Genomic DNA, 144179 nt, shown 5'->3' on the forward strand with positions numbered 1-144179 from the left:
ATAGTGAGTGCCTGTGACGAGCTCGGGACCCCGGCAGCAGCATACATAGTTTCTCCGATTTGATTGTTGCCCTTTAAATTTGACAAATAGAGTGTTCCCCTTGGTTTTACGACCGCAACAGTGTCTTCCGTACCAAATTTGGGCACCACCTTCGGTTTCCAACGCTTCGGTTGAAGCGTTTTGCCTGGCGTCGATGTGGAGACGTGGCCGTTCATAGCGTCCCCACCGTGCAACGCTTCCTGCTGGTTAGAGCTAGCGCGCGTCTCGGCCGCTCGCTGTTGTTCTTCTAGCTTCTTCCGAATAACACATTCGGTATCTTCATCAAATACTGGCTTCTTCGCAGGCTTTAGCTCCCCTACTTGCATGCTTTCCGGGTCATAGCCTCGCGCAAGACTCATGGCAGCCGTGCCTAGTGCCGCGTCTGCGGCTCGGCGTCGTTGCTAGGCCTTAGCAGCGGCGCCGGTGTGGTCGATAAAGTCCCGTAAAATCGCCAAAATGGGCCCACCTGGTTGAAAATGATATCTACGGGTCCCTGGTAACTTGCTGGACACAATCCAACTGGGTTTGGGCGGTGCAGATCGATGGTCTGGCAGTAGGACATCAGTTACGCAGAGCCGACGTGAAGCACGTCCGCTCCCCTTGACGGCTCGCAGCGCCCCCCCCCCCCCTCTTGGCGACTGATAAAGTGTCTTTGTTGTTGCCATGTTGTGAGGCAACAACAACAAGTGTCTTTGTTGGTGCTGCTCCGCGTCCTCGTCGATCCCACGTCGTTACACTGGTGGAGGTGCTGGGTATTCTCCATCCTTCATGCTTGGCACCCCTTCGCGGAGCCAACGATCGAGCCCGGAATCGCCATTGCGCATCGAAACAACGGTCCACCGGTTCAGTCGCCGCCTACTAGGCCTAGCGCCCGAGTCCGGTCCCCTGCAAGAACCCTCAAGAAATCGTTCGCCCCCTGCAACTACCATGGCCACCGCGGCTCCAACGCAAGTAACCCAGCAGAACCCTATGGTTCCGGAGAGCTTTCATGGTGATGCCTTAGAAGACGTGCAAGATTGGCTTGATCAGTTCGAGCGCGTCGCCAAGTACAACCATGTTACCAGCTCGGCGGACAAACTTTCGAGCGTCTATTTCTATCTGAAGGACAATGCTCGTACGTGGTAGGTCAACCGGGAGAGAAGCTTTGCCACCTGGGACGACTTCTGCACACATCTGCTGGATACTTTTACAAGCATCGACAGGAGGGAAAATGTGCAGCGTCTCCTCGAAATCCGAATTCAAAAACCCAATGAGAGCGTTGCTATGTTCTCGGAAGATATGGCCCGTCCTTTCCGTAGAGCAGACCCTGACATGCCAGAGGAGCGAAAGCTGCGGTATCTCTTGCGGGGAGTGAAAGAACAACTGTTTGCCGGCCTTGTGAGAAATCCACCGACTACAGTGGCGGAGTTCACAAAAGAGGCCACAGCCATCGAACGGGCCCTGCAGCACCGATACCGCCAGCATGACATGAGTAACTCGGCGGCGAACTCTTCCGTTCTGGCTGCAAGTAACGACAAGCCTCTGCGTGAAATTATCCGAGAGGTTGTGCGAGAAGAGCTTCGGCAGCTCGGATTTGTGACTACGGGCACGACACCGCCGCCAACGGTATCTTTTGTAGCTGATGTGGTCCGGGAAGAAGTCCGGCAAGCTTTTTCACCGCCAGAGCGTGGTAACGCGCCGCGGTGCCTTACTTATGCGGAGGCTGTTCGCCGTCCAGTCAACGCAACTTCGACGCCGTTGACACACGCAACTAGACCATCACCTATGCTACAAACAGAGTCGATATCGTCACCCCCGTCGACTCTACCGACCTCGCCGATGATGCCACCACAAACCATGTGGTATCTTCGACACACGCACGCCAATCCTTGGCTCCATGGAGAGTTGCCACCGAACTATCAGGGTCGGAAAACCAATTTGCGGCGCACCGTCGATCGCCGACCAGTGTGCTACCATTGTGGCGAAGCTGGACACGTCTATCGAGTTTGCCACAAATGGAACAACTATCGCGCCGCCCAATACCCAAGCTTTCCTGCCAACGACGCCTATTCTCCGTATGACACACCTACGACGCTCCTGTGAACATCCAGCCGCAAAATACGATGACTCCCCGATCACGTTCTCCTTCGCCATCTCCTGCGCGCTACAATTCACCGACTCGTCGCAGTTTTGCCGATGTCATTAGAGGCAGGAACCCTAGCCCGCGACGGGGAAACTGGACGCAGTGACCTCCGGGGGTGAGGTTGCCAGTACTCGCAGTTGTCCATATTCCCCATTATCGACGTATGACGATGTAAAGACTCCGATGAATGCAACGACGAATACGACGGACTGAACTACAAACGACGTAACTGACGTCGTCAGCGCCGACCTCATCGTTCGCATTGACGGCCACAAAGTAGCCGCTCTTGTTGACACTGCCTCCCATTTTTCAATCATAAGCGCACAGCTCGCCGACAAACTAAGGAAGGATGAAGACGCCATGGCACGGACCCAACATACAAACCGCGGGAGGTCAGTTGATGACACCTGTCGGGAAATGTACAGCCCGACTCTTAATCGCCAGTTCAACCTTCGTCGCCACCCTCGTCATTCTTTCTGATTGTTGCAAGGAACTTATATTGGGGATGGATTTCCTGCGTGAGTACGGTGCCGTGATTAACATCCGCGACAGAAGCGTCACGTTTGAAACGAACGCGGATAATGTCACGCATGAGGAGCATCCACAATGTCACTTACGTATAGCTGCAGACGACGTGATACTTTTGCCGCGGAGTTGCTCTCTCGCACCCGTGCACTGTGACAGCCTGCAGAATAGCACTGAATTGCGGCATATCCATTGCCAGAGCACTTATTAATGTAATCGACGGAAGCGCCGAACCCTTGCTGACGAATTTTAGTAAGGAGCGTCGACACATCGTGAGATGCACTGCTGTCGCTTATTTCGAAGAAGTAATACCGATAGAAGGCTGCCACTTAGCGCAGGAGACATCTACGATCCCCACAGCTGCGCCTATTGTAGACGTTAGTTCGACGTTAACGGCCATTGAGCGAGACCGTCTTCTTGAGCTCATCAACCAGTACAAGGGCTGTTTCTCATCTGCGTCAAGAGTTGGTCAAACGCCACTTACCAAACATCGCATCATTACTGATGTCGACGCCCGACCTATTCGACAAAACCCTTATCGCGTGGCCCCAAAGGAACGCGAGGCAATCCAAAGACAAGTGAAGACGATGCTGGAAGATGGCGTTATTCGACCGTCTAATAGTCCTTGGGCGTCACCTGTAGTTTTAGTGAAAAAGAAGGACGGTAGCCTGCGCTTCTGCGTAGACTATTGGAAGCTCAATCAGGTCACAAAGAAGGACGTTTATCCACTGCCACGTATTGATGATTCCTTGGACAGGTTGCGAAACGCCTGCTACTTTTCCTCAATGGACTTGAAAAGCGGTTATTGGCAGATCGAAGTGGATGAGAGAGACCGTGAGAAAACCGCCTTTGTGACGCCTGACGGATTTTACGAATTTCAGGTACTCCCCTTCGGTTTGTGTTCAGCGCCAGCAACATTTCAGCGTCTAATGGACACTGTGCTCTCTGGACTCAAATGGCAAACATGCCTGGTGTACCTGGATGATGTGATTGTCTATTCCGCAACGTTCGACGAACACTTACGAAGGCTGAAAACTGTTTTTGAAGCAATACGATCGGCCGGTCTCACGTTGAAGCCTGAAAAGTGCCATGTTGGTTTTCAAGAGCTCCAGTTCCTCGGTCACGTCGTCAGTAACCAAAGAGTCCGACCTGATCCGGATAAAATTGCTGCTGTCGCTAATTTCCCGACCCCATCAGACAAAAAGGCCGTGCGACGTTTTCTGGGACTATGTGCATATTACCGGCGATTTATTGCGAATTTCTCACGCATCGCGTAGCCGTTAACACAGCTCACCAGAGAAGATATACCTTTCACTTGGGGCGAAGACCAGCAGCAGGCATTTCACGAGCTCCGGCAACGTATGCAAGCGCCTCCCGTGCTTGCACACTTCGATGAAGACGCCCCGACGCACACAGACGCTAGTAATGTCGGTCTAGGGGCGGTGCTCGTACAATGGCAGGACGACAGCGAAAAGGTGATTGCTTACGCCAGCAGGACACTGTCCCGAGCGGAGGCTAACTACTCCACCACTCAAAAAGAATGCCTCGCGATGGTATGGGCAGTTCTGAAATTTCGTCCGTATTTGTACAGTCGGTCTTTCACCGTTATTAACGATCACCATTCGCTCTGCTGGCTCGTTAATTTGAAAGATCCTTCCGGCCGGGGACGCACGTTGGAGTCTTCGACTCCAAGAGTTTGACTTTACTGTCGCATACAAGTCAGGAAAACGGCACGCAGACGCCGACTGCCTTTCTCGGTCTCCTGTTGAGACGGCAGCACTAGACGATGACGACACGGTCTTTCTGGGACTCGTGGACACTGCCGATCTTTCACGCCAGCAACGGGATGACATTGAATTGCTGCCGATGATTGATTACCTGGAAGGACGAACCAACAGCGTGCCGAGGCTATTTACAAGAGGGCTGGCGTCATACTGCTTGCGCCGCAACCTACTCTACAAGAACTTCTCCCCTAGCGGCAGCAACTACTTACTCGTTGTTCCCTCATCGCTTCGAGGTGAAATCTTACACGCCTGCCACAACGAGCCGACCGCTGGGCAATTGGGCTACACTCGCACATTGGCACGGATTCGGCAGAATTACTACTGGCCGAGACTTGCTGCGGTCGTTAAGCATTATGTTCAGACATGTGTGGATTGCCAGCGCCACACACCGCCTTCCGTCAAGCCAGCCGGCCTTCTGCACCCTGTTCAAGTACCTGCCACACCACTTGAACAAGTAGGCATGGATTTTCTGGGCCCCTTCCCCACGTCTACTACCGGCAACAGGTGGATAATCGTCACCACGGATTATCTCACTAGATAAGCCGAGACAAGTGCTCTGCGACGGGGAACAGCAGATGAAGCGGCGCGATCTTTTCTTGAATTCATCGTTTTAAGACATGGCGCTCCGGCAGTAGTCATCACGGACAGAGGTACTGCGTTCATGGCCAAGTTTTTGGACATCGTTCTACGTTTAAGTGGTACCGCCCACCGGAAGACCACGGCCTATCACCCTCAAACAAACGGGCTGACGGAACGACTCAACAGGACACTGGCTGACATGATAAGCATGTACGTCGATGTAGAGCACAAGAACTGGGACGAGGTTTTACCCTATGTCACCTTAGCGTACAATACGGCTCGTCAAGAGGCCACTCACAGACACCCTTCAGCCTCGTGTACGGCCGTGAGGTTACGACAACATTAGACGCAATGCTCCCTCATGAATTTGATGACAAAACGGATGCTGAAGAGATCACACAGCGAGCAGAAGCAGCTACGCAGCTTGCGCGTTGGCGAATCTACGAACAACAGGAATGTGACGCCAGACGCTACAATCTTCGGCACAGACCCGTAACATACAACAACGGCGACAAAGTGCGGTCTGGACACCTATTCGTCGCCGTGGGCTATCTGAAAAGCTCCTGCGCAGATACTTCGGGCCCTACATAGTTCTTCGACGCATCAGTGACGTCACGTACGAAGTCGTTCCGGATGGCTCTCACTGTTCAAAGCACCGACGGCATTTACCCGAAGTCGTTCACCTGCTTCGTATGAAGCCGTACTATGAAGACTGACAAGACTGCACAGTTCTTTTTCTTTATCGCAGTTTGCCAAGCCTCTGTCATCGGAACGATGATTTTTTTTTTCTATGGGGGGAGCCAATGGAACAACTATATTGCCGCGGGTATGTGCCAGTGGGGACAAGGTTGAAGTCAGCGCGGGCTTTTAGGTTAAGCGTGGAGACGAAGAAGACGTTGTTGGTTTTTCTTGGCGACTGATAAAGTGTCTTTGTTGGTGCTGCTCCGCGTCCTCGTCGATCCCACGTCGTTACAATATATATAATAACCTTAGTAACCGAAGTGACGCCAAGCCGGATTCACTCGAAATCAGAATCAATAGCAGTCATACGCAGCAGAGTTTTTACTGGGACTCAGAATTTTAAAAAAAGAGGCTACAGTTTCGCCGCAAAGGTGAAGCAGTATTAGTGATAGCGAAGCATAAGACAAGTACAAGAAAAAGATTCTTCCCGTATAAATCCGTGTAAGAACCGCACCCCCAACTTGAAACCAAATATATATATATATATATATATATATATATATATATATATTACACTAAATGCAACCCAAGAGCAAGCGCGTTCAGCGCGATTCCGATCACGCTCCTCTGCGAATTTTCCCGCGCAGCGTACTTTTATATATATATATATATATATATATATATGGGGGGAGTCATATATATATGACTGCTGATATCTCTACCGAATCAAATGCCTTTTCATAATCTATGAAAGTCATATAGCAAAGTTGATATATATATATATATATATATAGATATAGATATATATAGATATATATATATATATATATATATATATATATATATATATATATATATATGAATCAACCTCACAATCAATCATAGAGGCATGGCGCAATCAACGAGAACAGGAGGCGTACGTGAATATCTTAGCGAATATCTACAAGGATTCCACAGCTACATTGGTTCTCCACAAGAAAAGTAGAAAGTTACCTATTAAGAAAGGGGTCAGGCAAGGAGACACAATCTCTCCAATGCTATTCACTGCATGCTTAGAAGAAGTATTCAAGCTCATAGACTGGGAAGGCTTAGGAGTGAGGATCGACGGCGAATATCTCAGCAACCTTCGGTTTGCAGATGACATTGTCCTATTCAGCAGCAATGGAGACGAATTACAACAAATGATTGAGGACCTTAATCGAGAAAGTGTAAGAATTGGGTTGAAGATGAATATGCAGAAGACAAAGAAAATGTTCAATAGCCTGGCAAGGCAACAAGAATTCAGGATCGCCAGTCAGCATCTACAGTCTGTAAAGGAATACGTTTATCTAGGTCAATTACTCACAGGGGACCCTGATCATGAGAAAGAAATTTACAGAAGAATAAAATTGGGTTGGAGTGCATACGGCAGGCATTGCCAAATCCTGACCGGGAGCTTACCACTGTCGTTGAAAAGAAAAGTATACAATCATTGCATTCTACCGGTGCTAACATATGGGGCAGAAACTTGGAGGTTAACAAAGAAGCTCGAGAACAAGTTAAGGACCGCACAAAGAGCGATGGAACGAAAAATCTTAGGAGTAACGTTAAAAGACAGGAAGAGAGCGGTGTGGATCAGAGAACAAACGGGGATAGACGATATTCTGGTTGGCATTAAGCGGAAGAAATGAAGCTGGGGCAGGCCATGTAATGCGTAGGATGGATAACCGGTGGACCATTAGGGCTACAGAATGGATACCAAGAGAAGGGAAGCGCAGTGGAGGACGGCAGAAAACCAGGTGGGATGATGAAGTTAGGGAATTCGCAGGCGCAAGTTGGAATACGCTAGCGCAAGACAGGGGTAATTGGAGATCCCAGGGAGAGGTCTTCGTCCTGCAGTGGACATAAGTATAGGCTGATGATATATATATATTATTATATTTAATTATTTATTTATTTATTTATTTATTTATTTATTTATTTATTTATTTATTTATTTTAAGTGCAACCCAAAAGCAAGCGCATTCAGCGCGATTTCGATCACACTCCACTGCGAATTTTCCCGCGCAGCGTACTTTTAGCGCGTCTCAACTATAAAAAAAATGTCACAGTTTCGCCCTAAGGGCGAAGCAATGAATGCGATAGCAACACAGCAATGTCATACGAAGTAAGGTGAGCGGCTTTGGTAGCAATATGAATTGTAGTAAGCATGAGCTGATTAAGTAAGCAGGTGTGCTGCGGCGTAAGTAGACCGACATGAAGAGAGACTCGATGACCACGAGAAGGCGCGTGTGAAACGGTGGTGTTGATGACAAGCGCTTCCCGTGGGCAGCGCGTGCGAAGGGACACACCTGTAGCGCTGCACTGCCGATCCGGGCAGCATTGCATGTGTAGCGTGCGTTGGAAAATGGGACCCGACTATTACTAACTGAATGAACAAGCGTGGTGTGAGCGCGCACAAACAAACGAGCGCGCACAAACAAACATGAATAGATCACACTGAATGACCGCAGACAACGACTGTCAAAACGCTGGCAGCAAGCGCAAACGCCTCAGCGGCGAAGGTACGTGCGGTCTATCGCTTCAACGGAAACTGAGCGGCGAATGCACGGCGCATAAAGGTCAGAGCCGTGGGGAGATAAGAGACGGTGCGGGCGGAGCGACGAGCGCGGTCGTTGGCAGAGTAAAAGTGCGCCCCCTCCCCCCCCCCCCCCCCGCTCCCTCCGGCGCTGGCTTCCCGCTTCCTTGCTTGCGCGTGGGAGATTGAGTGCGTTCGCTCTCCATGACAGCGCGCGTCCCCGCACGCTTCCGCTCGGTCATACGGCGCGCGGCGAAGATTTTATCTATAGGGAACCTCACGGCGACGGCGACGACGACGGCGACGACGACGGCAGAAATCCGGTTGAAGTGTCCATATAATTGCTATCGCAATAAAAAACGTCGGTTACAACTTACGAAGACAGGAGAGGCGCCCCGCCCTGATCACTGAAGCGCAGCCGCCGATTGCCACCGGGACCAAAGAAATAGTCCCGCTGACGCGACTTCGCCCAGCTCGAAGCACGGGCTGTCATGTCCTCTGTCGGCGGGGTCGCCGGCCGTCCGGCTCTTGACGTCAGTCTAGAGGGCACGCCCATTGGTGGATGCTCGTGTGCATCCGCCTTTGAGGCGCAAATGTCGCTGCCTTCTAAAGTTGTACACGGCTATATATGGTGAGAGGAGGCGATCGCGTAGGTTTAAGGCGGATTTCATACTAGTAGTTGGAAAAATTAGATAAAATGGCCCGGTCCCATGTAAGGCTCGTCAAAATTGCGGCAAAAAAGTGCGGCCCTCACACGAGTCTGTATGCTGGTTATATCGCCCATGCGAGTTGTAGTAACATTTACCTACTAATTAAAATACAAACATCGTGCAATGCACCAACCATGTAAGCCTGTAAATATCTCGCTGGATGACCACGAGCAGCCGCTATCACAACGCTGGCATTGTGAAGAACGCCGGCAGCGGGGACGAACGGTTCGTACAGCCATGCGATTCACTGCGACTCCAAAAATTAGATTCATCACCATCATCTGCATATTTTTATGTCCACTACAGGACGGCCTCTGTCAGCGATCTCCAATTACCCCTGTCTCTTAACTAAGGCTATGCGATCTACAACACTTGGGGCGCGGAAAAACAGCCTAAAAAGAAGACAGCGCGCATGAAGTTAGCAGCCATCCCTGCTCACCCTTGATCATTGCGCCCCCAATGGATGGATGGATGGAAAAACTTTATTTTGGTCCATTGGGTCGCGCTAGTTTCCTAGCCCGAAGCAGGCTGCTCCCACGTTGGGACCGAAAGGCCTAGCAATGATTACCAACCATTGGATACGGCACGCGTCCCACGTAAGCGTCAACCGCGCGCAGTCATTCGCAGCTGCGGCAGGGCTAGATGAGAAGACGCGTGCTCTCCTCCCCATGCGCGCATTTCATCCCGTGACCTCCAACTAACCCGAATATTGACCGCGTGGGGAATTAATGTCGATCAAGCCACCAGCCTTTTCGGCTCAATGTTAGGCGCTTTTTCTCGCACCCACGGTGTATGGGTCGCCCACTCATATGACTTTTGGACTTTTATACTGTATATCACGGCAACGACGACAGCGAAAATTTGCCTGTAGTGTCGATACAATTGCAGCCGCAATAAAAGGAGAAATAGAAAATGGGCGTCGAGCTCGCTTCTACCGCGGCTGCACACGTTGCAATGTCCACCGGCTACAAACACAGCATGAGCACCAATGATAAAACCAACAGTGGGCACCTCGCTGCGGTGCTTCGCCAGAGCCCGTCTGACGCTGAAAAGGAAGCGTATTTTCCACCGTATAATCACCAGCGCAAAGATAACAATATGCGCGCGGGGAGACAGCGCACGCGAAGGAACCAGCCATCTCGGATGGCCCAAGCTTGAACTCGGCGCAGATTAACTGCAAAATAAAGCGTGTGACCTGCGTATGTATGGCAGAGGCAGGAAACGTAGGAGTTGAGGACCAGTGTGTTCTAGCTGCTAGGCAAAGGAAGACTCCACGCCGCTATCAAGAAGGTTCCTCAGCTCACGTGTTTCCATCAGCGAGTGACATGTACCGCCAGAGGTTCTATGAAGTGCTTGACACAGTGCTGTCTTTGTTAAACAACAGGTATCCACCTGATATGTGGCAGCATAAGTCCCACATTGAGCAGCCTGCCATAGGGAAGTTCTACGGTGATAGCGTTCTACTGTCACGAACTTGAACCAGGACGCCTGATTTTGCACAGAGATATGCTGATTGGCATTTTAAGCCAGCAAAGGTCGGAATCATTGCACACATTCGAGGATGTTGTGCACATGTTTACGGGGGGCAAGGGCGAACACCTGTGAAATCTCTTGCCGGAAATGGCCAAGCTAAAAAAAATTGCGTTCGCCATAACGGTCTCGTCGACCACATTCGAGAGGTCCTTTTCTTGCCTTCGGCGACTGAAAATGTACTTGCGGTCAATGGCTGGACAAGCCCGTTTGAACCATCTTGCAATTTTCCACCCCCACAAGGAACTCTCCTGCTAAATCAATTTGAATAAGATTGCCGACGACTTCATTTCCAGATCAAGAGCCCGAACAAACAATTTTTCAATGATGGCGAAAACATCGCATCAGACAACGAACTGATGTCTTCAACAGGAGAGAGAAAGGCACTAACTTACAAGTCAAAGCAAACCACCTGGCTTACAAAAACAACGCAAAACTTCATATTCAAACGTAAATGCAAACGAAAATGGGGTACATAACAGCGGAAACAGAGTGAGGCCATTTGGGTAAGAAAATACGCGTGGTTGCACTGTTTGTAAAACTCCCCAGTCCATGCTGTGCATTTTCGTTATCAATTTTTATTCCTCATATGCTGCATTTGCCGCTCAATAGCACAATTCATGCTGTTCCTATATTTGCTATCAAGTCCTCTCGGGCTTTTGAGATGTCGCTGTCTTATTTATTTATTTGTTAATATGTTTCTTTATTCGGGCAACTGATGATTTTTACTCTATAATCCTTTATTCTGCCTCCGGAAAGTAGACGAAACCAGTGGCATGAGACATGCTTTGACCAGTAATAGAACTATTGCGTTATGGAATCACATTATACTTATGCTAATAAGTTGTCATAAGTTGTGTTCAGGAATTGCTACATACGCGTATTCCCTAATTTTTATATATGTTATGTCTTATCTTCTAAATAACTGACCTTTCGTGAGGAAAGGATTTCTTGATTATATCTTTTGCATAAAACATTTACAACGCGTTACATGGCTTTATTCATTAATGTGTATTTGTGCGACGTAATGCGCACAAAACAAATATAACTCCCTAACGTGTTTAACTGAATCCGCTTGTCGCATGTCTCATCCGAGAGATGCCACTCTCTTGGTGGTACGAGGGGACTCAGGCTGTAAAACTGAATTGTCTCCTACTCTGAGGTCTTGCAAACACTCATATAAGCTCGTCACTTCAGTGAACAATCTTTCGAGGTCATACGAAGTTTCCAGTGTAATTTTAATAAAGGTAATCCATATATATAGTGTGGTGGAATTGTAACGTCTTCAGCAACAAAAACTTTATCTTCAGGTTCACGAGCGTCAAGGAGCGGGGCGTCGCACAGCGTTTGAAGTTCCACTTCAGCACGAGAACAGTCGATGACGGCCTTATTAGCGGAAAGGAAGTCTCAGCCCAAAATGAGATCGTGCGAACAAGAACACAGCACCAAAAATTCTACGATGTAGAGGAGGCCGTTGATCCCTACACGAGCAGCACACGCAGCTGCAGGCGTGATGTGGTCTGCGCTGGCAGTACGAAGGGATACGTTTGACAGTGGCGTCGTAACTTTCCTGAGCAAACGGCAAAGTTTGGCACTAATAACTGAAAATGCGGCACCAGTGTCAACGAGGGCAAGTGCAGCGACGCCGTCCACATATACGTCAATAACATTCGTCGGAGAAGGGAGAGGCCTTGGTTTGTTCGTGGGTGACGCAGTTTTCGCCTTTGGAACTTCGGCGATTAGTTTTCCCGTTTCGGCGTAGAAGGACGACGACGCATCGGCGAAAGTAAGCGACGTCGGGGCGATGGCGAACGGTGGTCAACAAGAGGGCGGTGGTCCGAGTAAGACACCTGGCCAGGGTTCTGAGACGCGGACGACGACGGGTATGGTGAAACGTATTATTGGGTGTCGAAGCTACGGTGGTAGAATGTTGGGCGGCGACGGCAAAATCGTGCAATGTGGCCAGGTAGACCACACGCAAAACATATTGGCCGGTTGTCAGGAGTGCGCCATTGTCCACTGCTGTGTGGATACCGCGGCTGAACGAAGTGAGGAGCTGGACGCAGTGGCACGGCTGATGGGAATGGCGCGAAGGTCTGAGGTGGTGGCCGTGCGAGAGCCTCGGCATAGCTGAGAGGTGCAGTCACCTCGGGAAAAGCAACGGGAGTCGGCACCGGCGGAGTCTCGCGGGCAGAAAGGAGAGCTGCGCAAACTTGCTCTTGGGTGACCTGGCGGAGGTTGGCTGGCAAATGCGAGGGTGCTGACGTGGTTGAGGACAGCAACGAAAGCTGACGAGCGACCTTAGCACGGACAAACTCTTTTATCTGGCAAAGCAGGGAGTCCATGTCAGAAGTCGCGGCCACGCTCGCAAGGCTTTCATCGGACACAGGTGGGCGCCGTGTGAGAAGACGCTCCCTGCAGAGCTTATCGAAACTCTGGCAAAGCTCGACCTGAGAAACAGTGCCAGGGCTTTTTGAAAGCAGCATATGAAAGGCATCGTCGGAAATGCCCTTCATGATGTGACGTACCTTGTCCGCCTCCCCCATCGTCGGGTTGACACGCCGGCAGAGGTCGACGATGTCCTCTATGTAGCTGGTGAACGTTTCACCAGTTTGCTGGGATCGGCTGCGTAGGCGTTGTTCAGCGCGAAGCTTGCGCACGCCAAGGCGGCCGAAAACGTCTGCGATACTGGTTTTGAAGTGAGCCCACGTGCGGAGATCGGCTTCGTGGTTACTAAACCACAGCTTGGCGACGCCCGATAGATAGAACATCACGTTGTTGAGCTTTAGGGCGTCGTGCCATTTATTAGTGTTGCTGGTGCGGTCATATGATTCCAGCCAATCTTCAACGTCTTTCTCATCGGTGCCACTGAAGATGTCAGGATCCCGCTGACGCTGGGCACCAGCACATACCATGGCTGGAGTAACCGGTGGGGATGTCGGGCTGGGGTCGTCAGGCATGATGAACGGCAGAGTTCGGGTGCGTAATTCCAGGTTGAGGGAAACCGCAACACCTCCACCAGATTCTAATGCGAACACAGGACAAGAGAGCAGCAGGCAGCGTTCGCAGCGTGTCTCAACCAGAGCAGCTCAGGCAATCTCGAGCTCGCGCTTCCTGGATGACTGGCGATGTGACTGCAGCGCTGGACATTCCTCTTCACTGCAATGGACATATATATATATGCATACAGGGGTAGGGTTCGGAAAGCTGGTCAGGCCCCAGCCCCCCCCCCCCCCCCCCCCCCCCCCCGGGAAAATTAAAACTTTCCGCCTATGACGACACGTTCGCCACGAGGTGGCGAGGCAGCTAGTGAAGACGCTGTGCGATTCGCGAATCTGCCTTCTGCGAAGCTTACGCAAGCTGCAGGCATGGCGGCTGCACTGCTCAAGACTGAACCTTTCTCCGCCGAGGCTGGCGAAAACACACCATAGGGAAAAGACGTTACGCAACGTGTTGCTGACTCGGCTAGGACGGAGAAGGCGCTCATGATGTTTCTGGTTTCCGTAGGGCGTTTTTTACAATGTTGTGTAAAATTTACTGTAGACACGGATAACAGTGGTGCAACGGCTGCCATTCTTTCGAGCAACGAATTTTTGGAGACTTCAGTGCGCTTAGCTGGACTACTTTGTCTTGTAGCTTCGAACGTTGGTGCCTGCGTGCCGTGTGACTTTTCAAAGGGATAGGGCTCGCCGACGGCATCCTGCCTGAAGAAGCGTTCGTAGTTGACAGTGTTTTATATGACGCACATCCCTCGTGGCATTGTAGAGTGCTTGCAATTGCTAAGCACATTTCAACGAGATTACTGTGTGAGGTGAGACTCCCTGTAATGAAAATGTCAGCACTGCAATTCTGTCAGCGTTGCGCGCACATTACTTTTCCAGCTCACATGCGAAGAGGGCTGTCTTCAGCACGACCATTTTTGGGAGTTCAAATGCCTTTTGTATAGGACATGCAGTGTGCCACTTTCTAAATGATTGCTCCGATAGCTGGGTCACTGTGGTTCACATACCCCGCTTTAAAAGATGGTGCAGCAATTTTTTTCTTACTAGAAGTTTTGAATTGAGATGCCCAGATGTTCAAGACATTAATCGAATACATCCACTGCTTCTTCCACAATACTATGGCGGTGGCAATGATGCAAAGGCTTTAGTGTGTTAATTGACCAGTAGAACCTATTTTCTTAAATTGCAAAAGAAGCTCTAAGGAATGTCATGCGATTGTGTCAAGCATGGAAATGACGTTTCTGTCACAGATTGTATTTCTGTAGCACTCACTAAAGTATTTCCAGGCCGTGAGGCCATTGTGCAATCATCAGCCTTGTAATTTTGAAATATCCTGGTAAGATTCAAATGAAATGCTTTATTGTAATTTCTTTTTTTGTGTGAATAGTTATATTAGTCTATTGTCACTTAGAATCAATGACTGGAGTTTGCTCTGTCAGCGTAAGTATACCTTGTTTGTCTTTAGTCTTTTAGGATGAAGGCCTTTAGATCTTGATTACTAATTTAATGTTGCAACTTTGTTATGGTGATCGATTGCTTGGTTCCTTTGTTTTACCTCGCTACAGTCATTTCTGTTTAAATCGTCAAGATAGCAGAGGAGGTGGGGTGTCGATACAGGTAGCAGTACCAGGCTTTGACGTGATAAGTGAATTTAGCATTGTCACTAGAGACTTTGAAATCATCTCAAACGAGGTAAACGAGTGTTCGCCGTATTGTACAGACCGCCAACTGGTAATGTTGCCACGTTCTTAAGTTTTCTCGACTCTCTGCTTTCGCGTGCCAACGAGTGCAAGTGATTGATTACAATTGGGGGTGACCTGAACATAGATATTCTAGCGATCTCGGGCCGCACCATTGAACTTTTACTCTTGCTACAAGGAAATGGCTTGGAGAACATTATTTACACTCCAACACGCGTAACTAAATCAACGGCATCTCTGCTAGACCTTTTTATTACTAACGCTATTACTGAAAAAGTTGCACCTGGAGTTGTAACTTCGCACATTATTGATCATTTGCCAATCTTTTGCATGCTTAAGCGGAACAATGATTTACAAAAACATACATGGCCTGAGACAACTTATCGTAAAATATCGCCACAGACATTAGATATAATTAGGCGCAAAATTGCCCAGGTTGATTGGAGTCAAACATACGCAATCGAGGATACCAACAAGAGCTATCATACCTTTTTGAGCATTCCGTATCGGTAGTAGGACATATTGTCCTGAAGCAACAAATCATATTTCTAGATTACAACATTCAGCATTTTTCCACCCAACAAATGTGCACGAAGTAACCAGCATTTTTCAGGGACTCAGAAACAGTCGCAGTCAAGACGCTGATGAACTTCAAATTAAGCCAATTAAGTATGTGATTGATTTACTTGCACCGATATTAACGCACACATATAATTTGTCCCTCACGACGGGCGTTTTTCCTAGTAGAATGCAAGTAGCGAAGGTAACAGTGATCTACAAAAACGGCGATAAAAACAACTTAGGCAATTATCGACCTGTGTCTGTGTTGCCTATTTTCTCAAAAGGACTAGAAAAAAATTATAAACGCTCGGATAGAAACTTTCTCCAAAAAACACAACCTCCTTACTGACTGTCAACATGGTTTCAGAAAAGGACGAAGTACTGAAACTGCACTTCTCGTCCAAAAGGAAACTATTCTGGAACATTTCGAAAATAAGACCATGACATTAGGTATCTTCTTAGACTTCAGCAAGGCCTTTGATCGAGTCAAATATCAAATACTACTAGATAAATTAGAACGCTATGGCTCTAGAGGAACGGCTTTGCAACTAATCCAAAGCTATTTAAACTCTCGCCTACAATACGTCGAACTAAACAAACATAAATCCAGACTGATGCCCATTGAGTCAGGAGTTCCTCAGGGAAGTATACTGGGACCAATATTCTTCCTTTTTTACATAAATGATATCGTACGAATTTATAATAAATGTCAGTAGCTTATATATGCAGATGATTGCTCAGTCCTTATAGATGGCATAAATATGAAAGAAATAGTACCTAAGGCTGCGGCCTTCTATCAGCTACTTTACCTGTGGTGTAAAAGAAATCGGCTTAACCTAAATGAATCAAAAACGAAGTGCGTCCTGTTTCGTCCACTGGGAACTGCGGAAATAGCAACTGGATTCATAACCCTAGGTCCTTACGAAATCGCCATTGAAAAGTCGGTAAAATTACTCGGAATCGTTTTCACGGAGCACATGTCTTGGAATGAGCACATAAAAAACCTACTAACGAAGTTAAGCAAAGCTGCCTGTGTGCTAAGTCTTTGTCGCCACATACTTCCAGCAAATGTGAAAACGGCTTTGTATTGCGCCTTGTTGAATTCCCACTTGTATTACTGCGCATCAGTCTGGGGGAACACCACACTTACAAACCTACACAAACTTACGATAATGCAAAAAAAGGCAGTTCGGTGCATCCATAACGCCCCGTTTCCAGAACATACAGATCCACTATTTCGTAAGCATAGAATTATAAAAGCGGACAAAATCTACCTCCACAAATTGCTACTAATGTATCAAAATGCTCGACTTGGCAAAATTGAAAAGGTTTTAGACCTATCAAATTTAAAGGAAAACATAGCGTTGTACCCTTTTAGGTAGAAGCCACCTTTTGAAATTCCTTTCTCCCGTACACATTATGGCACAGAAAGGATTTGACACAGAATGCCACACACATTGAACGAATACTGTGCACGAGATATAGACATACTAACACTAACGAAAAAGGAAATAATTGATCTTTGTATCTAGTATCTTGAATAGATCTTTCTTGATTTACTTATGCTAAAACGTTTGAATAATGTTTATAGTGATATCTTATACGTGTCCTCATGTAGTTTCTGTTTGTATTTTGTGTGTATTTTGTTTTCAATACTTCATATTATGCTGCTCGTACATTCTGTAAGACGGTTGATCTTCATTTGAAGCTGCAAAAAGAAAATGAAAAACATCTCTGTATGCTCATTTCCTGCAGGCATATTTGCTGCTGTACGGATGGCAAGAGCTCAGTCAAGCTGCGACAAAGCAGCTTTTTTTCTCTTGACACCTATTTTCGTTGTATCGTGTACACGAAAGACGGAAATAAACAGATTGATTGATTGGTTGATTGATTGATTGATTGATTGAAAAAAAGAGATGATGCATTCCGGAAAGCTAAAGCCGCGTTGTGTTCCGCTCCGGTGCTGACTCACTTCGACCCTAAAAAAGAGCTATTTTTGGTAGGTGATGCGTCACCCTACGGTGTGGGAGCGGCCCTACTCCATCGAATTGAAGGACAGTATCAGCCCTTAGGATTCCGATCTCGGACGCTTACTGCCGCAGAGAAGAATTATTCGCAGATCGAACGGGAGGCATTGGCTCTTGTCTACGGTGCCACGAGATACCGAGATAATCTACTGGGCAGGCAATTCACATTTGTAACTGACCATGAGCCAGGGGCGTAGCCAGGGGGATGGGGGTTAGGGGGGGTTCAACCCCCCCCCCCCCCCACCGAAATTTTTTGCGCCCCCCCCCCCTTACCCACCCTTTGTTCTCGTCGCTTCGCGCTGACATAATTCAAGAAACCGGTGCTACTATTACAATTTCATTCCTGGGCACTTCCGTTTGAGTTGGTAATTTACAGCGAATCATGTCTGCATGTGGAAAAAAACTGTCACGGTGTTTGTCAAGGCTTTGACACTCTGTGAGGTTTTGGGCGAGAATGTGGCGGCCGCATTCTGAAGAAACAAATGCGCAACAAATGAAGCAACAAATGCGGCAGCCGCATTCAGATGAAGGCGAAAATGCTCTAGCCCCGTTTAGATTTAGGTGCACGTTAAAGACCCCAGGTGGTCGAAATTTCCGGTATGCATTTCCGCCGCTTCCCTTCAGGTGCCGTTTAGGCCGCGCTCACGCAGGATCTGCGCGCGAAACGTCTCTTGTTTGCGATTGCGCCCTACGGAAGGCTTGTAATTACTGTTGTGTTGTTGAATCTTAAACCAGTAATTACGGAAGGCTGGTAGTTGCTGTTGTATTGTGGAATCCCAAACCAGCAATGTACACACGAAGGGGTTGATGCCAGCAGTGAAATTCCACCGACTCGCAACAGAACGCACGAAATAGACAGCCGACAAGCATGGATTACTGCTGTGCGCAGTACAGCGTAAGTAAACTCTTGTTGCAGGCGCTGACAGTTACCGTCGGAGTACACGCATCCTGAGAAATTGATTGTGTGCACTATGCACTGAACAAGACCGGAGTTCATTCCTGCATCACTAGTATACACCATTTAGTCGAGATTCTGTGAGGCACAAGGCCGCTTCCTGTTTGCACCCGCGTAAGTGAAGCAGAAATGAGTTGCACGCACTACTTAAAATTCGTACACATGCCATATCTATGCTGTGCGGTGAAATATTCTGTACAATTCTGAATCTGTCTACGTAAAGGCAAATGACGGCTGCACGCTCGCACACAGCGGAAGGCACAGCGGCCCATGCACTTGCCGCAGAAAATGCAACCCTCTCTTATGAGGGAGCAGGGCAACGAAAGCTTCGAAAAAAAAAGCATTACGCGTTTTTGCGCGTATTTAAGTTCTAGCGCAAAGACGCAGCGAACAAGCTATTGCTATGGGAGTAGGTATAGCCTGGCCACACGTGCATTTTCACGTGTATAGCCATCCTTGACTTGTGAAACGCACTTCGCCCCGACGAGGACGATGCCATCTACGCTTAACGGAGATGAACAATTAATGATGTCTTCTCCGATCGGGCTCAATGATGCGTTGTCGAAGACTGGTCCATTCAGTGGCCCGATGAGAGACCGTTGCTCCAAACGCCCACTGTATTTGTCGTACTTACTGTATTTTACTGAGCTTACTTTACTTTTTACTTAATTTCTTCACAAGCACATGCACACGGAAGGGGGGGGGGGGGGGTGTCCTATGTCTTTGATTACATGTATAGAGTCTGCTTAAGCTACCGATATGTATTATCGATCACGTCACGTAGATTAAAGCAGACGCCACTGCAGCCTGGCGAGTATCTGCTTGGTAAGTATTCGTAATGTGTACCCCTAACTAGGGCAGATCACTCAGCGGTCATTTTTTTGTAACATGATACTCAGGATATCCCCTCGAGCCATGGATGCTTGTTCCAGTACCTGTCAGTCATGGCGGCACCACTTCCGAAAGCCAGTACAACCGGCAGCACACATCCATGCGCAATGTTGTGGAGAGATGTATCGGGGTGTTGAAGAGCAAGTTCCGCTGCTTGCAGCACTTTCAGATACTTCTATACAGCCCCGATCAAGCAGCGCGAATCATTTATGCATGCGTTGCTCTCCATAACATTGCCTTGGACGCGGGCGACTGGAAATTGGACGATTATCGGGGTGAAGTGCCACCAGCTGAGGAGCACGGAGACAGCGAGGTGCCGGCACTGCAGGACGTGTTCCTCAGAGGAGGGCAGCAGCCCAGCGCCGTTGTGAAGCTTTTCTCAAGTACACAGGAATGACGAGTTTTCATAACACATACACAATTTATTCATACAAATTGCGATGCCCCTAGGCTATCACAGGGCCGTGTTTGTACAGTGGAAAATACATTAAAGAATTTGTATACACATCAAGTACACCTCCATACGGATGGTCAATGTTTCCAAATCAAAACATCCGACAGATTATGATAATTTAAATATAAAAAAATAAGTTTACACAAAGAATCCTTTAAAAAGAATGCCACAGCCACGGACTCTGAAACAATTCTACCCTCTTCACTGTGCAAGAGTCTCCAAGGCTGCCACTTATTTACAGTAGTACGTACTCGTGAAGCAGTCTTAAGGCAATGCGTCATGCCCCTTTATCTGTGAAGAACTGCATTTGCTGCTGCGCCCAAGCTAGCATTGTTCGGTGCAATATGTTCATCACAAAATGCTTCTTTCCTCGTGAAACATTAGAAATACGATGCTACAACAGCTTGTATGAGTTGTGTGCATCCTGTGATATGCCACGTGCTGTACATGTAGATGCAGCAGTTGTTACTTTCTACTCAGGTCAATGCACCGAACACCTGTTTGTTTTGCCATAGTTTGTGGTTACAGTAATGAGGAATTGGCACAAAGTACATCTTTCCTAGGGTTGGAGACGGAGACTGACGTCCGTCGGATGCGGTTTATTCAACTAACTGCTACGATGGCGCTAGCGCGACAGACAGACAAAAAACTTTATTTGTAGCAAGTGAGTTTGGACTCCTTTAAGTCCCTGGACCACCGCACGGTCCCACACTACGTCGAGACGGTCATGTTCCTTTTGTTCATGACGTCGGCTGCCCGATCCACCGCAGCAAGCTGCGATGTCGGGTCCGTAGACGAGAGCAGGACCTCCCAGTCCTCCCAGCTTGAGATGGCGGGCTGTCCCTGTGGGGGAGGATCAGCAGGGCAACCAAAAAAGGATGTGGGAGAGTGTGGCGTGAGGGTCGAGCCCTTCCTCCTGCGTTCTAAACCTCTTCTTCTATAGTTTTCAATACACTCCCGCGGTTGCGTTGCGCTTTTGCGCTTTCAGAAGGTAGATACGCCGCACAGGGCGTCGGTCCTGCTGGTAAATCGACAGTACAGCCACGTCCACGTCTGTGTAGAGCGCGCGAGCAGACGGCCTTGCTCTGCGGGGCGACACCATGCGGCAGTTGCGGGATCCGACGCACTGTGCCCAAGAGCATGCCCGGCCTAATAAACATGCAAACCTGCATTGCACGAGTGGCAACATTAAAAAGGGCCGTTGTTTAACCGAATACGTACGCTTCCTCAGGGCGCTCTCGGTATCTCCATGCCGAAAGATAACGCGTTTCAGCTGATAACACGCGCCCGCCTCTCACAACAAACTATGCACGCTCTCTGGCCGTTCCGGTTAGGCGGTGATACGAAAAAATGATAATGCCAACAACGGCGTAAAAAGAAAGTCGAGGCGTTAATTTTTTAATGCCGTCTTCGGCCTGCCCTTGGCACTTATAGATAATGCGTTATATTGTATTTTGGCTCAACGTTATTTATTACAGGACGTGGCGTGTTCAGCCATTGCCGAAGAAGGGAAGCCTCAGACTACGGACAACGTTTCCACAAGAGGCCTTCTCGTTGAAACTTTGCCTCCTTCCTGAGGTTCCCCTTGTTAGGCCGCTGCAGACTACTTCGAATCCCCGTCTTTCTGTGGCTCCCTTGTCGTTCTATGGAGAAAACTGCATTATGCTCAATACCGTAGCCATTAGAGCAGCAATGATCGCTTCGTTGGATCAGTAGAGTTACACGACGACTTGTACTTTTTAAAAATAAACATGGAAATGCTGAGAAAAAGAACAACTTTTATTTATGCGAAAATATGCAACGAGAAATAGCGCCTAATTTCGAATAGAAAATGGGTCCTCCATGATTCTGTTTCGCAGTTTCAATCCTCTTGGGAAGCGAGTCGTACAAGCTGATTCACAAGGTCTGGCAGCTGTCGTAGACGGTCCCACTCCTCTTTAATAGCTAACCAAAGCTCGTCAGCACTGACTGCGGCTAGACCTGCTCTTTTTGGCTATAGATTTGACTTCATCATTCCCCCATACATTTTCTATTATATTTAAATCGGGGCTTCTCGCAGGCCATTTTAGCCTTGTCACACCTTAATTGTCCAGCGTCTGCTGCATTGCCTTTGATGAGTGGATTGGTGCGTTGTCCTGTTGTAGCAAGTAAAGTCCATCCAGGAAGGGGCCAACGAGAACATGCGGAATGAGCACTGTCTCCAAAACGTCCATGTACGTTTCAGAGGTCATCTTCCCTAAAAATCGATGCAATGGTCCCAAGGCTGTGTGGCTGACCGCGCCCCACACGGGAACAGTGGTGCGCCCGCTTGAACGAGTACCCAAGACATAGAGGTAGTCTTAGATTTAGTTGCACATTAAAGAACCCAAGGTGGTCCAAATTACCCGAGTCCCCACTACGGCGTGCCTCATAATCAGATCGTGGGTTTGGCACGTAAAACCCCATAATTTGATTTTTTTTATAGCGGTAGTCGTACCTGCGGGAGATGAGTCATCGACATATGCATAAAACTAACAGCTATTGCGTTGACATTTTGTAGTAAAATAGCATGGACTATGTTACAAAAAAAAGAAAGGGAAGTGCTTGATGTCAATATTAAAACTTCCTTGAGTAAGGTGAACTGCGAGACCATGCGGGAGCACCCGCCGGGGTAGCTCAGTCAGCTAAGGCGTTGCGCTGCTGAGCACAAGGTCGCGGGATCGAATCCCGGCCCCGGCGGCTGCATTTCGATGGAGGCGAAATGCAAAAACGCCCATGTGCTTGCGTTGTAGTGAACGTTAAAGAACCCCAGGTGGTCAAAATTACTCCGGAGCCCTCCACTACGGCGTGCCTCATAATCAGAACTGGTTTTGGCACGTAAAACCCCAGAAAGAAGAAGAAGACCATGCGGGAAGAAAAAAAGTTGTCGCAGTTTCACCTGAAAGGCGAAGCATCAATTGCGATAGCAAATTTGTAGAGAGCTATACGAAGTAATGATAGTAGCTTTAACAGCTGTATAAACTTGGACATGCAGCAGCACCGGCAACACGCAGAACTGTTGTCGACGAAGTCGGCGTTTTGCCCACGTTCGCACAAAATGCGTGCGGCGTTGGTGACTGTTGCCGGAGCCTCTGATATAAATAGGCACTTGGTGCCGCAGCTAAACGTCGCCTCCCTTCCCCCCCCCCCCCCCCCCACGGCCTTTCGCGCGTCGGAAGCAGGCGCGTTTGCTCTAGATATATGGTGATTGTAAAGGAGCAAAGAAAGGCCTACTTCTGCAGCCCTTAAGGGAGCACGGCGCAGAACGCGCGTTTGTTCTTCGCCGTGGGTTCATTCCTCGTGAAAGCGCGCGTCCCTCGCGCCCTTTCACTCGCACATACAGCATTCGGCGGCGCGCGGCGACGATTTCATCTCCATTGACGTCATACGGAACCTCACGGCGACGGCGACGACGACGGCGACGCCGACGGCAGAAATCTGCTTTGGAGTGTCCATATAATTGCTATCGCAATAAAAAAGCATTAGTTGCAAGACTGAAGTTAAATATTATCGTATTACATGTCGTAACTGCTTAGAAGCTTGAGATTACACAAAAGGCGCTTTCATTTTCAAGCAATGCTGTTCCTGAAAGAAGTAGGGAACTACCCAGCGCTCGCACCCAGTAACAGCGGTAGGAATACGTGACATACCGGCTGTTGCGCGGACGCCACAACCTCCTCTGCTGGTCCCAACGGATGCAGAACGAGGCCTCATTCGTGAACACAACCGCGCACCAGTTGTTCGGGCACCAAGACTTCACCGCAGACGCCAATTCCAGTCGCTCATTGTGGTGTCTTTCATCCAGCATCACGTTTTGCGCTGATACTCTGCTCCTTATACCGGCTTCGTGAAGCCGTCTCTTGATTGTCCTAAGGCTGATATTTCCGAGTCCAACTTCGTCCCTTATTCTTCTGGCGCTGAGGTAAGTATAGGTCACAGCTGCTGCCACGATTAACTGGTCCTATCTTCTGATGTCACCCGCTGTCGACTTGCACGGGGAGCATCACTAATTCGTCCTTCATAATAAGCAGCCTGAAGGACCCTCTTAACTGTGCGCATAGGGCGCCGGGTTGCTGCGCTTATCGCTCTTTGGGACATTGTGCGCCCCATAATAGCAATTGCGCGTCGCTCATCCGCTGTGAGACAGAGAGTCATTGCGAATAGATTCTGCGAAAAACGTTTGACTACTATGTCTAATATAGGCAGCACGAATTCGATGTTGCCATTTCATTGGCCGATAACATTATCTGGGTTTGGTGAAGACATAGTTTTTCATATCAAGTGCCGTGACAGAATCACACGCGTTATCACTCACGTGCGCAATTTCCTTGTGATCGCGCGTAGTAAGACGGCGCCCTCGGGTAATGCGCACAACCGGCAAAACACGTGCGCTTACCAACATAATTTCTGGTTTAAAGCAGCGTGCGCCGATCTGCATGTCTATTAGGCCGCGCATGCTCCTTGGCACACCTCGTCAGACCCCGCAGCTGCCACAAGGCGTCGCTCCGCAGAGCAAGGCCGGCTGCTCGCGCGCTCTACACAGACGTGGTCGCGGCTGTACTACGTATCAGGAACGACCTTTTTAGAGCACTTGAAAACATCCGGTCCACAGGGCAGTGAAGAGGAGTGGCACATACAAACTGGAGTTATCCGACGACGTTGGATGGGTTGGAAACATGTCGAACGTGGCGGACGTTATAGAAGTCGGTCTTATAGGGAAGAGATGATAGCACATTTGCAGGAAACGACGGTTGCTGTCGGGGGTAGTGAAGCTTCGAGTTGGCAGAGGCACAGTAGTGCGCGGAATGAGATACAACGACGTTCACAGATGCGGGCGTCGGGTTGAAGCATGGTGAATTAACAACGGGCTGAATTCAGGGGCTTGGCAGGACTTCAGCACAACGGGAGTACGGTCCGAAGTCTTTTAGAAGAAGGGCGGTTCTTGAAGTTAGGCGAGCTTAACGATGAAAGGACAGGTAGCTTTTCCAGGAACAAGGCAGCAACGTGGTTTTCGATTAAGGGCTTGAAGCTTCGAAAGGGAAGGCTGTGGACCTGCCACTACCTGCCAGTAGTTACAGTAGGCCCCGAAGACTGGCTACTCCTGATGCACGACATTGCGGTGGTCCAACTTGCCGAAGCCGTTCTTTTTCTTGCGAAGCAGGTTGTCGATGGGAAAGCGAACCCTTCTCAATGCCGGTGTGCCACTTTTGTCGGTCTTCTTGACGCGAACGGTCCAGCTTGTAGCCGAAGATGGTCAGGAAGCACTTGAATGAGTTGGCCATGTGGGCCAGGTTAGCGGCGGACGGACCACGCGCGGCAAGGACTACGACGAGGGCTCTGTGGGATCATTAGACGCGAAGACCCTCTTCGGCGGAAGGCTACCGGAGCCTGGGAGCGGCCAGCTTCGCTGCTGAAGTTTTGACGGAGAAAAACCGTTGGGGCGCGCTTTCGTTGCGCTCGTGGCATGTTTTCCTCGGCGCAACAGGTGCATTCTCTTGTCATCGTTTTACGTGTCTGCAACAACAACCAGACGAGCTGGCTGCTGCGGCGCCGGCGGTTACGGTTGCTGCTGGCGTCCCACCAGGCTGGAACTGAAGGCCAGACTTCACGTGATGGCGCGCAAATGACCAGAGGAGCAGTCAGAGGAGTTTCTTTCATTGTCTCCTTGGGCCTGCACATGAACAGCATGTTGCCATGAAATCGCAACATGAAGCATGGTGGCAACGTGAAAGTGCAGCATTTTCTTTAAATATCACATGAAATATTAAATGGAAACATCCCTTGACCCATCATAGTCATGACTAGAGACCGGATTTTAGGCAAATGCATTTTTTGTTCCTTGCACTCCTATCACCCCACTTTGATATATGAGCATGAATTAGAGGTTAAGGAGGGCCTTTATAGTGTTTTTATAGTGCCTATAAATGCCTATTTTGGCGTTTGTGAATAAATGCCTATAAACGCCTATAAATGCCTATTTTAAATATCGGCGCCTATATGAACACTATTTAACCTCAAGTTTCGCTTTCGAGTGCAGTTAGAGATCTTTATTCATGTTGCCGGGCAACATTGTTCGGAACTCTATGGGGTTCAACCTAGTCCTCTAGTTCAACCAATTCCCGGAAAACAACCGCTAGCAGCAGTGAAATGGGACGCGCCGGCCAGTATACGCCGCCGCGCTGACATAGCGCTAGCGGTTGGCGAATGCGAAACTGCGGAGGGCCGTCAGGGGAAAGAAGAGTGAAGAGCAAACGAAGAAAGAAAAATGTGATATGCACGCGGCTTTTGTTTTGTTTGTAATTTACATTCTAAGGTGTTCACCGCCATCGAGCGTTCCTTCTCAGCGTACAAGATGCCAAGTGACAAGAGGCACAATTTTGAATCCAAAAATCTGGAGATGGTGGTAGTTTGCTATTGTTTCCACAATCTTCACAGCGATTCTTAGACTGCGTTCCGCGTGCTCTACAAATAGTTTAAAATGGGCGCAAGTGTATTTGGCAGTGTTGGGACGTGTTGCCTGTACAATTCGGATAATGTCATTGCATATGAGAAAATTGCCAGAGTTGTACCTAAGATGGTCGAAGCCGAAGATGGTCGTGTAAGAACATGTTAATTTCTTAATACATCATAGTCTCACTTGCATTTATTATTTGTCTGTTTTTGGTGTACCTTAATTTAATTGCGCAAGGCAGATATAAAGTGGCGCTTTTTTTAACCAGTAGTCCCAGCTTTCAAGTATTCTTTTTCATGCCTGTTTCGCTACACGAGACGCTCGAGTACAGTGGCCATTGAACATGAATATGAGCAGTGTGCTTGTTGAATTAAACCAATTGATCGTCATTAGTCCAGCCGTTTTATGGGACAATTGCACGGCTATGTTCAACTGTAGGCGCATTTGTGCCATCATTAACAATATAATTTCTTGTTTTCCTGTCGCAGATACAGGTCGCGCACGTCTTCGTTTAAAATTATATGCATTTATGTAAAAATTTATTGTGCCTATATTTACGACGTTGGAGGCCTAAAACGTTGTTTTGCCTGCCTGTCTTTGGCGCCTAAAACGCGCTTCTTATTGCCTAAAGATCCGGCCTCTAGTCATGACAGACTTGATGGAAGCAGTACATATGATCGGCACTTTGCGCTCATGGTCACCATCAGGAAAAAGTTTGCACAATTTTCATAGAACACACCAAAATGATCGCAACCGCCGCATCCTGTTCATTAGGACGCTCGGTGTACATCGGTAGGAACGAGGCAATATGCTAGCCACCTCTTGTGAATTGTGATAGGTGCATCAAAACTTCCGTGCAAGCATGCATACGCAGACGAGGCAAGCAAGTAAAGCGTAATAAATGCGGATTCAAACACACACAAAAATCTAACGCTGAATGTTGTGACATTACACTCGTCACATCATGTCCAAATGAGTAGACGTAAATTAACGTATAAGCACAAAAAAATACAAAGGTCAACTTTATCACCTGCTATGATGACAAGTACATCATGAACCTTGTACAGTGTTGTCCACATCTAAGGTGAGCACCTTATTAGTATTCCAGACATCAGAGAAACTGATGTTCAGTACATAAATCGAAAAATCGTTATTGTGTTTACTGACACCATGATTACACATCGTATAACGAACATTGCACTCGTGAAGTAGAATAAACGCTATAGTTTTACCGGCTTGAATACTAATGAGGTGTTCACCTTAGATGTGGTCGACCCTGTACAACACGCTACATGTAGCAAAGCACGTGAGAACATAGCAACATCAGCATCATACAATTCGTTTTTACCACGGCACATAAAACTTGCAGTTACATTTACGTGACCTTGCAAGAAAGTACGACTTTGGAAGGTATGTCCGTTCCCTTCCCAGTGTTATGAGTCACTGACTAGAAGCATTCATTTCTCCACAGCAGCCGGGGTGGCTCAGTCAGCTAAGGCGTTGCGCTGCTGAGCACGAGATCGCGGGATCGAATCCCGGCCCCGGCGGCCGCATTTCTATGGAGGCGGAATGCAAAAACGCCCGTGTGCTTGCGTTGTAGTGCACGTTAAAGAACCCTAGGTGGTCAAAATTAATCCGGAGCCCTCCACAACGCCGTGCCTCATAATCAGAACTGGTTTTGGCATGCAAAACCCCAGAAAGAAGAAAGAAGAAGAATTGTAGTGCGATGCTAAACAACAGGTGAATCATAATTGTAGAAAGGTGAGTGCACTTGCCAGCTGTGATGACACATAAATTACATACAACATGAATAATGGCTCTGCAATCTCACAGCACCCATAATGTGTCACACATGAAGCTTATTCTGGCAATGACTCACTTGAAGCGAAGACTAGAGGAGACCAATCGCCGCCGTGGTGCAATGATGATGGTCATTTTCATTTGTGAAGCTATGCAACTTAAATAGTGACTAGTTTGGTGCTCTGAAAAAAAGACCACATTGGAGTTGTTGCTCCTTAGCCTCTCTGTGCCGAAATGAAAATATCACAGTGCAAACACTATGCGGTAACGCTTCATAATGAGTGCAGTAAGCTACAATTGACATAGTGAAGCAATATAAATATCACAGTGCAAAACCCATACACCGAATTCGACAACTACATGTAATGATTCCAGTGTGAATGAGTAGGCGCCTTCGAAATTTGGAAAATAAAAAAAAAACACGCTGGCCAAGGACCTCTCAAAAAGCTTAAGCTTTTCGAGAGGTCCTTGGCTGCCGTCAACGAGAGGTATGCTGTGCGGACAGCAAGAGACCTGAACAAGCCGTGTAAATGTAAGGACGTATCGATTCCTTCTTAATGTCTCGCTCTGCGCGTAGATTTATCATTGGAAAACGCAGTAGTAATTTTAACCAAGGACTGAACCCGGCAGAACGACTTGTTTTCAGTTGCGGTTAGTGCGCAACACTAGACAATTGATTTATCTTGATTCGCCTTTTTGAAGATCGGGTTATCATTGTTCCGGTTACCGGTTCAGATCGAGTTCCCCTGGCACCGATTTATTTCGGTTTGAGTGGAGTATTGTTCTGCTTACGGCGACATGACCCGATCCTCAGAAATTTTGATAAACGTAAGAATAACTGAACTGTTATTTTTCGGTTTCAGTCATGATTAGAACCGCGCATGCAAGCTATTTGTGACTTTAAAAAATGAGAAAGTCTGCCACTGTGCTCGTTAGATAAATGCTTCGGAGCTGCGCTTGGGCGTTTGTTTTGCAAGCATCTGCGCATGTTTCTTACATGCGCATCTGCGCCTGTAAGCATCTGCGCGAAGAGGCGAATCAAGATAAATCAATTGTCTAGTGTTGCGCACCAACCGCAACTGAAAACAAGTCTTCTGCCGGGTTGAGTCCCTGGTTAAAATTACTACTGCGTTTTTCAATGATAAATCTACGCGCAGAGCGAAACATTAAGAAGCAGTGGATACATCCTTGCATTTAGATGGCTTGTTCAGGTCTCTTGATGTCCGCACAGCATACCTCTCGTTGACGGCAGCCAAGGACCTCTCAAAAAGCTTAAGCTCATCGTCCGACTTCAGGTAGCCATGGGAGTAGCCATCTTCATGATGATGTAACCCTTGGAGGTACTTTTCGATCACCTTCTGTCGGTCAGGAGGCTCCATCATCGTTGCATTCCACGTTTTCACAAGCGAAACAAAACAACGGACGCCGCGAATATGATACGCGCGCCAACTTCTCGCTCACGGGGAATGAGCTGATCCGAACTGAGGCGCCTCACACCGACCGCGCCGCCAAACAGAGAGGGAAAAAAGAAAATGGTGATACGTCATCGAGGCGAAGCTACGTCATCGAGGCAAGGCCCCGGCCCTGCACGGATTTGTTGTGAAAACAGTCGCACCACTTGAAACGGGGCAGTGGCTAGCGCCACCACTAAACCTTTCGCAAAACTGCCACACCACCTAGCGCCATTTCAAGACATTAACCGCAATAATTTGTTTCAGTCGTTACGCATCCCAAATTGAATCTTTGAAAAGCAACACCAACACGTTTTGCTACTCAGTCATAATAGTCAAAAGCGTGACGGAGGCTTCCACTTCGCTCATTGCCTGTTTGCTTCCTCTCGTTCTCGCGAACATTGCGGACCGCCTAGTTCGTGACGTAAAGAACGGACCACCTCCGTTCTATTTTGGAACGCCTACAAGATCGCACCCCTAATCTTTCAATCTAGCTCGAGTTAATATTGTTCTTTAGCATCCCTTTCAAGTCCACTTAAAGAGAGATGCATTACCTTCCTTTTGCCTCCGCATGGTTGCCAATGTCCTAACGGCATCACTCTGCAGCCTTCAACAGCGTTTCGCTTCCGGTTTCTCTAATAGGCCACAATGCATCATTTTGTCTTTCTTCACCCCTCCGCCAGTGTAGGGTAGCAAACCAGATTTTTTCGCTTGCCCTTAACCTGCCAACTGCCTTTCCCAACTCCATGGTTTCGCCAGCAAAGTTAAGGACCGAAACGACGGAATAGGGAACGCAAACGCTGGTATAGGCTATGCGAAGCGTATTCGATGCACCAGCATGTAGAACGACATTGAGACCCGCTAGGCGCTCAGCGAAGCGCAGCAACGAAAAAAAAGTTCACCCGGTGTGTAGCAAAACATGCTATACATCTAGCCTCCTGTCTTTGTAATGCTATATGCACAGGCCAGACAGGCTGATGTGCTAATCAAAGCACAAGGTGGCACGCGAATAATGCGAACACGTCCGCCGTCCCTTATCACTTGTCGGCGCGCTGTCACATATTCGTAGACGCTGCGTCCCATTAGCTCGAGAATCATCGGCCCAAAGCCCAGTGCAAGCATTAGACAAGATCTTGCTAGCGCGCTAAAAAAACTGGACGATCGGACGCTTTCCGTGCAGGTGCTGCTAGAACACCACCCCCATCGCTCGTCGGCCCATAAAGCGGTGAAGGCACTTTTGTGCTTCTTGAGGACAACGGGCTTGTGTCAACGTCTGTGACTATTATTGCACTAACACACGCGTCAGCGAACTAACCGCTCATTTCTCTTCTTTCCTTCCCTCCTCTCTCTCCCTGTCATCTTTGTGTTCCCTCTTCCCATTCCCCCGGTGTAGGGTAGCCAACCGGACGTTATCCTGGTTAACCTCCCTGCCTTCTGCCTTTCTCTTATTTCCTCCTCTAGTGTATTTTAATAAAAATTATGACCGAAACTCCTTTAAGGGGAATTATCGTGGTGGGAAGCATTATGCAGAGTGTTTCACGTAGCTTGAACCAAACTTTAAGAACATGCCAATGCCACGCAGCTGTATCGAACGAAAGTAATGTTGTCTGCCATCGCTTGGAGATACTCGGGTTATTTTTCATTCCGCCTTGTTAGCTAATTAGTCCTAAATAATTATTCAACTTTTCATTTAATACAATTAGATGAAACGTGTTAATGAGAAAATTGGAGAGCAACATGAAATACTTTTTCTTCTTCTTTCTGGGGTTTTTACGTGTCAAAACCAGTTCTGATTATGAGGCACACCGTAGTGGAGGGCTCCGGATTAATTTTGACCATTTGGGGTTCTTTAACGTGCACTACAATTCAAGCACACGGGCGTTTTTACATTTTGCCTCCATCGAAATGCGGCCGCCGCGGCCGGGATTCGATGAAGAACTCCCGATTCACCGTTCTGTCGCTTATTTCTTATTTACAGCGAGTCTTAGTCTTATTTTACAGCGAAGCTGTTAGCCTCTAGTTGGTCGGGATTTTTCGGCGGCTCGTGCTCATCCGAAAAATGTACCGCCACCAAGCGACCACGGCCACTCAGACAGATCTCAAACAGCTGCTGGAAAAGGGCTTTGTCTTTGAACTTCCGCGTAACGGAATTATATTTTCTCGTATATTCGAATTACAATCCGAAGCTATAATGTCTGCAGCTTGTGTGGAAGTCATATTTTACGAGTTTTCTGATACAATTTCTGATGCAAATTCAATTAGTTCAATAAAGCATTTGCGCTTGGCGGATCGCCTTGAATAATGAGGGTGTATGCTGCACTTCCGCACACGTGCGTGCGCGCGTGACGAACGTGTGCACAGGATCAGTTGCGTCTGTTCTCTCGTCGAGTACGGTTCGCCCGGCCAGCGCTATCTTCCGGAGCCGGCGACCGGCCTAGCTGGTCGTCTGCAACGTGAGGATGGCGTTCCCTGTCCCCCCTCCAAAGGACCCTGTTTTTACTTCAGTACTCCCACCAACGCTGCAGCTGATGACCTTATTGGCGCCATTGAAGAGACCACAGGACTGAAAAGCTTGAAGTCCTTGCAGTATCAAGGTGGAACCAAGTTCAGCATAGCGGTTGCCTCAGCGGCTGCTGCACCCGTGCTCTTAGCACGCGGTAGCTTCGTCCTTTATGGAGAATCAGTACCAGTAGTCCAAGCAGGCCCTCAAGTTGTAGCGGCGACAGTCTTCAGAAGTCCCCTATTTGTGCGGGACGCTTCTTTAGCCGCGGCAATTTCCCCGTATGGCAAGGTTCTGAAAATTCATGAGCAGTCCTTTAAAGGAAGACAGCATGTTGGTAACAGCTTGCGGATGGTCGGCATTGAAATGCTCAAGCCTGTACCGAACTTCATGACAGCACATGGTCACCGAATAATGTACGACTACAGGGGCGTCACCAAGGTGTGCTCCCGGTGGGCCTAGGAAGGCCACGTCGGGAAGGAATGCAACAAGCCCGGATGTGCCAGGTGTGAAGTGTTCGGCCATGAAACAACTGATTTCTTCACCCCTCGCCGTCGCTGCGCAGAGGAACACGTGACAGCAGGTTGTCTGCGGCCCAGGTCATACGCTTTTGCGGCTGGAACGGCGCCGGCAGAGCGGACGCAGGCCAGCGCGGCTGTTGACGAACCACGTGCTGCGTTTTCGCCCCCGTTGAAGGCGACAGAGGAGACAGAACCTGGAAACTGCGACTGCCAACAAGCGACAACGCCCACCGAAGAAGGCCGTACTGGTCCCGACGCTTCAGCGCCAAGTTTCACAGCGGAGCAGAACGTTGCAACCCCGAAATCAGCGTCGCAGTTCAGCGTGAGCCAGGATTCTTCAGGTGATCCGGAGAATACAGACGTCCCAGCGACTAAGTACGAGAACAGGCCGTGGGCGCCTTCCTACTCGGAAGCAGCTGCTATGCGACGCGAAGGCCAAGACGCGAAACAAACCCGCGGGCCCGCTGGACGCGGACATGGGATGCAGACCCTGGATACTAGGAAAAGACAGCCCCCCGCCGAAGCGCCTGGCAGCGCAGGCGGGCCCGACGCCACTGAGCCCCATGTCCCTCGTTGCGCAATGCCAGGACCCCAGTCTACGCAACCCTGTGAGCCAGGTTTCCGACCTTCTGGGACTGAGCGACGACATGTTGGTTGATAAACTGGACTTGAAACGACCCCTTCTTTCAACGTCTTCGAGTGCCGATGACTCGGCGATTTCAATAAGCAGCCGGCGGCTAAGCTGTCGCGCGCCGCCGGCCCGTCTGGGTCCGATACCTCGGCCCCGTAGCGGACGTTCTCTGTCCCGTCGTTTGCAGACGGGGTTGTAAACATTGCTTTGGCTTTCATCCAGTTTTCTTTCATGTTTCGACATGGTTAATAAACTTCCCTTACATGTTCAAAGTTTTATAAAAGCCGACAAACAGAGAGAGGTGATTCACTTACCAGAGAAAAGTTTGTGGATTTGTTGTTCCTTCAGGAAGTCAATTTTTTCTCGCCTTATGATGTCACGGATTTTCGGAAGTGCTTTAACTTCCCGAGATTTTTTTTTTTTTGCATCTTGGCGTAACTGCGGGGTCAGTGTAGTCATTCTGCATCCCGCCCTCCTTTCTGCGGTGTTTAACACGTTTGACTGTGACGGTCGCGTCCTAGTCTTAAGGTGCGCAGTTAGGAGTTTGCGCGTGTGCGTGGTGTGCGTGTACGCCCCTATGCGGCAAAGATATACGAACACTTTCTTTCGTGCGCTGAGGCCTTATCTGCTGGATGATTGTGCTACCATTTTCTGCTGCGATTTCAACTGCGTTATAGATAGTGTGAAGGACGTACAGGGTCCAGGTCGAGGCAGGCCGGTGGACAATGCGCCTCAGCGGTCCTATATATTGTCGCGTATACTCTGCTATAGAAAACACGCTGAATAAGAATGCAGGCAAGCGTAAGCGTCGACGCGCGATGCCGAGACGAACCTCGTTCTCTTCTTTTCTCAGTCCCCTCGCTGTGCCACACCATGTGGCATTACCCCTCTTCAAAAAAATAAAAAAAAGGAAAACGCACATAGGCTTGACGTGAGAGCGCCGAGATGGCCTAGGACGAACACACAGGCTGTAGTCACAATCACTGTGGTGTGCGATGTAGTCACAACGCACTGAGGGACGAGAAACAAGAAAAATTAGCCTAAGCTGCTGAAAACGTCGGCTATTAGAGGCAATAGTACGGTTTCAACCGCACAACGTGCACAATCTCAGATTGCGGTTGTCGACGTCGGGGAGGCTGGCTTCCGTCAGGAAGGACTTCGTAATTCACGTCAGTAATTCGCTGCAACACTCTGTAAGGTCCGAAGTAGCGACTCAAAAGCTTCTCAGATAGTCCTTTTCGGCGCACGGGAGTCCAGACAAAGACTTGATCACCAGGTTGGAACTCGACTTGCCGATGGCGGAGATTGTAACGGTGCGCATCGATGCTCTGTTGTTTCTTTATGTGCACTCGGGCAAGCTGACGGGCTTCTTCCGCGCGTTGCACAAAAAGTTCGGCATCTTGGGCGAGATTGAGATGATCGATGTCGTCGCACGGCAGCATTGCGTCTAACATAGTCTGCACTTCACGGCCGTAAACGAGGTAAAACGGCGTGAAGCGTGTTCTTTCTTGCGTAGCAGTGTTATAGGCAAACGTTACGTAAGGGAGTATCTCGTCCCATGTTTTGTGCTGTACGTCGACGTACATAGACATCATGTCAGTCATCGTTTTGTTCAGTCGTTCGGTCAAGCCATTTGTCTGCGGATGATAGGCAGTTGTCCTTCGGTGGGTCATGTAGCTGAGTTTAAAAACGTCTTCAATGAGCTGTGCCGTAAAGGCTTTGCCTCGGTCTGTGATGACATGCGATGGGCCGCCATGGCGTAGGACGATGCTCTGTATGAAAAACTGGGCAACCTCGGAAGCTGTGCCTCGAGGCAGCGCCTTTGTCTCAGCATACCGCGTCAAATAATCTGTGGCGACGATTATCCACCTGTTGCCAGAAGATGACAGTGGAAACGGGCCCAGAAGATCCATGCCGACCTGGTCGAAAGGTTTGCTAGGTGGGTCAATCGGATTCAGCAATCCCGCAGGCTTCACAGCTGGCGACTTTCGGCGCTGGCATTCACGGCAGGCTTGGACGTACCGCTTAACACACTCGGCAAGTTTCGGCCAGTAGTAGGATTTGCGCACTCTATCAAGCGTTCGCGCAAAACCCAAATGGCCAGACGGAGGCTCGTCATGACAGGCGAACAAAACTTCGGCACGGAGGTCTGCTGGAACGACCAAAAGGTAGGTCTTGTTGCTGGCAGCGGAGTTCTTCTTATACAAGACGCCATCTCGTAAACAAAAAGACGACAATCCTCGAGCGATATGCCGTGGTATTGATGGGTTTCGTCCTTCCAGATGTTCGAATATAGGCCGTAGTGCGTCGTCTACGCGCTGCCGTGTGGACAAATCAGTAACACTTACGACCCCAAGGAAAGCGCCGTCATCCTCAATGTCTTGGTCGGTAGTGTCGATAGGGGCGCGCGAGAGTGCGTCAGCGTCTTCGTGTATGCGGCCCGACTTGTACACGATGGTCACGTCGTACTCCTGCAAACGTAGACTCCACCGTGCCAGTCGTCCAGAAGGGTCACTCAAATTTGCAAGCCAGCATAACGAGTGATGATCGGTTACCACTTTAAATGGGCGGCCGTAGAGATAAGGTCAAAATTTGGCCAGTGCCCATACGACGGCAAGACACTCTTTCTCTGTGGTGGTGTATAGTTGCTCTCTGCACGCGATAGCGTGCGACTTGCGTATGCGATCACTCTTTCAATGCTTTCCTGCCGTTGTACAAGCACCGCACCAAGACCAACGTTACTGACGTCTGTATGAACTTCCGTCTCCGCCTCCTCGTCAAAGTGAGCCAAAACTGGTGCTGACACCAGACGCTGTCGAAGTTCGGTGAAAGCAGTCTCTTGCTCTGCGGCCCAGACGAACGATACATTGTCCCTCGTGAGGCGAGTCAGCGGCTCCGCCATCTTTGAAATATCATCACTGCAACATAGATACGCCATCAAGTTTATCATTCCTTTAATAAACCAAATCTGTATATTTGACTCTTTCTTCTGCTTCAAAAAGAACAGTTTTCTTTGGCTCTTTCACGTGTTTTCGTACTCAGACTTTCTCCGCTAAGGGCGCTTGTCCTAGCGCAACCAAGTTGCCGGGCATGTTCTTTGACAAACGCTATCTAGCTCTTTCAGATGCTCGTGCTGTCGTGCGAGGGTTTCGCAACTGCAGCTTCAGTGGTAACGTAGTTTGACTAAGAAATCAAATAGCACTTTCTTCTTTCGCAGAATGCCCGGCCTTTTTATTATGAGACATCATTCCGCGTGTTGTCTTCTGCTATAGTTACTGCGGTCACAGGATCGCGAGAAATACAGCAGTGCTTTTATCGGATGCACGCAGACACTGCGAGCTGACTTTAAACTATATGACGCTTGGGTGCTTAAGAATGGGATACCGTTTTCTGCAACATAGAAGCAAGAAAGATCCGCAACGAGACTAGATAGATATTACGTGAGTGAGGATTTGATACCTGCCGTAGCAGTGGTCACAGTTGGCTCCTTTCCAGAAGACGCGGGTCTATAATGCTTTCTATGGGCCTGCCAGACCCCCGTTTTGAAGGCGAGCGTGAGCGGACGTTAGATCGGGCAGTACTGATGGCCCTAGAAGTCAAGGTCATCCTTCGAGCAAAGTACACTGTCAAACAGTAACGACCCCGCTCTGAAGTGGGACAACTTAAAACCAGTGCGGCAACATTGGGATAGAGAATCAGGCGGGAATATCAAAGTAAGACTTGCATGCGAGCTAAATGAAACGCTTAGAAGAATCAGGATAGTAAACGCTGGTGTCCCCTGCGGGCTAGGTATGATCGTCTGTGGCTGACATCAACTCAGAAAGGTAATTCGTACTAGCAGAACAACATAATTCGAGACGGACGAGAATTGACACGGTTGTTGAGTTCGCGGCACGCGCAGGACGAAGCAGGTGGATTCGTGACATCCGTGTTCCTACCGGATGGTTCCGTCTCTGAAAACGCCTCTGACATCGAGAGAGTATTCTTCGATTACTTCTCGAACCTCTTTTCAGAAAGCCACACACCTGACCCAGGTTTACTAGGAAGGACGCTAGAGACTTTCTGTCCGAAGGTTCTGCAGTTATCAATTTCTGTTAGCGAAGACCTCCTAATGCCCACTACACTTGCAGAAGTGCATTCTGTGCTAGGAGCGATGAAAGTAGGGTCGGCTCTCGGTCCCGGTACCAACCAAATTCTACAAAGAATTTTGGCAAGAGTTAGGCCCAGGTTTGGTAGCAACACTCAACAAAAAACTTTGAATACTAAAGTGCTACCGAAGTCCTTTGCACAGGGCAGGCTCATTCTACTTCCCAAAGACGGCAAAGATTACCGCCACCCTGTTTCTTGGCATCCGATCACGGTGTTGAACTCGGATTACAAGATATTCACCGCAGTATTAGTGAAGAGGCTAAAGCAATACTGGCCGGATGTAATTTGCTATGAGCAAACCGGTTCGGTTGTCGGCATGAACGTCTTCAGTGCGTTGTCGCTAACGCGCGATCTTTTAGCTTTACTGAACATACGAAGGCGCCAGGTTTGTGCATGTCATTCGACCAATAGAACGCATTTGACAGAGTCAGGCACGAGTTCCTTTTTGGGGTTCTGCGCATGTACGGTTTTAAACCAGAAGTTATCGATTTGTTCCGGGAAATATACCGGGACATGTCGAGCACCTTTGTCTTAAACGGAGTTGCAAAGGGAACGATAAGACTAAGTAGAGGCGTCCGACAGGGATGCGCATTAAGCCCGATGCTTTTCGCATTGTGCATAGACCCGTTAATTCGATCTATATGCCCTGGTCCGAAAGTGCGCGGCCTTCCGCTCCCGGGAAAATTGGCGATAACGGTTTCAGCGTATGCCGATGGCGTGACCGTGTTTCTGAGAGACCCAGGGCGCTATAACGTAAAATGATTTCAAACTGTTTTGATTCCAAACTCCTGACGTCAAATTTACGTAACCACCGACGCAAGCATCGGGCGGTGACCCGCAGCGTTGTCTGAACAACGCTGCGGGTCACCGCCCGCAGCGTTGTTCACCTTTGTTCGCTTTCAAAACCAATAACATTGTCTACACTCAGCGGTTTTTTTTTTAATCTAATTACCTGACAAGAGGCCAGGAGCACGCTCTAGTGGAGAGGGTTTCGATTGGGCCGAGCCAGCACAGTGAAAATAGATAACCGCATGAAGAGGGTGGTGCCGGCTTCTCCGATTGGTCCACTTCGCCTTACTTAGCTTGCGGTGGCTGGTCGCAAATCACGGCGGCATGCAACGGAAGGATAAGAATGCTGCTAAAGTGGATCCTCGGCACGGAAGAGTAGGCAGAGTGATGTCGTATGCATGCCGAAAGGGCTAGATAACGTTTTACTGCCGTGCAAAAAGGTTTATCATGCGCAAATAAATGCATGCTCACCGGCAGGTGCGAGTAGCGAGGGCCTGAGTGATCGGCGGGCAGCCATCTTCTATTCCTTTTGGAACGGGGCAGTCTCTGGCTAATTAGAAAACTTTCAGTTTTGTTCGACATATTAATGCATTTTTTCGCGTACACGTCACTTTGAGGTGGTGAGCTTTCGCGGTTTTGTGAGGTCGCGTGATAGACAGGCGAAGTGGGCGTAGCCAGAAAACATTGGACTAATAGCAGAGGGCTAATGGTGAAAAAGCGTCGAATCAGGAATTATTATTTTTCTTTTGTGTGGTTTAATCATGCATAATCAGTGTGTACACGTTATATCAGATGGGGAGTTATCAAGGTTTTCGTGACGTCACGTGACAGACTGCCGAAGTTGGGAGTGGCCCGAAAATGTTTTGACCAATCGTGGAGCATTGCTCCGAATTAAATAAACAGCAATGAAGGGACGCCTGCTCGGCAGCGGACGGGGAAATGCGCAAAGGAAGTAAATGGAGCCTCTTCAAACATCTCCTATACGATGGACAATCCAAAGGTAATCAGAGACTAGCCATAGACCGACTTATTAATAAGGAGCTAATGGAGGGCATCTCAGAAGCCTCCATATTTAGGAAAGTAGCCAACACCTTCCACTTGACCAAGGCTCAAGCTCTTCCCACCCGCGCTTAGCTAGATGGCGCCACCATACTTGCGGAGGCTCGGGATCGCGCGCCTCGTCTCAATCGCATCTCGTCGTCTGCGCCTGCCTAGGGCGCGTTTATAGGGCATTTTTCTGTTGCCTGGTAGCAAACGCTTGCTTGGCTCAGTGGTAAAGTATCTGACTCCCGCGCAGCGGGCCTGGGTTCGATCCCGGCGGAGACCAGGTACTTTTTTTCGAATTTCTGGGAATAGCGGTTACGGCCACCAGTGGTGGCGGCGGACACCCGTGCGAACCGAAAGGGCTATTGGAATGAGCCCATAATAGCTTACGCTGTAAAACTATTTCTCCGTTCCCATGTATATAAATAGGAGCCTCGGGAGTAAAGATAGAGAGAGAAAACTCTTTATCGAAAGGCAGAGGGTTTAGCCAGCGTATCTTCGCCTACATGATACTCTACATGGAATGGGACGAATGAAAAGAGCGAGAGAGAGATTGCGGTTGTGAAAATAGCGCCTCTTCCTCTTCACAACCACAGTCTCTCTCTATTCTCATTCGTCCCATTCCATGTAGAGTATCATGTAAGGGAAGATACGCTGGCTAATTCCTCTGTCTTTTCAATAAAGAGCTGTCTTTCTCTCTCTCTTTGCTCCTGAAGCTCCTATTTATATACATTGGAACGGAGAAATCGTTTTCTCGGCGACCAAAATACCGAATTTGATGGGGTTTGCTTCATTTAAAAGAAATAGAGTATAAGGCCCTGGAAGAAGGTGAGCAGAAGAAAAAAATATGAGGAGGCGCTGCGGTCGGCGAGGTGAGCAGACGTGTTCACTTCGGCTCCGTCATTTCTAACCAATTACGCAGTGCTAATTACGTAGAACCAAAGTTTTCCTTGCACCAATGTGTCCGTGAAGGCGAGTGGCATCGACCGATACCAGCTGACCCCTGAGGTGCGTTTTTCTTTGCCAAATTTCGCGACTTCTTCTACCGCCACCGTGCGATGGATTGCTAGGCCTAGGCGTGTTCCGCGGACGCTAGGCCCAACACCGTCGCACCGGCCGCCGCCTGCCGTACTCCTCGGCGGCAGCCGCTCATCAGCTCCGAGGTGGAGGCGTCGGCTCGGACAACAATGATCGAGGACAGCCAAATGTGCATTCAAGTTCAAGGAAAGGAGATATCAGCAGAGGGATACCACAACAACCCGGATGGACGCTCGCGGGGGAACGCATGTCGAGGCTGCGCCAGCGGACCCCCACCTGCGGCAAGCCCGACGGACCCGACGGGAGTGAAACAAGCCCGAAATCTAAATTCAACAAGAGCGTCAGACCCTCGGTCATCAAGGCAGCACGCTTGCCAGCCACGCCACTAGAAGAGAGCAAGGTAGTCGTCAGACCCAGAGGGGGACGGGACATCGTCAAGACCGGCACCACCACCATCGATCGCTGTGACCATACTCGCCGCGGACAACATCACGAGCGAGGAAAGCACCGCGGACACCATCTGCTCCAACACGCAATAGAGCATCATGGTCGTCAGTACGCCGAACGAAGACAACGCGGCAAGGTACGCTTAACCTTGCAAGGTAAGCTTGACCGTACGCAAGGTACGGTCAAGCTTCTGCTTTCCTCTACGTCACGTGATCGATAATAAATATGGGTAGTTTAAGCAGACTATATACATGTATATCAAAGACATGGAACCGCCCCCCCCCCCCTCGCGTGTGCGTTTGCTTGTGAAGAAATTAAGTAAAAAGTAAAGTAAGCTCAGTAAATACAGTAAGTACGACAGGTACAGTGGGCGTTTGGAGCAACGGTCTCTCATCGCGCCACTGAATGGACCAGTCTTCGAAAACGCACCATTTAGACGACCCGTGCGATCGGAGAAGACATCATTAATTGTTAATTTCCGTTAAGCGTAGATGGCGTCGTCCTCGTCGGGGCGAAGTGGGTTTCACAAGTCAAGGACGGCTATACGCGTGAAAATGCACGTGTGACCAGGCTATACCTACTCACATAGCAATAGTTTGTTCGCTGCCTCTTTGCGCTAGAAAGCTTAAATACGCGCAAAAACGCGTAAGGCTTTTTTTTTTCGAAGCTTTCGTCGCCCAGCTCCCTCATACGAGAGGGTTGCATTTCCTGCGGCAAGTGCATGGGCCGCTGTGTCTTCCGCTGTGTGCGAGCGTGCAGCCGTCATTTGCCTTTACGTCAACAGATTGAGAATTGTACAGAATATTTCACCGCACAGCATAGAGTTGGCATGTGTACGCATTTTAAGTAGTGCGTGCAACTCATTTCTGCTTCACTTCATCATCATCATCATCAGCCTATATTTTATGTCCACTGCAGGACGAAGGCCTCTCCCTGCGATCTCCAATTACCCCTGTCTTGCGCTAGCGTATTCCAACTTCTGGTTTTCGTATCCCATCTGGTTTTCTGGCGACCTCGACTGCTCTTCCCTTCTCTTGGTATCCATTGTGTAACCCTCATGAGAGTGGCTTGTTGGGCTAGTTGGTACATGGTTATACTTGGAATGCCAGCAAACTTGGAAGTAGAAAAAATCGAGAAGAAGACATAGACAAAGTGACAGGAAGGTGGCTGGACTAACAACTGAACTTCATACATGAAAACGACGTCCCCCAAGTCCGCACTGAACATGCGCAAGGCACAATATAACATAAATACGGTCATCATCTTATCTATACACGTCTACACTGACCAAGAAATAAAAACTCTTTCTTGGTAAGGAACACAGATGGCGCGCTTACACACTTCTCGGGCCCTAGTTTATAGATTTGATAGGCTTCAATCAGCTCTCTTTCCTGCTGAGTCTTAGCCTTCCCCAAGATTGATACTTCACTGAAGATGGGATTACAACCGCACTCCTTACAATGTAGTGGAAGATTACCTCCTGTGCCTGTAGGTATCAGATTCGCATGCTCACGCATCCGATCATTCACACAGCGACCGGTTTGTCCTATGTAATATCTACCACATTTCAAGGGAATACTGTACACTACACATGTGTCGCACGTGCGGTGCTTCGCGACATGCTTGGTACTGCACGTACTCTTTCGCGAACTGTGCTGCGAGACCTTCATGCACAGTTTTGAAAGCTTACAAGGCGCGGAGCAAACCAATCTGACGTCGTTCCTTGCCGCAACCTTTTTCAATCTGTGTGAAACGCCATGTATATACGGCATAACCACCAAATTCTTTTTTATTTTGTCTCGTACTTCGCGATCCCCTCTGTTTTTCATTTTCAAACGCTTGTGCACAGATTCAGCCACTGCAGTGATCAAAGTCCTTGGATAGCCTGCCACTAACAGTCTCCTCTCTTGCTGGGAGGCACTGTCTTGCATTAAATGCGTACAACTCTTTTCCACCGCATTCGACAAGCACAAAAAGGCTATGCCACGCTTGATCAGTTTCGAGTGAGCGGATTGATACGGTAGCAACGTCTTTTTAGTTCTAGGACTATAAGCCCAGCAAATGTGACCTTGAGAATGAAAGGTTAGAGTCAAATCTAATGATGAAATCTATAAACTAGGGCCCGAGAAGTGTGTAAGCGCGCCATCTGTGTTCCTTACCAAGAAAGAGTTTTTATTTCTTGGTCAGTGTAGACGTGTATAGATAAGATGATGACCGTATTTATGTTATATTGTGCCTTGCGCATGTTCAGTGCGGACTTGGGGGACGTCGTTTTCATGTATGAAGTTCAGTTGTTAGTCCAGCCACCTTCCTGTCACTTTGTCTATGTCTTCTTCTCGATTTTTTCTACTTCCAAGTTTGCTGGCATTCCAAGTATAACTGTGTAACCCTAATGGTCCACCGGTTATCCATCCTACGCATTACATGGCCTGCCCAGCTCCATTTCTTCCGCTTAATGTCAATTAGAATATCGGCTATCCCCGTTTGTTCTCTGATCCACACCGCTCTCTTCCTGTCTCTTAACGTTAGTCCTAAGATTTTTCGTTCCATCGCTCTTTGTGCGGTCCTTAACTTGTTCTCGAGCTTCTTTGTTAACCTCCATGTTTCTGCCCCATATGTTAGCACCGGTAGAATGCAATGATTGTACACTTTTCTTTTCAACGACAGTGGTAAGCTCCCAGTCAGGATTTGGTAATGCCTGCCGTATTTATTTGATTTTTTTGATAATACCTCACAGGCCCCGTAAGAGGCATAGGGTGAGGGGGGCATACAGTACAATTCAATACATTGTATATGAAGATTTTCACAGAGTACAAATTACAGGGCAGTAGAATATTAACAGATAACTACGTGCAAACTATTCGTGCAGGAGTAATATAATACGAATTACAGTCACAATACACAATATAACACAGTCACCATACAATTGCATCATTATACATTTTGTGGTCAAAAACAAAAATGTGCGACAGTGGTATGATAAGACAGACGCCATCAGTTTGAAAAGTACCCTTGCAATAGCTAAATTAAGGATATTATGAGCCGTTAAGAATACTAAGCGCAGTGTGTGGAAACTCCAACCCAATGCACTCCAACCCAATTTTATTCTTCTGTAAATTTCTTTCTCGTGATCAGGTCCCCTGTGAATAATTCACCTAGATAAACGTACTCCTTTACAGACTCCAGAGGCTGACTGGCGATCCTGAATCTTTGTTCCCTTGCCAGGCTATTGAACATTATCTTTGTCTTCTGCATATTCATCTTCAACCCAATTCTTACACTTTCTCGATTAAGGTCCTCAATCATTTGTTGTAATTCGTTTCCATTGTTGCTGAATAGGACAATGTCATCTGCAAACCGAAGGATGCTGAGATATTCGCCATTGATCCTCACTCCTAAGCCTTCCCAGTCTAAGAGCTTGAATACTTCTAAGCATGCAGTGGTGGCGTGGAGCAGAGGTAGAATACCCGGCTTCAAATCTCAAGGTCTTAAGTTCGAATCCTACTCCAGTCCACCACACTCTCAGGCATGGAGTGGTGCGTGACACCGGCAAGAAAACATATATATATATATATATATATATATATATATATATATATATATAGTGGGGCTATACTAGTTCAGGTGCAACCAAACTAGGAAGGCCCACTAAGCTTCATCAAAGTCACTCCCTCACCAGAACAGGAACTGGCCTCCCTGGTGCAGTATTCGGCCACTACCTCGCTCATGACTCCGACAATTAACTCTGCTTCAGTTACGCCGGCGCAAACAGAAAGCGGCCGTGTACCTCGCAGAATCTCGACTGATTGGTGTACTAGTGATGCAGGAATGAACTCCGGTCTTGTTCAGTGCATAGTGCACGTAGTCAATTTCTCAGGACGCGTGAACTCCGACGAGAACTCTGAGCGCCTGCAAAAAGAATTTACTTACGCTGTACATACTGCACACAGCAGTAATTCATGCTTGTCGGCTGTCTGTTTCGTGCATTCTGTTGCGAGTCGGTGGAATTTCACTGCTGTCATCGACCCCTTCGTGTGTACATTGCTGGTTTGGGATTCCACAACAAAACAGCAACTACTAGCCTTCCGTAGTTGCTGGTTTGGGATTAAACAACACAACAGTATTACCAGCCTTCCGTAGGGGCGCAATCACAGACTAAGCCTACGCAGACTAAGCGCAGACTAAGCCTACGTTCACACTTGGGAAGCGGCAAGCGGGCGGAAAGGCCAAAGCGGCCGGAAAATTTTTTCCGTGCCTGTTCAAGTTCACATTTGTTTTGCTACGTATGCACGCTTACGCTCGGGCATACGGCGCGCGGCGAAGATTTTATCTATACGGAACCTCACGGCGACGGCGACGACGACGGCAGAAATCCGGTGGAAGTGTCCATATAATTGCTATCGCAATAAAATGTAAGTTGTGCGGGGACGAACACCCGACCGGAGAACGAACGTGCAAGGCGAAATACAACATCCCCTACGTAGTGCGCAAGCGACGATGGGAGCGCCGACAGGCCGAACGCCAGCCGTTCAGATAGGCCGGTGGCTCGCAAGAAGCGCAAAAGCGGCTGCACGGCCTTCTTCTGTAACGTAAAGTCCCGTCTGTGGTGGAGAATTCTTTCTTCCGACAGAGGCCGGTCGTCCAATTGGTTGAACACGGTGTTGAGATTGTCTCTGTGCACTGTACTGCGGGCAGTCGCACAAAATATGTTCAATCGATTCTTCATTGCCGCAGTGGTCACAAGCTGCACTGTCCGCCATTCCTATGCGGAACGCACAGGCGTACTTAAAGGCAATGCCCAACCATAATCGGCACAAAAGGGTTGCGTCTCCTCAGCGAAGCCTTGATGGTACTCGAATGCTTAGGGTTTGGTGCAGACAGTATAAGCGAGCACGCCTGCAGTGCGACTCATTCCATAGTGACCTTGTGCGTTGGCGAGCAAGCATGCGGAGCTTCCGTGCAGCGTCAGTCCTGAAAAGTGGTATGGGTCGTTGGTGATCTTCTTTATGAGCTGTGCGAGCAGCTTTATTGGCCCGTTCATTGCCGATAATTCCGCAGTGACCTTGAAGCCACTGAAAAGTTATTCCATGCCCTATCTCACTTAGATTGTGTATTGCCTCGGAAATATCAAATACCAGCTGTTCGTGCAGTTCGCGGCGTAAAGGTGATAGTATAGACTGCAGAGCCGCTATTGAGTCGCAGAAAATCGTCCATTTGTGTGTCACTTGATCACTAATGAAATGGAGCGCGGTACAAAGCGCTGCGAGCTCTGCTGCCGTCGATGTCTTGACGCGAGACGTCTTGAATTTGATAGTTGTGACCTTCATTTATATCACAACTGCCGCGCTGGACCTATTCGGCAGGACGGATCCGTCGGTGTATATATGGGCAGAGTCTTGGTACTTCTCGTGCAACAAAAGTAAAACGAGCTGTGTAAGGGCTGGTGATAACAGCTCTGGTTTCTTCTGGATGCCAGGTATTGTCAGGTTGTTATTTGGCTGAGTAAGGCACCCCGGAGGAATTGAAGGTCTTGCGGCAGGAGTGAAGCAAATTGGTCATGATTCGCCATGCGCGGTTACTGTTCAGCAGAAACAGGAGCGTGGTCTGTCCGCTGGTACAGATGCCAGGTGCTGGCAGGGAGTCTGGGCAAGATGTTTGATATGTGTCCTCAGTGCTTCAACCTGCCCTGTGTATGAAGTGGCCAAGTCCCCTCAAGCTGCTACTTACAGCTTTTTGCCTGGTGATCCTCGCATCCTTGTTGTTGTTGCAGCATATCTTTGTCATCTGCATATTAATCTTCAATGCTACTGTTACATTTTCTCGGTTAAGGTCATCAATCATTTGTTGCAATTCATCCCCAATGTGGCTGAACAGGACAATGTCGTCTGCAAACCGAAGGTTGTGGAGATATTCGCAAATGATGCTCACTCCTAAGCCTTCCGGCCCAGTCTCATAGCTTGAATACTTCTCATAAGCATGCAGTGAACAGCACTGGAGAGATTGTATCTCCTTGCGTGACCCCATTCTTGATGAGTAATTTTTCACTTTTCTTGTGGAGAATTAAGGTAGCTGTGGAATCTTTTTACACATTTCCCAAGATTTTCACGTATGCCTCCTGTATACTCTTTGATTACGCAATGCCTCCGTGACTGCTGGTATCTCAACCGAATCAAATGCATTTTCATTATCTATGAAAGACATACAGAGCAGTTGATTGTATCTCACAGATTTTTCAATTACCTGATTGATGACATGGATGTGATCCAGTGTTTTCCAGCCTGTTTTCTTGGTCGATTGAAGTCAAGTGTTGACATGGTTCTATTGGGTATTATTTAATCCACCAAATAAATTCCAAATTCACCAATTATTCAATCAGTTACAAAATCTGTCAATCACATAAACCACCCTACGATATGGTGTTACGTTTTACTCTGTCGTCAGTCGCATCCGACGGGTGGCGCAAAAACTTGTAACGCGTTAGTGAATCGTGCCGTCCCGGCAAATGCCACATGTGCAGCAGTCTCTTTATTTTGTGTGTGTGTGTGTTTTTTTTTTTCGGTATTCAGGTGCTCCCATGCGGGCGCGGCTACAAATACACAGCTGTTTCCTTTCACATTTCTTATCAGATAATCATGGTGCGAACCGCGAATTGTAGATCAGTCCTGTAGATCAGTCCTGTAGCTCAGTCGTCGATCACAGTAGCGTCGGTGTTGTCAACAGTCCTCGCCTTCTGAAAAGTCTGCTGGAGGAAAAGAGCATGGCCGTCTGGATCTCCCTAGTCTTGGCAGCTACCGTCCTATGGGCGCTGTACACGTGCGTATCACGCAGTTTGCTTTAAATTGATAAGATGTCGTCAACGTAGAGCTCCTGCCATCCAGTTGGCGAATGTGCTGGTTGACTGACAGATAAAAAACACCACATATCCACGGGGTGAATGATGATGAGTGGGCGAAGCTCCGGAGGGAATCATCGGTAAACCGTGAATCTTCCGTGTAATTCGCCCAGTCTCGCCGCACTAAATCGAACGATTGACTTCCACCAATGACACGCGCCATATGTGACGTCATTCCTATTTTATAACAGCGCCCTTGATTATAATTGCACCATCTCCCGCTTAAGGGGACGCTAGCACAAACGCGTTAGAAACGTGCAGTACTCTCTAGTAAGGGGGAGAGGCCACAGCGTCTTACGCAGCCGTTTACACATGCCGGAACGTACACCGCGTTTGCCGACGCCATCAGCGTTTATGAATACGGAGGTAAGGCGGAGAGGCCACAGCGTCTTACACCAGCTTCTTACACGGGCCGTAACGCGCTAGCACAAACGCGTTAGAAACGCGCAGTCTTTCGTTAATGTTGGGTATTTATTGTCATCGTGGTGCGTGTGTCCATGTGCGCTTCGGGGCGTATTGGTTAGCGCCGCGCGTTCGGAAGCGAGGGGTCCGTGGTTCGATTCCGCGCTACGGACACAACTTTCGGAATTTTTTTTTCATAAAAGTAGACGTGGCTACCTACTACTACGACGACTACTACTACTACTACATACTACAGAGGAGGGACAGACCCACACCCTAAGTAGCTTCGCCCCTAAAATTGAAAACCCCAAACGTATGGTAGAGCCTTGTTGCGCCGCCGCCGGCCTTAAAGGCCAAATGCAACGGAATTCTGGGCCACGTAAGAAGCCCCGTTTCAGATAATTTAGACATACTGTCCTAAAAAGTGGTATGGGTCGTTGGTGATTTTCGTTATCAGCTGTGCGGGCAGCTTGATCGGCCCGTTCATTGCAGATAATTCCGCTGTGACTTGGAAGCGACTGAAAAGTTATTCCATGCCCTATCTCACTTAGATTGTGTATTTTCTCGGCAATCTCAAAGAGAAGGTCTGACAAGACAACACGACACAAGACAGCACAGACGGACAGACAGACAGACTGTCCACAGACAAACAGACAGAAGGGGAGATAGAAACCAGCTTCTGAAAGCTGCTAATATGCACCATGGCAGTTCTGTGGCTATAGTGCTCTGCTTCCGAAGTCACGGGTTCATTTTCCTGCCGCAGCTGCCATATCGCAGTGTCGACATATTCTGCAGCTGTGGTACTGTTGTGTTCACATGCTCTTGGCTTTGCGTGGAGTAAAAACCGATACAGCGCATATGTCAAAGCAGCTGCGGTTTGTTGTGCCAATCGGTGCTATGAATTAACGACCGTGCTCATCTGTTGCTGGGCGCTCATATCGTATGGTCACATTCTTCTCCACTTGTCACCAGTCGTGGCTTAGTGTAAGGATGGCTAAATGAATTCGCGCAATCACATCTCAAATCCCAAATTCATGGAATAGCAATGACATCCCTTACAAGTATCGTGCACGACATTCATGTGCATCTTGACAGAAAGCATATCGAATTCAACAGAACCTAATAGATACACATTGCCTAGCTATAAAGACTTTTGCAAAGAATGAACAAGGAACCGCGCATCGCGAACGGAAGATTTGATACAAGGACTCAGCTTAGAATTTCGCTTCATTCGAACAAATGAAACTTTAATTTTTATTTTTTCCGCTACTAGAGGCATCCTTTATCGTCTAAGTCAGCGCATGTAGAATCTCTAAAGAGCACACTGTGGCAAATGTTATTCCAGATATTCAATTGAATCTCAACTGGTCTACTAGCAGCAATAAAAAGTAAACAGAAACACATCATGACAGGAAGAAGACGACGACTACGAACGCACATGTGCGAGCACATCGGCTCCCGTCTCTAGAAACGTTCTGGATCGGATTTTTTGCCTCAACCCGCAAGAATTGTCCATCATTCGACGCAGTTTGTTGCAAGGAACAAGCGGATACCAGAATCATACCGGTGGGTGGATTTTTCGGTCTTCCCCGAGACCTTTTACCCCACGCCACGTTGGCGCGCAGCTACGCCTAACGTGCCAAACCAGACGGTGCGGTCGGGCGGGCGGCGAGCCTAGGCCCAACGCGTCGTCGAGCTAGAGAATGGCCTCCAACACATCAGTTGTAGAAGGCATGGAAATCAATCCGGAGGAAGCGGGAGTGCTCAGGCTGGATCAAAGTCGTGAGCAAGAAGAAGAAACACACCGAGCGGGCTGATTCTAACGTGCCCACGTCAGCGAAAGGAAGCGGTAGTGGCGGCTGCCGCACTGCCCCACAGAACGTATTTAGACGAGTCGTGGAAGCTTCCAGAATCCCGAACCTTCCTAGGGATGACTTTAAGACCATCATACGGCCTCGTGGAGGGTTGGATGTTAAGAAGACAGACCTTATTATGTTCAAGCGTGCGCTAGCCAAGGCGGCTTCCCTAACAGCGGAGCAGGTGTTCGACGACACGTTGTGCACGAACCCCTTCCAGAACATTCTTGTGGTTGCCACGCCATTCGAGGCGAACGCGCGCGCCTACGCCAGGGTCCAACAGATCTGTATGGGTAATATCGTCATAGCAGTAGCGGCCTACGTGGCTGCGTCCGACGACACATGTAAAGGAGTGATCCGCGGAATCAACCTGGATCTCAGTGATGCAGAACTGACGGAGATGATCGTCAACCGGAGGAACCCCGGCGCTCTGGGTGTTCGAAGAATCAAGAAGACACCAACAGTGATCGTGTTGTTCGACGGACAAAAGGTCCCCCAAAACGTCCTGTGTGAAGGTGTTCGCTACCCTTGTTCCTTGTATCGCAGGCAAATGGACGTTTGTTACGCGTGTGGAGAATTGGGCCACAGGGCCGATGTTTGCCCGAAGGGCGAAGATCAGAAAAAATGCCGCGGATGCGGAATGCGGACACCATCAGAGGATCATCAATGCAATCCCAAGTGCGCAATTTGTGGTGGCGCAGACCAAACGGCTGACCGCAAGTGCAGACAGCGCTTTCAGGTGCCGTACATTGTGCGCCAAAGACGGCGGCGCCGCAGGCGCGCACAGCACACACAGCTGGCGTCAGGTCCACGTGGCTCCGACACATCTGCAGGCGGAGAAGCAATGGCGGGAGACAAGACATTCTCCTCCCCCCGCCGCAATAGATCGGCATCTAGAGGGCGCTCCCGCTCTCGTTCCAGGGGGCGCCCCGGCAGCAGATCGCGCTCACGCTCCAGAGGGCGCGACAATAGCAGCCGACGATCCCGTTCGAGAGGACGTTCAGGCTCCAGGGTCCTAATCCAGGAACCAATGTCCTGGGCGGACAAGGCTAGGCTGAACATCCAAAGCGGCAAAAAGGTAACACAGGGCATTTCGCCGGAGCATAAGAAAGAACAATCTGAGATTTTAATGCTTAAGAAAGAAAATGCAGAACTTAGAGGCACTACGAACGTTGAAGTCCGAGTTCGAGCTCTTCCATAACTCACGTGAACCCCCCGAAATAGACTCACCCATCCCGATTCAAGCAGAAGGGTCGAATAAGCGCAAAGCTCTTTCTCCCCCCGTGACTACGGAAAGAGAGGCCATGCAAACTGACCAGACCCCCGCTCAGGTCCCTAAGCCAGAGCCAAACGTACTCGCGTCTTTAGCGGCGATTGAGGAATCCCTCAAGCAGATGAGAGAGGCCTTAACCATTCAATCAAGCACTATCGAGCACATGGACGGGAACATCTCCCACCTGACACGTAGAGTAGGAATCCTCGAGTCTAAAATGAAAATGATAGACTCTAGCAAAATCAAGACAACCACCGCTAGCACCATAAGAAAAGCCAAGAAAGTACAGCAGGATCCGGATAAGACGAGTTCGCTGCAGGCTTTGCTAATTTAATAGATTTCAAAATGGCGGGACAAACCAGAAACATAATTATTTGGCAGTGGAATTGTGCAAGCTTCTTAAGGCGTAAAGCTGCTCTACTGCAGCTCATCAAATCACAAGCGTCAATGCCGCACGTCCTGCTCTTGCAGGAAACTCTCAGCGATAATGTAAATCTATCGGGCTACCGTTCGGTTAGCCAAAAGGGAGAAAATGGCAGAGGTATCGCCACGTTTGTCAAGAAAGACATCTCTTTTCAAGAGCATGAAGTCAAAATTTGTAACTCGGATAAGAGATCCGGTCTCGAGGCACAATTAATTGAAATCATCCCCAATGGCAAAATCCGGCGTAACATTTTCATTCTCAACTTGTACAGCTCTCCTTCGGCTTATAAGCATAACCTCCGCTCACTCCTAAATAGAGTCGTAACCGCCGCGAGATCGCACCCCTTAATAGTGGCTGGAGATTTCAACGCTCCCCACCCGGCTTGGGGTTATGTAGCACGAACAAAGAAAGGGGCCAATCTAGTTGCAGCTAGTACAGACCTAAACCTAACGCTAATCTCGGACCCACGTTTCCCAACGAGGCTGGGAAATTCGGTCGCCAGAGACACGACGCCAGATCTCAGCTTCACTAGAAATGCGGAGGCGAAATGGTCCAACTTACAGGAGAACTTGGGCTCCGACCACTACATAATAGAACTCAGGATGGAAATAATAGCACCTCCCCCCAAAACCTACAAATACACAGACTGGGACCTCTTTAGGAAAATAAGAGGTGAAGATGAGGCAGTATACGACACCTTCAGTGAACTTTTTGTACAGATCCAGAAGGATGTCGAGAAGGCCACCAAGGAAATAGTCACAGAATTTAATGCCCCAGGGATGGATGCAAGGTTAGCGCACCTCCTGGAAGCCAAACGCTCTCTCCTCGAGAGATGGAAAACACAAAGACTCAATCGGAGACTGCGGAAAAAGATCGCCGAGCTCAATAGGCACATTGAGGAGCATTGCTCCGAATTAAATAAGCAGCAATGGAGGGACGCCTGCTCGGCAGCGGACGGGAAAATGCGAAAAGGAGGTAAATGGAGCCTCTTCAAACATCTCCTAGACGATGGACAATCGAAAGGTAATCAGAGACTAGCCATAGACCGACTTATTAATAAGGAGCTAATGGACGGCATCTCAGAAGCCTCCATATTTAGGAAACTAGCCAACAAATACCTTCCACTTGACCAAAGCTCAAGCTCTTCCCACCCACGATATGAGGGCGCGCCTGCCCCAGAGCTGGACGCTCCCTTCTCGGAAGCTGAGATCAGGGAAGTACTGCATAATCTTAACGGAAGGTCTGCCCCAGGCCCCGATGGAGTCACAAACCGGCTCTTAAGAAATTTGGACGACAAAGCCATTCATTCCTTAGTGAACGAGATAAACAGGGTATGGGAGGAGGGTGTCGTACCGGACAGTTGGAAAAAGGCCACAGTGGTTCTAATCCCCAAGCCAGGTAAATCACCTAGCTTGGAGAACCTCCGTCCTATCTCCCTTACTTCTTGCATTAGCAAAGTAGCGGAACATGCAGTGCATAACAGGATATCGAGACATATCGAGCGGAATAAGCTATTCCCGTACAATATGGTGGGTTTGAGGCCCTCGCTTTCCACGCAGGATGTCATGCTCCTGCTCAAAACGCAGATCATAGACTCTCAAAACAAAGATGTAAAAGGGGTACTCGCACTAGATCTCTCCAAGGCCTTCGACACAATTAGACATGACTACATCCTTAAGGAGATATCGGCCTTGAACTTAGGAGTTAAATTCTTCTCCTTCGTTGAATCTTTCCTTGAGAGCAGGACGGCGGTCATAAAGTTGAGGCAATCAGTGTCGGAGTCTTTCACACTCGGAAGAAGGGGCACACCCCAAGGGGCAGTTATCTCACCACTTCTGTTTAACATAGCAATGCGCAAATTGTCGGAAAGCCTTGCAACAATTGCTAATGTTGGTCATGCATTATATGCTGACGACATTACAATCTGGTGTTCCGGAGGATCGGAGGCGACGGTCGAACAAGCTCTACAGGAGGCTCTAGACGTTACAGAGTCTTTCCTGGACGGTACGGGACTTGCACTATCGCCTGGAAAGTCGGAACTCCTGCTGTACAGACGGGCTAGACGAGGTGCTAGGGGCCTCACCCCACTCGATCAGGTGCCCATTAGCGTTCGTACCAGGGATGGGTATACCATCCCTAGAGTAGACTCTATCAAAATTCTAGGGCTTTTATTAGACTCGAAGGGCTGCAACGCAAAGTCTATAGCTCATCTCACCACGAAAACAGAGAACATTCTCAGATTAATTATGAGAGTGTCCAACAAGAAAGGCGGCATAGGCGAGGATATACTCCTTAGGGCTCACCATGCTTTCCTCATGAGCCATGTCATTTACATAGTCGCGGCCCTCAATTGGACAAAAACAGAGAAAGATAAATTAGATACGCTCATGCGCAAAAGTGTCAAAAAGGTGCTTGGTATTCCAATCACGGCTAGCACAGAGAAACTCATGAAGTTGGGAGTACACAACACCACTTCGGAGTTAATTGAAGCGCAAAGATCAGCACAAATTATTAGATTATCGAACTCCAAAGCAGGCAGAAGACTGTTGGATGCGGCAGGCCTCCGTCCTAGTTTTAATCAGGGAGAAACCACGCAACTTGATAATCAAACAATGAATTCCTTTATTGTAGACCCTTTTCCACGAAACGTCCACCCACAACACAATAAAGGTCGAAGATTGGCAACAGCTAGGGCTTTCCTAAAGAACTTATCCGGAACGGAGACCTTTGTTGACGCGGCGCGACACACGAGCTCCGACAAGTTTTCCGTAGCTATAGTCAATGACAGGGGAGATCTCCTCTCGGCAGCTTCGCTAAAGACCTCATTGGTCGACGTGGCGGAGCAGGCTGCTATAGCTCTCGCATTACTTGATACAACACGCACTACAGTTTACACGGACTCCCGAGCTGCAATTAGAGCGTTGGCATCGGGATTGATAGCCAAACAGGCAGCCAGGATTCTCGACGGCAGACCCCCCTCAGACACTATTCATCACATAGTCTGGTTCCCAGCACACATGGGATCAGACGTATTACCGGGTCACCTGAACCCCAATGAGATAGCCCACGACCGTGCGCGAGGTTTCATATGCCGTGACGGGATGGTGTCTCGGGTGAGTTCGGGAGAGCTCTTCCACAGTGATCCTCTAGTTACTTTTCAAGAAATCACATCACATTACAGAGGGGATAGGCAGCGTTTTCCCTCCCCCCATAATAAGCTCAACAGATCACAATCTAGCACGCTCCGCATGCTCCAGACGGGGTCCTACCCCTCTAGGGGCTTTCTGAACAAACTTCACCCCGACATCGATCCATTCTGCCCAGATTGTGGCACTGAATTTTGCTCATTAAATCACATGCTCTGGCAGTGCCCTGTGTTACAGGATTTTAACCAAGAAGAAGACTGGACGAAAGCCATCACAGATCCCAGACAAGACGTCCAACTCCTGGCTGTCCAGAGGGCCCGTGTACGAGCGGAGAGGCACGGCCTCTCTGTTCCGACATGGGATTAGCCAACGGCTAGCAGGCCCGCCTGCCTAGCTTCTCAGGACCTAAATAAAGTGTTTACTACTACTACTAGAAACACATCATAGTTTGTACGACCACTTCTGAAGAGCTTCGCCCCTCTAAACAGATTTATTGTTGCTGTTTAGGGCTCAATAAAGAGACAGCACAGGGAAGTTTCAAGTTTAGCTTATGTTTGTGAATCCCCAGCCCAGGGCCCATTATAACAATACTTCAGGTTATGGCGAAGCAGGGCTACAAATCCACAAGGAAAGTTTACTCTGCTGCTATATTGCAGAAAAAAACGCCGCCGCGCATATGGAAACACAGAGCACATCCCAGGCAAAGCGTGTCGCAAGGTTTTGCATTTCAGTTCAAGCGAAGTACTAATGAAATAAAGGAAAGCAGAAGAAACCACGCAGATAACACGCCAAACGGCAATCTACGGCAATGCGAAGCATTCGAGTGGCACAGCTCATGTGATTTGATTTAACTTTGTGGAAAATTTTACGTTTGAAATGCGTGTGGGTGCTTCACAAAACGCTCGCAAAAGTCGATGCTTTTCATACCAAAACTGAAATAAAAGAACGCCGCCATTACTAGTCAACGAAAGTGACGTACTTTGAAGATCGCAGAAAACCAGCTCTCGGATCGTCTGCTTCCCTTGCTTGTATACCGTTCCCGTTTATCAGGTACTGTATGTCTGCTAGGCAGAGTTCGTATACTTAGCTAGCTGCTTCGTGCGCTGTGCCAACGCCGTTGCGCGCCCGCGATGCTCTTTTATTGCAAAGTATTCTCCGAGTCAAGCCGGTTTTCTCTATCTGGTTGTCTATATTCAACAAGCAGAGCCTCGATGCGTTCTACCTCCGCTCGAAGAAGAGCGCATTGGGGTGGCCAAGCTATAGGCGCACATATAGTCCGGCTTAACGCGGACGCGATCCACGCGTGGCGCAGTGACACTACGTCGGCGAAAATGGGACGCTCTACAGTCTAGCGTGGCTGGCGCTGGACTATAAGATGTCCTATCGCACACGCCGGAGCCGCTGGAAGAGGGTGCATCGCGCCCAAGCTTGGCTGCCCGGCAGCATGCTGACCTGTAGCTCGGATTCATTGATTCGAGCATGTTGAGTTTGTGACTTTGACAAACATCAAAGCGCTCACTTGCCGCGCACCTGCGCTTTAAAGCCAGGAGCTTTACTTGCGCTGCGCTATCTATCTATCTATCTATCTATCTATCTATCTATCTATCTATCTATCTATCATCTGGGCTTCTAACCGTTTTCCCACTAACTTGGTTCACTGAGTAGCCCGTGTTTTAATGGGTAGGACATCGAGCTGAGGGAACCGGATGCAAAATCAACCGCCGGACCAGCAAAGCTCCCCGGGTATGTTGCAATGGGTATGTGCCGCTCATCAGTTAAACGCCAACTTGTGTTATCAGGTTTGTGCAGTGCTGGGCAATATCGAAGATGCATGTAGCTTAGATACTATCTTAGATACTCTTTGAGTATCTTGTATCTCTATCATGATACGTCTGGCAAGACGTGTATCAGTATCTGTATTTCCGGTACATGAAAGAACGTATCGTGTATCTTAAGAGACAAGACACTGCTATTGCAACATCACCGTGCGAAACTATAAGCGTTGGATGAAATCCGCTTCTTAAGCCGATACTGCTGCCACTAAGCGTACGGACAATCGTAACAGGATTGCACGTGAATGAATATGTCGCGAACGAACGCTTTACGCCAGCAGATGAGTAGAATATGAAAGGTCATTGCAGCTTTATGTGCTCTCTCTACACACGATGCGTCATTATAGATGTCACTACCAGCGTTGTTGCTGTTGTACACCTGTCCAGTGATCCGGTATTACGTAAACGGTAATACGTTTACGGAAAAGGTAAAACTCCAAAGCGGTATTTGAGCTATGTGCAGAGGCTTCTTATTGAGGTTATTTTAATTAGATGGCGACCCACTAGCTTGTCCACACGCAGAGCAGCGACTCCCATAAATTCCAAAAGCGACAAGCAAAAGCCGCTGACAGCGCAGCGTATAAATAGCTTTCGTGTTAAGCAGCTAAAGCACCCTCAATAAAGTGTTTCGGAATGAAAATATTATACTTTGAGCAAGAAAGACAAAAATTTTGAGATACTAACAGACATTTCATTGAAATGTAGCAACGTTGGTCGGAGATTAGAAATTTCCACGTAAACATCTTTGCGCATACGCGTTTGCTGCCGCAATATATAGATCTATAATAAGAAACTTGCGAATGTGTCGAAGCACCTTAACATACAAATGGAAAGTATTGCGTCGGATACATTAATTGCGGTAGTACCTTGTATATGTATCTCAAGTACGTGTTGCCCGAGTATCCTGTATCGTGTCATACAATTTCCAAAGTGTCTTTGCACAGCCCCGAGTATGTGTCACTGCTTATGTGGCGCTCTTCAGTAAACCTCCTTGACGCCAGCTTGACTCCCTGGGTATGTGCCACGGCGTACCTGCCATTCTTCCGATAACGTCTTTGATGCCAATTTGGGTAACTAGTAATGCACCACTTAGTATATGCCACTGTTCAACAGCAAAAGGAAATCATTTAGGATTTCTCCAGTGCTTGGGCAGAACCAAACCTCGTGTCGCATATATCCAGACAAACCTCTCTGAATGTATAGTCACACAAGTGCCACGCGCGGACTTGACGGTTGACCCAGCGGATGACCCAGCTTGTCCAGAGGGAAGCTAGGGTGACGAGTTCGACTGCATACAGACCTCAAACATGATGTTTCTCTGTGGTAGAAACATGTTGCGTCGCTACTTTGCTGAATTCTAATCCCATCAACATCGACATTCCTCGCGAGATGGGTTCAGCGCCAATTTCTTTCCCTTCCTGTTTATTTGCAGGTGGCGCAAAAGGAAGTTTTCCTACTTCAAGGACATGTGCGTACCTGGGCCAGAACCAAGCCTAATATTTGGGAATCTGATGGAGATAAGGCGAAGGGTAAGTGCCGAGCATTTCGAAATGAACGAGACCTGTTGTAATGTTCCAAGTCCTGATAGTGTATGGGTCATGAGAGTAAAGAGGCACGTGAATGCTGTCAAAAATAGGAATAAAACACGGAGTGTCTTTATGTACTTAGACAAAATAAGCAGTGATAAAAATTATGCAGATCCTACGCACTGTGGGAAAAGGTGCAAGCAAAGTGTCGTTTGGTCCACACCCGCGCTAAACTTGCTTTAATTTATCGGTTTACTTGCGCGAATGAGCATTTAAATTGCCTCAAAACGTTAGCTGCAACGACCAAATAGTGGCAATGGTAAGAATTAATCATCTTGTGCTTTTAGACGCATCCGCGTGTTTCTAAGCATTGACGAGCGTTTATATTAGAGTGTTTTAGCTGAGCGCTTGCTGTCCGCCCCGCTCAGACCGGCATATGCTAGCAAATGCCACACAACCGCTTAGCGGGAACGCTACAATGCGCTTGCGCACGGCGCTCATACCGGCAGCGGAACGAAGACCGCATCCCTCGCTCCGCTACAAAGCCGACTGAGCGGAGCGGGACAGCGTGTCTACTTGGCCTCTTCGTCGTTGTGCAGCCGAGTTGATAGCGCGTCGCTCGCGTCTCGGCAAGACGTGCTTATCAAATGCGAAGTCTACGCAGTTCCCTGCAATATCTCAGAGCCTGAAATCTGAGCGGAGCGGAGCGTAAGCGGCGCTCTGCTAAAACTGTCTATTGTCTCAAAGTGCTACTACCCTCAAGCGAATAAGCATGATATCAGTGAGAACTAATTATGAACCATTCAAAGCCTCCGTGCAATGAGCTCGTTTCCTTCGTTTTCACCAGGTGCCGCCACACAAAACTGTCACCCTGTGTGTTTTTTTTTTCATTAGTACATTCAGGAGTCGATATTATTTATAGAAGCTATTTTTGGCACGTTCATGCTCTTATAAGCGCCAATGGATCCCGAACTGGTGTATGTAGTCAGTAGGCCTTTGGTGTTACGCGACAACATGGACCCGAGCACATGGTAGTCGGACCCTCTCGCGCTTAGCATGCGTGATTTAGCTGTGTTCGTGGATAAGAGGATCCTAGTGCTTGTGCCGACGCCGAGTGCTAGGACCTTTAAGGCCTCTCGGCGGAGGCCCGGGCTCACCCGGACTCACCGGGCTCACGTAGACGGTAGCCCTGGACCACGGAGTGCCCTGGACTCACCTACTTTCGGAAAATCTGTGATCGCCGATTCCTATCTCTCTTCGATCTCTTGGTTTCCTATAACCTTTCCTTTCGATCCCGTCATTTCCTTTCTTTCTAAAATTCTATCTTTCCTCTAGGTTAACCTGATGTGTTATTTAAAGCCTTGGGCATGTTACTTTAAGATATAGTAACGTCTGCGATGCCTTTAGGTTTTATGGCGTCGCCCTGTTGGGTTCGGTGGTGTAAGGCTGGAATTTATGGCTTCAGAGTCGTTCACTCGACTACCTAATCGTCCTCCTTCAAAAGTGGATGTAGCGATGAGTTTGAATTCTTTTGTCCTGCATAAAGAATTTTTTCCGCGATTTCACGTCATGCACAGTGAAAATCCCGAAAAGGTTGTGAAAACATGTTCGCCCTTCGTTGTTGCAAGATCAAAATGTCTCACTGACGCACTAGGTTCCGGTTACAAAGCTAAGAAAATTGCCAACGATCACCTCCTACTTGATTTTTACAATAGTCAACAACAAGAAAAAGTTTCCAACATTATGGCATTCGGCGATGTTCCAACCGCGGTGACTGCAGATTGCAATGTTGTACAAGCGCAACGAATAAAGATCAAATGTGCCAACAAAGGAAATCCTACCAAATCTTTGATTTTTACCTTTGACTCGACTGTGCTACCAGAATCGTTCGAAACAGGATATACAATCATCCGTGTAAGAGCATGCATGCCTAATCCATATAAATGTTTCGAGTGCCGAAAATACGGCCACGGTTAGCGAAGCTGCTGAGGATGTAAGTCAATGAATTTCACAATAGGAATCAGGCATTTCAAGATATACATATTGTCAAAACATTAATTATGACACTTTAAGGCCCAAGGGGCACTTCATAAACATCAATTAATCAATAGGCGTCTATGCGCATTCTAGTCGACTCAAAACTCTGGGTACCAGGAGTGAAGCAGACAGCAGAGCTAAAAATTAAGCACGCGTTAATAGGCTGCCCTGTGGCCTAATGGTTAGAAATTAGGCCTAATACGCGTGTGAACCGTGGTTGAAATCTCACCTTCGGACACCCAATTTCGTTATTCCTTTCTTTCAAGGAAAAGAGACCATTCTAAACGACATAACAGTACGGCCTTATTTTAACACTAGCCCAAGCACCATGGCGCCAAGTCTTGCTCAGGCTAGTTGCAATTCCAGAATTTCTGTGACGTTCACAGAAACCCAGGGTGTAGCCTCCGAGATTGTTGGCGTGGTGCTGAAGTTCTCCAAAGAATACAGGCAAGGACGGGCGGGCGCGCGGGCAGGCAGGCAGGCAGGCAAGACAAGACAAGGCAAGACGACACAAGACAACACAGACGGACAGACAGACTGTCCAGACAGATAGACAGAAGGGAACATAGAAACTAACTTCTGAAAGCTGCTAATATCTGCCGTGGCAGTTCTTTGGCTATAGTGTTCTGCTTCCGAAGTCATGGGTTCATTTTCCCGCCGCAGCTGCCATATCGCAGTGTTGACATATTCTGTAGCTGTGGTACTGTCGTGTTCAGATGCCCTTGGCTTTTGCGTCGAGTAAAACCCGCTGAAGCGCATGTGTCAAAGCAGCTGCGGTTTGTTGTGCCAATCGGTGCTATGAATTAACGACCGTGCTCATCTGTTGCTGGGCGCTCAAATCGTAGGGTCACATTCTGCTCCACTTGTCACCAGTCGTGGCTTAGAAAGGATGGCTAAGTGAATTCGTGCAATCACATCTCAAATCCCAAATTCATGGAATGGCAATGGCATCCCTTACAAATATCGTGCGCGACATTCATGTGCATCTTGACAGAAAGCATATCGAATTCAACAGAAACTTAATAGAAACACAGCGCCTAGCTATAAACACTTTTATAAAGAATGACCAAGGCACCGCGCATAACGAACTGAAGATTTGATACAAGGACTCACCTTAGAATTTCGCTTCATTTGAGCAAATAAAACTTTTATTTTTATTTTTTTCTGCTACTAGAGGCATCCTTTATCGTCTAAGTTAGCGCAAGTAGAATCTCGAAAGAGCACGCTGTGGCAAAATTCATTCCAGATATTCAGTTGAATCTCAACCGGTCTACTAGCAGCAATAGAAAGTAAACAGAAACACATCACAGTTTGTACTACCACTTCTGAAGAGCTTCGCCCCTCTAAACAGATTTATTGTTGCTGTTTAGGGCTCATTAAAGAGACAGCACAGGGAAGTTTCGAGTTTAGCTTATGTTTGTGAATCCCCAGCCCAGGGCCCATTATAACAATACCTGAGGTTATGGCGAAGCAGGGCTACGAATCCACAAGGAAAGTTTACTCTGCTGCTATATTGCAGGGAAAAAAAACGCCGCCGCGCATATGGCAACACAGAGCACATCCCAGGCAAAGCGTGTCGCAAGGTTTTGCATTTCAGTTCAAGCGAAGTACTAATGAAATAAAGAAAAGAAGAAGAAACCACGCAGATAACACGTCAAACGGCTACGAACGGCTACACATCTACGGCAATGCGAAGTACTCGGGTGGCACAACTCATGTGATGTGGTTTAACTTTTTAACGTTCTCTGTCTGAACTTGCGTATCGACCATCTAGCTGGTGGACATTAAAGAGCTCCAGGTGGTCAAAATTATTCCGGAGTTCCCCACAACGGTGAGGCTCATAATTATATCGTGGTTTGGGCACGCTAAACTTCAGAACTAAAAAGAAATTCTTGCTAGCTGGGTCAAACTCATATTCAGCTCATTGCAGTTCAAGATACCAATCTTAACTTTCTCCAAAAGAAAAAATTTGCTCATTTTTTTTAAATCTTTGAAACAAAGGGAACTTTTGGTTAAAACTACAGAAAGTTGAGCTAGTTGGTAAGGATTCATTGTGAAAGAAGGTAAGGAGGGCAGACACGGACACAAGAGAAGAGAACCAGACAACACAAACGGGAAGTTTGTGTTGTTTTGTTCCATTCTCTTGTGTCTGTGTCTGCACGTCTTACGTTGTTTCACGATACTTTTGAAGAGAACAAAACCGAGCCAAAGTTCAATTAACGAAAACCAACTGCAATAACTTTTTCGAAACAGTGCTGGCATTTTTTTACCCTTTTTGTAGCACGTAGTCTGAGTATCTATATATGTGCGGGAACGATAGATAGGGGGCCTGTCATTAGCGCGTTGAAGTCTATGCACATTTTAACTACTTGCGCCTTATTCACATTATGCACATTTTCTTTGTTTCCTCTTCTTGACAGGGTGGTGCGGCGATGTTTGCTGAATGGATAAAGAAGTACGGGAATATTGTCGGGTACGTTTACACGTGATCAGGGGTCCTAGCACATTCGACTTGTTTTCCAAGCGCACATAACTTGTGTGCTCTGTGATGTCACGCCTACGCATCAACAATGAGCTGTGGATCGGCGTGTGTTGCACGTAACATTCTACCGCTATTATCTATCGCTATATTGGGTCATATACATGAAGATCTACATTTGCTTTTTGTTCGCTGACTTGAAATTTCCTATTCCGTGCTTCCTCGTCTTACAGTGCATATACTGTCTGTCCCAGCTAACGTTAGCCAAGCTGTCGCAAGAAAAAAAATTATTTAAAAAAAACGCAAAGTGCGAGATACGACTTGAAGGCCTGCGGTATTCGGTCATCAGAGGCCTGGGGACTGAATGCCGCAGGTCTTAAAGTCACATCTTCACTGTGTTTTTAAATATTTTATTCTTTAGACGGCCTAAAGAACGGTAGATGGGGCACCCAGCGGTGAGGACAGAGGGAGACAGACGAAACATGTTTGCTTGGCAGCTTACTATAGGGGTGGATCCTTGCACGTCGAAAAAATATGTACCTAACCCCCATAACAACGGTAGTTTTCAGCAGCGTTCAGTTCTCGAGAAATAACTATAGCTACGGACCGAAGAAAACATTATGGTCCGACTGAATTGAGCTTTTACGAAAAGACCAACTATAGGCTTTTCTACGCAAAAACGTAATGTGTCCCGAGATTCTCTCCAAGAGGCTTCCGATGCGCTTGCTCGAATAAAATCTGTTTTATGCAAGAGGAAAAATTGAATTTATTGGCTGACATAAGAGATCCGTTTAGGCTTCCGGATACCTGTTAACGAAATGCCCCAGTATTGCAGAAACTGGCTTTGCTGCGAAACCATGTTCTGGGGCTCACCATCGCTCGAAATCTACTACAAAAGGCAGTCTGTGCGTGAAATTTTACAGCTAACGAGCCAGAAATTGGGAAATCAAAGGAATTATAACTATCTCCAACATCGACGAAACGTATATACCCGCCAACTGTATATTTTTTACCATTTCTTAGTGCGCACAAGTTGACATTCTTAACTGAAATAAAACCTAAGAGGCCGTCTACGGCATCTTCGCTGACTTGCAGATTCTACAACGGTGCCATTCCTTTCCTCTTGGTCAACGACCTAGAGTTGCTGAAGAGAGTGGAAATCGAAGATTTTCACAATTTCACCGAACGAGGGGTGAGTGGCGCGCATTTGAATGCTAGACGAATTTGGGGAATTGAAAATACAGAGAGAGAGAGAAAAAAAAACTTTATTTAGATGCGGCAAGGACACAGAAGCAGATTTCAAAAGTGGGTAATTGATCCGTCCGGTCACTCCATCTTGCAGGAATAAGCTTCTTAGCGTATATTTCCACTCGAACTCAGCAGAAAGACAACATCAACCAGATGCGCCTATATGACATTGCTACCAACCTTCATGGCTTTCATGCACACCGCGAAGTAAAAAGGTAGCTCACGAAGGGTAGTGTTTCTGTGCACGCAATGAAGTAACTCTAAGGTCGAATTTATTGAGCGTGTCGAATTGTAAATCTAGGAATTTGAGGTGAGCTTGTTGGTGCGTCAAACCTCTGAGTGCAAGACCAGATTGAACACCACAAGCACCGTGAGCATGAACACCTAAGCACACACGCACAAACACCATTCGGCAGGAAATGCTAGCCTCCTGAAACCGGTGACTCAAATGTCAAAATTGGTGAACTACAAGAATTCACCCAAAGGGCACTCTGCACCGAATGACCCTTTCAGCAGTTCTGGCTAGCAGTATCATCAAGACATCGCTACAATTAGACTTTTTCAAGCCTACTGAATCTTGAAAAGCTCGAAACACTGTGAACAAACTCTGTGGTCCCACACGGTCATTCCCGCCCAGATTGTCTTCGAGGTCCAGGCCGTGCCCGACATTCGGCAGAGGCTCATCGTCACTGCTCCGGTGAACCGCTGGCGCGAGATGCGTGCCGTGCTCAGTCCCGCCTTCACCACCAAGAAACTGTCGCAGGTAGGCATCCTGTTATTACTATTGAAGCCACCAGGAAGTGTTCTCATTGTTACTGACATGAGAGGCCCAATGGTACTCAGCATCTTACTACATCACCGCCTCGATGTTTAACTGGGTGGCGTTGTGGGCTTGTTCGCCAGACAAAAGCAGTGGGGATAAAGTGTGTAGCGCCACACGAGAACATTGACAGAAGAAGGAACGACAAACAGCGCTTGCCTTCAACAATAAACAAAGCGTTTGTCGAATGAAATGTATCGCGATGGCTCGTGGTTGTGAGTGGCTTTTTGCAAGTTTTTAGAACCCTTTTTCTTCTTTATATTTTGTTTTTTGGTTTTGGGCTTCTTCGCTTAAAATACGTACTAACAAGTGGTTTGTGATGCACATGTCTAGACTATTTACAAGTGCAGATGGTCGCGAAATAAAGGTTTGTTGTTCATGGTAAGCGCTGTATGACTGTCATTCCTTCTCGTGTCCGAATCCTGGTGTTGCTCTGTACACTTCGTCCCAAATTAGATTTTCACGACTGGCATCGACAACAATTCAACGTTCACTTGTTAGCATACGTGGCGGACGTCGAGCTGTTGTTATTTTTCTTGAAGCGAGAAGAGCGGTAAGATGTGTTTCATACCTATTGGCACAGGTTTTCACATTCTTTTTTTTTTCAGCCTCTATTCTTTTCGTACATAGCGGGAGAAACCAGCGGTTAAATATTTCTACCAAAGGTTCATACGTTTAAATGTTCATGTATGCCAAAACAAAGTTTATTGAGAGACTCATTAGGAAATAAAAGAAACATTCACCAAGGGTTCGAAATATTTTAATTAACCCTGCTGAGATACCTTGTAAGTGAACGCAATCACCTGAGAAAGCTCTGAAATGTTGAACGCCAATTACATGCCAACTTACAAGTGAGTTTGGATAGGCACATGATGCGTTAAAAATTTTATATGTATTTAATCAGCAAAAGGAGAGGTCGATTATTTATATAAAATTGCCACCAAACTCCGACATTTAAAGTTATCGCCCAAACCAGCGTACCCTTGAGGTCACAGGTGCACTGCTTAGAAAGTATTTAACCATACTTTCGTGCACTCTGCCCCCTCCCTCACCCCCCCCCCCCCCCCCCCCGTGCCTCGCGCGCGAAATAAGACGTTGCGCTTCCGCCCAGCCTTCCTACATCCCGCGCGTGCGATTTGAGCCGCGATCGTCGGCTGACCCTCGCAAGCTTTTCCTCGCACATACAGCGTACGGCGCGCTGCGACGATGTTATCATGTTTGGACTTGATACGGAACATCACGGCGACGGCGGTGGCAGACATGCGCTTGGAGTCTCACAGCTATCGCAATAAAAGAAAAGCGGCTAGAAGCATTACTGTCGCATATCCTCTTTAATTGCTCTAGATAACGCCACAATGGTCTTTAGAGCCTGACACGCACAGGAGTCTGACAACAGATCCAAAACAAGACTTACGGAATAGCTGATTTGTCGAAGCGTCCCAAATACGCAATAGTATTTGATTGTTTACTTATCTCGCCAGCGCAGCGGGCAAACACAAATGAAGTAGTCTATGCAGTCTAGGTCACCGTGTAGCTTCAAAGTTCATGACGTCAGGACTTTCAATGAAGGAGCCGGTGCGCCAATTGTCGTGATGGCGGCGCGGACTACCTCTCGTTAGTGTGTCATTTCTGGCTTACCAGACTTCAGTTTGATCTGCCTATCTGACCTTAGCTTCACGCTTCTATTTAGCTCCTTCAACTGCCTGCCTACCGTGCACATCCCGCAGATCTTCGTCATTATGGACGAATGCAGCGACACAATGATCGAGCTGCTCCACCAGAAGGCGGCGGCGGACGAGGCAGTGGAGGTGTCGAAGGCCTTCAGGCGCGCCACCATGGACACCATGTTCAAGGCGGGCTACGGCGTCGACCTCAATGTCCAGCGGAGCACTCCTGGAGGGCCCCTGGATCAGATGGGCGACGGTGCTGGGGCGCTGCTACGGAGAGTGCCCCTGCAAGGAATCAGTTTTCTATCCAGTGAGTGAGCGTTTGACTGTGGCTTCGTACTTGGCTATATACAGTGGGAGGAAAAGTTGGCGTTAAAAAAAAGAAAACATGCATTTCAATAATTCTCTCAAGTCCCTGGACCCTTTTGCTGCAACAATTGATAGAGAAATTGTCAGGTTTATTAGGCCTAAAGCCCTGACGACCGCTCACTCCCGCGGCACACACACACGCGCGCGCGCGTGCACATACACACACAGTGAGTCTTCCACCACCGTTCCCAGAGGGCGCCGCCTACTTCCCCCATCATGGATTGATGTCCTCACGAACTGAATAAAGACACAACATATGTATGCGCAATGTTCATCATCATCATCATCATCATCATCATCATTTATTAACCCTTAAAGGCATAAGGGGGGGGGGGGCAAAAACATAAATACAGAGTAGTCATGATATCGAAAATTGTATGGACGCTAAAACTAGAAAAATAAATACATATATATAAAAATAAAGCAATAGTAGTAAGACGTGGCACAGGTGTAAGCAAAGTGATTATGTTTGATAATGGACTGTCAGTAACTGCTTGAATTTTGAGCCATCGCGCTCAATAGCTATTGATTGTGGCAGTTGGTTCCAGTGCTCTATTGTGATAGGCAGGAAAGATTTGTGAAATGCGGTGGTAGTTCCATGAAGACGTTGTACACTTAAGCTGCTCAAAAGTCGATGAGAAGTGCGGTGATGAGGAAGAAGAAGTGTATTACGTAGCTGGAGAAAATAGTAGTAGAGTTGGTGAAAAAGACACAGTTGTTCAATTGTGTGGCGAGTTGACAAGGACTGGAGGTTAAGAGACGATCTAATGCTACTGATACTTGTGCACCAATAGTATTATGAAGCTATAAATCGCGCACCCCGATTCTGTACAGATTCTAATACGTTAATCAAGTAAGTCTGATGAGGGCTCCAAATTGGTGATACATATTCGAGTTTAGTGCGGATGAATGTTTCATCGGCAAGTTTTCGAATTGAAGCGGGTGACATTGATAGGGACCTTTTCATTAAGCCGAGCGATCTAGAAACAATCCGCCGCTAGTTGTGAGAAGTGGTCGGACCAGGTGAGTTTGTTAGATATTGCGATGCCTAGGTAGCGGTATGTATCTGTGGCTGAGAGGACCGATGAATTGAGAGAATAGGTGTAAATGCTGTTGTTTCGCTGCCGAGAAATACACATGAAATTACATTTTGTAGTGTTTACCATAATCCAGCGTGAGCACCAGTTAGTTATTTTGTTAAGGTCATTTTGCAGCGACAAATGATCATTTTCCTATGTTATCCGTCGGTACAGGACGCAGTCATCTGCAAACAAACGCACTGAGGATGATAATCAAAGTCGTTAGGGAGGTCGTTAATAAAAAGTATAAACAAAAGGGGACCAAGGACCGAACCTTGAGGAACGCCGGACTTCACGGTCTTGCTAACCGAGCTACGGTTTTCAATGACTGTGTACTGGGACCTATTAGTAAGAAAACAATCGATGATCCATTGTTTTCTCAATGTTATTATATGTTATCATATAGTTTCTCAATGTTATCATTTTTCTCATATTATCATAGATCCATTATAGATCCATGATAATATTGAAGAGTCAGGACAGGCCAGAAGGCTTGGTCAATAGTCGACGATGGGATACACGATCTAATGCTTTTGAAAAGTCGAGGTAGATAACGTCTGTTTGGAAGCCGGAATCCAGATTGAGGTGAATGTCTGTGGTGAGCTCGAAAAGCTGTGTTTCACATGAAAAACCTCGCCGGAAACCATGCTGGTTAGGAAAAAAGAACGAGTGGTTATCCAGGTGGGAAGCTACCGTGGGGGTATATAACATACTCTAAGAGTTTGCAAGCTATGCATGTCAGAGAAATGGGCCGATAATTCGATGGATCGGAGCGGCTGCCAGATTTGTGTATCGGAACGACATGGCTGATCTTCTACTTTTTTAGGAATCGAACTGCTGGTAATGGATTGATCAAAAATAAATTGCAATATGGCACTGGAAATTGATTTTGTTCCTTTTAGGAGTTTAACAGGTGTGTTATCTGGGCCAGGAGTATTTGAAATCTTCAAGTTATCGATAAGTACCTTCTGCTGTAATTGTTATGGGTGGCATCTGCGTGAGTTTGTGAAGAGGTAAGGGAGGCATTACTTGGTTACGTTCCTGAGTGAAAATTGAAACAAAAATAAGAATTTATGGCATCGCTGCGCTGATGAACAGGAACTTGGGAGCCATCTGGGTTGAGTAGGGCGATGTGTTGTGAGGGAGCAGATTTGTTTGTTAGTGTATTGCAGAACTTTCGGGGCTTATCGCAAAAGACATTCAACAGATCCTGCTGGTAAAATTTACGCTTTGTATGTTTCAAAAGGCAGGTGTACTCGCGCAAAGCCTCGACGTAAGTGTCCCACTTTTGTGAAGAGTTCACTTTTTAGGGGCGAAGCTCCTTAGGGTGTGGGTCTGTCCCTCCTCTGTAGTAGTAGTAGTCGTCGTAGTAGGTAGCCACGTCTACTTTTATGAGAAAAAAAATTCCGAGAGTTGTGGCCGTAGCGGAATCGAACCAGGGACCCCTCGCTTCTGAACGCGTGGCGCTAACCACTACGCCACGAAGCGCACAAGGACAGACGCACCACGATGGCAATAAATATCCAACATTAACGAAAGACCGCGTTTCTAACGCGTTTGTGCTAGCGCGTTACGGCCCGTGCAAGAAGCTGGTGTAAGACGCTGTGGCCTCTCCGCCTTACCCCCGTATTCATAAACGCTGATGGCGTCGGCTAACGCGGTGCACATTCCGGCATGTGTAAACGGCTGCGTAAGACGCTGTGGCCTCTTCCCCTTAGAGTACTGCACGTTTCTAACGCGTTTGTGCTAGCGTCCCCTTAAGCGGGAGATGGTGCAATTATAATGAAGGGCGCTGTTATAAAATAGGAATGACGTCACATATGGCGCGTATCATTGGTGGAAGTCAATCGTTCGATTTAGTGCGGCGAGACTGGGCGAATTACACGGAAGATTCACGGTTTACCGATGATTCCCTCCGGAGCTTCGCCCACTCATCATTATTCACCCCGTGGATATGCGGTTTTTTTTTTTTTAACACTCCTCCGTGTACCCGCGCTCTTGCTCGGGGCGGTGCCGCCGCCTATGAGCAGAAAAGAGAAGTACTGCATTATGACACTAAAGCCCGGGATACATGGAGCGAACTTTCTCGACGAACTTCACGCGTCAAGTAACGACGCGGCGACACGACGCAGGATGTTTGCTGTGTTGCAATACATGCGGCGAACGCCGCCGCGCGTTGGCCGCCGTGTTGGCGGCGGTCCCGGCCGCCCGCTTCGAACTGAATTTGGCGTTGTCCTTGTAGAATTCACTTAGTTGGAAGCAAATGACTGCGTAAACGGCTTTCGCTTAGTCTCAGGCCGCTTCGACGACAGAGTATTATGGATAACCTTGAGTAGTTTTCGAGATCGCTTCTCGTTTCGAACGCGTCTAAGCCTAGCGAAAGAAATATCCGATGCCAACGCCATCTATCGGGGAAGTCGGGAGATAGGCATGACGACAGCATGTGGCCTCTGAGATCAGAAGATTTCTGTTGAAGGTTGTTGTAGAGAGCTTGCACTGCTTGTCTGTTTCCTCGCAGATCAGCGGATATGGGATGTACAAATACAACGCGATTCCTGAGAGATCATACTAGGAACTACTCAATCGGTGCAGAGACATGCAGACACGGCAACACCAACGCGATTGCAGACGACGCGAAAAGGCGCGCGCGCGCGAAACACCAGCATGCATTGCGACCGGAACTAGTGCCTCCTGATTGGCTGTCGTCCACCGCTGCGCGCTAGACGCTTCCGGCGGCGGCGTTCGCCCGACGAAAATGTTTGGACAGGCAGATCGGCTGCGGACGGCAAATTTCTTGACGCCGGCCGTCGGACGTTCGCCGCCCGACGAAGTTCTTCGCTCGGACGCCGGTTATTCGCTCCATGTATTCCGGCCTTAACGCGCACCGACAGTGAACGCTTCGGTGGTCTCAGTACTACGACGCCTCGATGCCAGCATTCGAAGGGACGCTGGCATCAAGAAGCACTACCAACGCCACCTAGGTGGCGTTCACCGTTTTTTTTTTGGCTTCGCGGAACACACGTTTCTTTTTCGTTGAAAGCTTACGCAATGTGTTCGAAAAAAAAGGTTTATCGGAATTCCCGCAAATGCGCACGAGAGGCACGTACTTTTCCATCAGCGATATGATCTGTTCTTTGTACGATAGCCAGTTCTGTATGGCGGTTCTTGATTTGGCTATCCTAGTGAAGTGCTGAAGAAAGGCAGCGAGTTCAACGTTAATTTGATTGAAGTTAGCTCTGTTGTAGTCCCGGATATATTTGGTTGAAGGCAGAGAGTTCGGTACCATAATTGAAAGTGAGAATAACAGTATAAAATGCGAAGCATTTCTTGGCGAACATTTGCTACTTTGACCGTATCTATCTATCTATCCATCCATATATCTATCTATCTATCTATCTATCTATCTATCTATCTATCTATCTAGCCGCCTACGTCTTTGTGGTCTCATGGTTGCTTCGTTAACTTGGTTTGTATCAAAATTGGCATACTATGACAAGAGTATATGACGAACATAAGTGATGTCAGGACATGAATGTCATGTCATGCGTGCCATGTAGGTCATGAAACAGCTGCCTACGTCCTGGTGCACTCATGGTCGTTTGGTTAACTTGGTCGGTACCAACATTGGCATAGTATGACAGGAGTGTATGACGAACATGAGTGATAGGTCATGACATGCGTGTAATGTAGGTCATGACAATGACCCAACGAAAATATTAACACTCAAAGCCCACTGAAATGGGTTCGGACGTGGGTGCTAAGTGAATAAAGCACTAAAGGATGGTGGTAGAAGCCATAGTCATGAGCATGATTGAGGATAAATGACAATGACTCAACGAAAAAAGATTAACACTCAAAAGCCACTGAAATTCGTTCTGATGTGGGTACTAAGTGAAGAAACGACTAAAGGATCGTGGTAAAAGTCATAGCCATGACCATGACTCAGCAAATTGAGAATGACTCAGCGAAAAAAGATTAACACCCAGAAACCAAGGGAATGGGTTCGGATGTGGTACTAAGTGAAGGAAAAGGCTAAAGGTTGATGGTCGAAGTCATAGTCATGAACATGGCTATGGCTTTCATCTTAAGGTCTCTTAGACACAGCTAAAGGGACTCCTGAGGACTCATGACAGGAATGTCATGACATGCGTGCCACGTAGGTCATGAAACAGCTGCCTACGTCTTGGTTCTCTCATGGTCGTTTCGTTAACTTGATAGGCTCCCCACACACTGCCTCACATAACATCGATTACCACAGGGCGTGGGATCTGTCGTTTTTTTTTTTTTTTTTTTGCTGAGTCACGCTCATAACTGACTTCTACCACCATCGTTTAGCGTTTCCTTCTCTTAGTACCCACGTCCGAAACCATTTCAGTGGTTTTTGAGTGTTAATCTTTTTGCTGGGTCATTGTCATGACCTACATGACACACATGTCATGACATTTATGTCATTTATGACATTTATGTGATGACCTATCACTCATGCTCATCATACACCGCTGTCATACTATGCCAATTTTGGTACCTACCAAGTTAACGAAATGACCACGAGTGCACCAGGACGTAGGCAGCTGTTTCATGACCTACATGACATGCATGACATGACATTCATGTTCTGACATCTCATTTATGTTCCTCATATACTCTTGTCATAGTACGCCAATTTAGGTACATACCAAGTTAACGAAACGACCATGAGACCACAAAGACGTAGGCGGCGAGATAGATCGATAGATACTGTCAAAGTAGCAAATGTTCGTCAAGAAATGCTTCGCATTTAATATTTCGATTGTTCTAATGGCACTTATGTTTATAAATCATCACGTAAAATACGTAATCGGCAATGCAGACGAAACCACGTCGAAAGAAATATAAAATTGACTCTGACAACGTACTAGCCGAGGATATCACATGTGTCCGCAGAACAGGGTCATTCTGATTGTTTCCAGACTGCTTCCCGGAGCTGCATCACCTCTGGTTCCTTCTCTCATGGGTGACGTCACGGCTGGTGGTACCTTACTTCACTCTGACCACGAAGCTCATCCAGCCGGTTATGTCCGAGAGGCGGGCGAAGGCGCTGGTGAGCGTGATTTTGTTGTTCTGGTGGAATGCGAAGTGGGGATCTAGGAGACAACGCAGTATTTATTAAGGGGGAAAAGCCTTAGGTGTCTATGTTGGCGGTGCCCTTTGCGTGCCCTTGGCGGTGACCTGTTGCCGTGACGAAAAATTACCGACGCCGCAAAGACTGCTCGGACTGACGATACATTTCTCAGGGTGGTTCCTGTAAACAAAGTAAATAAATGGCTTTGAAAAGAAAATTTGGTACATTTCGGTCTGTTTGGGAATCGAACCCGCGTCTCCGGGGTGCGAGATGAGCACGCTTACCTGGAGCCACGTCTTCTTCATGGTTCTGGCTTACTAAAGGTGTGCCTAGTGCGTGCGTGATTGCACACGTCACGTAGCAGCCATCTGGCTGACCAAAGGTGTAGCCTAGTGCGTGCACTAACATGCCGCAGTTCAGGTACCACGTTACGTGTTCATATGTGGCGTTCAGGAGGTCGCCTTAGTGCCCCACGGGTACTTCCCATTGTGGCTAGCTATATGTCTTGCAAGAAGTCTAGCCCCGATTGTATGACTTCATGTATTACCAATATGTCTTACAAAGAAGTCTAACCTCGATTGTATAACTTCAAGTATTACCAAATGTGCAGCAGGCCTTCGCCTTCTTGTGTTACAAGAGTGTAACACCTGCCGAACTTTTTTTGGGGGGAATGCGTGCACTTGTAATATATCCTCAAGTAAAGCAAGCAGTATTTTCTAAGGGATTCCGTGATGAAAGACGTAGGCAAACACTATCTCATTATAACCACGCGCCTTTATCTAGAGTGGCTACGCATCTAAAATGTGGTGGGCATTCTGAACTGAAACGATGATAATTTGCTGAGAGCATACATTATATGTGTCTTGATTACGTTATACGACGTACCTAAGCGACAGCTTCATAGCTTTTGGATCTCTATAGGAACAACACTTCCGCGTGGGAGCCGAAGCGTTAACCTTGCTATTGCTTTTGTGGTTGGTGTTGGTCTCCGTGTTAGATCATGTCCCGTCTCGACTTGACGGGATTCCGTCACACTCTAGATTATCATTGTAACGATCATAAAAGGAGGAAGATGGACTTCGTGAACGAGAATAAAGAAGGACAGGGCTGAGAAGAAGACGAAGTATCATTCTCTATGACTGTTAGTTAACTTTACCAATTTTAGTATTAACAAACCTTGCCTAATACCATCCAAATAATGGCCAATCCCCCGCAGTGGCTTTGCGCCATCATATAAGGCATACCATACCATACCATACCATACCATACTATGACTGTTAGTGATGGTAGAATAAACGGAACATTATATTTTGGCACAGTCGCACAGTTTTGGGCTATGTGGGTGTTCTTCACGATCGCCCAACGCGAAGATGGCCATCTACTCGCCAAGACATGCCAGGAAGACAGAGACGTTGCCATCAACCTTCCAGAACAGGTCAGCACTCCGGAGTTCTTGACGTTCCTAGCTCACAAGGCTAACATCACCCTTGAAGAAATGGGCTCCAAGGGTTCAGTCAGAGTTGATCTACAGGCGACCGAGTTTCAACAGTGGGCCCATAGATCAAGTAGTCACGACGCAGTGTTAACCAAGGAGCTAGGAGTTAGCCTAGTTTTGCAACACCTTTTTCGTACGCAGGAGCAGCAAATGCAACAAAGTGAACAGCTGTTGAGGGTTTTAATGTCAGCGTGCAATTCCCCAAGGCATGCAACGCGAGAAGTGGTTGTTTCTGATTTTTTCTGACGATACGCAATCGAGACCCTCGATCTGGCTTGAGTTTTTTTAATATGCATGCTCGTCGAATAAGTGGAATGATGACTGTGATCGCATCAACAATATGCGTCGTTTTCTTACGGGAAACGCTAGGAAGTGGTTTGATTTGAGGATACCAAGCCATGCATCGGAGTCATGGGTCGAATGGAAAAACTGTTTCGTTCGTGCATTTGACCAGACTTCTGTTGAATGTTGTTGGGACAAGGCTATTTTTTCGAGCCTCGAGAAGGAACAGCTGACGATTACTACATTGAAAAACGACGACTCTTGCAACTTGCCGACCCGAACCTATCTGAATCATCTATAGTCGCGCTAATAATTCATGGGATGACGAAGACGTCTCAGTGCGAAGTTCTTCCTAGACCACACGCGACGTTAGAGCAACTGTTGCATTCCCTCAGCAATATATCAAGCAATGTGTTCTCACCCTACAACCAGACAAGTAACGCCAATGGCCGATCCGCCGCCACAAGGTTTGCTTTATGCCCGAATGACCGTCAACGGAAGGCCAACTGAAGTCTTAGTTGACACCGGGGCGTCGGTCAGCATTGTCAACCCCGACTGATTTCTCCGGAAAAGACATTCATCGGCAAGGTTGTAAACGTGCGCAGCTATGACGGCAGTTCTCGAATACTTGATAGATGGGCTAGGGTATACGTCGGATACCAAGGCACCAAGACGGATGTCGAAGCACTCATCGTACAGGATGTCGCATACAGTTTTCTCTTGGCTTTTCCTGAAATGAAGAGGATGAAAATAAATATATCGTGTCGCGACCATGTATAAGCGGAGCACTCGGTTGAAACAATACATACGGCAAGGTGCTGGAGTGAAATAGAAGCTGGTAACGGCAAGTGAAGAGGTGCCGAACAAGTATCCAGAACTAATATGCGTTGGATAGTATCCACCAGCCGCCAAGGTGCCAATGGTGCCTTTCAAGCTGAGTGACAATACTGTTGTCCGGAAGAAACCATACGGCATGTCCTACAAAAAAAATAAATGGCTGAAGCAAGAATTGCAAGGTTTGCTCAACGCTAGGATTATTCGGCCTTTTACATCTTCCTTTGCGTCGCCTATTACCATAGTGCCCAAAGACGACGGGACATTTAGAATGTGTACCAACTACAGGCTCGTGAACCGTCAAACGGATTTATTTCCCTACCCAATGCCAAGAATCAATGGCATAATCGATGAAACAGGAGGCTGTTCCTGGTTTTCCCGCATCGATCTTTGCAACGGATACTGGCACGTTCTACTCCAGGAAGAGTTCGAGCCCTTCACAGCTTTTGTCACTCCTTTCAATCTCGTCGAATATAACCGGCTACCGTTTGGGTGGAAGAATTCTGGAGCATGGTTCCAAAGAATGATCAACGGCGTGCTTCATGATTTCACAGGTAACTTCTGCAACATATATGTGGATAACATCGTTGTTTACTCGAAAACACGTGACGACCACTGCTCACACTTGTCCAAAGTGTTAAATGCACTAAGCGAAGCCGGACTGAAGATCAACATAAAGAAAAGCGAATTCTTCAAGAATTCTGTGGTTTTCTTAGGGAGATTCTGCGACGGACATACAAAGAGCACAAAAGAAGAATCTGTTAAACGCATATCTCAGCTGACAAAACCATATGATGTAGAATCGCTTCGCGTGTTCTTGGGCCTGGCAGGATATTGCAGAGCGTTTATTGAGGACTACGCTTTAAAGACCAAGTCCCTTACACTACTAACGCAAAAGGATACTCCATTTGTGTAGACGCGGGGGTGTGACAAAACATATCAGGAACTCGTCATAATAATATCATCTGACCCAGTACTCACGATTCCAGATTTTACAAAGCCGTTCGAACTAAACACTGACGCATCACATTACGGAACAGGCGCGGTACTATACCAAAGGGACCTATACCTTGCTCGGTCAGTCGAATCGCGAACGATGTAATTGGCCGCCTCGTTGCCAGGATGGGCCGCGGGAGCGGGCACCCAGATGATTTGGATTGGGCGAGAGGGGACGGTGTCGGAATGCAAGATACCGGTGGCTGGGGGTGCCACCCGTCCAACTGCATAGTTGTAGACTGTAGGCTTAAGGCCCATTCACACTTGCGACTAGGCGAGGTCGCACGACCAAGTTGGTCGCAAAGCGACCAGTCGCAAGTAGTCGCAAATGGTCGCTATTCTCGAAATGCGACTGTTTCGGGCCAGTCGCTCACTGCTCGATTTTTCAGTCGCGCGACCGCAGTCGCAGAACAGCTGAACCAATCAGATGCGAAGGAACAGGACGTCCGTATACGCTGACGCTTATTTTACGCGGCGATGACATTTCAAGCAGACGTGAACGGCATATCGTGATGCATTTCGGTTTAGCGACTCGTCGGTCGCATTTGTAAGTGTGAACATCATTCGTCTTGAGTAGTTTTCTGGTCGCCAGTCGCAATCGGTCGCGCGACCTCGCCTAGTCGCAAGCGTGAATGGGCCCTTAGAGTCACTGAAAATGTATTCCGCGGAGGTTTACGTGATGGCAAGGGCAATAGCTGCCTCTTCGGCCTCGACAGAGGTTGAAGTGTATACTGAGGCAGTAAGAGTGGGTCGGAGATAGTCGGAGAGAGTTGTCAGTGACTGCAAGGGCATGGTCTAGGTAGTGGCGGTATGGGGCGGCATCCACATAAACCACGGCGGCTTGGCGTTCGTACTGACGCCAGAGCGTGGAGGCTCACGTTCGTCTACGGGATGGGTGGTGTTCAGGGTGCATATTCTTAGGGAGGGGATTAATGGTTAGGAGGGAGGACACGTAAGAAGGGATGGGCAGTGAGGTGGGATGAGGAGTAAGAGGGGAGAGTTTAAGGGTAGAGAGATGTGCGCGACCAGGCCGAGTGCGGGAGAGACGGAGGAGCTGGACCGTGGGATGGGCCTCCGTCAGCTCCGTAGTGGAGTTGTCGACGCCCATCGACAGTAGCCGAGCCGTCGAAGTAGATGTGGGAAGAGACAGGGCCAACTTATACGTCTGGCGAATGAGGCTGTTGACTTTGTCTTCCTCGGTGCGTGAAAGGAAAAGATACGGAAGAGAATAGATGAAGTGGCTGAGAACAAAGGCCTGGACCAGGCGGCAGAGGTCATGTTCGCGCAAGCCGTGGTGACGGTTGGCAATGCGGCGTATTAGGCGGATGGTCTGGCGTACAGTGTTTCTGAGTCGAGTGATGAGGGTGGTGTGCTTGCCATTGGACTGAAGAGAGAGTCCGAGGATGCGGAGGGTAGAGACGAAGGGAAGGGGTGAGCCGTCAAGGGAGACAGAGAGTGAAGAAGGCGACAGGAGGGCCATCCCCTGAGGCAGAAGGAGCAAAAGCTCCGATTTGGCCGGGGAGTAGTTCAACCCGATAGACCGGGCGTGAGTCGCCACCACGTCCACGCCCGCATGAGACAGAGCTGGGATAGTGCTTAGAGCACATGCCAGCGGGAAGAGAGTGATGTAAATAGAAGAGGGGACAAGACAGAGCACTTGTTGCCAAGGGAGAAAGTAGAAGAAAGTGGGCCATATGAGATTTAGGCTGAGCGGTGGGCGAGGAAAGCGGTGATGTAAGCATGGACACGGGGTCCGACATGAAGAGAGGAGAGAGCGTCCAGAATGGCGGTGTGGTGTGCATTGTCGAATGCTTTGGTAAAGTCCAGCGCCAGGATAGCTCGAGCGCGTTTGTGGTGGGAGGGGTGTAGGACATCCTGGGAGAGCTGGAGCATGACATCCTGGGTGGACAACTGGGGACGAAAGCCGAACATGGAATCTCGATATAGGTCATGATGATCCAGATAGGTCTGGAGGCGGGCCAGGTTGACGTGCTCGAACAGCTTGCTGAGACAGGAGGTGAGACAGATGGGGCGGAGGTGCTCGAGGACAATAGGTTTACCGGGTTTGGGGATGAAAGACACGTGCATGGGTCCAGGAGGAAGGAAGGGGACCAGCCTGCCAATCTGTATTCAGAAGGTCAGTAAGGGCTTCGAGTGATGGGGTATCTAGGTTTCGGGGTGCCTTGTTAGGGATGCGGTCCGCCCCGGGGCCGAGGTGGTGCGGAGCGTCAGTAGCGCAGCACGAACCTCTCCCAGGAAGATGTCCGCTTCAAGGTCGGGGTTGGGGGAGCCGGTGTAGGAGGGAAGAGGTGTAGGGGGGTCGGTGCAGAGGTGGCGGTTCCCGAGGGCTGCCTGGCAGTCAGTATTGGTGAGTGGAGAGGAGTGAAGGAGATGGGAGATATCCTTGCGCTGGGAAGCTGTGGTGTGTGTAGGGTCTAGCAGCACGCTGAGAAACGACCACGTGTCGTGGAGGCCCAGGTTGCCGGTCATGTGGTCGGAGGTCTGGCCCCACTGTTGTCGAAGAAGAGAGGAGCAGTGCTCCTCTATGTCCGACGTGAGCCGGGCCAAACGGAGGCGCAGGCGGCGATTGTGTTTCTGAGCCTGCCACCGGTAGTGGACAGCCTGATAGGCCTCCCAAAGGTGCAGTAGACGGTTGTCTGCCGTGGTGGAGTGTGACGCTGCAGGGAGTGTGGATGTGGCAGTATGGACGTCCACCAAAAGGGTATCAGTCGAGGCAGAGAGATCGGTGATAAGAGCAGGGGAGGAAGTAGAGATTCGAGTGGAACGGAATTAAGCGGTTCCAGTCAACTATCTGGGTCAGACGAGTAGAGGTGCGAGCAAGGAAGGGGAGAGGGAAAGTTGCGCAGAGAATGTAGTGTTCGCTACCAAGGGAGACTCCCGTATTAGACCAGGTCGGATCGGCTATATTTTTGGCAAGGGTAAGGTCCGGATTGGTACCTCGCTAGACACTGGATCCGATCCTGGTGGAGCCAGCGAAGTCACTAAAGATAGAAAGAGATTCGTTGCGGATGAAAGTCCAGAGTGAGTGGCCCTTGCGGGTGTTCTGCGGGTAGGCCCAGCTAGCATGGGGTGTATTGAAGTCGCCTAGAACGACCAGGGCGTTGTGGCCAGCGCAGGAGAGTGCTTTGCGGAGGACCAGGAGTATAGGGGCTGAAGGGGCTTTGGGAGGGCTGTACACATTCAGAACAAAAAGGCTTGCCTCAGTGCGACGGCGGGGAAGGATTTCAAGGAGGAGATGGGCACAGTCTGAAACGTCCAGCTAGTGCAGCAAGGTTACGGTGTACCAGCGTGGCAACGTTTGGGTGGGCCTCAGAAGAAGGATGAAAGGAGGTGTAGTCGCTCAGCTTCACAGGAGCTAGGCGTTCCTGGAGTACTATGACGGAGGGGAGAGTGTCAGGAGAGATGTTCTGGAGGTGGACCTGCAGGGTGCTCCACCTGCCGCGGAACCCCCGACAGTTACACTGCCTGAGATTAAGGTGCGGGGGGTGTCTGACCATGATGGATGTCGGGGTCACCGGACGGAGTTGGGGTAGGTGCTGAGGTGATTGGGGCGGGGAGCGAGAGGTGCGTGAGGGTGGCTCAGTCGCTCTCTGGCGAGCCTCTAGGGACCGCGACCCTGGTGTCTAGGGCGGTAAGGTGGGATTCGATAGTGGCCACGCGGTTGTCGATACTGGTGATGCGCTCCTCAAGTTGCGCGAAGCGCGCCATGACGCGCTGCTCAAACGCCTCCAAGAAGCAGGCTGTTTGGCGAACGATGTCACGCTCGGGCTCGACGTCGTCGGATGAGGGTGATCGGCGTTTGTGCGGGGGGCAGCGCGTGGGAGAGGATGCCCGCGATGACGTAGCCGAGGGTGCCGTGTTCATTGGCAATTCAGCTGGCGCCGGCCGAGCCGGCGTTTGTGAAGCTGCGGGATCTGGGCAAGGAGGAGGAGCGGGGAAATACAGACACGCTAGCACGGCCTGCAACTGGCGCGACAGCTCCTGAGTTCGGAGCTGCTGGACAGCGACCGTGGACTTGAGGGCCGCGGTTTGGGGGTCCGACGTGTGATGCTGCGATTTTCAGCTTACTGGTGATGTGGTGGGGGGGGGGGGGGGCGTTGGACGCCTCGGACCTGGGCAGAGGCGGGAAAGAGACGGAGCGGTGGCGGCTGGCAGACCGGGTACCACGGGAGGCAGAGCGGCGGCGGGGGCGGGAAGGCCGGGAGGTCTTGGAGGTCTTGAGGATTGGCCCGGTGGGTGGCGCTGGTGGGGGAGGCTGGGGCTTAGAGGTGGCCGGAGGTGACGACTGGGCGTTTCGGTCAAACCGGAGCTTGCACGGGCGCGAGCCCGTGACGTGGGCCCCCTTGCACAGGATGCAGCAGGGGACGCAGGTCGGGGGCTCGACTGCCTTGTGAGCCTGGCCGTAGCGGTGACAGAGGGCGGACTTAAGCTTGGTGCAAACGTCCGCGCGGTGGCCAGGAGCCCAGCAGTTAGTGCAGGCCTCGGCTTTCGGGCGCAACGGGTGGCAGTGGTAGATCCCGCAGTTGAAGACGTTGGCACTGGGGAGTGTTGTAGTGCCGACGAAGGTGATGAGGATAGATTGCGAGCGCCCCATCTGGTGTGCGTCGGCGATGGCATTCATGATTTGTAGATCTTGGACGATCTCGTCCTGTGTTTGCGAGTCCACGGCGTTGTATATAATGCCGCGGAGGGCGTTGTCAGGTGCTGCCATGTAGGCACGCAGGGGGTAAGCGGTGGGACCCAGGCCGAGTTCCGATACCCGGATGTAGAGACGAGCGCGCGGCTCAGATGGGGTGCTGACAATGACAGATGGGGAGTTGTAAGGATTGATCCGTACACGGCGGAGCGGGCAGTGGCATAGTCGATGGTGGCAAGAGTGCAGAAGATTTGGAGCAGGGCTTCGTTAGTGGTAGTGCGGAGGTCAAGCTTCCCTCCCGGGCTGAAGACGATTTTGAAGTCATCTGCTGGGAATCGAGGGAGTGGAGCATGACGACGGAGAGTGGTAGTGCTGGGGGTGGCGGCTGGCGGTGGAGTAGTGGTCGTGGATGGGGGTGAGTTAGGCGGCGTCGAGGCGATGGCCTGGTGGGCCGCGACTGCACGGTGTGCTTTCACCCGACGGATCCATCGTGAGTCGGCTTCAAGCTCAGCAGGGGTGATGGACACGCTTTCGACTTGGTATGCCATGTCGGCGGCTTGGAGGGCTGCGAACGGTATCGGCGGAGGCAGCGAAACCGGGCGGCGTCGGCCGCAGGTGTGGCGCGGAACGCAGCTGCACGTTGCGCAGGGGCTCGGAGTCAAGCGTCGCGTGCTAGGCTTAGTGCGTAGGTGGCGTGGCAGATCACAAAAAAGGTTCGAAATGGTTGAAAATAGACGGAATCGGGCTCCGAAGGTGTCAAACGGATCGTCTTACCTTCACAGATGCGTTGGTGAAGTTTCGTGGAGAAAGGGTGAAGAGTTTTGGTGAAACGGGCCAAGAAGTACGGATCCCAGGTTAGGCACGTCCGTTCAGCGTTCGGCTCGCGGCGGCGTCTTCAGGGACCACGGCGCAGAACGCGCCTTTGCTCTTCGCCGTGCGTTCCCTCCCCGTGAAAGCGCGCGTCCCTCGCGCGCTTTCACTCTCATATACAGCATACAGCGTGGGGCGATGATTTCATCGCCGTTGACGTCATACGGAACCTCACGGCGACGGCGGAAATCCGCTTTGAGGGTCCATATAATTGCTATCGCAATAAAAAGGGGAGGGAGTGAGAACTACACAAGCATTTCTTTTGGCCATCGACGAATGCACGAGAATGGTTGCGTGTAGGGCAGGAAAAGAAGATGTTAACAGCATCATATAGCTACTCAGTCGTGAAATGTTCAAAAATGTCAAAGTTATTGTGGCTGGCAATAACCTTGCTTTCAGAAGCGAGCGTTTGAAACAATGGACTGAACAACGAAGTTATACAACTTCGTTTTGCTGCACCCTATCATCCTGAAGCCAATCGGTTGGCCGAGAGAGCGATAAGAGATATGAAGCTGTTTATGACACTCTCTCTAGAATTCCAAGGTGGTTGGAAGTGTGCTGTTGAAGCGGCTGTTAATCACCATAACCACTCTCATACAACTGCGTTGGGATGCAACCCATATTTCGCTTACCATGGAAAATCGAAGTGGCTTCCAGCTGATCACCTCCTTGGTCTGTGTTAACACTCCAAGAACACAAGAAATATAAGGTCGCCATGAAGCGTCACTACGACTGTGCTCATTCCACAAAGGCACCTGACATCAAAGCAGGAGATTTTATTCTCGTTCGAAGAGGTTTGCGAGGCTCAAAAGCTCCTTTCACAGGTCCCTATATCGTGCTGAAGACAGCCAGCAAACATGAAGTCTTGAAATCAATTTGGTACAGTGGACCACAAAACGCGACTGAGGTGGCATCGGTCGGCAATGTGATGTCTTATCAACCCAAGAGGGTTGGCGATCAAGGTGGGACCTGTGTAACGATCATAAAAGGTGGAAGATGGACTTCGTGAGCGAGAAGAAAGAAGGACAAGGCAGAGAAGAAGACGAAGTACTCGTATCATTCTCTATTACTGTTAGTGATGGTAAAATAAAGGGAACATTACAATCATTAAAGTTTCCGTTTGCCTCCTACCGTTTCTCTTTGTAAGTTCGTCTTATGGCATTGACGCGGACTCGAAGGCCGAGCAGTACGAGCACAACCAACAAAACATTCATCTAGAATACAAAAGCTATGGGTTTGGGCCCATGCCGGATGCTTCTCTGTTAGGACAGTATTCTCGTGAGTGATTTCTGCTTCACATTGAACCCTAATTTCTGATGTTTCGCTGTAGAAAAGAATATTTGATCAAGAGCCCAGATTGTATACCACCGAAGTTGAACTGGTATTACTAAAAGCAATTAAGTTGCCAATGAAATTATAAGAAATATACGACGAGAAGTAAAGAAAAAAGGCTGAATCCTAAAATGAAACTAAACTGCAAAACAAAATAAAATGTATTTCACCTATTCCTCTGGGAAAATACGTGGTCCATCCATGTGACAGCACTCCAGCTGCCGCATGGATGCTCCATCCGTCAATGCAGGCGCTTACCAATGCCTTGAGATCCGGTCATAATAGTTTGCAAGAAAAGAGGGGTGGAGGAGGGTGTTACAGCAAGTTATATGTCTTTAAAATGTTGGAACTGCGACGAATTTTGAAAACCCACGCTATATCAGTGAAACTTCACTTGAACGAACTTCAAGGGACCCCAGGAAAAAGTTCGTTAAAGTGAAAGTTCGCTGAACTGAGATAACCATGTTGCAACTTATCAGGAGCTAAAAAATACATCAGCTGCTTAAATTAAATTTGAACCCTTTTATTTGCAATGCTGCTGATTTCAATGTGAATTTCTGCTTATTTAGCATGTTTTGAAGAATGCAATAATTTTTTGCTGCACTTGTGCCCTTAAAACTGCACTGGTTATGAATTGAGTCACTGTGTCCAAGCTCTCATTAACCTTGTCCGGCACAAGACTCTGCTGGGCAGCGAAGAACTTCACTTTGTCCCAGTTCATTCGTGCTTCTTTAGCTGATGATGATGATGATCCTTTACCATGGCTCGCACCCACTGAGAGGGAGAGGCCAAAAAAATGCTTGGTGCTTCCATGCAAGGGTTACTTCTTCCTCCTCCTCTTCTTCTTCCTCAGGTAGGACGCTCACTACAATCTCTTCTTTCGACAGAGTGGCGCATGTCTCAACGCGAAAGTCACAGGTGGCATCGTCCTCAAAAGGCAAAGCGCTGTCTGTACCCAGTCTTTCAAACAATTCCTTCCAGCCACCGGGTTCAGCGCTGTCATCAGTGTATCAGCTGTCATTGGCTGGCTACGTATGTAGCCAGCCAATCCAGTTTAAAGGTGAAGGGGCCCGAGTGTTTGTCACGTCGTATGACGCACCATTATCAGCGTAAAATAATGGCCTCTGCGATGGGCGCCGGTGGCGCGCCGCTGGCGGAACTTATCGCGAAGGCCACGGTAAAGCTATGCTACAGAAAGTGCCGTTGTACGTCGGATCAATATGACGTGGGAGCCATTGGATAGTGTCACAAAATATGTTCGTAGAACTGAAATGCGTTCTGCAGTATATTTCGTTAAACTGGCGAATTATAGCGCAGAGTTCGAAAACGAACTGTATAGTATTCAGTTCGAAAACGAACTGAATAGTTCGTTTAACTGACGTTCGTTTAAGTGGTATTTTACTGTAGTGCTCGGGCGTTGCAGAAAACGAACGGTTTTTTGTTGGTACTATTATATAGCGAATTCTCTTGGTGTATGACATTTGGGTTTTTTTAAAGCGAAACTTTATAGGCTCACAAGTCTCGGCAGTGGTGGTGGTGGTGGTGTCACACTGAAAAGTGGGCCGATCCTGGTGATGGCGCTGAAAGGGTCCAAGCTCAATGGCACATACCAAGGACAAAAATGAAAGAGAGAGAGAATGAAAGAAAGAGAGAAAGAGAGATATAAAGAAAGAAAGAGTGAGAGAGAAAACAAAAGAAAGAGAGAAAGAACGAAAGAGAGAGAAAAAATAGAAAGAAAGAAAGAAAGAAACAGAGAGAGAAAGAAACAAAGAAGGAAAATCACCAGCCCTTCCCCTGTCGAGAAAATGGGAGTAAGCGAAGCTTGTCGTGTGTGTACCTGACCTACTACTTTCCCTTTCGTACTACTTTCCGTTCCCTTTCGCGGTACTTTTCGCTCCCTTTCCTTCTACTTTTGCTTCCCTTTCATGCAACCTTTCCTTCCGTTGCATTGTACGTTTCCTTCCCTCGATATATTCATTTAATAAACGTTTATGCTTAATTACCAGGACATGTAAACTTTACGTTACCCTGATGAAGGTCATGACACACACGACAAGCTTAGCTTACCCCCATTTTCTCGACAGGGGAATCACGGGGAATCAGGGGAATTTTCTCGACAGGGTGATATTTTAAAATCGAAGCATTTCTTGGCGAATATTTGCCACTTTGACAGCATCTATATATCTATCTATCTATCTATCCATCTATCTATCTATCTAGCTGCCTACGTCTTCGTGCTCTCACGGCCGTTTCACTAACTTGGTACGTACCAAAATTGGCATAGTATGACAAGAGTATATGACGAACATAAATGATAGGCCATGACATGAATTTCATGACATGCGTGTCATGTAGACCCTGAAACAGCCACCTAAAATGACAATGACCCAGCGAAAAAAGATTAACACTCAAAAATCACTGAAAAGGGTTCGGACATGGGTAATATGTGAAGGAAACACTAAAGGCTGATGGTAGAAGTCATAGTCATGAGCATGACTCTGCAAATACAACAATGACTCAGCAAAAAAAGATTAACACTCAAAAACCAATGGAATGGGTTCTGATGTGGTATTAAGTGAAGGAAAAGGCTAAGCGTTGATGGTCGAACTCATGCTGATTAGCGTGACTAAGGCTTTCGCGTTAAGGTCTCTTAGGTGTAGCTAAAGCGACTCCCGAGGATTCATGACATGAATGTCATGACATGCGTGTCATGTAGGTCATGAAACAGCCGCCTACGTCTTGGTGCTTTCATGGTCGTTTCGTTAACTTGGTAAGGCTCCCCCGCACACTGCTTCGCATAACATCGATTCCCACAGTGTGTGGGATCTAACGGCTTTTTTTCTAATAATCTATTTCTCGGATATTTTTTGTAGCGTGAGAAAGCTGATGTTCTGCAGCTTCTTCTGAACAAGGAAAATACGGGAGAGCTGTTCAAGAGCGACGCACACGGTAAGTTCTCACTCCGGGTTCATTATTTCCCCGCAAGCTCGAGCGTGAGAAGCGGCAATGTTATCTTTCTTTAGAAGGAAGCATGTTGCACCGGAAAAGTACTCCAAGATATTCCAAAAGCCTCCATATTTTCAGGCTGCAATAAATGTTTTCGTCCTTCTTTTAAACTTCGATACCTTCTTAACGCCATATTTACTGTCTTGTCTAAACGATTACGGTTGTTACTACGATAGCAGCTCAACTGAATCAATTATTCTGTACTGTCTCTCTCAGATATATAACGCCCTCTTTTTGTACAGGCAGGACCCCAGAACATTTTCAAGGGTTCTAGCAGGGTTCCCTTTGTTAACGCATGGAACTATCGATGAACTGCAAGACAAATAAAGTGAATACAGACATTACAATATTTTTTAGCTCAAAACAGATAAACAAACACGTCAATAGTAGCTTTTTTTTCTTTACTAGCGGCCAACTTTCTGTGGCAATGAAGGGAAAACTAGAGGGGCGTATCTTCTGCACTGTGTTACCGCGCCAAGTAGTCTGGCAGCTTGTGAAAGAACTTGATTTTTTGGAGCAGATGCTGAATCAGGGCAGCTTTCATGTGCAAAGGTTTCGCACTTGACCAAACACAAAAGAGAGCGAGAGAAAAAAAAAAGGAAGTTAAGTGAGATTTAGCACTCAGCCGCGTATTTGCCTCATTTTGGTGTTGTAAATGTGATGCTAATGTAACGCTAATGCTAATCCCACAGCCTAAACTAACGTGGATGAGAATGTGAGATTTTTTTAAGGGTGTTGTTACTTGAGCGCATTTTGCCTTACGCAGATTCTTCCTTCATTGCCACAGAAAGTTGTCCGCAAGTATAACATTGGCGTTATTTTTGTGAGTTATATAGACAAATGTGAACAAGTTGCCTGTACAAATAAACTGGTGGGATTGATGTGATGTTATGCATTAAAGTCTTCCAAAGTTCCAAACTGAATTTGTTGTGCCCGTCCCTCGGCTTATGTGTTCCTTGCGCTACTCCTTCGTGTCAGCTTCGTCAGCCATTGTCCTCATCCTTGCCGTATGGCGAAAGGCATAGCCTCTCCGTCCCTGTAGAATGAACTCGTACCCCTGAAAGTGGAAGCTACACGCAGTAACCGCTGTACTTTTACGCTACATTCACGCTTGGCAATAGATGGCGTCCAAACCGCTTCGAATAGAAAACACTAATCTCGAAGGCAAGGCTTTTACATACTGCAAGCGCTGGGAGCGATTGAAAGAGCCGGGAACACGTCACAAACGCCATGTTTTGTAAACTATTTATTAGTGCAGAGTTTTGTGCCCCATTCAAACTCGTAAAATGGTGGTGCCGTGTAGCATGTGGTTCACCGGCTACAGCAGGTATTACGTCCACGGAGGACGGCAACGTTCTGCTCATAGCAAGGATGTTGTTCTTGAAAAATAGTAGTATGTCGATCACCAAAAAGCAAAAAAATATAAAACATCTGCGTGGGTACTTTCACACATTCTGTCAAGATGCTACATAGTCACCCACGGTGTCGATATCACTTACAGATGCATGCAACGTCACATGGTTCAGAGTGTTACCGAGAGAAAATTTGTCACACAATCCTGTCAATTTGCGAGAATCGCTTTAAACAGTACCGGTCACACTCCGGTTCACAGCACGAAGCAAGGTAGCAGGCGAGGTATATCGCAACATGTCAGTGAACACTACACGGTGGCGCAATTTCCTATAATTTATCTCCCAAACAGGATTTGACGGGAAAACGAAGCTGGCGCTAACGAGAGAAGAAGTGATCGCGAATTCGGCATTTTATTTGATTGCCGGGTATGTAAAGTTTTCTCTCTTTTTCTTACAATAAACAAAGTTCCAATTAAACTTATTTCGTGTATATACTACTATTTTGTGTGAGACCGCGAGATAATAAAGCATTTTTGTGGAAGGATTATTGTTACTAAAATTCACTTCGACATGCACTTATGACACTCACAAAATACGAGCGTGCTCGTACAATCGAGCAGACAAACGGGCGAACGAATCAATTCAACCTTAAACTTTATAGAGGCTGATATTCCAGGAGAACTTGTTCTTACATAAGTTGATGTCTACGTCTCTAATATGTTGCTCAGCTTAGAGCAACGTATAAAGAACATGGAGACGCAGTACGAGTAGATACAGACAAGTACAATTTTCCTTGCAATGTAAAGCTTTAGAAATAATACAATCTTCTCGAGACCTTCATTATCTTTGGCTAACGTTTCTTTGTAGCAGAATGCTAGCTTCTGCTTGAAGAGCAAGTTACTAGACAGGCTATAAAACCTCTCAATGCTCAGTAAGTTCTTATTTGATATGCACAGCTACGCAATAACAAGCCATGAACTGACTTCACGAGGAGTAAGATGAATGAATAAAAAAAAAACTTCTTATAACGGTGGAAGGCAGTATGCATTCTTGGAGTAAATGTGCGGGTTGACAAACTGGTCTATACAACAGAGTCTAAACATTTCTTTTTCTTAGAGCAAACTAGCGATGATCAAGTTGTTTTCTGAAGCACAGTCTATGCTCCTATTTCTCCCAGCCTAGAAGCGACACCAAACACGATGGGCCTCACTCTGCACCTTCTCGCGTTGCATCCTGAGATTCAAGAGAGGCTACAGGCTGAGATCTCGGAGGTACTCCAGAAAGACGTGAGTGAGCGGACGAGAAAATGAATTCCCCGGGCGAATTTGCGACTTTGGGTCGTGCGACTTTCCTGAAGTGCGAGAGCCGCTGCTATCCTTCAAAACATTTTGAAGCATTTCAGCTAACTGTCGTGGTGTTGATCACTGGTATACTATCGTCATGTTTAAATGCTATTTCACTGGCAGAAGAGACGAAGACAGAACACAAAAGAACCAAATTTTCTTTACTCATCCATCAGATGCCGGCTTGGCTCGTGAAACGTGAGCCGTAGTGCTGCTTTCATCATGACATCTTGTTGGGTATGCCGTCGTTAATTGTCATGTTAGTTTAGATCGTCGTCATCTCAGTCATCATCATAGCTATCGTCATTGGTGCTGGGCCAGCCACTTCTTGGAGAAAATGCAGCTCTAAAACCCGGGCTTTAGCGCTGCATTTTCACCATGATTCCACACTATCTTGCCCAGTAATCAACAATTCTGGAGCTACTGTTGTTTTGCATGGCACTCAGAACTCTCTCGTAGAGCGGCGGTCCACATATCTTTCTCAGAGCGTCACACAAATGTGTATCAAAGCCTAATGTTCTTTAGTTATGACAAGGCCAGTTTTGTTTTAACTATAAAAGACTGCATTGTGTAGGACTTGTTCGCCAGCTGGTTCGTACCGGCTCCGTTTGAAAGAAATGACACAAAAGCCAAGTGCTTTCAGTGAATCTTTTCAAGTAACAGGAAGTCTCTTGCCCTGTGGTCTATAGACCACAGGGCAACTCTTAGACGCATTAGACTATCATTCTTTCCACCATTTTTTTCAAGTTGAACACATTTCCTTCTTCGCGAAAAGAAATCGAGCTGTCGACAGATCTTTCTGTCGAATTTTGAAATTGACCCACGTCACTTTCCAAGTGGAAAGTTCAATTTCGGTGCTAAAGCGAAATTTCGTTCATGGTCTGTGGTTGCCACGTTTGTCTTTGCCTAACTTCAGACAAAAGGCAAAAGTTCACAACTGCTACAAGGTATTGTGTTGTGCTTAGAAGCCAGTAGAAGCCCAGCTCTAATTAATACGCCGCAGTGCCATTTGTTCAGGTTACAAAACTGCTTTCTATTCTAGGGCAAGTTTACATCGAAGAACGTGATGGAAATGCCCTACATGGATATGGTTTTGAACGAATCTATGCGCTTTTACACTGGAGTAGTCGGGTGAGTGCTTACGCAAATGCGCGTCTCGATTTCAAACAACGAATGTCCTGCTGAGAATGAGCTATAGGTGTGACACCTTCCAACACATACCTCTAGACGCTCAGCCTTGTACTTTAGTTGCTAACCTGGAAAATAGGGTAAAGCCCGGCTCACATGGAGCGAACTTTCCCGGCGAACTTCGTGCGGGCCGCACGAGCGCGGTGGAACGCCAGCGTGCCGCCTTCGTGCTACATCCAACTGCGGCGAAAAACAGGTGGCCGGCACCGCCACGATTTCAGTGTTGCTAGAAACAGCGTGATTGCATTCCCAGTAAAATACTGTGAAAAAATAGTTTTGTATCTGCAACTGAACCATACTGTTCGCGCCTGGACGGCTGTGATCAGTCGGTCATTGTACGCGATGCGCGCAGCTTTTGTCGCCATGTTCGCTCTATAGGCTCTTTGGCTGGCTAGACGAGTGAAATGCGGCGGCAGGAAGTCCCTGATTGGTCCGCGCTGACAGCCTTCATTCGCCGTTACCGGCGAGCCGTTGACCGCCTGCGAACATATCTATAGCCCACCTTGATCGACGGCGAACAGCCGCCCGCCGCTGGGCGCACGCCGCGCGCGGCCGTTCGCCAGTTTTTCGCAAGAAAATTGCTCCATGCGGGTCGGGATTTAAAATGTAAGTTCTACAGTTCCACATAGTCTTAATAAATCTACGATTGAGACAGCAAGCCGTGATGTTTTATTTATGCATGGCAGTTTCTTACCAGGTTTCTTAGCAGTTTCTCGCCAATTACTATTTAAAATAAGGAAATGGTTTTGTCTTGAGAAAAAAAGATTGCAGTAAGAACGTATACGGCAAGCTCTTATAGGCATATTTTCTTATCAGGCAAAGTGAAAGTGAAAGTTTATTCCTTTTCAACGATAACTGGGCCAGAAGACAAACTATAAGAGCCTGACAGGGTCTTGGACAGCCGGAGAACAGTCGGCATTGTGCACAAGTACTTCACTACATTCTTATAATAGATTGTACAAGCGCGTGAACCGGATGATGAAGTAAGTCAACGTGCATCAAAATTATGCAAGATACGCAAAGAACTAGAAAGTATCCACAACTCATTGCATATAAACTACAATTAAAAATACTTAATTTTATACAGGTAAACAAAAGGTCAGTTATAAAACAGAACACTATTTCAAAGCTGACACGTGCACAAGCAATAGAAAATATTTTTAATGCTAGCAAGATGCCTGTAGGGTATCTCTACTAAATAACTTATTTTTGGTTTGTTCAATTAGGTGTTCTTTAATGACAGGTTTAAAACGTTTTAGTTAGACGTATATTCAGTTTCCAAAGGAAATCAATTTATTAGTTTTGGAATTTTGTAGATTAGTCTTTGCTTGCCGCACGTTATTGGTAAAAGGTTAATTTCTTTCGGCAAATATTTCGACTGTTCGAATTAAGTAAAAAAGAAAAATACAGTTCATGACGATGGATGTGTTAAAGTAAGAAGAAATGTGTTTCAGCATACTTTGTTTTAAAGGTGCTGTGTTTATGTATTAGCGGCGACGTGGGTATTTCTAAAGGTCTGCCACGAACAATCTCTATAGAACGCAAAGCGTGTTTCCGAGTTTAAAAAATGTTAAGAGAATTACTTCAGGTCGTATTTCCATAAACAAAAATCCAATAGAATAACCTAGATTGCCAAGTGCGTAATTCATGGCTATATTTAGCCAGGGTGTCAACAGTTGAGATTTTACCTATAGACAACCAATTTACTCCAATCAGAATTTTACTCCAATCAGAAGCTAACTTTGTGGCGTGAAAGTTACAAGGAACGTTCCTCATCTTCTCATTAAACAAACACGAAGAAAATTTCAGTTTGAAGCTCGCCGTAATTTTGTATGATATTAAACAACTTCCAGAATGATACGTCCTGCTGTATAAATGGGAGAAAAATGAATGTAGTTTCTCTTCGACAAATTAGGGCTTATCTTGTCAGCCACTAAGCAGATATGCAGTTAGCTTAAATAGACATTTACCATAGCTTTTTATTTGGGACAAACAGCGAGATAAAAAAAGTTTATTTGTGTCGTCAGCTTATGTTGTCAGATCAGGCTATTCGTGTGTGTTAGCAATATCAGTCATGTACGTACAATACAAACAATAACGCTCCCTATATTTATTCTTGCACAACTAGAGAAATTAGAAATTTCTCGGAGTGTAGAACGCTAACCTGAACACACTGCAGTGTGCTACTCAAACAGTTCTAGTTCTTAGCGAAGTCAGAGTTCCAAGTCTTTATACATTTCTAACGTAGCGTTTCTAAACGCTTCTAGCCTTCCTAGCCGCAAGAGGTATTAGTTATCTCATGCATCTTCTTTTTTTCTGGTAATAGATGCCAGGTTTGGCTTGGCGCATCCTGATTTAAGCGTCTCACCAGTGAATGAAGGAAACATAGTGCGAATAGTTTTTACCAGGACCCTGCTATTACTAAGCCCGATTTGTTGTATCGAGACAAAACAGACCCCATAGCGTCGTCGTGTATCACCGAGACCGCTGATTTTGCACGCATATGCGCAGCTTTGTGACACGGCGTGCAGCAAGCGACTTTGAATTCAAGGGCACCAAAATTCCCAAGGGTCTCAGCATCATGGTGCCGGTGACTTACCTACATCACGATCCCGAAGTTTGGTACGAACCAGAAAAGTTCGATCCAGAAAGGTGAGAGAACCATTCCGCATTATCCTTATCATTCGCATTGTCTTCTGCAATCTTAGTATTTGCGAAAAGGGGGCAAAAGGTAGACAACTTAGATTGGGAAGCATAACCGAGAAACAAAAATATTTGCGGAGCTTTGAAGAGCAAACATGTTTCATGTGTCAAGCAGCGCGTGGAGAAATGTGAAAGTATACTATCTCCTGATATACTTGAACATCATCATTTACTCGCTGAAAGTTTCAGCGGCGTTCTGCTAACACGAGGTTTCCTGGTTCGGTTGCTGGCAGTGGTGGAGTTGTTTCGATGAGGGTGGAACTGCTTACAAAACTCGTTAATGGACCTCAAATAACCCCAGGTTGTCAAAATTATTTTGGAGCCCTACACAGCGGCGTCCTTCATGGTATATTTTAGACCTCTTTGACGTAAAACTCACTCGATGTGTCGAACTCTATCATCGCTGACAAAACTGCTGCGCTTTCGACTTCAGCTTTGCAATCATCGCTTCCTCAATGCTGCCATAAAGCATTGCCCTGACAACCGTGGCACTTCGTGTTGCGCATTTTTGCGTTTAAAGTGTATGTTGAGAACCATGGTAGAATATACTGCCAATTGTGTTTACCGAGCATGGTATGCGCATTTTATGGCATGCGGTAGCTGTAAAAGTAGTGTAGTGCAGGTAAGGTGTGCTAAAATACTCTAATATTACGTAGAAGTGGCATATATAAATATTTGCGCACAGGCAACAAGTTTTTCCGAGACGTGTCAACCCGTTTCTCAACAATAATTTGTTGTTCTGTTCCTCAACTGATTGCTAAAAATACGTGTTCCAATGAAATAATGATATACAAGGGCCTCTAGAAGCATGTTCAGCAATAGTTTTCATACCCTTTTCAGCTTTCAGTAATTATGCCATAATTTGTCTTTAAAGCGCGCTTTCAAACCATCTTTTAATGGGGAACCATTGCTCAGACATAAATAATGGCTTGCCTACGTAGAAGAGCGTATGAGAAAAGCAGCCAGACGTGAGATGAGGCCAGATGCGTAATTTTGTCCGTAAAGCATCTGACACAATCGCAAACGTTACACTGTTCATTGAGCGGTTGCTGTTGGACGAGCTACGCACTAATCCTACGCAAAAGTTATCTCGCTCAAAACGCTAAACTTTTGTACATAATTGTTCATTTCCACTTTTTTTTTCCTTATGACATTTCTCTGGGTTTATTTGCTTTATGCCAGATTAAGTAAGTACAATGAATTTGGGGAAGATGACTTGAAGTGATTAGCTGTGGCCGAACAAACGAAACCTCAGACTCGAGCAAAAATTTCGGGAAGTGGATTTCTCTTCGTCAGGACCGTGCCGAAACGATGGCTCCGGACAGAGGCTTCTCATGTTCGGCCAGTTCTGATCCCTCCTCGCATTGTTCATTGTTTACTCTTCATCCTAGGTTCAACCCTGAAAACAAGTCACAGATCCACCCGGCCAGCTTCCAGCCTTTTGGGAAAGGCCCCCGGGAATGCCTTGGAAAAAATTTTGCTCTCGTCGAGATGAAACTGATGCTCTCCAAGTTCCTCACTAATTTTCGGGTAATCGTTGATGATGAGCATCACAAGGTAAGTGCGAGGCGATCTACAAGTCATACTGCCCGTACTAGTACGTGCTCGAGAGAAGTGTTGGTGACTTTCGGCAGTCGGGTCTAGCACCGCGGCTGCTCTACAAGCAGTGACTTCAGTGTTCTGCCAAATACGTGAACTATGGTGAAAACTCTGACCCAGTAATGAACCTCTTATCTATTAGAATGTAAATAGGCTTTTCTCGCCTTCTTTGCCATTTCAGCTACCCTCTCTTTCTGTCCTATTAATTACATCACACCGCTCATCCACAGCTGAGCACGGTTACAGTGGGGCTAGCAGCAATTTTCTTCCTTCTGTTATTTACATAGTTTCATAAACAACTATTTACCACGGCGTCTTCACCGAAGACAGCGCTTTCGGGACTACGTAAAATAATGCAACGAACTCCCAGCTGTGTACATTGCGTACACAATCGTTGAAGGTATCGGCTAGTAAGTTGATATTGGAATTTAAATAAATATTCTGGAAGATTAAACTTATTCATGTCAAATGGCGTAAATTGATGTCTTCTGCTCTTTTCTGGTTAACCGTAACTGCTGAAGAAGCCAGCAATAACTGTAGGCAAAGAATACATGGGATAATTGGAGTGGTACTTGAACAGACAAGCTCTAAATCAGGCACTAATGCCAAATCACTCTCTGAGAGCTTTCGCCACATTTGATGAATACAAAAATAAGGTTTAACAGAGAAAATCAAGGCCAAACTATCTTTCCTGAATGTTCATGCCAAATTACGGTGAAGATGACGTCAGTGTGGCCGCTCGAACTGAGAGAGGTTTTCAGGCACTTTTGTTTTTCTCTCGTGCACTGCATTTCTAGTATAGTTGTCAGGCTGAAGTACCGTTTTTCTGCGAGGGCTACGCAATGTACTTTTTGTAAGCGTATAACCAACTTTCGCCAAACGTTACTACATTCTATGAAGTGGTGGGAAGCCAGGGAGTTTAGTTCGACACCGTATCGCGACTGGGTATTGCGTTTTTTAAAGCATTTGACGCACCAAGTCACCGCGTTTAACAACTTTTATCAGCAACGAATTTACCAGACAACTGTCGTGCACCACCTATTTAGCATTCCCAAAAATGCCCTCTGCCTAACTTTCCCAACTTGACCTTGAGTATTCTCTCAGCAACGAAAAAGAGAACTTTTTTGTCAAGCAAGCTCAGAAGCTGAAGTTGATTTATTTTACCTCACAAGTATAAGAAAAGTCTACGTGGTGTTTTGGTGCGGGGGAGGCCCGGGGCGTCTATGGTTTGATTACCGTTTCGTGAAACATCACCGAGAACCTTGCAAAAAACAAACCTTGCTGTTTTCTTTCGCCTTTGTCTTTATCTCGGTTTCTTTATCCCCGTGCAGGAACCTATCAAGCTCAGCTCGGCGTTCATCACCACAGTGGTCCACGATGGCATCTGGCTCAAGCTTGAGAAAATGCAGCGCGATCCAAGCACAGGTTCAATGAGGAAAGCCCACACGGCAGCACTTGAAGCCGGCATCAACGCTTAGCCGCTTTCTCGACAATTTTCACCTGTACGTTACCTCACTGTTTGGATCTTGAAGGTTGCAACCGCTCTTAGTTCAGTAGCTGTTAGATCTCTAGCAGGCGCAGCAGTACACGTGTTATTTCTCAGGACACCTCACATAGCCGGAATCGAAATGACTTGTCTCCTCTTCTAGTTTCTCGGTGATACCGTGGTTCTTGGGGGTAGTACGTGAAGTTTCTTGTTTTGCTTGCTTGTATCTTTCAGTCAAGTTTCTTCTTATTCATTAGCAGCAAACTATAAGAAACTCGGCCACTGAAGAGTCGGTTATCCCGAAATCTTTATTAGTTTCTTCTTTTTTTTTCCTCTGGGGACGGGGACCACCATTTCGTAGATTACCCAGACGGTAGAAATGTCGCTCATACCTCAACGACTTAACAGGATAAAAACGTTCATGATGATTCACTTAAAAGCAAGAAGTAATATCGGGGTGGGTGGCATCTGTTTGAAGGAGTCGACCTGACTTATAGCGTTTAACATATATTTACCTGTTAGCTGACTTAACCTGTAACGCTTGATCCATTCTGACCTTGAGCGCCCACGATATTCTGCGCGGTCTTATGTTTTTCTCAAATGCACGTAGATCGTTTAGAGCTTAGCGCATACTTTATTTTATCTTCACTTTTGCCATTAATAAACATAAACTGCAGTTCATTGTTCGTTTTTCTGCGTTCTTTTTCCGTGCGAACGTTTCGCCTTCTACGCTTGGTTGCTCATACACCGTAAAGAAACTCAGCCACGGCAAGTAATATCATCGCTCTAGATCCTACTACTTGCAGTAGCTGGGGCCTTATAACGTTAAACTATTCCAAGGTGTTTTTTTTTATTCAAGTCTCCTCGCGTCAAGATTACGTGACCGCCGGCGTAAGGATCGGGCGGTGACCGCAGCGTTGATTAAACCGTCCAATCAAACGCTCTCCTCATATATTAGAGGTCACTTTTGTCTGCTTTTCAAAGCGAATATGACGGCCTACCTTGACAGGCTTTGTTTATCTAATTGACTCACAAGAGGCGAGCAGCTCACAGAAGTGGAGAGGGTTTCGGTGGGACCGAGCTAGCGCAGTGAACGTAGATAACTTGATGATGAGGGTGGTGCCGGCATCTGCCGTTGGCTCGATTCCCCTTGCTTAACGACTCAGAGCAAGCTCACCTGAGTAGAAATTTGATGAATATGACTCAGAGCAAGCTCGGCTGACGTATAACGTTGGTGAATATGGCTAAGAGCAAGCTCGGCTGAGTAGAATTTTGATGAATGAGAGTCAGAGCAAGCTCAGCTGAGTATAATAACTTTGATGAATATGACTCATAGCAAGCTCGACTAAGCAGAATTTTTGTGAATATGACTCAGAGAAAGCTCGGCTGAGTAGAAATTTGATGAATATGAGTCAGAGCAAGCTCGGCTGAGTAGAAATTTGATGAATATGACTCAGAGCAAGCTCGGCTGAGTAGAACTTTGATGAATATGAGTCAGAGCAAGCTCAGCTGAGTATAACGTTGATGAATATGGCTCAGAGCATGCTCGGCTGAGTATAACTTTGGTGAATATGAGTCAGAGCAAGCTCGGCTAAGTAATGATGGTATATGTTATACGAGTTTATGCAGTAATACATGTAATTGCAAACTCAGCAACATTACCTCCATCTTGTTGGCCACGGCCTATGCCTCGTGATGCGTCTGCACACTTTATGGGCTGTGGCATGCAAGAACCACCCACACTTGAAAGGATGCTATCATTCACAGGAAGGGATGCAACCGGCTGACTTCACTGCACAATTTTGGTCTGCTTTTGTTTAATGTGTTATCTACTGCTTTTAAAAACAAGGTGTTTGCCTGCTTTTCACATTGTTGCACGTGTTTTACAGGAAGTAGAGAGAGGGAAGCAAGGAAAGGCAAGGATGTTTATGGCGAAGTAGTTTCTTAAAATACTGCGATATGTTACGACCGGCATAAACAAAAGAAATTCGATGCCCTGAAGTAATCGCAATATGCAATTACCTTTAATGTGTGGGTTAATACAGGTGCAGTAAAAATGCAAAGTCTGCAACACATTGAAGGTTTATTGGTTTTCGTGCAGGATGAAAATGATACATCAGAAAAATGAGATAAAACTGTTTAAATAATGTTCCGAAAACAAATTCGCGATGCTGTTTATTCCCAGTCAAACCGTTAAATATGGTACTTTAGTGCAAGTAACAGAACCTTGAAATTAGATAATTCATTGGGGATAATGTGCGTGAAAGCCCAAACCAACCGACTGCAATTAAATGGTCGCGCGTATAGGGGGACCATTTCACCGCAACCCTTGTCCGTAGTTGCATATTCTTTAAATTGTTCCGTCCGTAAAAGCATACCGTGCTACAACTGTGGCGTGTTCGTATATCCGGAGTAGCTTGTACAACCAGAAAATTGGGACGACATCCGAAGGCCACGTCTTCCCGTGAGGGACACCTCGTAGTATTTACGAACTCGCAGCGCGTGTGAATAAAGGAAAAGCATGCAAAAGGGCGTACTATCAGCACCTGAAGCCAACGTGAAAACATCACCTCAAAAAAAAAAAAAACCTCAGGCCACTTTCGTCAAAATCATGTCTAGGGAAGACAATGGAGCATGTCATATTGAACAGGTTAACGAAATATGTGGAGGACAATGACATCCCACCGCATAATCTGATTGGTTTCAAACCAGGCTTGTCCACACAAGATGTCATGCTGTTAATCAAACATCAACTGCTCTTAGTCAGTCCAAAGAACACTTAATTTTGTCAAAAGCTTTTTCGACATCCAACCCCAAGAGAGCTCTCTTGGGGTTAGATGTCAAAAAAGCTTTTGACAAAATTAAGCATAGAGCAATACTTGAGGTCATTTCTGAACTGGGATTGGGCAGAAAACTATATTAAGTGTTTCAAGCCTTTCTTGGTCATCGTTCAGCACACTTTAGATTCGGGGATATTAAATCAAAGACGATGGATCTCGGTGACAGAGGGACGCCACAAGGGCTGGTCTTGTCACCTATGCTTTTCAACCTGGCGACGTCAAAAGTGGCAAAGAGATTAAAAGGGACAGAGGGCATTCACTTTACCATTTATGCAGACGATGTGAAAATATGGAACGCTGAAGGAAGTGTGGGACAGGTGGAAAGCAGACTTCAAGAGAGCATTTATGAGGTAGAGTCCATTTTAGAAGACATGGGACTCTAATGCTCTGCTGAGAAGTCTGAACTCCTAGTACTCAGTAACAGGAGAAGGGGTAGAAAAGTGAGGGGATATGTTCCCGAGGAAGAACCCAGGTTAGTACTAACCACGAAGGCAGGCAAAACTATTCAGCAAGTCAAGTCTTAGGGTTATTCCTGGAGGCAAACGGGGCAAATGGAAAAACAATACAACACATAACAAGCAAGACTGAGGAGGTAATAAGACTGCTAAGGAGAATCACTAACAGACACAGAGGGTTGGGAGAGGAGAGCGCAATGAGACTGGTACACGCTTTCGCCTTGTGTCACTTCTCATATGTAGCAGGGATGCTTAGATGGACACAGACGGAGCTAAAGAAGTTGAACAGATTAATTAAAAGGCTTGTCCAAACAACAATGGGATTGCCGCTTAGCACACCGGATGATAAATAATTGAAACTGGGGCTCCGCAACACAATAGCCGAGATAATTGAAGCTCAGCAAATTGCCCACAGAGAGAGGCTTTCCGAAACAAGGTCAGGTAGAGCAATACTCCAAGGGGTAAGGTGGTACCCAACCGAATCCAAAAGTTCGGAAGACTCAATAGAACTAAAAGATAGCATAAGAAAGATCATCAAGACCACTCCTTTCCGCAGAAATATTGTCACGCGCTAAGGCAAGCGCAAGCAACAGTACCAGCAGCCAGACACGAAGAATGCCAGACACGAAGGAGACAGTTCTCCAGCTGGCGCGGGATCTTCGACTTCGTCGTCTTCTCCGTTCTTGCTGGGCACCCAATGATGATTGTTGGCTGGCTCAAAACACCAGGTGGCAATATGCACCCGGTGCACAACCTGAAAAGAAGAAAGGCAAGGGCCAAAGCTCTCCTGTAGGAGATAGAACAGGACAGAGAACATGCGGCTTTTGTAGATGCTGCATGGATCAGAGGAAAGAAAGCCTTTACGGCAGTAGTAGATGCTGATGAACTCACTCGAGATGCTATTACAATCACGACTAAGGAAGCGACAGTCGCGGAACAAGTAGCGATAGCATTGGCTTTAAGGAATAATAAGTGAACGCGAACTTACAGTGACTCTAAGATGGCTATTAGACACTTTACCAAAGGCTTTGTAACAAAAAGGGCTGCCCAGCTGATCGGTCAGATGGACAGCCAAGGGATCGAAATCAGCTGGTTTCCTGAACACATGGGGTCTGTCGATCCATCTCGGAGGAAGTTAAACGAGATGGCTAATGCAGCTGCACGAGGACTTACTATCTGTGCACTACGTGACCAGGACCACAATAATATGCAGGAGGAGAAAACGGACCGATTACTTAAATATAATGAAGTCACGAAGCATTACTACCTGAACAGAAGAGAATTCCCAGTGCCACACGCTAAGCTCAATAGAGCTCAAGCGGTGACTCTGAGATTGTTACAGACAACAACTTATCCGAGTCCAAACTTTATTAACAAGCTATATCCAGAAATAGAGGTACCAATCAATTGCGAGAAGTGTAATGGCATCATTACTCTGGATGTTACGGGGAGTATTTAATTAACCGTGAACGGCTAGGGCTTGCCTAGTCAAGACTGTACAGAGCGCACAGGTTCCAGTAGGTTTTCAGTCCGACAAGAGAGCCTCTGACCCAGCCCCACTACAATGTCTTTGTCTTTGCCATTGCTCGTGACAATATGTTTGGCAATGTCCTGTGGCTTTCACAAACTGCGACAAGGAAAGAGACTGGTGGTGGCCAGTGCTTCACAGTGGAGTTCTTTTAGATCAAGTACAGGCCGTCCAGAAGGCCACGACACGGCGGTAAGGTTAAACCTTACTGTCGCCGAAGTGGGAGCCGCCTGCGTCATCCTAAGCATTGATCTTCAGGACCTGAATAAAGTTTATCATACCATACCATACCATTCCCCTGTCGAGAAAATGGGGGGTAAGCAAAGCTTGTCGTCTATGTATCTGACATTCCTGGTGATTTTCTTTCTTTCTATCTCTCGTTCTCTCTCTTTCTTTCTCTCTCTCTCTTTCTCTGTCTCTTTCTCTCTTTCTTTTTGTCCCTGGTATGTGCCATTGAGCTTGGACCCTTTCTGCACTACCACCAGGATCGGCCCACTTTTCAGCGTCACACCGCCACCACCGCTGACACTTGTGAGCCTATAAAGCTTCGCTTATAAAGCGCCGCGCGATTAGGAACGTAGCGTATCAACAAACCGAACCTCACCTACGAGTTTTTGTCTTTCTTGTTCGCGTGTCGGTGCTGATGACACGTACCACTTGTGCGATCAACGGCTCCACTCAATTAGTTGCACTGTTGGAGGCTTGTTGAGCCAACATTTATAGACAAAAATTTGGAGGACGCTTAGGCTTCGCTTTCAAGAGTGGAACGCGATAGCATTCAAAGATCCCTGACGGCTTCTTACGCTTCCCGACAACTGCAGCTTATGCAACCATATTGTTTACCGGGAAACGCTGACCCCGAACGCCATGCACCAGTAGCGCACCCAGGATCTTTGCCAGGGGGGGGGGGGGGGGGGGGGGGGGGGGGTTGACAGTTTGCCAATACCATCTAAACAGCACTAATTTCGATTTCTTCACAGCAAATTGTCAAAAAATGCGCTTTTTGCGAGTCTGCAGACGATTGCGCGTCTTACATCTTAGTTGCAGTACTCAAATGCCTACGGAAGGAAAAGGGGTTACACAAAAGGGGGGGTTAAGTCGGCCTCAGGGGGGGGGGGGGGTTACAACCCCCGAATCCCCCCCCCCCCCCCCGTCGGTGTGCCACTGCCATGCACGAAGGCGAGCTTTCTGGTAGAAACGCGGCCTCTTGCGTGGGCACGCATATCCCGGAGATAGTGCAGAACCACGCGAAAACAAATTACATCATTTTCAGGTTTCCATTATTGTTTCGCACTTTTATTATTTCAGTCTCAGAAGATTTAACATAGAAGACATGCGTGTTTTGTTTCATGACATTTACCCCCGCCCCGGCTCTCCTTGCCCTCGGGTCCCATCCCCGTGGTCCCCGAGCTCCGGGTTCTGGGACTTTCTTTATCTCTTCCTCTCTCAACCCAGGCTCTACCATTACCCGGCTCCGCCGTACGGGGGAGCAGGTGAGCTCCATGATCCGTCGGGTCTCTACGAAACGTGGCGGTCTGCGGGAGCAGGATGCCCTTCGTTATCCCCAAACTTTTGTCATCAGTCGGATCATGTACGCGGCCCCCTACCTCCATGTCGGACGCCACCACAAGGCCCAGCTGGGTGCCCTCATCTGGTCTGTGCATAAGCGAGCACTGGACCTCCCGGTGTCCACTTCCAACCATCGTTTTTCGACTTTGGGGGTGCACAACTCCTACTCGCTTTAGAAAAGGAAGATAAAGACAACATAGAGGTAATTAATGAAACCGTAACTAGGTTTATCTCAGAGGCAGCAATTGAAGTGGGAGGTAAGGCACCAAGGCAACCAGTACGTAATCTCTCCCAAGAAACAAATGACCTAATAAAGAAACGACAAAACATGAAAATGTCCAACTGAAGAGATCAGATAGAATTCGCTGAACTGTCAAAACTGATCAACAAGAAGAAAGTAAGGGATATTCGAAATTATAACGTGGGAAAGATTGAGGAAGCCGTAAAGTATGGACGCAGCATTAAATCAGTAAGAAGATAGCTTGGCATAGTACAAGGCAAGATGTATGCACTGAAAGATAAGCATGGTAATATCATCAGCAATTTCGATAACATAGTAAAATCAGCGGAAGAATTCTATACTGACCTGTACAGTGCCCAAAACAGCCAAGCTACTTTCATTCGAAATAGTGATGAACCGGATACAGAGGCTCCATCTATAACTGGCGATGAAGTTAGAAGGGCCTTGAAAGACATGACCAGGGAAAAAGCTGCTGGAGAAGATGAAATAACAGTAGATTTAATCAATGATGGAGGAGATATCATGCTTGAAAAGCTTGCGGCCCTTTATACGCAATGCCTCACAACTTCAAGTATACCAGAGAGCTGGAAGAACGCCAAAATTATACTAATTCATAAGAATGGAGACGTTAAAGAATTGAAGAATTATAGACCCATTAGCTTGCTTTCAGCATTGTACAAAATATTCACCAAGATAATTTCCAATAGAATCAGGGCAACACTTGGCTTCAACCAACCAAGAGAACAGGCTGGTTTCAGGAAGGGATATTCTACGATAGATCATGTCCATGTCATCAATCGGGTAATCGAGAAATCTGCGGAGTATAATCAACCTCTCTGCATGGTTTTCATAGATTATGAAGAGGCATTTGATTCATCAGAGATACCAGCAGTCATATAGGCATTGCGTAATCAAGGAGTGCAGGAGGCATACGTGAATATCTTCGCAAACATCTACAAGGATTTCACAGCTACCTTGGTTCTCCACAAGAAAAGTAGAAAGTTACGTATCAAGAACGGGGTCAGCCAAGGAGACACAATCTCTCCAATGCTATTCACTGCATGCTTAGAAGAAGTATTCAAGCTCTTAGACTGGGAAGGCTTAGGAGTGAGGATCAACGGCGAATATCTCAGCAACCTTCGGTTTGCAGATGACATTGTCCTATTCAGCAACAATGGAGACGAATTACAGCAAATGATTAAGGACCTTAATCGAGAAAGTGTAAAAATTGCGTTGAAGATGAAGATGCAGAAGACAAAGATAATGTTCAATAGCCTGGCAAGGGAACAAGAATTCAGGATCGCCAGTCAGCCTCTAGAGTCTGTAAAGGAGTACTTTTATCTAGGTCAGTTACTCACAGGGGACCCTGATCGCGAGAAAGAAATTTACAGAAGAATAAAATTGGGTTGGAGTGCATACGGCAGGCATTGCCAAATCCTGACTGGGAGCTTACCACTGTGATTGAAAAGAAAATTGTACAATCATTGCATTCTACCGGTGCTAACATATGGGGCAGAAACCTGGAGGTTAACAAAGAAGCTCGAGAACAAATTAAGGACCGCACAAAGAGCGATGGAACGAAAAAGCTTAGGACTAACATTAAGAGACCGGAAGAGAGCGGTGTGGATCAGAGAACAAACGGGGATAGCCGATATTCTAGTTGACATTAAGCGGAAGAAATGGAGCTGGGCAGGCCATGTAATGCGTAGGATGGATAACCGGTGGACCATTAGGGTTACAGAATGGATACCAAGAGAAAGGAAGCGCGGTCGTGGTCGGCAGAAAACCAGATGGGAGGATGAAGTTAGGAAATTTGCAGGCGCAAGCTGGAATACGCTAGTGCAAGACAGGGGTATTGGAGATCGAAGGGAGAGGCCTTCGTCCTGCAATGGACATAAAATATAGGCTGATGATGATGATGATGATGATGAACTCCTACTCGGAGCTTCGGGAGGCTCACCTCGTTAACCAACTTGGTCGCCTGTCTCAGACGTCTCCTGGGCGCCGTCTGCTTCCGTGCCTTGCTCTCCAACCTGTTCTTCCTCCGACGTCCGCCAATCGCATTCCCAACTCTTGGTGCCAGAAACTCTGGGTTGCCCCTCTCCCTCCTAATATGGATACTCTCTCCCACCGTGGTCGTCGGGCCGCTCGTTTCCGCGCCCTTACATCCCAACACGGATCTCGCCCCGGTGTCTTCTATGTGGATGTCGCGGGTCCTTCCCCCTCTGGCTACTTTTCAGCTGCCGTGATCCACGAGAGAAACCCGATTGATGGCCTCTCCTTTCGGGGCCTCTACTTCAACTCACGCGGAGGACGTGGCCATTGCCTTGGCTGCCTCCCACTCCAACGCAAGGGTCATCATCTCGGACTCGCGCTCTGCCTGCTCCCGATACCTTGCCGGTTTCGTCTCACTCCTCGCGGCTCACCTACACCGGGCCACCTCCTGGCGTTTCATACCACAACCCGTCCGACTTGTCTGGTGCCCGGGTCACGAGGGTTTTCCCTGGTAACGAGGCCGCCGATGCAGGCACCCACGCGCTTCTTCCCCGGGCCGTTACCTCTTCTCCCCCCTCGCCTGATCCTGCAACCCAGTTCCTCACATGTTTTCGAGAAATCTTGGCCTACTATCGCGATGGTCGTCGGCTCTTTCCGGCCCCTGTCCGGGGTCTGTCTAAGGCCAAAGAGCGAACCCTGCGCCTCTTACACAGTAAGTGACCACCTTGTGTCCTGCCATGGCTCGCCATTTTCTGCCTAATACAAGTGGGCACTGTCGCCAATGCGGGGTCCTGGCCGACACCTACCACATGGTTGCAGCTTGCCCCTCTTTCTCTTTTCCTCTCCCCCCCTTTTCCCGTTCCCACACGAGAGGCCTGGGAGGAGACCCTGCTCAGCTGCTCTACCTTGTGCGCCCGGCGCGCCCTGGTGGCGCGAGCCCGAGCGGCGGCCATCTCCAATGGAATTCCTGACTAGGGAGTCCACTTAGGTGTCCCTCTTCGGGGATCAACTCTTGTATTTTCCTAAAATAAATGTTTTCACCATCACCACCACCAACGAGCCAGCTGCGGAAGCAGACGACGATGTTCTAGTCAATGCTGATGATGATAGTTTTTTTTTTTTTTTGCTTACGCCAACGACACAAAATTTCCTTGGCTGATAGAGGTATACTGCTTCGCTGTAAAAGAACCTATTCTAGAATTCTCCGCTTCTGCGTATCCTAATTTCAGCGTGTGTACGAAAGCATACTGTTCCGCCGAACATTGGAGCCCTTATCCTAAAACTTTCTTTTAACGGCGACATAAAATATTGATGGTCCTCATATTAAACTAGAGCGATTGTGATGCGTTAGTACTGGTGCCTTCCTACGATTGATCTTCTTCTTTCTGGGGTAATACGTGCCAAAACCAGTTCTGATTATGAGACATGCCGTAGTGGAGGGCTCCGGATTAATTTTGACCACCTATGACTCTATGATTATTCGCCGACCTCTGAAGAAAACTTCTATGAATTCCTGCGAGCTTTCTCCTTCATATTTCGGTCCTTACAAGCGATTTCATAACCGCTTCCGGGAGCGAACGCCATGAATTCACCACTTCGCCGGCTCCGTTCCGTCGCCGACGCCACTGCGCATTCTCCTCTCCCACAAATCCGTTCTATTTGCTGCCTTCTCGGTGCTGACTCCGACCCCTCACGTGACACCTGTCGTTACTCCTCTGCTCCCTCAACCGCTGCCCAGAAAGTGTCGATGCGTTGAACGTTAAGCGCATTAAACGATCTGATAACGGCTATAACCTATTCAAGTATTTTCGTTAGCAGCCAAACTAAATACTTCGCGACTACGCAGCGTCCCGCTAATGCAATCATTCAGATGTAGTATCTAGCGCCAGGCACAGTGGATTCGTTTCTTTCCGGATAGTTCAGGTGCGTTCAGAGCGGAAAATTCACATAAGTGTAATGGTGGCAAGAGCGGTAGTTTTGCTTTTTCGAATGCTGCGAGACTCCATCAGCCATTTCAAGTACGGCCTATCCGCATATCAGGACTGTGGACGTAGTATGCGCTCTGGTTAACACTGGTGCCCTTCAGAAGTTGTAGCACGCATATACATGGCGGACCTAAAGAGAACACTTCCGCTCCACTTCAGATTTTCCGTTACATATCTGTACTACCTCAGCCTGTTTTCATATTAACGTGGAAGCATTCTGCAGCAATTGTAGCGGTGCAGCGCGATTAGGGTATGTCGTAAAAAACGTTGTCGCAGTTTCACCTGAAAGGCGAAGCATCAATTGCGATAGCAAATTTGTAGAGAGCTATACGGAGTAATGATATTAGCTTTATCAGCTGTATAATCTTTGACATGCAGCAGCACCGGCAACACGCAGAACTGTTGTCGACGCCGTCGGCGTTTTGCCCGCGTTCGCTCAAAATGCGTGCGGCGTTGGTGACTGTTGCCGGAGCCTCTGATATAAATAGGCACTTGGTGCCGCAGCTAAACGTCGCCTCCCTTCCCTCCCCCTCCCCCACGGCCTCTCGCGCGTCGGAACAAGGCGCGTTTGCTCTACATATATGGTGATTGTAAAGGAGGAAAGAGACGCCTACTTCTGCAGCCCTTAAGCGAGCACGGCGCAGAACGCGCGTTTGTTCTCCGCCGTGCGTTCACTCCCCGTGAAAGCGCGCGCCCCTCGCGCCCTTTCACTCGCACATACAGCGTTCGGCGCGCAGAAGATAGCGCCAACCTTTCCCTTTCCCTCAAGAACCACTTATCATCGGCGACGATTTCATCTCCATTGACGTCATACGGAACCTCACGGCGACGGCGACGACGACGGCGACGCCGACGGCAGAAATCTGCTTTTGAGTGTCCATATAATTGCTATCGCAATAAAGAAGTTGGAAGGACGCTTAAGCTTCGCTTTTAAGAGTGGAACGCGATAGCATTGAAATAACCCTGACTGCTTCTCACGCTTCCCGACAACTGCAGCTTAAGCAACCGTGATGGTTACCGGGAAACACTGGTGGCGAACCCTATGCACGAAGGCGAGCTTTCTGGTATAGAAATGCGGCCTCTTGCATGGTGAGATCCCGGAGATATTGCACAGCCGCGCCCCAAAAGAATTGCATAATTTTCAGGTTTCTGTTTTTGTTTTGTACTTTTAATATTTCAGTCTGAGAACATTTAACATAAAAGGCATGCGCTGTGGGTGTTTTGTTTCATGACATATGTTTGTGGATTGTCATTTTCAAAATTCCGAGGAATAGCTTTGCCAAGAATGCAAGACAAGGTATGAGCAACATTAATGCTAGAATGGTGTGGCATACCTAAATAGATTTGGAGGGCCTGCGTGGTTGGGGATGATTTGCTCGGCTGCGGGCGCCAATGCCGACGCCGATGCCGGATTTTCTGCGACACGGGGCCGTTAACGCTGCCGCGTTAAAACTCCTCCATCAACTCGCCGTTGTGAAGAGGAAGGCGAGCGCGCGCTATGCCGAAGCCACCTAGAGAACAATGTTTTGAGGCAACAACAAACAGCGTTGACTGTGTGAGGAAAAGCAGGCTTTTCGCCGGGTTATTGGAGGGGGGGGGGGGGGGGATGAGGAAGGTGGGCAAGGCATTGGAGCGGTGGTTATTGGTTCGAACGCATGCCGACGCTGCGTGGAACGATTTGCGGACGCCGGTTGGAACGCCGCGTCACGGTCCAAGAAAATGGTCCGAGGTAGGCGCTGCATCATCGTTGGAAGCGACGTGACGTAATAGCAACAATGGCTCGTGCTAAGAAGATCCTGACCGACGTCGATGACGCCGACCAACGCTGACGCGTGGCCGAGACTCCCCAGCAACGGGTGCCGCTTGTTTTGCGCATAATTAAATGTACACCTCCAAATACCGCAGTGCAATACCATCTGAGGCTCTCGGAATCTTTGTGCCGTGGGAGTGCTTCATTCGCGGAGCCGAGCGGTAGACTGCTTTCTCACACACCTCACTCAGTGTATAACATGCGGAACCCCATAATTTTACATCTTTATTATGTCACGCAGCAGCTTACTTCAACAGCACGAACGAAGGAATGAGTGAATGAAAAACTTTATTATTGCGATAGCAATTATATGGACACTCAAAAGCATATTTCTGCCGTCGCCGTCGCCGTGAGGTTCCGTATGACGTCAATGAAGATGAAATCGTCGCCGCCGATAAGTGGTTCTTGAGGGAAAGGGAAAGGTTGGCGCTATCTTCTGCAGCCCTTGAGGGAGCACGGCTCAGCGCCAACGGGGAGGGGTAAGTGGGAGCGAAAGAAGGGATAGAGTGGAGTCGCCATGGCTGGGCGAAGCAAAACCGGCAGGCATAGGCGGCACGTATCAGGCCGAGATGGAAGGCCTTGGTGTGCTGCAGAGTCTGCAGGGGTGTTGTGCCAGGCCGGTCAGGCCCGGGGTGGGGTGGGAGGCCGTGAGGCCTTCCCGCTTGTAGAAATGTCCTTAGAGGCGTGCGGAGAGCCCTGACGAGTCAAGGAACTCCACGACGCCTCGAAGTGCAGAAAGGTGGTGTCGGCCGGGGAAGAGGAGATCTTCCTCCTTGCCAGAGGGGAGGCCCAGGCGGCGGAACTCCTGCAGGAGTGGGCCCCGCTGCTGGAGGTACGCCGGGCAGGCCAGCAGGAGATGTTCGATCGTCTCCGGCTCCCCGCAGGAGCTGCAGGCCGGGGACGTCGCTCGTCCCAGTCGGTAGCTGCGTGCTGCCGTCCAGCTGCAGCCGATGCGAAGCCGGAGAAGGAGCGAGGTCTCCCTGCGAGCCCGGCCTCGCTGGGGGAGTGGTCGTGGGGGGCATCCCAGTGCCACCCGTTTGTCTGGGTGGTGGGTCGCCAGGTGTCGCCGCAGCCTCAGTCCAGTGAAGTCACCCTCCGTCACGGCCCGACTGAGGGGCACAGTGGTGTGGTGGGCGTCCTTCGCCAGGGTGTCGGCTGCCTCGTTGCCCGGGATCCCTACGTGGGCGGGGATCCAGTGCAGGGACACCGGGTGGCCTGCGTCCTGCAGCGCTGTCAGCCGGGTAGACAGCAGTGCGACTCCAAGGCTGGCGCTTTCTGGCCTCTGCAGGCCGAGGAGGGCTGCCTTGGAGTCGCAGAGGATGGCCGCTGGTACCCCAGGAAGCTCCTCGGAGAGTAGGTCGACGGCCAGGTGGAGGCCTGCCACCTCCGCTGCAGTCGAGCTGGCGTGTCTGGGCAGTCGACACTGCCTGCTCTTCTGCAGGGCTGGAGCCGTGCAGGCCGCCGTGGCAGAGCCGGTGTCCGGTACCACCGAACCGTCGACGTACACCAGGAGGTGGTCTCTGAGGGTCTCGTCCAGGAGGCAGGCGGCCGTCTGCTGCAGGGCGCAAGCGGGCGAGCGCCTCTTCGAAATCCCGGGCAGCTCCGTGGCGATGGGGACAGGAGGCCTCTGCGGTGGGGGCAGCTGTACCGCATTCGGCGGCGGGTTGCCAACCACCTCCTCGTAGAGGCGGCACAGCTGACCCGAACGCTGTATGTGCGAGTGAAAGGGCGCGAGGGGCGCGCGCTTTCACGGGGAGTGAACGCACGGCGGAGAACAAACGCGCCTTCTGCGCCGTGCTCGCTTAAGGGCTGCAGAAGTAGGCGTCTCTTTCCTCCTTTACAATCACCATATTGACCCTTTTCGCGGAGCAGTTTGCTCTAGAGGAACGAGATGGCGCTTTCGGCAGCGCGCCATACGTTGCCTCAGCGAATGCGCACGAATACGAAAACATTACTGCTTCTACCCTGATACTGTGCGATCAGCTGTCGAAAATACAACTGGATGTGCGCTAATGCACTGTGCCCAATTCATACTGCGAAATGTGTAACGATAAAGGGAAGACGTGTGCGGTACTTCTCAGCAAAAATAGTGATTCACATATTAATGGATGGAATCAACCTGTGTCGCCGCTGCTACATAAGGGCTGCCTGTGTTGCCGCCCTTCGCGATGCACGGCTTTCCTCAAGGATAAAAAATATATATAATTCATCCGCCAACGCTGTATAGCTAACCTCCAAAGAAAGGACTTCAACCCCGGAACGTCGGCACTTGGGAGTGAGTACCGCTCGTTACAAAATGAAGTAGTTCCACTTACTGGCATAGTAAGTTTCCCGCACGTTATCTACACACATCCACCCTTACTCGGAGGAAAACTTACGCCCACCCTATCGCCAACGTGTCACTGAATAGGCGTACACTTGAATCAATGTGCCGAAGCATGAGTGACGGCGACTACACCGACAAGACACGAATGTTGGAAGCTGAATGTTTCGTGATGGTCCACCGAGTAAGCCAGGGACTAGCGATAATATGTCTTTGCTATACGAGCTACCGCAAAATACAGAACATTTAAATTCCAAGCTTTGTGCGCAGCAAGAAGAAATTTATCGCAGCAGAGCACACCAGCGAGTGATTACGCTGAAAATAAACAATCAGATAGTGGCCACACCGAGGAACTTTACTGAGTCAGAAATATGACAAGCCGCTGGTTCAAAATGTTTGCCAAATAAAGAACGCAGAGCACACTGATCCCGATTTAATTCATAATCGGAAAGTTTGGAGAGCTTGGAATACATTTCTAGCCCCGCTTTCAGTACAAGCACCGTATACGCTGCTCACGCCGTTTGGACGAGACGTAATGAGCTCTGAAAGCACTTACATCTCCTCCAAAGCTGTGGCCAAAGCTTCGTGTCGTGCACGCAGTCACCGTCTACGATACGCGTCGAAACAGAGGTTTGCTGCGCCGCGCCGGCGTCACGCCGTCACGCGCTTGCATTGTAAACGCGGAGGCGGCTGAGGCAAGCAATGGACGCGTCACCACGTGATCAAACATGGCAGCGCCCACGGGAGCGCCGCGAAAAGGGTCAATATGTAGAACAAACGCGCCTTCTTCCGACGCGCGAGAGGCCGTGCGGGAGGGGGGGAGGGGGAGGGAAGGGAGGCGGCGTTTAGCTGCGGCACCAAGTGCCTATTTATATCAGAGGCTCCGGCAACAGTCACCAACGCCGCACGCATTTTGAGCGAACGCGGGCAAAACGCCGACGGCGTCGACAACAGTTCTGCGTGTTGCCGGTGCTGCTGCATGTCCAAGTTTATACAGCTGATAAAGCTAATATCATTACTCCGTATAGCTCTCTACAAATTTGCTATCGCAATTGATGCTTCGCCTTTCAGGTGAAACTGCGACAACTTTTTTTCTGAGCTTTTCAGCACATGCGCCGGATGGAAGTGGAAGGAAAGAGGCAGAACGCTCTATCCTGTCCCTGTTTCCTTCGCCCTGTGGCGCGCTGTTGAAGTAATCTGCTGTGTGACAAGATGTACCAACATGTCCGAATGAACAAGCTACTAACGTTTCTTTATCTTTTTATTGCGATAGCAATTATATGGACACTCCAAGCACATTTCTGCCGTCGCCGTCGTCGTCGCCGTGAGGTTCCGTATTAAGTCCAACGGCGATAAAATCGTCGCCGCGCGCCGTATGCTGTATGTGCGAGTGAAAGTGCGCGATGGACGCGCGCTTTCACGGAGAGCGAACGCACGGCGGAGAGTAAACGCGACATGTTCCGTCGTGCGAAAGGTCGTGGGGGGATGGGAGGGAGGGAGGGGAGGCGACGTTTAGCTGAGGCACCAAATGCGTATCTTGCGACCGGGTGCAAGGGGAACTGGCGACTCAATCTCCCACGCGAAACGAGGAAAGCGGGAAGGCAGCCTGGAAGGGAGGGAGGGGGCGCGGCTTCTATTCTGCCAGCAACTGCCTACTTGTACTTTGCGCGGCTGAGGGCTATCGCGCACACCGTATCTTGAAAGCGATCTCCACACCTGCTCTTACGTTTGTATGCGCTGTGTTTTCGCCGCTCAGTTTCCGTTGAAGCGATAGACCGCACGAACCTTCGGTCGCTGCTGCGGCCGCGCTTGCCACGCCAGCTTTTTGGCAGTGGTTGTCTGCGCTCATCGAGTGTGATCTATTCATGTTTGCTTGTGCGCGCTGACACCATGCTCGTTAATTCAGTTAGTAAGCGAATGTGTCCAAGTTTATGCAGCCGATAAAACTATACTACCCTTAGTACGTATAGCTACCCGCCGTGGTTGCTCAGTGGCTATGGTGTTGGGCTGCTGAGCACAAGGTCGCGGGACCGAATCCCGGCCACGGCGGCCGCATTTCGATGGGGGCGAAATGCGAAAACACCCGTGTACTTAGATTTGGCCGAGACTAGGTGCACGTTAAAGAGCCCCAGGTGGTCCAAATTCCCGGAGTCCCCCATTACGGCGTGCCTCATAATCAGATCGTGGTTTTGGCACGTAAAACCCCATAATTTATTTTTAGTACGTATTTAATTTTTGAGTATGTAGTACGCACTCGCTCTCCTTGATCCGCAAAGAACTGATATTTACACTGACTCTAGATCCGCTGCTAGAACCTTCGCTTTTGACCGTCTGCAAGGAAGTTTTTAGAACTCTCGCTCACAAGGAACTCACACACCACACCATCACTTGGTTCCCTGCTCATCTTGGCTCGAGGGTCGAGGGCCTTTCCAATGTCAACGAGCTAGCCCACTCCCAGGCGCGAGGTCTCACTTGCCGCGCCGGAACTTGCGCGGCTCAGGCGGAGGAACCAGCCCCCAGCCTTCATTTTAGGGACATTTAGACTACTTTCAACGAGGTCACGAAACACTATCAAATGGGCCGTAGGTCCTTCCCACTCCCACACGAAAAGCCGTCTCGGCCACAGGCAATCTCTCTTCGCATGCTTCAGACGGGGACATACCCCAGCCTCTCCATTTACAGTCACTACTCAAACATTTCATCCCATTGTCCAGACTGTAACGATCGCAGTGATTTCAGACACATGCTCTGGAGGTGCCCCTCTTTACAGGGAAAGCATCACGACTTCTCTGAAGATGAATTTGATTCCATGATCAAGGGCCCGGTTCTACTTACTACAACTCCAGGCTGTCCAGAAGGCCCACGATGCGGCGGTGAGGCTAGGCCTCCCCGTCCCTACGTGGGAGCGGCCCGCGATCCTCCCCCTATAACACGAGGGCGGAATCCTTCAGGACCTCAATAAAGTTATTTATCTATCTATAGTACGTATAGCTCTCTACTAGTAAATTTGCTATCGCAATTGATGCTCCGCCTTTCGGCCGAAACTGCGACTTTTTTATTTTCTTTAACGCTGCGCCCTCTGCGTGGTAGTTGCGACGCGTATCAAAAGAGGATCCGTGCATACGCGACAGCTCTTGTTAAAGAGACAACATAAAGCTGGCTTTTTTTGATTAAGAGGCTTTGTGCAGATAAGCCCTCGTCTGTAATTTCGTTGTCATTGTTTTACACGCGGCAGCGAGACACTGGCGTGCTCATAAATATATTTACCCCTTGTATAGGTTTCATATTCGTTTCAAATTGAAGTGACCCTAAATTTTTTAATTTGGCAGCTGCTAGTTCGGCCCTGTTAATGCTAAATATTCTACTTTAATCGCCATCTTTTACTGGCCTACGAAACGCACTTCTTACTCCCAGAAGCAACGAAGCCAAAGGTACGTGACGCTAGTGCTCGTGTGGTACGCAAACGAAACGGCAATTTTCTGTTCATTCTGATTGATTGATTGATTGATTGATTGATTGATTGATTGATTGATTGATTGATTGATTGATTGATTGAAGGACTTTATTTAATAGATAGGAATGACGAGGGAGCGGGAAGGGTGGGTTCCTAGTCTTATGAAAACCGTGCTGACGGACCTTTGGTGCCCATCCCTCTTTTCCGGTTCTCTAGCCCATCTCCCGTTCCCCATTGACGCCGTTAGCCATCCGTCCAGAAATAAGACCATTCATTCATTCATTCATTCATTCATTCATTCATTCATTCATTCATTCATTGACATAATAGTTCAGCGGAAACCCGCTAGGCACAGAGAGGTAATTAAATAGAAAAGCCACCAGGTTAGCTCACATGGTAGGGCGGCTGCCCCAAAACGGCGGTGGTCCCGGGTTCGAGTCGCGGACCAGGACGAATTTTTCTTAGGCTGTTCTTTCGAGGAACCCGTATGGGTTTCCTTTGTAGCAATTGCTACGATTGGGTGGATGTCTCACTTTCCATTTAATTACTTCTCTCCACCTAGCGGGTTGCCTATTACGTCAAACTATTAACCTATTACGTCAACCTATTACGTCAAACTATTACGTCAAACACTCGCCTTAGCTTCAAATTGTCGATGAATTCCACTTCGCCCTGCCATCTGCTGGCCGCCTGGTTAGCTCAGACGGTAGAGCGGCTGCCCCGGAAAAAAGATGGTCACGGGTTCCAGTCCCGGACCAGGACGAATTTTTCTTCAACTGCGAAGCTTTTCTTTCGAGGAACCCATATGGTGTTTCTTTTGTAGCAATTGCTACGATTGGGTGGATGTCTCATTTTCCATTTTAATTCCATTTTCCATTCATTCCATTTCCATGCTCCACTCATTCATTGGTTCCTAAACGTCCACTCCATACGTAGCGCAAAAGATGATCATGTTTACGTGACATCCAGAAATCGGTGTGATAACAGAAACTATATATCGTGTTGGAAAGGCATGTGCTACAAATACGCCGTGTATAGTTGTCTCTACTGCCTCATGCCGTTTCCCTCTTACTTTAAATCCCGTTCACAGTGTTAAATCAGAGAAGCATTTATAACGAGCCGAACACAGTTTGGTTACAGAAGGTCTTCACTCTTCTATGCATTCTCCACATCTTCCGAGGAGCGAACGCCTGCAAATTTAATCGGCATTTGTCCGCTTTTATCACTCAACTGGCAACATTTAACCGTTGTTGAAGTCGTCTAGAACGGGGGAGGGACCTTTTTTTTATATATACATAGGAAGCGTACAGGGAAGCTGAAGTTACCACCCACGATACCAGCGCCGATCGCTCCCCTAGCGGACAAGTTAGAACATAGACAGTCGCGTCATGTCTTGTCGGAGCTACTCCGCGCCCGTATCGCATGCGCGGCCGCACGCATGCCACTTGAGGTTTCGTTTTCTCCAAGTGAATTGCGACTTTCTTATCCGACGAGCCTGGTACACAGTATTGCTGCGTTCTTTACTGCCACAACAGTCTCGGGAACGCGAAACGCCAAAACCTGCCTGCAAAATTCTACAAATTACAGGGCATTTGGCGAATTATACAGACAAAAGCGAAACCATCTGCGGAGTCAAATAGCATATTTATTTATTCTTTTAGAACGGTTTTCTTTCATTCATGCCTCGTGGTAAATCAAGTGGCCCGTATGCGCACAGCGATAAAGCTTTGTAGCCTTCGTACGAACGGGCACCGTCCATTTAATAATGATCCCTTTCAGGTTGAAACGCGCTGCAAGGAGATCCTGATGACGTTGCCTTTTCTGAACGCTGTAAGTGCAATAGCGTGCATTGGCGGCAGTGGAAAGGGCAATATTTATGGGTATTCTTTGTAATCTCTACCCGCGGGCTGCGAGCCTGTGACGCGGCCGCGTCTCGCAAGAACTGCAATACTAGTAGCATACACAATCGGCAATTGTGCACAGTTTATCACTAAGCAGTCAATGTGATATTTTGCCATACGCGTTTGTAATTATTTGCCATCGTAGCACGTAACCGTCGTGCAAACAACGATCATTCATCATTCGGATATATATACTGCTTCCCTCATAGGAGCGTGGTACATCACATGCCTCCTGTCGAAATTAATGAGGAGCGCGACGAAAACATACTGGGCCCAGCCAGACGCTCGTCACGTTCGCCTTAAAAGGCTGGATCCCGATATGCAATTTCCTGTTCTTGGTGGAATTCCACGCCCTCATACATGCCTGATACACAGACTGCGACTAGGCGTCGCTTTCACGCGCAAATATTTGCACATCATTGGACGGACAGACTCCCCGGACTGTTCAGTGTGTGGTGTTATAGAGACTATAGACCATGTGCTCGTGGTGTGCCCTGAGTATGCACGCGAAAGACTCACACTGGCAGCCACCTTGAGGCATTTATATAATAGACCACTGTCGGAGGACCTCTTGCTAGGCGCAGGGCCACAGAGTTGTCAGACAACAGAGGCAATGCGTGCTTTTTCACGTTTCTTAGGCGACACGGGCCTGGACTCACGCTTGTGATAACATTCATGCAATGTGTCCTTTCACGTAGTTCCTCCCATTGTCATCCCCCATTGTGACCCTCTTTCTTCCCCTCTTCCCATTTCCTTACGTAGAGTAGCAGGCCAGATGCTCTATATTCCGGCCGACCTCTCTACATTTTCACATCAATAAACTACTTCTTCTTCCCTCATAGGCAGTTATAAGCGCTCTTCAACTATGCAGCAAGAACAAGGCCGGGACTACGAATTATTTAACGTTTGCTTCCTTTAACACTCACGACTACGTTAAAATCGCCCGACTGAAATTGAGCAATTGTAACTGTTGTTCAAGTAGATGGACGTAGTTAGACGCGTGACTACAGAGTACAAAGCCTTTGAAATTAGTTACAAGGACCACCGTGACCATGTCTCTGCGGGAGACGAGCACGAAAAGGAAGTCATCGTTTGTACACGCGTGCACGTACCAAAGAAATGAATGGCATTCAGCCCATCAGAAATGTTATTATCGGGAAGGATAAACTAAATTCGTCCTTGTTTCACACATTTGTAAGCACGGAGGCTTGTGTGTTGCACTAAAGTAGGCATATACCTCAAGCTCTATGTTCCAGCTCTTGTTACTGATATACAAAACACAGTCGGCCATTGTTATCTCGTCTTCCTCATTTTTTTCGACACTGTAATCGAGAAACGCGGCAGACGCGTGCCTTTCTTGGTGTTCCCGCGGCGAAAAATGTTTAACCGTGCCAGACAGTCTCTCGAAGCCGTACAAGGGCGTACACACTGCCGTTTCACAACAACACCACACGCTGCCATTTAAGTACAACGCGAACGCCACGACCAACAATAGAGAGAGGGTGGGAGTGGGCAGCTACAATGCAAGCGAACCATCAAGCCGCTGTTGATGATGATGATGATCACTAATGGCATCACATCGGCGGGGCCACAAATATTCTCTTGGCCTGTGTGAGGTATACTTATATGTTACTGTATCGATTATAATGTCTTATCTCGTAAAGTATACCTATGCCTGGGATAATTCCGTCGTCATCTCTTCGCGCTACAGTTAACGCCCAGATCAGCATTAAACCCCACTGCTACTGATAAGGTAGACGTTACCGGTGCAGGGAAAGACGCACCAAGGCCGCCTTGCCCGTGTTTTAAGCGAGGCGCAGTAGCGCCGCCTGGCAGAGGTTGTCGAGTATACAGACGTGAAACTGAGGATCCCATTTGGTCAATAAATGCACTAGTCGCACGGACGACCCGGAAGCACGAAATTCAGAGGCTGCAATATAACGGCTTTTGCAAAAAATGGCTCTTCAGCTCCTGAACAGTAAAAGCGCAGTAGAGAAAAGTGAACACAAAGAAAACAAATTCTACTTAACTGTGTACCCTTATCACGCAATCATTTGACCGTTACATTCTTCGAACCACGGGTGCCCCGGTTGCAGGGTAAATGCAGACGGCTGTGGTAAAAGGTGAAAGAGGGGGGCAGGGAAGGTAAGTAGGGTTAAACGGGGTACAACTGGAGAGGGTGGAAGCAGTACACCACCGGATACTCCATTTGTCTTGCAAATGAATAAATTAAATTCAAACGGGAGGGACGGATCCTTTTATACTGTCACCGCATTTCCTCCCTTCTCCATATATTTAATCCACTGGGAACAGCAGTAGTGCGGTACTGACAACCTATACTCATAGTGGTGGTCGTGGTCCACATTAAAAAGTGGCTATCAATGCACGTTTCAAGCAAGTACTGGTTATCGCCGTAACCTGCGCAGCAAGCAAATGCCGTGAAGACGACCCGATCCACACTTCGGAATAAATGTAGACCACTTGGGTTTTGCGAAATCAGTTCCGAGGAATCCCGCAAGATGAAGGAAGGTTCATGAAAGGGGAAAACTGTCCAACGATTACGATACTCCCTAATGCGAAATTTGAGCGCAGCTATATACGTGGTTTCATTTCGCGTTATATTGAGACAAAGAATATGATACCGAAATCACCGCACCTACTGGTAGTCGGCCAGTGCCGTCAGCGCCTTAGCAGAGGGAGGGGCAGTATGAGAACGCTGGCATGATGAGCGGCATCGGATCCAGCTGTGGAAGAAGACGACGACGAACACGCAAGCAGTGGCACGAGCGCGTCCGCGCGGTTACGCCGAGGGACGGCCACGCTCAACCCAGGAACGGGCGCATTTGAGCTCTTAATTGTCATCCACAATTGTCATGTAGCACGAAGCTACAAAGGAAACCCACGCGGTTTTCTCAAAATGAAAGAATCGCAGTTGAGGAAGAAATCGTACTGGTCCGGGATTCGAACCCGAGACCAGGACGATTTCTTAATTAAAGGGACATTAAAGGGAAAAATTATTTATTCAGTATCAGTAGATTACCCTTCCCCAATAGCCAAATCACGACTCTTACCGCGAGAAGCTGCTTGGTAAGCAAAAAAGAAACTGAAAAACACAGAAGGCGAGTGGCGACGCCACCTTGAAGTTCCCGCACCAGCCCACGGTGACGTCATGGATTTTGACAGCGTCTTCTAGGTCCCAGTTATATCTTTAGCGGTAAAGATTGACTACATTCTGTTCTAAAGGAGCCCAAGACTGAATATGGCAAGTTTCGCGGCGTGTGCTTCGCCTCCTCGCCGTGCCGTGCACATATTGCCTTGCCATGGGACGTTAAGGAGAGGGAAGGAGAGCATGCGCGCCGCGCGCTGTGTTAGGGAGAGAGAAAGAGAAAATGAGAGCGAGAAAGAGAGAAAGAAATTGTAGCAGCCCCAACGAAGCAACACGCAGAGCTGCTGCCGACGCCATTCGCGTTTCCCGTTTCCCCGCGTTCGCGCCGAACGTGCGTGATTTCCGTGACTGCAGCATGCACACGCCTCTGGCGGCGGCTCGCAAGGTTTGGACCAGCCACGCCCCGGCAAGTGTGGAGGCGCACCTTGGCCGTGACGTCACCGGGGTAATAAAGCTCGGAACCACCGCGACGGCGGCAGAACTCTCGTTATCTCTGGCGAGTACGTGTAGCCTTGACATGGGACGACCAAAGAAGATCCGCACACCCGAAGAAGAAGCCGCTCATCTTGAAGTGCGTCGCGCGGCCAAGCGAGGATCTGCGCGTCGGCGGCGAGCCGATTCTGAATACCGTGCCTAGCAGCACTTAGCATTTCCTAGCAAAACTTAGCCAAACCTATAGTAAACCTGGATGAAGCTAGGTCGATCAGCAGCTCCGCTGTTTGCTCCAGCCTTGCACCACTAGTGCAAGCTGCCCACGTTTTCACACCACTTGGGGTTATTCAACGTTTTCGTTATTTGTATTGATGCTCGCCGTTCCTTGTACTCGTAGCGTCCTTGAAGGACACCGTCAATAAAACTCTTATCAGTATGAACTTTCCTTTATGATTGCAAAAGCATGCACCTTTTTCCGCTGTTTACTTCGCATAAAACTGTGTTCTGTATGTAACGATAGTGTATACAGGTTCTTTCCATTGCTGCATGCTCTCAGTATGTGCATTCGGGCGCTGGGGTCCCTTCAAACAGAGCGCATCTGCCTATTACCCTTGTATCTGAGACTTCGTTGTCTGAAATAAAGAACTGCACTGAACTGAAATGATGGCTTAGATGCCGTGGTCGGCGGTAGCTCCGTGTCGCGTTTCTCTGCCGCATATAGGCCCACGGTTGCGGGGCGCGTTCATCGCCTAAGTCGCTGCGCGCTCGGCTCTTATCGAGGTGCGCCGCTTCGTCCTGCCAGCTTGCCGCAGCTTTGCAAATAAAGACGTTACAAATCACATCTCTCAGGGCCGACCCCGACAGGGCGTTGGATCTGGATGATCGTAAAGCGAGTGGTCAGAGGAGTATCTGGTCTCCGTGGAGTAAACGAGCGGTAAAGGAAGCGCAGGTCTACAGCTGTTGTCACTCCGTCGTCGTCATGCTGACGTCATTCCGCTGTGCTCATGCTGCCGTCGTCTTTCCGTCGTCGTCGTCACATTGTCCTGATTCAGCCCCGTTGGAATGCCGCTGGGACGCGAATCGAACCCACCACCTTGTGCTTAGCAACAGAACGCCATAGACGATTAGCCACTGTGGTGGGTAGCTTATTCGTGACCGGCATCTAATTAGGTTGTTGCTTTGCGTTGCAGTCGAGTAACGTAATGGCGGATGATATATTAGTTGGATATAGGTGTCTGGACCGTATTTTGAATTATGAAAACAGTGACGCATGAAATGCGGGAATGAAGTTTTTTTTATTATTTTTATTTAGAACAATGCACCTACACACTCGCCATAGGTCTGACCGACCTCAATGTCATATGATAGGTCACCTTAGAGTGCATATAAAACGGTCTCTGATGCCAAGTGGCAGCAGCGACTACGTGATAGCTATATGACAGTGCGAACGTTCGCAATGGCGGGCTTCTCTATTGCGCACAATAAATGTTGAATAAATACTGCTGCAATTTTTAAGGCGTGGCAGTGCAGTAGAGAACAGCAAGATTTTTTTTTTTTGCCTGCTGACATGGGTGGGGAGAGTAAAAAAAGTTCTTGCATTGTGCAGCATAAAACACTCTCATTATAGCAAAGTAAAACAGGAATCATGCATAATATATAACAATCTAAACGCGTGTATTATACATAGTAGAAATTTGCTAAACTAACAAAATAATACGGTCTCCACCTCACTCTGATGCATTGAGTAAGCATCATCCTCAGCAATATCCTTTGCAGGATATATATGCACGCATGAACCTACTAAGCGTGGGCGCCTGGGCAATTCAGTCCTCGACTTGGTTGAGTTTTTGAAGGTTCAGGACATGAGCACGCAAAGTTATAGTTTGTAGCATAAAGGAAAACAATGGGCTGTCTATGTCGAATAACGAAAATCACGGAAAAATTACAGTGGCAAGCGCCAACTTGCAAGAAAATTTAAACATCTTGCTGCAAGAGCGGCGCATCCTTGATGCTAGACATTAAAACCTGACCGTAAAAATCACTGTGAGATTATCCAACCTACCACGACCAAAATTTCATACTTTTACTCACAATATCGTTCTTCTCATGCACGCATAATAGTCTCCTAAAGCAAGGAATGACTATATCGTGCTCAAGCCTTCACTCAACGCCGAGCATTTAAGGTTAATTAAGCGAGTTTATACACGTTGAAATACAAAACATAATAGCAAGACATGACATTGGAAACTGAGCTTCGTCTCGCACAAATTGGCTATGAGGCCATAAACGACCAGGATCCAAAAGACCACGCACAGTTTATACACGTATCTGGTGATCAAGTGGGCGCTTGCACCATATTAGGCGCTGCTCATAATCCACATTCACGAGCATTGTGAAATGTATTTTCTGGCACTGGTCAGAGCAACATGCACTGGTCGTTCAGTGGCGACCTCTAGCGGCCCTTGCGGTAGCCGCAGCGACAGCCTCTATGAGCGCTGCTCGGAAGCCAGCCTTCTCGAGCACCCACAGACCTTCGCAAGTTGTCCCGGCCGGTGAGCTCACGTCGTCTTTTAGCGAGCCGGGATGCCTCCCCGTTGACAGCACCATCTTAGCCGCACCCTGCAGAGAAGCAACAAGCCCCGTCCGCTGCCATTGTAGTAAGCGTAAGCCGTACATATGAATTTTGTTTCTCGTTCACTCTCTCTGTTCACATACGCTGACAGCCAGGACGGTAAACGCTGCAGCTATTTGCCGATAATGACTATTACTTACGGGAAAATCGCAGGCGGGGCGTTAACGAATTGAAAGAGTAGCGTTCATCCAAAATAATAATAATAATAATAATAATAATAATAATAATAATAATAATAATAATAATAATAATAATAATAATAATAATTACTACGAGCTGGTGATAGTATAGTTAAATTAGAATGACGAAGTGGAGATGGTCAAGGATCATCATGCCAAAGACAGATAATCGGCGGGCTTTTGCCGACACAAAGTACATAACAAGGAGAATAAAAGACGCTAGGAGGAAAAGGTGGAGCCGACCAAACTGGTGTTGACAAAGGGGTTAGACGTTTCGGCATCCACACGGGGGTGTTGTTCACTGAGTTCACTGAGTGAACAGGGCTTGCTTGAGGAAGCCGAAAGGTCCAAACCCATTGACCACACCACTTTGGTCGGCGGTTTGTTCTTATAGTGAATAGCTTTATTTGGCTATTACACACATTAGAAGAAGATATTTCAACATGTTGCAAACATTCCTAATTTAGCTTCGACTAAAATTAACTGTCTTTCAGGATTACACTATAATAAGAGTTCGGCACTTGTACAAATTTCGGGTCTTGCGACTCTATTACTTTTCAACTACTTACAAAGAATTTCTTGCGACGACGTCATGCCTAAAATTTAAGAACACCGATGTGCGTACTCGACATACTGCCCCGTGGTCCGTGCTTCGTTTCCAAACTATTTGCAATTTTTTTCAAACTATAAGTTTCCAAACTAAAACTATAAGCATTACATTTCAGCCTACCGATTATTTTAAATGAATTTCCTGAAACGACAATAGCTGCGCACAAACAGTTATGCCAACATTTTGTATCCTTGTCGTGTGTAGCTGTCAGGTTGTAATTGTTGGAGCGCGTACTTATGATTTTTTCTGCATTCTGTTTTCGCTTTGTTTCTTTTAGTTTGATTTATCATCTATTGCACGATGTGTACTTTTACATTTGAATCTTGTACTTTTCATTCTAAACTCAACCTTCTTGCTTTTATTTATACAGTGTATTTTTCTGTGTGCACAGTTTGTACATTAAGATCATAAATTTACTTATGCTCTGTTATACTCTGCATTGTATAGCACATTGTATTTATATTGTTATATTGTCACAACAGTAAGTGCTGACATCTTTTGTAATTGCAGCCTGTGACTGTTGCATGCTGTTAATGTGAAGGATCTTTGGGGACCCATTCAAATTGAGCAGCTTTTAGCCCTGAGGACCATCCAGATTTTCCTCGTCAAAATAAAACCTGAACTTGGATTTAAGTATTTTCTAGATATCCCTAGATTGTTGCATGATGCGGCTCAGTTCTTAACAGAGTTTTTTTTTTGCGTGTGCTTATGCTAATAGACTGCAAATTTCATACCTATATTTGAAGTTATATTCACTGCACTCAAGGTGATTGATGTCATAGTGCAAGCTGTTATGCTAAGAACACAAGCCCCTAGTTGAAGCGACATTCAGAGAAGAAGACGTCAGCACGATTGTACTTCGCTCTACACGCAAAACATGTTCGGACAATAACAAAATGCAAGGTTCGCACAAGACCTCATGCGAATTTTAAGAAAGATGGGGCCGGACGTTCCTTACAGAACGTAACAGTGTGAAAACTGTGTGGAAGTTCTCGACAAACACCAATGTAAAAGATGTGCAATAAATGTTTCTTGCATGTCACGTATAGTGACGTACCACTGTTACGCTTAAATACGCGTAATTCTTTAAAGCGAAGCTGTTACCCTCTACTTGGTCGGGTCGGGATTTTTCGAGGCCACGTGCTCACACAAAAAAGTCACAGGCCTGCGCGGCACACGCAGCACAGTCACAGCGTAAGCTGGTTGAGCGGCACAAGAGTAGCTCCAATTTCGGCACCACGCACAACAAGGTCTTCGTGGCAAAGTGTCTTCGCCTCGATTATGACAAGAACGATCTGAACTGTCCGCCCGGCGTCGACGGCGAGCTGCGGCTCTCTGAACAGCAGTCTGCTGAGCCCGATGATGCCTGGTTGTTGCCGCGAACGTAGCTCTACGATTCGCTTCTTCAGCAGCGGTTCGTACCTTGCGAGGAGACGCCATAACGTGTACCGAAGAGGTACTCAGAATACGTGGCGCACATCTAACATCGGGATAGCGTTGATTGCGCGCCTCCTGTGAATCGCATCGCGTCTGAATCGCATCTCGTCGCACGCGGCGGTTCTAGGCACGTTAACAAGATGGCGCCACCATACTGGCGGGGTCGCCTGCGCCTGCGCGCCTGCCTATAAAGGGTATTGTTCGTCTGCCTGATAGCAAGCGCTTGCATGACTCAGTGGTAAAGTATCCGACTCCCACGCAGCGGGCCTGGGTTCGATCCCGGCGGAGAGCGGGTACTTCGCATTTCCGGCGATAGCGGTTACGCGCGGGGGTGGCGGCGGCATCATCGCGACCAGAAACGGCTACTGGAATGAGCCCATAACAGCTTACGCTGTAAAATGTTGGCCGATCCCGAAGACAGTGCAAAGAAGCAGGAAGCGCGCAGTGTGCTGCTTCTCCAAGAGGCATCACATGACGTCATCGGGCGATATCGTCACGTGACGACGCCGTTACCACGTAACGCTTGGCGTGTGATGTCATCACGCGACCTTTGGTGCGATGACTCATCGCGCGACGTTTGTCGTGATGATGTAAGCACGTTACGTTATCGTGTCAAACGTTACGTCACCACTTGGTCTCATGGGCTTTGATACCATCGGATGTAGAGCTCCAAGTCGGGCTATTTGGTTTACCTGCATGGTATGGTTAAACTGCGCTAACATACCATCGGATGTTAACGCCGGATTTTTCGCTTCATGCACCATTTAATGATTTCGCATTTGTGAAGGATACCCCCCTAAGCAGTTGTAGTGGCGGTTTTCCACAACTTCGCTGGACATCCACCTTCGCAGGGCGTGGACGGCAAGTAGATTTTTGTTTTATTTCCTCCATGCCTCATTCAAACACGTGCCCAGTGGAACTTTATCTAGTGCTTGTTCTGTCTCAGGGCGGTTCCAGTTTCAGTTCACGACTGTAGTCGGCCACTTAGCGCCACGACTGCCTTGTTGTTGTCGGTGCTAGGCAAATGTGTCCCCTTGCTGGGGGGGTGCGAGATTTGCCTGTGCTGCTTTATTTGATGGTGCAGCATACGTTTGTTTCGCCAGTGACATGTAAATGTTTATCGGGTTGTATAGCGCAGAGGGAAACGACCACAAAAAGACAGACAAGACGACACACAGAGCGCTCGCTCCCTCTGCGCTATGACCCGATGATAAAGAACCAACAAGCCCAAATTTCCACTATAATTGTTTAATTGCGAGTGCGCAGTAATCGACAGCACAGCTAGAGGTACGGACGGAGAAATCGCATGCAGTAGCAGTACTTCGCTAACGAGCCCAGAGCATTCACATCCTGTCGTGTAATTGGCACGATACGCCTCATTGCGCTGCAATACGACCATAAGCTATACTCCACATGGTTTTTGCGGTGACTGAAATAAAAATACGCTGTCACGTCAGCAGTTTCATGTATCGATAATCGTGGCGTCGCAGCTGTGGTTTCTCACACCTCCGTTCTCTTTCCTCGATGTCCTAACGCTAAATTTCCCTACATTTCGACAAATTTTCATTCTCCCCTAAACAAGACATAAAATCCTTAGATCTAGTAAGATTTCCCTGGGGTTGGCAGCACTGCGTGCTGCCCACCTACACTGCCGCTAGAGATGTTCTAGTTAACGGTTTGGAATGGCGGACTCACCCACGTTCGCTTTGTGCAAGTGTGAAGAGATCGTCGATCATCTCCTGTGCCACTGTTCTCGCTTCGATAAACAACGCAAGCCTCCCTAGTGTGCCTTGAATAGACTGGACGATAGGCCATTCACAGAAGCAAAGCCTCACAGCTCATCAGCCCAGAAAGCCATTGGAGCTCTTCTACAGTACCTGTAGGCGACAGACTTGAATGCCTGACCTTAGACATACTGCACCTGCCTTAGTTCATGTGAAAGTGCGATTAAGGCTCGTGTCTTTTCTCTCTCTCTCTCCCTCTCTCCCATTCCCCCATACCCCTCCCCACGTATAGGGTAACAAACTGCACAAAGTCTGTTTAACCTCACTGCCTTTCCTTCCTCCCTTCTCTCTCTCTCTCTCTCTTTCTTCCATTCCCCATCCCCCTCCCCACGTATAGGGTAATAAACTGCACAAAGTCTGTTTAACCTCATTGCCTTTCCTTCCTCCCTTCTCTCTCTCTTTCTTCCATTCCCCCATCCCCCTCCCCACGTATAGAGTAACAAACTGCACAAAGTCCGTTTAACCTCATTGTCTTTCCTTCCTCCCTTCTCTCTCTCTCTTTCTTCCATTCCCCATCCCCCTCCCCACGTATAGGGTAACAAACTGCACAAAGTCCGGTTAACATCATTGCCTTTCCTTCCTCCCTTCTCTCTCTCTCTCTCTGTTTAACGGCTATGTTCTCTAAGGAATTATGCAATGAGACAAATGCTATCTAAATATCCTCACTGCAATAAATATATGTTCTCAAGCGCACCATTCATTTAATAAAGCGAATAGCTTTCTTCAAGTGTTCGGCTATTCACTTACACTGACAGCCATCATTGATTGTTTATACACAGTTTCAGATTTTTTTTTTTTGTCATACAAATTTACTTCCCTACCAGACAAGTTTTCGCCTAATTATCAATTTCGGAAGTTTAGAGACGAGATGTAGGGGTTCGCCTATATATGGTGGTGAGGTTTTTCGCAGGTCGCAAAGGGAAAGGTCCGTTTGTACTCTACAAATACAAAGTTTCTCATACATATCAGCATCTTCCATCCGATTATAGGTTCAGTCATATCGACATAACAGTTTTTGCAGTATACTTACTAAGACAGTGTTGGCAGCTAGCCTGTAGGACAGATCTCTCGGCATCCCTTGTCGCACTGCACCATCGGCGAGGGCTTCAATAGTGACGAAGACCTGCAGAGAAAGAGAGAGAGAGAAAGGGGGAGAAAGGTGAAACTTTATAGATGGCTTGCACTAGCGTCATCCTAGAAACCATGTTGGAGGTCCTGCACGTGAGAAGCTATATTCGTGACGTCACGTGCACGCTCTCTATTGCAGCGAGAGAAAGCTGTAATTCATTGCTCTGGTTCATGCCGGGTGGTCCGAGTATTTCATAAATGGAATCGATTTACTCATTTATCGATCGATTATCAATTCACAATTTATAAACATGCTGGTAAAACCAGCTCTACAACATACACATAAGAAAACTGCAACACGAACAATGTAATATATCAGGCGAAAGGCACACCATAAACTTAAAGAAAATTGCTCATTATGAATACTAATGTATGCTTAATGCGCGACATGTCGAATTCACGACAGCATTTCCGGAGTCCCTGGAGTCTTGCAGAATGCACTCACGTATTCGACAAGTGGAATTGACCACTAATAAGTTATTTGAAGCATCTCACTTCCTCGCCCATTACATTCTTTCTCAATTCGCGGATCACATTGAGTTATTTTCTAACCATGACCCGTGCAATGGCGAAATGCAGTGTCTCAGAAAAATATTCAAAACACAATCATTCATTATTCATGCACGCACGCACGCACGCGCGCACGCGTGTGTGTGTGTGTGTGTGTGTGTGTGTGTGTGTGTGTGTGTGTGTGTGTGTGTGTGTGTGTGTGTGTGTGTTGTGTGTGTGTGCGTGCGTGCGTGCGTGCGTGCGTGCGTGCGTGCGTGCGTGCGTGCGTGCGTGCGTGCGTGCGTGCGTGCGTGCGTGTGTGTGTGTGTGTGTGTGTGTGTGTGTGTGTGTGTGTGTGTGTGTGTGTGTGTGTGTGTGTGTGTGTGTGTGTGTGTGTGTGTGTGTGTGTGTGTGTGTGTGTGTGTGTGTGTGTGTGTGTGTGTGTGTGTGTGTGTGTGTGTGTCGATACAGTTTTCTGTTGCTCAATGCGTGCTACATCAAAGTAGAACATAGAAGTAGAAAAACGGGAGATACTAGAAGCTTTTTTTACATTGCGAGGGCCGAGGGTATGTTTATTAGTTCCCCGTCAGTGGCGCTTGCCGACAAAGAGATTGCCTTTCTGCTGCGATAGAAAGTTCATGACGTCACGGTGGTGCAATTCATTTTTCATTAATATAAACCTTGTTTCTTCAAATAAAATTTAGTTAGAAGTTAGCGCCCGTCCGTTGTACCTGTCTTCTTTTCGTCCTCGTCTCTTTTCCGCTGTTTTTTCTTCAAGTACATAAAAGTGTTTTTCTGAGCGTGAAAGAAGCCCACGAATACACGCAGTATTGCCGCGCGACTGACCGAGGCACTTATCGAGGCACTTATCTAAAATAGCAAAGTGCCTCGACAAGCGGTTTGCGGAACCCCAAACAATGCTGAATAGCCAGGTACCTGCAAAATGCTTCGCGTAACATCGATTCCCACAGTGCGTGGGGATCTGCAGAAGTTTTTTTTTTTTTTTTATCATTGTCACATGCAACTCACGTATGCCGGTCCGCTGCCGCTGAGCCCCGTGGCGACGTCCATGAGCGACTCGGGCACCTCCTCGCAGTGGCCCACGCTGGCCAGCAGGCGGGACACGAGGTCCGCGTCGTCGGCGGTGGCAGTGACACCGCGCGCGAACACGCTGGCCCCCTGGCGCACCAGGCACGGCGTGTTGGGCATGACACGCACCACGCGGGTCCCCGACGGAAGCCTCTGCGCGCGCGAGGCGGCGTCAGCAACAGCCTGAACGACACTCTCAGCTGAGCGAGAAGAATAAGCAGATACCGAGGGGATTCGTTTTTTGTTCGCCACAACCGTACTAAGAAACAGACGATGAAGCCAGAGGGAAAGTAATTGTGTTTAACCGAAATGTAGAAAATACAGTCGAACCCGGATATATCGAACCCTCATATAACGAATTATTCTGTATAACGAACAGCAGTAAAATCCCTCTGAAACTTTTTGTATACAATTTGTATTTTATACATCGAAATACCTAATATCGAACTTTTTGTGATCCCCTTCAGATTCGATATATCCGGGTTCGATTGTAATAAGGTAAATGGAAGTGGGGTGAAAAACAACATGCTGCAGGTAGAAGCCGAACGCACATCCTTCGCATTACGCGTGCGGTGCTTTATTAATTAAGCTACGGCGACAGTTATCATCCTTTCCAATTTCCCGGGTATTTGTACAAGATTAGCCCCGGGAGTGTTGGCCAGCGCCGCTCGTGGCCAAGGCGATCAGTATAGTTCAGTAAACTTCAGTACAGTTTATTCCTAGAGTGTCAACACCCTGCGGCAAGTGCGTTAGTGGCGCGCAAGAGTACTGGTATTTGGAGATGCTGAACGGGGATAGGTGGCAACTTAGACGATACCAAGAGAAAAGACAGTAGGGACACACGGCTCAAGACTGAATTTTAGCTGATGTGGCAAATTCAAAGAGTAAGATTTAGATAAAGAAACAAACTTGTAAATTTTGCTGCAGTGAAATAGTGCATTTCTTAGGCACTGTGTATCATTAGACTATTAGGGCACTTAGGCTTCAAGAACCACCTGGGTATTTGCACCTTCGTTATCCGTACTTTATACCCTTTCTTTCTTTCTTTTTTATTGCGGCGCTGACCAGGCATGGTCAGCGTCCCTTCGCATATTGGTAGATGTTTATAGGGAAATATTTGAAACCCATTTACCTGGGATTCATGATTTAGTTTCGTTTGTGCTAACTTTGTATCTGCCTTGTACTGACGTACCCTGTGTGTTTTATTAGCAAATATTTATCGGTTCCTTCAGGTGCAGGGCGGGCTCTAGGCAGTTAAGCACAGTCATCAGGTGTTCCAATTCCATCTCAACCGATATATCTCTCTCTTCGTGAATTGTTTCGAGCCTGTGATGAAGACCTTCTTGCGAGTTGCCCGAAAATAGCCTCCTCGATGACCGCTAAGGCAGCTAGCAATGAAATTACCTGCTTCAATTAACGGGGCATAGCACGCGGAAAAACAATAAGCTGCTGAAGCACCTAGCTGTCGACCCAGGAGGCCTGCCTGTGTTCGCACTGTCATCGATTCACATACAGAGGTTTAAAAATATAACTTCAGACAGCATTAACGAGCTTGGAAAAAAGGCCACAGTGATGTCAACAACGAAACTGCCGTATTGGTTTCATCTTAATATGTTTTCAATTGTTCGAATTGCATTTATCTCGAAGCACGGACTTCCAAAACTTACGTGCCCCCTTTTTTTAATCATCCAATGAGCAATCAACCACACTTTTGTGCACACCTCGAATGACATTCCTTACGCAAACTGCCACTAGGGTCAACAATCCGCTGTCAATGTTATCATTGCATGAAATTGAAGAACACGCATTCACAAATGGTAGTTGCACTATACACCCAGGATTTTGTGCCCAAACACGCGCGCCGAGGTCATCCGCGAAAGAGCACCTGCTGTATATCGCCCAGCGTGACTCCCATCGCTAGGGAGACCACCAGGTGTCGCTGCTGCACTGCAGGCGCCACTTCCTCGAGCACAGCCGGCACCACGTTAGGCTTGAGCGCCACCAGGAGCGTGTCGCACTGGTCCACCACGTCGAGGTTCTTGTGCGTCGTCCGACACCCCAGGGCCTGGACAGTGAATCGCGTGATGGACTCTCGCTGCACAATAGCGGCTGCGCACCATTATCTGGGGTCCACCATACACGCGCCCGTTTTGGTACTCTACGCAAGGGGCCAGTCTCGATTTCAGAAACTGTATACAATGCCCGCGTCGCTTTGTAAGCCTGAGAACGTTATGCTGATTGATGGTGATGGCATCCCAACGCATCGGGAGGACTACGAGAGACGCCGTCGTGAAGGGCCACGGACTTGTTTTGATAACCAGTTCTTTAACGCGCAGGGAGGCGAGGGGGGTGGAGCTTATACAGGATGTTTCAGCGAACAATTTGGAAAATTCTTAAAGGTTGCCTGTGGCAGATAGCACAATTCTAGTTCATGAGGTGGTCTACTCGAAGAGGCGGACATTACTTGCACAAGAAATTGAAATGCATAATCGAATATTTAACAAAAAGCACTAATTGAGTTTTTAACTAATTACCTGATGGTCCATATTGCAATTTACAAATTGTAGCCGTGGAGTTCGCAAGGCGGATCCACTTGGAACGAATTCTCGGCATGACACCATTTTCGAGATATTAATTCCCGAACTTTGCGGAGAAATGCATTGGCGTTCCAGTTAGTTTCTTAACGAAAGGTCGCTTTAGGCATTGAAGCACAAAATTAACTGGAACGTCAATGCATTTCTCCGCAATGTTGGGGAATTAATATCTCTGAACTGGTGTCATCCCGAGAATTATTTCAAGTGGATTCGCCTTGGGAACTTCACGGGTAAAATTTGTAAATTGCCATGTGGGCCATCAGGTAATTAGTTTTAAAAATTCATTAGTAATTTTTGTTAATTATTAGATTATGCATTTCAATTTATTGTGAAAGTAACGTCCGCCTCTTCGAGTAGACCAGCTAATTAACTAGAATTGGGCTATCTGCCACAGGCAACCTTTAAGAATTTTTGAAAGTGTTCGCTGAAACACCCTGTATACCGAATCACGACCGAGGAGCATGTATATACAGTCAAGACCGATTCCACCTAAGAAGCGCAGCAATTGGCGGTCCTAAAACTTATGTTTAGACTGTAGCGAGTCGTTACAGTCTAAACGGCATTTCGTGTCGTGATCTTTGGATCCACACGAACTAAGTGCGGGATTTTATGAATTCGTTTGCATTTCTAGCTGCCACTGTCACTGCGTCACGTATTAACTTTGTGCATCGGCGATTCTCGTCTTTTACAACTCGTTTAGCCGCCAAGGATAACTGTACCATGATCAGACAATTTTTTTACAATGCGGCCTGTAACGGCTCTAAATTTATTCGGTGTGGCTACACGCTGTTGAAGCCTCGCGTTATTGTTCATTGCTTGTAGAGAACTGTTGAGTCGCTGTGTATACGTCGTTTCTGCAAACGTGAATGCGACAAAATTTGAATTTTATTACCTCTCCTAGTAGCGTTTCCTTTGTCAAACGGCGAATATTTCAAATTTAAGAAAGAGTGCACACATGAAACTCTACAACAGTTTTCGCATCATACCACCGGTCCTGTCATGACCAAACTGGAACATTCAATATAGTGTATAGCAGTATGCGAATATTATTTTCCAGGCCGAATCGATTACGAACCAAATAGTGCCACAAGCAAATATGTTCGTTATTCGAATACTTTTCGAATAACGAACAGCCGTTTTCCCGATTATTATAAAACGATCTTCACATACTAGTATATTGACAACGCTAGCTTTAGTTTGTGTCATTACATTGCAAGCTGTGAAACGTTCATTGTAGCTAAATAGCGCAAGAGAAACACGGGAAATAGACAAGGCGCTAAGGTGGCTCGCTTGTCCTTCATTCCTCGTGCGTCCCTTGTACTGTTTAGCCACAATGAACGTTTCATGCCGACTAACTCAACTGTCATTGTTCTTGAAACGCTGTTTATCAAAAGCACAAACGGAGCATCAGAAGCAAATAAGCAGTTCATTTGTATACTTCATTCGTGAGTGCGAATGATAGTGGTATAGCATGGAAATATCTGGCCCCCTGAGCAACGTAGCGTTCTCCACTATACGTAACGCGTCGTTCCTTCCTACGACTATCGGGATGATACTCGTGTTTAGCGCTATTTTGCTCTAACTTCCTGCTTGATCGCGCGCAGTTATCGATTTGAAATGTTCCGAAACTAGTTAAACAATACTCGTATTTGCCGATAGTCAATATTCCATTCGAATACCGGATCGAATACAGTCAAGCCCGAATGTACCGAACCCACATATAACAAATTATCGTGTATAACGAACAGTAGTATTATCCCCTTGAAAATGCCTGCATAAACTTTTTATTTTATGCACAGAACTGCCTATGTGTTAACTTGACCACTTTTAGTGATCCCTTTCAAATTCGATATATCCGGGTTCCACTGTATAGGTAATTGGATATATAAGATAAAAAGTTTTACGCAAACACTTTCAAGGGGATTCTAACTTCTCTTCGTTATGCACAATAATTCGATATATGTGGGTTCAATATATCCGGGTTCAACTGTAGTACAATATTGATTCAAAGAATACAACATTGAAACGTTATTTGAAAGTTTCGAATAATCACACACAACTAATGTAGGGCACTTACTTGCGGGCAACCCTTCGCGAGTTCACGGTCGGCTCGTGACCGGCTGCACGGTCAGGCAAATATTTCGTATTCCCACCTCCTACCCACAATACTGAATCGGTTTTCGTCGTACAGTTTCCCGCAAGCACGAATAGCAAAAACTTGTGCAGTGTTGCTTAGCAACAGTGGCCTTTTAGTATAACGTTACCGTTTCCACCATTACCGGTATATACTTATCCTGCCGCTGACGTCGCATGGGCACGATATAGCGCGCGCGCATCTATTGGCGAATTCCATTGGGAGAACAGGAGCACTCAAAAGAACGCTGAAAGTGCTCGTTCCAGAGGCGACGTGTTTCAGTGGTCGAACAGGAGTGGGAGCGCCGTAATCCAGTGGTAGAACAAGAGCAGTTTCGCGGCGCCGAGAGCAGCTGGGAGCAGTACGGACTGCTCTCGCTTGAAAAGCGGAGTACGGAGGAAGTCACGTGGCTTAAACCGTCATATCCTCCTCATTTCTTTTTATTTTGCTTCAGCCGGCGCGCGCGGCGGCAATGGCGGCAGCCTAGCGTGGTTTGTGTTTTGACACTGCTGATTTTGACGTCGGTGATACGAGCTAAAGCCCCTATATTTATAAAAGTAGCGCCATCCACTTCCCTCCTCCTCCGTTCCACTATCGCGCTCGGCGCGACCAGCGCGATCGAGGCGCGATATCGACAGTGGCGCCGCCTGCGTCGGGCCTGCCGTGGCAGACGACAGCTAACGCGCTACCAGAGGAAATCCGAGGACAACTTCGATCGCGCCCTGTGGAGACGTTTTTGAGGCGCGATTTTGCTTCGTCAGTCAGTAACTGGTCTTAATAATGCCGTTTTGGAAGTAGCAACGCGACGATGCGAGACGGCGCAAATATCAAGTGTGCAGCAAGCGTTTGCGCACGCCGGATGGTAAACAAAAAAAAGCCTTTTGCCCTCGCCTTGTCGGTTGCGGCAACTTAAGGCGCAGCATCATGCCATCACAACGAAGTTTTTGTCCATAACACGTTTGATCCGTTTGTGCGTACAGCACTTTCGTCGCACAGGCCCGAGAATGGCAGTCGGAGCGCGCTGGAAAGAAAAAAATATACAAAAGCGCGACGCGAACTTCCACGTGACACGGATTAGCCAATGGGGGAGCGGAGGAGGCTGGGGCGACAGGAGGCGGCTAAGAGAGGGCGAGGAGGAAGCGCCGGGGTGAGCGCGGTGGCGGCAAGATCTAAGAATGGCGCTACTTTTATAAATATAGGGGCTTTAATACGAGCGAGCTTCGCAGCGATTTAGCGACAGATCCTGGCATTTCTAGTCCGCCTTGCTTCTCGTCGGATGCACGGGGGACAGCGGCAGCAAAGCGTCTTCGCCTTGCTGAAGTGCTTGAGACGCTCGACGGTGACAGCAGCGAAAGCTGCTAGAGCTCAACTTGAGATGATCTTCGCAGGCGGAAACGTTGAGGAATGCGTCGGCGCTGCACAAAAGTATGTAGTACGTGGCCGCAAACGGTGACAGCGTTAAGCCCGACAGATTACAAGATGATCAGGCGTGTTTTGCCGCTCTCCTGCAGATAATGGTGGGACGTCGATTGCTTTAGTCACGTGGTACATTTCTCCTCACAAGTCCCCCTCCCACCTGCTCTCCGAATGCACGCCGTATTCCAGTGGCGGGTCGAGTGTGCCTGCTCTCACTGCGCTGTCACCCGACTCCGCACTGCGCGGCGCCCTGCTCCTCTTCTCCCAATGGAATTCGCCATATGGCGTTTTCAGTAAGAGTAGGACGGTAATGATATGCGCTAAAATACTCTGATGTTAAAACTTCGGACGCCCGATCAAATGTGGTTCTAAAGTATTACTTTCTTATGGCGCCTTCCACGTATTACTCCGAGTACAGCTCCTGTGTGTTGCTATAGGTAATTCCGTTAGAAGACCAGGAATCCTTAAGAGTGATCCCGCTCGACGAATGGAATTCGCCAATGCGGCACACAGCGATATCCGTGCGAGATATTGACTTCGCGCGCGGCCTCGTGACGCCGCTGTATACCACGTTCGTGTTTTTAGTTCCCTTTGCCTCGCTTACGCGAATGAACGTAACAAAGATACCAGGCGCTTTTTCTTTTTCTTTTCTACGCCCAGACTCATGGCGGTCCACACCAATCAATCACGCATGCTAACGCCTCGTTAGCAACTCTGCACGGTGCTGCTTTGTGTTTTTGTTTTAGAACGAAGCTTCCTTTGCGAACCATCTCCCTTCTGGACTTTCCTGACCGTCGTTGCTGTGTGCTGCTGTCTTTCTGGATAGGTATCCGCCGCGGTGGCTTAGCGGCTATATGGTGTTGCGCTGCTAAGCACGAGGTCGCGGGATCAAATCCCGGCCCCGGCGGCCGCATTTCGATGGGGGCGAAATGCAAAAACGCCCGTGCATTGGGCCACGTTAAGTTAAAGATCCCAGGTGGTCGAAAATTAATCCGGAGTCAGCTCACTATACGGCGTGCCTCATAATCAAATGGTGGTGCTGGCGCGTAAAACCACAGAATTCAATTCAAGTTTGCTGGATCGCTCACACTTAAAAAATATATTGAAATACGTGCCCGATGGTGGAATAGAACCTCTGTCCGACCTCACTATACTACAGCCCGACGGTCTAACCATTAGGCCACTAACGTTTCCTTTCTGCATTGCATTAGGCCACAATCGTACGTGCAGTGCTATCGTGAAAACGCCAACTATAGCTCCTTGAGATGATCGCCGCATGTGCCACATGATTGCGTGCACATGGCTCGTGAGAGCGCATGCGCACACGCCAGTTTCCTTTACACCAAAGACGCAGCAGTAAAATGGACAAAGTTACATTTGATTAGCCGTTTCCCATAGATTGGATGTGTGTTGTATCGGCATATTTTTGTTTTCCTCTATTCATTTATATTGCTGTCGTCAGTGCCCTAGCGCTATTTTCTCACAGCTCCAGCATAATAATGATTTCGATTTCCGAATTGAAAATATGAAGTTACGGGTGGCTACGTTTTTCTTTTTTTTTCTTCTTCTTCTTTTTCATCTCCACGGGGCTTCGGAGACAAGAGAGGGGCCTCGTTAAGGAAGCATATATCATGGAGTGCGCATATAAAATTTAGATAAGGGTCTACGGCAGATCAAAGAAGTTCCTCGCATATCAAATGTGCGTCCGACGTTCGAGTGTACGTAGTCTCGGGCTTGAGATTTTATGCAAGCGAATCAAATATTCGTTGACGATGACGTGTTAGGAAACGCGCGGCGCTTCTTTCGTTTGTGAGGGATTTTTTTTAATAGAAGGTTTCTCGTCGCACTGGTAAAATTAGAATGACTTTTCTCCTCGGGACGACGTACGTTAGATATTATTATGCTTTCCAACGTTCTTCATAGCAACGCAAGTATAGAAGGAAGCCAGTATGCAAAACAGCTCAACTGTGGCATATGAGTTCTGCGAGAGCCTGTAAAGTGGAGGAAAGTTCATGAAAGGAAAAATTGTCATCCTCCCGAAAGTATTACGAAATGCAAAATAAACCCACACCGGAAGAAAGCTTCGCAGATGAAAAAAGTAAGTTTTTCCTGGTCCGGGGACCGAAATTGAAGTCAACGCATTTCCGAGGCGGTCGCCTTACCATCTGAGCTAACCATGAAGGCTGGCACATCGCAGGGCGAGGGTCAATCAATCGGCAGCTCGAAGCGCACAGACAATAATGACAAATGAGAGTGCAAGGTGACAATCCGCAAGGAAATCCGCAAATTTGCCCATCTGCTAGCCTCCTGGTTATATAGCTCTGGTGGTTGAGCGACCGCCCCGGAAAGGCGGAGGTTCCGGGTTCGACCTACGGAACAGGACAAATTTTCCTAACGCGAAGCTTTCTTAACGCGAGAGAGAGAGAAACACATCCTGGTTTTCTTTTAGCTTCGCGCAATTCTCGGGTGAATTAAAAATGTTTCCCCTTCAAGATCTGACCTATGTATCACCTTCGAGTTGTTGACCACTCCTTAAACTTGTTCGAGTACAATCGCCTGAAAACATTTGCTTATATAACAAGTTGCCCACGTGATCTGATTGATGGCAAAGAAACAGCACGAATAAGGGGCAAAGACGCAGGAAGCGCATCCCTGACTACCAACTGACGATCTAATACATAGCGACCGCTATATATATACAACGTTCAATACGTGACTATTATCATTATGTCTGACTAGCTTGGGGCATTTTTTTCATGGTGGTATACCTGCAACACAACTGCTCTCTACTGGCACGAACTGAAAAACAAACAAATAACAATATGCAGATCTAACGCACCAGTCGTAATCTATGTTAAGCGAAGCTTTCGGGAAGTGGTTAATTTAATTAAGTAACTTACTACAAGTAATTAAGTAATTTACTACAAGTAAACGCGATGCGTACAATTTTTTTTTTCATCCTATGCAACGCGCAATCTCATGTAATGCTTGTTTATGCCCCGCACAGGTCACAACTTTAGCGTCATAGAATGTCTTTGCTACGAGGACCAATATGGCGTTTGACTCTTGTCAAGGGAAGAACGGTGAGGACAGGTGCATGCACAAATGAGTACGGCACATATCTAAATACATTTGGGGTTCATTTCGTGCAAAGTAATCATGGGTAATTGGGCAATAGTGGGGACATATCCTGTGGCGTATACGCTTTGGCCAATGAAGGGTTAGCCCAAATACAGAAAATTTAAGCTTAAAGATCAAAGAGGCCATTGAGTGGCATCCACTATATTCTACTAACGCTTTTCCTCAAAAAAAAGACAGAAAAAAAACAGGCTAGATGCGAGTTCTAGTAGACATTAACGCATATATCATTATTATTATTATTATTATTATTATTATTATTATTATTATTATTATTATTATTATTATTATTATTATTATTATTATTATTATTATTATTATTATTATTATTATTATTATTATTATTATTATTATTATTCGCCTGACACTTGCAGCGGCGCTGACCGAACGCGTTGACGTAAGGTAGCGAACCGTGATCGCTGGAACGCGAAACATATATTTAAACACACACGCACATGCGTACAAAAATAAAACTTGCCTCGATCTCATCCAAGAGGTGTTTGTCGGCTACAGGACAGCTGGCCATGATCTTCGCTGCACTTGTCACGCCTTCGCAGGGAAGAGCACAAACACGTTGTTCGAGAAATGATGTTGCGCAAATGTTTTAATGTGAAAACCTTATCGCGCCTCATTTTGCAGAGATCCGTATCTTTTGTCGTTGTCCCGCCATATGTCATTACCACCTTCACCAGACTATTTAATGTTCACATCAGAACAAAGTCCTCTCCCTGCGATCTCCAATTGCACATGCCTTGCATCAATGAACTTGTCACGTCTGTCGTCGCGTAATCGAACCATCTACCGTCCTCTCCCCTTTGGTACCCATTCTCCAATGTTTTCATACGCCATAGGTCATCTGCTACACGCATTACATGCCCTGCCCAACTCCTCCTCCATTTTATACTCCCTCGTGTTCTCGTGCATCGCCCATTTAACACAGCCAGTCATCTATCCCAGAGACCTTAATGGCTAACCCTTAAATGGAGCTTCCAGCAGCGCCGAAAGGCTCAGAGAGAGAAAGGGGAGATGAGGGGTGTAAGACGCGTGTAAGAGGGTTTAAAAAAAGGAAAGACGGGATGTTTAACCAGTGGTCAACAAGCTGGCTATCCTGTTCTGGGCTAAGGGCTATACGAGATGAGAAATATAGGAGACCCGAAATGTAATAAAAAGGAATTCAAGAAAAATAAAAAGGAAAGAGTGTGCACACAGAGCTATATGCAGCTCGCAAAAACACTCGAAGTATGTCACAAAGTCCGCGCATGTCTTCAGTAAGCGGAGCAAGGCGTTTTAAGGGCGGGTTCGGCGAGTGTTCCGGGATTTTTCTCCTCCGACGAGGGGCTGGCATCCAGTCTGTCTCGAGCGGTCGAGAAGCCGAAAGGTGTACTTTGCTACGTGTAGCGCAGCTGCAAGATAGCCGCCGGAAAGAGTACCAAACGTATACGTCACAGAGGGAACCGCAAGCCACGTATTTGTAAATAAGGGAGACGCTTCGACGCAGTACGCAGTTTGAAGCACAAGAAGAACGACAGCAGGTGCACACACTAAGGACTCCCTTTCTAGTCCGCTATCCAGCACTCTCAGTTATCTCTGAGTATTACAAAGCATGGCGGCCAAGTATTCGTTGTCTTTCAACGAAAACTCGTGCAACTGGAGATTTTCGCAACTTCATATCCTCTTTGTTAAAGACGGTTTCTTTAGGATCTGTGGGCTTCGTCGAACGGCGATGGCTACCTCTTTTTCCTACGCTGCATCTGACGGCTCTATCGCCGCATTTTCATATCGCAATGAACAACAAGCTTCATATCGTATGCTGCTGCTTAAATGCCTCAGGCCAAACGCGCATTGCGACGTAAGTCTGTTCCACGTTCCATTCTGCAGTTGAACACGAAGGTACGATTAATGGCAAAATCCACATAGATGATGATAGCCCTTTTCTCCTCGAAGCAGGTCGTGAACTCGGCAATACTGAAGACGAACTAGTTCCCCGAGTGTCTCAAAGCGCAGCAAAGCATCGACGCCAACACAAATCTGGGATCGAATCTACCTACGATGGCGTTCGCATGTAACAATGGTACGTCGTTGGTCACTTCGCGTGGAGCAATAGCCAATGGCGAGGGCGGCAGGCGAGGCAGCCAAGGTGTCGCCCTGTCGTACGCTGCTGCTACGAGAGATGTGGGCCCCTGACCAAAGTTTCACTGTACACGATCGCAATGTCAGGACCCTGTAAAGCATCTTGGCAGCAAGTGTGCCTCAGCCGTGGCTGCAGGTTGGCTTCACCTCACAATAATTCTCACTTCTTCACAACACATAGGTGTTGACCGCCACGAAGGCGTAATTCCCGCAGTGCAGCCAGCTCACCTGGAGCAGCAGGCTAATCCCCTCGCTAGGTTAGCCTCTTCAGATATCACAATGATCTCTCACCGCCACAAAATGTGCTTCCAAAGGTGCGGCTATCAATACACCTCACATCTTCCTCAAGTACATGTTGCGTAGTGGCCCGTTCGTTGCACTGTACGATGCGTACAGATCACTATTTTATGCTCCGGTTTGTTTCATTGTATGCGGGTTTGTATGCTGCAGCTCCCTTTTTGTTGCGTGACCTTGGCGTGTTTTTAATTGATGGTGCTGTGAATACGAAAAGAAAATGGCGGAAATGTGATCGTTTTTTTTAGGGTTTGTTTTTCTTTTTTTTCTCGCGGATATGCTTTGAGAATGGAGGCAATCTATATATACGCCCGTGGAGCTGGCGCCTGTGCGTCAGATTGGCCCCACTAGATTGCTGACCATGATAACGCAGCTGTGTTTGCAACGGAATTACTACTTCTTGAAGCTAGTAGCTAAGGACAAACTTGCTACCTCTTCTAGTTAGTAAATGACACTAACGGCACTGCTTTAACTATTTACTAGCACATCAGTAACACATGAGACAAGTAGTAACTAGAACGGTCTCATTTCTAGTAATAAAATGTTTACCTGCAATCGCCCACTGTTCATAAGTTTTGTAAGTATGGTTGGCCTTACGCTGGTGGCCGAACGTCGGCCAACGTTAGGTAAACGTCAATCGCTGAATTTGGACCTCTCATGGCGGTTGCCATTGGGCAAACCTCGACAATGTTGGCGAGGAACGTAAGGCCGGTGTTGAATCAAGAATTTCTGCCCCATTGGGTGGGAATCCACCGACAGCCATTCCGAATCCAGCGAGGGCTCACCACCAGTCCCACACAAGGTATCAAAAAATGAACTACAGAACAAAACGAAAACATTGTACTCCAGTGGAAGCTAGCTTCTCCACAATAGGACACATAGTGGGGGGAAGCCAGCTTCTGGCGTCGCCTTTGTATTAGCTGGATCCTTCAATACTAGGGGTGGGCAAATATTCCAAAACGAATCCAATAATACACGCTATTAGTAGTCGCATTCGAACAATAACTAATTTGTGAATACGTGAAACTCAGCAAATATCTCATAACAACCGACTGTTTAAGGGTTATCCGTCTGCTCAACAAAGTACCGCAAATTATGAGAAGTGAAAGAAGGAATACGACCAAAAAATGAATAATGCAAGTTTTGTTTTCGGTTTCGTGCGGAAACCCACGAGAACCTGTGAGTTTTGTTTGTAGTCTGTCGTTTAGTGTATTGTGGCAGTCTGATCTTGTAGCCTTTCTATCTTTTACGCTACGACTAGTGATGCATCACTGGTCGTAGCTTGAAGGATAGGCCTGCTGTCCTTGCAAGGGGCCATATCACGTACGTTTACGGTACACAAGTCATTCACCTGTTTTACTGCGATATCTATTGCATGGACACTCTAAGCGAATTCTTGCCGTCGTCGTCGCCGTGAGGTTCCGTATATATTTAGGTATATGTATGTTATATGCCATACCATGCTATATGACAGGCGGTATGTGCGGGTTATATTGCCACACCATTATATCACTAAAGTTGCTCATACCAGGTCTTGCATTCTTGACAAAAATTATTCCTCAGAATATTGAGAATGTCAGCACACAAACAAATGACATGGAAAAAAAAGCACCGACAGCGCATGCCTTTTATCTTAAATCTTCTCGGACTTACATATTAGAAGTGCGAAACATAACAGAGCTCAAACCTGAAAATCATGTAATTTTATTGGCGCGACTGTGCACTGCCTCCGGTATCGTCCCAAGAAAGAGGTTTGAAACATACCCGATACGGAAAAGTGGTGGTAAAGCCACGAAGAAAGTCGTTGGCTTTAATTACATACATAAATGAAATTGTCCGATGGCAGGATCCCAACCGAGGAACCCTAGCACAGCTGCTCGTTTTAAGTGCGAAGCACTTGAGGGGCCCGGGCTGTCGGCGTGTAATGCGACCTCATGTCGTCGTGGTCACGCGCAAAAACAGGGTCAAAACAAGTGCAGAATTGATCAAAACCGGTTCAAAATAAACTAACATGATTCAAAATAATGTAAAATATAGAAATAATCAAGTATTAAGCGCATTAATTTGCAGAAGCTCGTTAAAATCTTACAATGTGACCTCATGTTGTCGTGGTCACGCGCGAAAACAAGTTCTCAAAACAGGGTCAAAACAAGTGCAGAATTGGTCAAAACCGGTTCAGAAACAACTAACATGATTCAGAATAATTTAAAACATAGCAATAATCAAAATAAGCATTAAGCGCAATAATTAGCAGAAACTCGTGAAAATCGTTTCGCAAACGCCAATCTGGTACTAGCGCAGCGCAAGAGAGGGCGCCACCACCCCACAAGCACTCGATTCCTCCTCACTCCAGCGCTACTCCCGCAACCGATCAGCGCGCACCGTGTGGCAACAGAGAAGGAACAGGGCTTTATAAGCAGTTGGCGCACTCCGGAACTTCCTTTGTGCCACGGACGCCCAGCTGCAGGCGCGCATCAAGCGACAACGCTGGCGCATCACTGCTTTCGCATTCCCCAGGTTTCACGCTAGTGGAGCTACATTAGCGCTGGATTTGAACTACACAAACGAAGGATTTTTTTTTACTAAGTCAGCTCACGTTCACTTCAATTCATACTGCCACTACAGCTATAAGAGCCTTACACTTCGTGTAATGTAGTCGAACCCGGAGATATTGAATCTGAAGGGGATCGCAAAAACGTTCGATATATAGGTAATTTGATATATAAAATGCCGACAATGCGTTGCAGCAGACCGACTCCGTGAATGCGTCTCTCTCTCTCTCTCTCTCTCTCTCTCTCTCGCTCTCGCTCTCATAGAGCGCAAAACCTCTTCACCTCGCAGAGCACGAGCGTGCGAACGCGCCAACTGTGAACGAAGACAACGACGCTTGAACGCAATCATATGGTTCGCATAAATGCATGTTCTGCAAGCGTGGCTCTAACCCTAGTGGTTACGACGCTCGCCTTGGAACCGGGGTTACGTGAGCCTCGAATCCCGCCTCGGCAAGAAAGTTGTGGAAAACGGCAGATAAGAGCAGATTTCAGGATTGATTACTTGATATGCGTGGTGTCACTTACCCATAACATGATCTCTCCTCTGTCACTGCAGTTGAGTAAACTCGACTCTGCTATTTACTATGAAACAAATATTTATGATATTGCGAAGCAAGTTTTCGT

General features: G+C 47.8%; 2 protein-coding genes across 2 annotated transcripts; one reads left to right on the top strand and one right to left on the bottom strand.

Annotated features, from left to right (window-relative positions):
* Positions 1-47664: 47664 nt before the first annotated feature.
* Positions 47665-96406, top strand: LOC119448902 (cytochrome P450 3A11). Its single transcript, XM_049666554.1, has 14 exons — positions 47665-47769; positions 58214-58310; positions 62765-62817; positions 63919-64015; positions 64709-64834; positions 66619-66868; positions 72956-73086; positions 86447-86522; positions 88282-88357; positions 89109-89217; positions 90317-90405; positions 92974-93114; positions 94557-94722; positions 96096-96406. Exons 1-14 carry the CDS (start codon positions 47714-47716, stop codon positions 96240-96242), a joined length of 1614 nt encoding a protein of 537 aa, XP_049522511.1. The 5' UTR covers positions 47665-47713; the 3' UTR covers positions 96243-96406.
* Positions 96407-121261: 24855 nt separating this feature from the next.
* On the bottom strand, positions 121262-139174 carry LOC119448903 (pyrroline-5-carboxylate reductase 3; the record flags this gene model as incomplete). Its single annotated transcript, XM_037712113.2, has 5 exons — positions 121262-122568; positions 127622-127714; positions 129238-129450; positions 131183-131362; positions 139058-139174. Coding segments are annotated over 5 exons (783 nt in total), but the record flags the coding sequence as incomplete, so codon positions are not given.
* Between the last annotated feature and the right edge of the window lie 5005 nt (positions 139175-144179).

This window comes from Dermacentor silvarum, chromosome 4, assembly GCF_013339745.2.
Source record: "Dermacentor silvarum isolate Dsil-2018 chromosome 4, BIME_Dsil_1.4, whole genome shotgun sequence".
NCBI lineage: Eukaryota > Metazoa > Arthropoda > Arachnida > Ixodida > Ixodidae > Dermacentor > Dermacentor silvarum.

Coding starts and splice junctions, on each gene's coding strand:
- LOC119448902 (XM_049666554.1), top strand. CDS start 47,714: ATGGCCGTCTGGATCTCCCTAGTCTTGGCAGCTACCGTCCTATGGGCG. Junction 64,016..64,708: donor ACAATTTCACCGAACGAGGG/GTGAGTGGCGCG, acceptor ATTCCCGCCCAG/ATTGTCTTCGAGGTCCAGGC. Junction 93,115..94,556: donor GAAAAGTTCGATCCAGAAAG/GTGAGAGAACCA, acceptor TCTTCATCCTAG/GTTCAACCCTGAAAACAAGT.